The 140,758-nt window shown below is 60.6% G+C and overlaps 2 protein-coding genes across 3 annotated transcripts; both read left to right on the top strand.

Moving 5' to 3' along the window:
* Nucleotides 1-1,161: 1,161 nt before the first annotated feature.
* LOC134342267 (V-type proton ATPase 116 kDa subunit a 4-like) lies at nt 1,162-40,921 on the top strand (the record flags this gene model as incomplete). Its single annotated transcript, XM_063040233.1, has 6 exons — nt 1,162-1,375; nt 6,231-6,350; nt 30,241-30,333; nt 33,858-33,975; nt 37,382-37,553; nt 40,677-40,921. Coding segments are annotated over 6 exons (811 nt in total), but the record flags the coding sequence as incomplete, so codon positions are not given.
* Nucleotides 40,922-47,677: 6,756 nt separating this feature from the next.
* Nucleotides 47,678-116,540, top strand: LOC134342266 (E3 ubiquitin-protein ligase BRE1A-like). 2 transcript variants are annotated; one of them, XM_063040230.1, is made up of 16 exons: nt 47,699-47,802; nt 50,799-50,992; nt 56,462-56,688; nt 60,169-60,336; nt 64,623-64,776; nt 64,938-65,117; nt 66,700-66,818; nt 66,950-67,096; nt 71,847-71,924; nt 72,210-72,329; nt 77,274-77,453; nt 77,585-77,720; nt 102,484-102,647; nt 105,453-105,820; nt 116,110-116,227; nt 116,328-116,540. In XM_063040230.1, the coding sequence occupies exons 3-16, from the start codon at nt 56,560-56,562 to the stop codon at nt 116,523-116,525; spliced, it is 2,259 nt and encodes a 752-aa protein (XP_062896300.1). In that variant the 5' UTR covers nt 47,699-47,802; nt 50,799-50,992; nt 56,462-56,559; the 3' UTR covers nt 116,526-116,540. The 2 variants fall into 2 exon arrangements, with proteins under 2 accessions (XP_062896302.1, XP_062896300.1); XM_063040232.1 differs by lacking the exon at nt 50,799-50,992 and having other exon boundaries at nt 47,678-47,802.
* The last annotated feature ends 24,218 nt before the right edge of the window (nt 116,541-140,758 follow it).

A 140,758-nucleotide genomic window follows, 5' to 3' on the forward strand; every position in this document is an offset into this window, starting at 1 on the left:
TCCCACTTCCCCCTTCCTCCCCCTTCCCCCTTCCTCCCCCTTCCTCCCCTTCCCCTTCCTCCCCTTCCCCTTCCTCCCCCTCCCCCTCCCCCTTCCTCCCCCTCCCCCTTCCTCCCCCTCCCCCTTCCTCCCCCTCCCCCTTCCTCCCCCTCCCCCTTCCTCCCCCTTCCCCCTTCCTCCCCCTTCCCCCTTCCTCCCCCTTCCCCCTTCCTCCCCCTTCCCCCTTCCTCCCCCTTCCCCCTTCCTCCCCTTCCCCTTCCTCCCCTTCCCCTTCCTCCCCCTTCCCCCTTCCTCCCCCTTCCCCCTTCCTCCCCTTCCCCCTTCCTCCCCTTCCCCCCCTTCCTCCCCTTCCCCCCCTTCCTCCCCTTCCCCCCCTTCCTCCCCTTCCCCCCCTTCCTCCCCTTCCCCCCTTCCTCCCCTTCCCCCCTTCCTCCCCTTCCCCCTTCCTCCCCTTCCCCCTTCCTCCCCCTTCCCCCTTCCTCCCCTTCCCCCTTCCTCCCCTTCCCCCTTCCTCCCCTTCCCCTTCCTCCCCCTTCCCCTTCCTCCCCCTTCCCCCCTTCCCCTTCCCCCGCCTCCCCCCTCCCCCTCTCCCCCCCCTCTCCCCCCTCCTCCCCCTCCTCCCCCTCCTCCCCCTCCTCCCCCTCTCCCCCTCTCCCCCTCTCCCCCTCTCCCCCTCTCCCCCTCTCCCCTCCCCCCTCCCCACTCCCCCCTCCCCCCTCCCCCCTCCCCCCTCCCCCCTCCCCCTCCCCCCTCCCCCCTCCCCCCTCTCCCCTCTCCCCCTCCCCCCTCTCCCCCTCCCCCCTCTCCCTCTCCCCCTCTCCCTCTCCCCCCTCTCCCCCTCCCCCCTCTCCCCCTCCCCCCTCTCCCCCCTCCCCCTCCCCCCTCTCCCCCCTCTCCCCCCTCTCTCCCCCCATCTCTCACCATCTCTCTCTCCCCCTCTCCCCCCTCTCCCCCCTCTCCCCCCTCTCCCCCTCTCCCCCCTCTCCCCCCTCTCCCCCCCTCTCCCCCCTCTCCCCCCTCCCCCCCCTCACCCCCCCTCACCCCCCCTCACCCCCTCTCACCCCCTCTCACCCCCTCTCACCCCCCTCTCCCCCCCCACCCCCCCTCTCACCCCCCCTCTCTGCCCCCCATCTCTCACCATCTCTCTCCCGCGCCCCGCAGACACTTGCGCCGACGCTGGGCGCTGCCCCTGACCCTGCTGCCCGAGCTGCTCTTCCTGCTGTGTCTGTTCGGCTACCTGGTGGTGCTGATCGTCTACAAGTGGGTGGCCTACACGGCCGCGGACTCCTGGCACGCCCCCAGCATCCTCATCCACTTCATTGACATGTTCCTCTTCACCAGCTCCCCCAGCAACCTGCCGCTCTACACGGGACAGGTACGGGGCGAGGCGGGGCGGGGCGGAGAGACGCCGGGGTGGGAGAGGGATGGTATCACAGCGACAGGCAGGGTGGGTAAGGCAGCAGGATCCTCTTTTGAGTCAGTGTGGGTGGAAGTCAGGAACAGGAAGGGAGCAGTTACTCTACTGGGGGTATTCTATAGGCCCCCTGGTAGCAGCAGAGATACAGAGGAGCAGATTGGGAGGCAGATTTTGGAAAGGTGCAGAAATAACAGGGTTGTTATCATGGGTGTCTTTAACTTCCCTAATATTGATTGGCACCTGATTAGTTCCAAGGGTTTAGATGGGGCAGAGTTTGTTCAGTGTGTCCAGGATGGATTCCTGTCACAGTACGTGGACAGGCCGAGCAGGGGGAATGCCATACTAGATCTAGTACTAGGTAATGAACCGGGTCAGGTCACAGATCTCTCAGTGGGTGAGCATCTGGGGGACAGTGACCACCGCTCCCTTGCATTTCACATTATGGAAAAGGATTTTTTTATTTGGGGAAGTGCAAATTATGAGGCTATTAGGCTAGAACTTGCGGGTGTGAATTGGGATGATGTTTTTGCAGGGAAATGTACTATGGACATGTGGTCGATGTTTAGAGATCTCTTGCGGGATGTAAGGGATAAATTTGTCCTGGTGAGGAAGATAAAGAATGGTAGGGTGAAGGAACTATGGGTGACAAGTGAGGTGGAAAATCTAGTCAGGTGGAAGAAGGCAGCATACATGAGGTTTAGGAAGCAAGGATCAGATGGGTCTATTCAGGAATATAGGGAAGCAAGAAAGGAGCTTAAGAAGGAGCTGAGAAGAGCAAGAAGGGGGCATGAGAAGGCCTTGGCAAGTAGGGTAAAGGAAAACCCCAAGGCATTCTTCAATTATGTGAAGAACAAAAGGATGACAGGAGTGAAGGTAGGACCAATTAGAGATAAAGGTGGGAAGATGTGCCTGGAGGCTGTGGAAGTGAGTGAGGTCCTCAATGAATACTTCTCTTCGCTATTCACCAATGAGAGGGAACTTGATAACGGTGAGGACAATATGAGTGAAGTTTATGTTCTGGAGCATGTTGATATTAAGGGAGAGGAGGTGTTGGAGTTGTTAAAATAAATTAGGACAGATAAGTCCCCGGGGCCTGACGGAATATTCCCCAGGCTGCTCCACGAGGCGAGAGAAGAGATTGCTGAGCCTCTGGCTAGGATCTTTATGTCCTCGTTGTCCACGGGAATGGTACCGGAGGACTGGAGGGAGGCGAATGTTGTCTGCTTGTTCGAAAAAGGTAGTAGGGATAGTCCGGGTAATTATAGACCAGTGAGGAGGAGAAGAAGATTCGAGATTGAAAGATTCAAAAAACTTTACTGTCATTCTAACCGTACGTCAGCTGTACAGGACAGAATGAGACAGTGTTTCCCAGGGGCAGTGCGATCATAACATAACCAACACAACGGTAACTAATAAACACAACAATAAAGAGTAAAACACAACAGACACGTGTCAGTTAAAATCAAGTTTTCAGTGTCCAGTGCAAGTTAAATGTGTCCAAAAGCAGAGTCGGGTAGAGCAGCTATTTAGCAGTCTGACTGCCTGTGGGAGGAACCTGTTTAGTCGCCTTGTGGTTTTAGTTTCGTTTGCCTGATGGCAGAAGAACAAACAGTTCATGGAGAGGGTGTGAGGGGTCTTTAACGATGTACCGTGTCTTCTGGAGGCATCGACTCTGAAAGAGGTCTTGGACAGAAGGTAGGGAGACCCCAATAACCTTCTCTGCTCCCCTAACCACCCTCTGCAAGGCTTTTTTGTCGACAGAACTGCAGCTGGAGTACCAGGTTGTGATGCAAAAGGTCAGCACACTCTCAACCACGCCTCTGTAGACTGTAGTTAAGATGTTAGTGGGGAGTGATGCTTGTTTAAGCTTCCTCAGAGAGTGCAATCTCTGCTGGGTCCATTTCACAATCCCAGTGGTGTTCCTGGACCAGGTGGGATTGTCCGAGATCTGCACCCCGAGGAACTTGATGTTTTCCGCTCTCTCCACTGTGGAGCCGCTGATGCTGAGGGGTGTGTGCTCACGCTGAGACCGTCTGAAATCGACGATCATCTCCTTGGTTTTGGCGACATTAAACATCAAGTTGTCATCCCTGCACCAGCTCTCTGGGTGTTTGACCTCCTCCCTGTACATAGTTTCATCATTTTTGCTGACGAGCCCCACGACTGCGGTATCGTCTGCAGATTTAATGATCAGGTTCTCCTGGAATCTGGCTGCACAGTCATGTGTTAGCAGTGTAAACAGCAACGGGCTAAGCACACAGCCTTGTGGGGATCCAGTGCTCAGTGTGATGGAGTCAGGGACGTTCCTGCCAACACGGACCGACGAACGTTTAAACAAAGGACTCTTCCGCAACCTTTTCAGCAAAGCCATCACTTCCAGCATCCGAGCCATTGACATATAACGAGGAGCAGATTGGGAGGCAGGTTTTGGAAAGGAGCAAAAATAACAGGGTTGTTATCGTGGGTGACTTTAACTTCCCTCATATTGATTGGCACCTGATTCGTTCCAGGGGCTTAGATGGGGCAGAGTTTGTTAAGTGTGTCCAGGACGGATTCCTATCACAGTATGTGGACAGGCCGACCAGGGGGTGTGGGGGGAATGCCATACTAGATCTAGTCTCTCGCGGGGGGGGAGCACGGTCCCAGCAACGTACCAAGGAACTGCCGAAAGGAACAGACCCCTGTTCCTGGAGGCCGAGAGGGGCCGCGCCCGCGGGTGTCGATACGGAGAGGCGGAAGCCATCCTCGACACCGGGGCGCAGGGCAGGTTGCTGCACGGAGGGAGGGAAGGACGGGGAGGGAGAGAGAGAGACACGGAGAGAGAAACGGTTTGGAGAGGGAGATGGGGAGTGATGGGAGGGAGGGAAGGATGGGGAGTGGGGAGGAGGGAGGGGACGTGGATGAGGGAGGGGAGTGGGGAGGAGGAAGGGGACGTGGATGAGGGAGGGTGAGTGGGGAGGAGGGAGGGGACGTGGATGAGGTAGCGGACGTGGATGAGGGAGGGGAGTGGGGAGGAGGGAGGGGACGTGGATGAGGTAGCGGACGTGGATGAGGGAGGGGACGTGGATGAAGGAGGGGGAGTGGGGATGAGGGAGGGGAGTGAGGAGGAGGGAGGGGACGTGGATGAGGGAGCGGACGTGGATGAGGGAGTGGGGAGGAGAGAGGGGAGTGGGGATGAGGGAGGGGACGTGGATGAGGGAGGGGAGTGGGGAGGAGGAAGGGGACGTGGATGAGGGAGGGTGAGTGGAAATGAAGGAGGGGTAGTGGGGATGAGGGAGGGGAGTGGGAATGAGGGAGGGGAGTAGGGATGAGCGAGGGGAGTGGGGAGGAGGAAGGGGACGTGGATAGTGGGGATGAGGGAGCGGACGTGGATGAGGGAGTGGAGAGGGGAGTGGGGAAGCGGAAGGAGGAGTGGGGATGAGGGAGGGGACGTGGATGAGGGAGGGGACGTGGATGAAGGAGGGGGAGTGGGGATGAGGGAGGGGAGTGAGGAGGAGGGAGGGGACGTGGATGAGGGAGCGGACGTGGATGAGGGAGTGGGGAGGAGAGAGGGGAGTGGGGATGAGGGAGGGGACGTGGATGAGGGAGGGGAGTGGGGAGGAGGAAGGGGACGTGGATGAGGGAGGGTGAGTGGAAATGAAGGAGGGGTAGTGGGGATGAGGGAGGGGAGTGGGAATGAGGGAGGGGAGTAGGGATGAGCGAGGGGAGTGGGGAGGAGGGAGGGGACGTGGATGAGGGAGGGGAGTGGAAATGAGGGAGGGGAGTGGGGATGAGGTAGCGGACGTGGATGAGGGAGGGGACGTGGATGAGGGAGGGGGAGTGGAAATGAGGGAGGGGAGTAGAGATGAGGGAGGGGGAGTGGGGATGAGGTAGCGGACGTGGATGAGGGAGGGTGAGTGGAAATGAAGGAGAGGTAGTGGGGATGAGGGAGCGGAGTAGGGATAAGCGAGGGGGAGTGGGGAGGAGGGAGGGGACGTGGATGAGGGAGGGGGAGTGGAAATGAGGGAGGGGAGTAGGGATGAGGGAGGGGGAGGAGGGAGGGGACGTGGGGAGGAGGGAGGGGACGTGGATGAGGGAGGGGGAGTGGGGAGGAGGGAGGGGACGTGGATGAGGGAGGGGGAGTGGGGAGGAGGGAGCGGACGTGGATGAGGGAGTGGGGAGGAGAGAGGGGAGTGGGGATGAGGGAGGGGACGTGGATGAGGGAGGGGAGTGGGGAGGAGGAGGGGACGTGGATGAGGGAGGGTGAGTGGAAATGAAGGAGGGGTAGTGGGGATGAGGGAGGGGAGTAGGGATGAGCGAGGGGAGTGGGGAGGAGGGAGGGGACGTGGATGAGGGAGGGGAGTGGAAATGAGGGAGGGGAGTAGAGATGAGGGAGGGGGAGTGGGGATGAGGTAGCGGACGTGGATGAGGGAGGGTGAGTGGAAATGAAGGAGAGGTAGTGGGGATGAGGGAGCGGAGTAGGGATAAGCGAGGGGGAGTGGGGAGGAGGGAGGGGACGTGGATGAGGGAGGGGACGTGGATGAGGGAGGGGGAGTGGAAATGAGGGAGGGGAGTAGGGATGAGGGAGGGGGAGTGGGGATGAGGTAGCGGACGTGGATGAGGGAGTGGGGAGGAGGGAGGGGGAGTGGAAATGAGGGGAGGAGTGGATAGGAGAGAGGGGGGAGGAGAGGAGGTGGGTTTGACGCTGTTGGGGAGGGGTCGAGTGAGTGGTAGGCTGAACGGTGGAGGAAGGGAGTCTCTCAGGGAGGTGAGGGTATCGCGGTGCTGGAAACTCACTCTGCCTGTCGCGGGTGCCTCTTTCCCCACCCTCCAGGACAAAGTCCAGGACGTGCTGGTGGCCCTGGCCATTCTCTGTATCCCCGTCCTCCTGCTGGGGAAACCAGTCTACCTGTACGTCACCTCGAAGCGCCGACAGAGGCAGAGGGCCCGGCTGGTATGTGGGACAACACCCCTCCCTGTCTGTGTCTCCCCCATCCGTCCCTGTCTGTGTCTCCCCCATCCCTCCCTGTCTGTGTCTCCCCCATCCCTCCCTGTCTGTGTCTCCCCCATCCCTCCCTGTCTGTGTCTCCCCCATCCCTCCCCGTCTGTGTCTCCCCCATCCCTCCCCGTCTGTGTCTCCCCCATCCCTCCCTGTCTGTGTCTCCCCCATCCCTCCCTGTCTGTGTCTCCCCATCCCTCCCTGTCTGTGTCTCCCCCATCCCTCCCTGTCTGTGTCTCCCCATCCCTCCCTGTCTGTGTCTCCCCCATCCCTCCCCGTCTGTGTCTCCCCCATCCCTCCCTGTCTGTGTCTCCCCCATCCCTCCCTGTCTGTGTCTCCCCATTCCTCCCTGTCTGTGTCTCCCCATTCCTCCCTGTCTGTGTCTCCCCATCCCTCCCTGTCTGTGTGTCCCCATCCCTCCCTGTCTGTGTCTCCCCCATCCCTCCCTGTCTGTGTCTCCCCATTCCTCCCCGTCTGTGTCTCCCCCATCCCTCCCTGTCTGTGTCTCCCCATCCCTCCCCGTCTGTGTCTCCCCCATCCCTCCCTGTCTGTGTCTCCCCCATCCCTCCCTGTCTGTGTCTCCCCCATCCCTCCCTGTCTGTGTGTCCCCCATCCCTCCCTGTCTGTGTCTCCCCCATCCCTCCCTGTCTGTGTCTCCCCCATCCCTCCCTGTCTGTGTCTCCCCATCCCTCCCTGTCTGTGTCTCCCCATCCCTCCCTGTCTGTGTCTCCCCCATCCCTCCCCGTCTGTGTCTCCCCGTCCCTCCCTGTCTGTGTCTCCCCATCCCTCCCTGTCTGTGTCTCCCCATCCCTCCCTGTCTGAGTCTCCCCATCCCTCCCTGTCTGTGTCTCCCCATCCCTCCCCGTCTGTGTGTCTCCCCATCCCTCCCTGTCTGTGTCTCCCCCATCCCTCCCCGTCTGTGTCTCCCCCGTCCCTCCCTGTCTGTGTCTCCCCATCCCTCCCTGTCTGTGTCTCCCCATCCCTCCCTGTCTGTGTCTCCCCATCCCTCCCTGTCTGTGTCTCCCCATCCCTCCCTGTCTGTGTCTCCCCATCCCTCCCTGTCTGTGTGTCCCCCATCCCTCCCTGTCTGTGTCTCCCCCATCCCTCCCCGTCTGTGTCTCCCCATTCCTCCCCGTCTGTGTCTCCCCCATCCCTCCCTGTCTGTGTCTCCCCATCCCTCCCTGTCTGTGTCTCCCCATTCCTCCCTGTCTGTGTCTCCCCCATCCCTCCCTGTCTGTGTCTCCCCATCCCTCCCCGTCTGTGTCTCCCCATCTCTCCCTGTCTGTGTCTCCCCCATCCCTCCCCGTCTGTGTCTCCCCATCCCTCCCTGTCTGTGTCTCCCCATCTCTCCCTGTCTGTGTCTCCCCATCCCTCCCTGTCTGTGTCTCCCCCATCCCTCCCCGTCTGTGTCTCCCCATCCCTCCCCGTCTGTGTCTCCCCATCCCTCCCTGTCTGTGTCTCCCCCATCCCTCCCCGTCTGTGTCTCCCCCATCCCTCCCTGTCTGTGTCTCCCCATCCCTCCCTGTCTGTGTCTCCCCATCCCTCCCTGTCTGTGTCTCCCCCATCCCTCCCTGTCTGTGTCTCCCCCATCCCTCCCCGTCTGTGTCTCCCCATCCCTCCCCGTCTGTGTCTCCCCCATCCCTCCCTGTCTGTGTCTCCCCATCCCTCCCTGTCTGTGTCTCCCCCATCCCTCCCCGTCTGTGTCTCCCCATCCCTCCCTGTCTGTGTCTCCCCCATCCCTCCCTGTCTGTGTCTCCCCCATCCCTCCCTGTCTGTGTCTCCCCATCCCTCCCCGTCTGTGTCTCCCCCATCCCTCCCTGTCTGTGTGTCCCCATCCCTCCCCGTCTGTGTCTCCCCCATCCCTCCCCGTCTGTGTCTCCCCCATCCCTCCCCGTCTGTGTCTCCCCATCCCTCCCTGTCTGTGTCTCCCCATCCCTCCCTGTCTGTGTCTCCCCCATCCCTCCCTGTCTGTGTCTCCCCCATCCCTCCCCGTCTGTGTCTCCCCCATCCCTCCCTGTCTGTGTCTACCCCATCCCTCCCTGTCTGTGTCTCCCCCATCCCTCCCTGTCTGTGTCTCCCCATCCCTCCCCGTCTGTGTCTCCCCCATCCCTCCCTGTCTGTGTCTCCCCCATCCCTCCCCGTCTGTGTCTCCCCCATCCCTCCCTGTCTGTGTCTCCCCATCCCTCCCTGTCTGTGTCTCCCCATCCCTCCCTGTCTGTGTCTCCCCCATCCCTCCCCGTCTGTGTCTCCCCCATCCCTCCCTGTCTGTGTCTCCCCCATCCCTCCCTGTCTGTGTCTCCCCCATCCCTCCCTGTCTGTGTCTCCCCCTTCCCTCCCCGTCTGTGTGTCCCCATCCCTCCCTGTCTGTGTGTCCCCATCCCTCCCTGTCTGTGTCTCCCCCATCCCTCCCCGTCTGTGTCTCCCCCATCCCTCCCCGTCTGTGTCTCCCCCATCCCTCCCCGTCTGTGTCTCCCCCATCCCTCCCTGTCTGTGTCTCCCCCATCCTTCCCTGTCTGTGTCTCCCCCATCCCTCCCTGTCTGTGTCTCCCCCATCCCTCCCCGTCTGTGTCTCCCCCATCCCTCCCCGTCTGTGTCTCCCCCATCCCTCCCCGTCTGTGTCTCCCCCATCCCTCCCCGTCTGTGTCTCCCCCATCCCTCCCTGTCTGTGTCTCCCCCATCCCTCCCTGTCTGTGCCTCCCCCATCCCTCCCCGTCTGTGTCTCCCCATTCCTCCCTGTCTGTGTCTCCCCCATCCCTCCCTGTCTGTGTCTCCCCATCCCTCCCTGTCTGTGTCTCCCCCATCCCTCCCTGTCTGTGTCTCCCCATCCCTCCCTGTCTGTGTCTCCCCCATCCCTCCCTGTCTGTGTCTCCCCATCCCTCCCTGTCTGTGTCTCCCCATCCCTCCCTGTCTGTGTCTCCCCCGTCCCTCCCCGTCTGTGTCTCCCCCATCCCTCCCTGTCTGTGTGTCCCCCATCCCTCCCTGTCTGTGTCCCCCCATCCCTCCCTGTCTGTGTCTCCCCCATCCCTCCCTGTCTGTGTCTCCCCATCCCTCCCTGTCTGTGTGTCCCCATCCCTCCCTGTCTGTGTCTCCCCCATCCCTGTCTGTCTGTGTCTCCCCATCCCTCCCTGTCTGTGTCTCCCCATCTCTCCCTGTCTGTGTGTCCCCATCCCTCCCTGTCTGTGTGTCCCCATCCCTCCCTGTCTGTGTCTCCCCATCCCTCCCCGTCTGTGTCTCCCCCATCCCTCCCTGTCTGTGTCTCCCCTTCCCTCCCCGTCTGTGTCTCCCCATCCCTCCCTGTCTGTGTCTCCCCCATCCCTCCCTGTCTGTGTCTCCCCATCCCTCCCCGTCTGTGTCTCCCCCATCCCTCCCTGTCTGTGTCTCCCCCATCCCTCCCCGTCTGTGTCTCCCCCGTCCCTCCCTGTCTGTGTCTCCCCATCCCTCCCTGTCTGTGTCTCCCCATCCCTCCCCGTCTGTGTCTCCCCCACCCCTCCCTGTCTGTCTCCCCCATCCCTCCCCGTCTGTGTCTCCCCCATCCCTCCCTGTCTGTGTCTCCCCCATCCCTCCCCGTCTGTGTCTCCCCATCCCTCCCTGTCTGTGTCTCCCCCATCCCTCCCCGTCTGTGTCTCCCCATCCCTCCCCGTCTGTGTCTCCCCATCTCTCCCTGTCTGTGTCTCCCCCATCCCTCCCTGTCTGTGTCTCCCCCATCCCTCCCTGTCTGTGTCTCCCCTATCCCTCCCTGTCTGTGTCTCCCCCATCCCTCCCCGTCTGTGTGTCCCCATCTCTCCCTGTCTGTGTCTCCCCATCCCTCCCCGTCTGTGTCTCCCCATCCCTCCCTGTCTGTGTCTCCCCATTCCTCCGGGTCTGTGTCTCCCCATCCCTCCCTGTCTGTGTCTCCCCATCCCTCCCCGTCTGTGTCTCCCCATCCCTCCCTGTCTGTGTCTCCCCCATCCCTCCCTGTCTGTGTCTCCCCCATCCCTCCCTGTCTGTGTCTCCCCCGTCCCTCCCCGTCTGTGTCTTCCCCATCCCTCCCCGTCTGTGTCTCCCCCATCCCTCCCTGTCTGTGTCTCCCCCATCCCTCCCCGTCTGTGTCTCCCCCATCCCTCCCTGTCTGTGTCTCCCCATCCCTCCCTGTCTGTGTCTCCCCATCCCTCCCTGTCTGTGTCTCCCCATCCCTCCCTGTCTGTGTCTCCCCCATCCCTCCCCGTCTGTGTCTCCCCCATCCCTCCCTGTCTGTGTCTCCCCCATCCCTCCCTGTCTGTGTCTCCCCCATCCCTCCCTGTCTGTGTCTCCCCATCCCTCCCCGTCTGTGTCTCCCCCATCCCTCCCTGTCTGTGTCTCCCCCATCCCTCCCCGTCTGTGTCTCCCCCGTCCCTCCCTGTCTGTGTCTCCCCCATCCCTCCCTGTCTGTGTCTCCCCATCCCTCCCCGTCTGTGTCTCCCCCACCCCTCCCTGTCTGTCTCCCCCATCCCTCCCCGTCTGTGTCTCCCCCATCCCTCCCTGTCTGTGTCTCCCCCATCCCTCCCCGTCTGTGTCTCCCCATCCCTCCCTGTCTGTGTCTCCCCCATCCCTCCCCGTCTGTGTCTCCCCATCCCTCCCCGTCTGTGTCTCCCCATCTCTCCCTGTCTGTGTCTCCCCCATCCCTCCCTGTCTGTGTCTCCCCCATCCCTCCCTGTCTGTGTCTCCCCTATCCCTCCCTGTCTGTGTCTCCCCCATCCCTCCCCGTCTGTGTGTCCCCATCTCTCCCTGTCTGTGTCTCCCCATCCCTCCCGGTCTGTGTCTCCCCCATCCCTCCCTGTCTGTGTCTCCCCATTCCTCCGGGTCTGTGTCTCCCCATCCCTCCCTGTCTGTGTCTCCCCATCCCTCCCCGTCTGTGTCTCCCCATCCCTCCCTGTCTGTGTCTCCCCCATCCCTCCCTGTCTGTGTCTCCCCCATCCCTCCCTGTCTGTGTCTCCCCCGTCCCTCCCCGTCTGTGTCTTCCCCATCCCTCCCCGTCTGTGTCTCCCCCATCCCTCCCTGTCTGTGTCTCCCCCATCCCTCCCCGTCTGTGTCTCCCCCATCCCTCCCTGTCTGTGTCTCCCCATCCCTCCCTGTCTGTGTCTCCCCATCCCTCCCTGTCTGTGTCTCCCCATCCCTCCCTGTCTGTGTCTCCCCCATCCCTCCCCGTCTGTGTCTCCCCCATCCCTCCCTGTCTGTGTCTCCCCCATCCCTCCCTGTCTGTGTCTCCCCCATCCCTCCCCGTCTGTGTCTCCCCCATCCCTCCCCGTCTGTGTCTCCCCCATCCCTCCCCGTCTGTGTTCCCATACCTCCCCGTCTGTGTCTCCCCCATCCCTCCCTGTCTGTGTCTCCCCCATCCCTCCCTGTCTGTGTCTCCCCCATCCCTCCCCGTCTGTGTCTCCCCCATCCCTCCCCGTCTGTGTCTCCCCATTCCTCCCTGTCTGTGTCTCCCCCATCCCTCCCTGTCTGTGTCTCCCCCATCCCTCCCCGTCTGTGTCTCCCCATCTCTCCCTGTCTGTGTCTCCCCATCCCTCCCTGTCTGTGTCTCCCCCATCCCTCCCTGTCTGTGTCTCCCCCATCCCTCCCTGTCTGTGTCTCCCCCATCCCTCCCTGTCTGTGTCTCCCCATCCCTCCCCGTCTGTGTCTCCCCCATCCCTCCCTGTCTGTGTCTCCCCCATCCCTCCCCGTCTGTGTCTCCCCCATCCCTCCCCGTCTGTGTCTCCCCCTTCCCTCCCCGTCTGTGTGTCACCATCCCTCCCTGTCTGTGTGTCCCCATCCCTCCCTGTCTGTGTCTCCCCCATCCCTCCCTGTCTGTGTCTCCCCCATCCCTCCCTGTCTGTGTCTCCCCCATCCCTCCCCGTCTGTGTCTCCCCCATCCCTCCCCGTCTGTGTCTCCCCCATCCCTCCCTGTCTGTGTCTCCCCCATCACTCCCCGTCTGTGTCTCCCCCATCCCTCCCCGTCTGTGTCTCCCCCATCCCTCCCCGTCTGTGTCCCCATCCCTCCCCGTCTGTGTCTCCCCCATCCCTCCCTGTCTGTGTCTCCCCCATCCCTCCCCGTCTGTGTCTCCCCCATCCCTCACCGTCTGTGTCTCCCCATTCCTCCCTGTCTGTGTCTCCCCCATCCCTCCCTGTCTGTGTCTCCCCATCCCTCCCTGTCTGTGTCTCCCCATCCCTCCCTGTCTGTGTCTCCCCATCCCTCCCTGTCTGTGTCTCCCCCATCCCTCCCTGTCTGTGTCTCCCCCATCCCTCCCTGTCTGTGTCTCCCCCATCCCTCCCTGTCTGTGTGTCCCCATCCCTCCCTGTCTGTGTCCCCCCATCCCTCCCTGTCTGTGTCTCCCCCATCCCTCCCTGTCTGTGTCTCCCCATCCCTCCCTGTCTGTGTCTCCCCATCCCTCCCTGTCTGTGTCTCCCCCATCCCTCCCTGTCTGTGTCTCCCCCATCCCTCCCTGTCTGTGTCTCCCCATCCCTCCCTGTCTGTGTCTCCCCCATCCCTCCCTGTCTGTGTCTCCCCCATCCCTCCCTGTCTGTGTCTCCCCCATCCCTCCCTGTCTGTGTCTCCCCATCTCTCCCTGTCTGTGTCTCCCCATCCCTCCCTGTCTGTGTCTCCCCATCCCTCCCTGTCTGTGTCTCCCCATCCCTCCCTGTCTGTGTCTCCCCATCCCTCCCTGTCCGTGTCTCCCCCATCCCTCCCTGTCTGTGTCTCCCCCATCCCTCCCCGTCTGTGTGTCCCCATCTCTCCCTGTCTGTGTCTCCCCATCCCTCCCCGTCTGTGTCTCCCCCATCCCTCCCTGTCTGTGTCTCCCCCATCCCTCCCTGTCTGTGTCTCCCCCATCCCTCCCTGTCTGTGTCTCCCCCATCCCTCCCTGTCTGTGTCTCCCCATCCCTCCCTGTCTGTGTCTCCCCATCCCTCCCTGTCTGTGTCTCCCCCATCCCTCCCTGTCTGTGTCTCCCCCATCCCTCCCTGTCTGTGTCTCCCCATCCCTCCCTGTCTGTGTCTCCCCATCCCTCCCTGTCTGTGTCTCCCCATCCCTCCCTGTCTGTGTCTCCCCATCCCTCCCCGTCTGTGTCTCCCCATCCCTCCCTGTCTGTGTCTCCCCCATCCCTCCCTGTCTGTGTCTCCCCATCCCTCCCTGTCTGTGTCTCCCCATCCCTCCCCGTCTGTGTCTCCCCCATCCCTCCCTGTCTGTGTCTCCCCATCCCTCCCTGTCTGTGTCTCCCCCATCCCTCCCTGTCTGTGTCTCCCCATCCCTCCCTGTCTGTGTCTCCCCCATCCCTCCCTGTCTGTGTCTCCCCCATCCCTCCCTGTCTGTGTCTCCCCCATCCCTCCCTGTCTGTGTCTCCCCATCCCTCCCTGTCTGTGTCTCCCCCATCCCTCCCTGTCTGTGTCTCCCCATTCCTCCCCGTCTGTGTCTCCCCATCCCTCCCTGTCTGTGTCTCCCCATCCCTCCCCGTCTGTGTCTCCCCCATCCCTCCCTGTCTGTGTCTTCCCCATCCCTCCCTGTCTGTGTCTCCCCCATCCCTCCCCGTCTGTGTCTTCCCCATCCCTCCCCGTCTGTGTCTCCCCCATCCCTCCCTGTCTGTGTCTCCCCCATCCCTCCCTGTCTGTGTCTCCCCCATCCCTCCCTGTCTGTCTCCCCCGTCCCTCCCTGTCTGTGTCTCCCCCATCCCTCCCTGTCTGTGTCTCCCCCATCCCTCCCTGTCTGTGTCTCCCCCATCCCTCCCCGTCTGTGTCTCCCCATCCCTCCCCGTCTGTGTCTCCCCATCCCTCCCCGTCTGTGTCTCCCCCATCCCTCCCCGTCTGTGTCTCCCCCATCCCTCCCTGTCTGTGTGTCCCCCATCCCTCCCTGTCTGTGTCTCCCCCATCCCTCCCCGTCTGTGTCTTCCCCATCCCTCCCCGTCTGTGTCTCCCCCATCTCTCCCCTGTGTCTGTGTCTCCCCCATCCCTCCCCGTCTGTGTCTCCCCCATCCCTCCCCGTCTGTGTCTCCCCCATCCCTCCCTGTCTGTGTCTCCCCCATCCCTCCCCGTCTGTGTCTCCCCATCCCTCCCCGTCTGTGTCTCCCCCATCCCTCCCCGTCTGTGTCTCCCCATCCCTCCCTGTCTGTGTCTCCCCATCCCTCCCTGTCTGTGTCTCCCCATCCCTCCCTGTCTGTGTCTCCCCCATCCCTCCCTGTCTGTGTCTCCCCCATCCCTCCCTGTCTGTGTCTCCCCCATCCCTCCCCGTCTGTGTCTCCCCCATCCCTCCCTGTCTGTGTGTCCCCATCCGTCCCCGTCTGTGTGTCCCCCATCCCTCCCCGTCTGTGTCTCCCCATCCCTCCCTGTCTGTGTCTCCCCCATCCCTCCCTGTCTGTGTCTCCCCATCCCTCCCTGTCTGTGTCTCCCCCATCCCTCCCTGTCTGTGTCTCCCCCATCCCTCCCTGTCTGTGTCTCCCCATCCCTCCCTGTCTGTGTCTCCCCCATCCCTCCCTGTCTGTGTCTCCCCCATCCCTCCCTGTCTGTGTCTCCCCCGTCCCTCCCTGTCTGTGTCTCCCCCGTCCCTCCCCGTCTGTGTCTCCCCCATCCCTCCCCGTCTGTGTCTCCCCATCCCTCCCCGTCTGTGTCTCCCCCATCCCTCCCTGTCTGTGTCTCCCCCATCCCTCCCCGTCTGTGTCTCCCCCATCCCTCCCTGTCTGTGTCTCCCCCATCCCTCCCTGTCTGTGTCTCCCCATCCCTCCCTGTCTGTGTCTCCCCATCCCTCCCTGTCTGTGTCTCCCCCATTCCTCCCCGTCTGTGTCTCCCCCATCCCTCCCTGTCTGTGTCTCCCCCATCCCTCCCCGTCTGTGTCTCCCCCATCCCTCCCCGTCTGTGTCTCCCCCATACCTCCCCGTCTGTGTCCCCATACCTCCCTGTCTGTGTCTCCCCCATCCCTCCCTGTCTGTGTCTCCCCCATCCCTCCCCGTCTGTGTCTCCCCCATCCCTCCCCGTCTGTGTCTCCCCCATCCCTCCCCCTGTCTGTGTCTCCCCCATCCCTCCCCGTCTGTGTCTCCCCATCCCTCCCTGTCTGTGTCTCCCCCATCCCTCCCTGTCTGTGTCTCCCCCATCCCTCCCTGTCTGTGTCTCCCCCATCCCTCCCTGTCTGTGTCTCCCCCATCCCTCCCTGTCTGTGTCTCCCCATCCCTCCCCGTCTGTGTCTCCCCCATCCCTCCCTGTCTGTGTCTCCCCCATCCCTCCCCGTCTGTGTCTCCCCCATCCCTCCCCGTCTGTGTCTCCCCCATCCCTCCCCGTCTGTGTGTCCCCATCCCTCCCTGTCTGTGTCTCCCCCATCCCTCCCTGTCTGTGTCTCCCCCATCCCTCCCTGTCTGTGTCTCCCCCATCCCTCCCTGTCTGTGTCTCCCCCATCCCTCCCTGTCTGTGTCTCCCCCATCCCTCCCCGTCTGTGTCTCCCCCATCCCTCCCTGTCTGTGTCTCCCCCATCACTCCCCGTCTGTGTCTCCCCCATCCCTCCCCGTCTGTGTCTCCCCCATCCCTCCCCGTCTGTGTGTCCCCATCCCTCCCCGTCTGTGTCTCCCCCATCCCTCCCTGTCTGTGTCTCCCCCATCCCTCCCCGTCTGTGTCTCCCCCATCCCTCACCGTCTGTGTCTCCCCATTCCTCCCTGTCTGTGTCTCCCCCATCCCTCCCTGTCTGTGTCTCCCCATCCCTCCCTGTCTGTGTCTCCCCATCCCTCCCTGTCTGTGTCTCCCCATCCCTCCCTGTCTGTGTCTCCCCCATCCCTCCCTGTCTGTGTCTCCCCCATCCCTCCCTGTCTGTGTCTCCCCCATCCCTCCCTGTCTGTGTGTCCCCATCCCTCCCTGTCTGTGTCCCCCCATCCCTCCCTGTCTGTGTCTCCCCCATCCCTCCCTGTCTGTGTCTCCCCATCCCTCCCTGTCTGTGTCTCCCCATCCCTCCCTGTCTGTGTCTCCCCATCCCTCCCTGTCTGTGTGTCCCCATCCCTCCCTGTCTGTGTCTCCCCCATCCATCCCTGTCTGTGTCTCCCCCATCCCTCCCCGTCTGTGTCTCCCCCATCCCTCCCCGTCTGTGTCTCCCCCATCCCTCCCCGTCTGTGTCTCCCCCATCCCTCCCTGTCTGTGTCTCCCCCATCCCTCCCTGTCTGTGTCTCCCCATCCCTCCCTGTCTGTGTCTCCCCATCTCTCCCTGTCTGTGTCTCCCCATCCCTCCCTGTCTGTGTCTCCCCATCCCTCCCTGTCTGTGTCTCCCCATCCCTCCCTGTCTGTGTCTCCCCATCCCTCCCCGTCTGTGTCTCCCCATCCCTCCCTGTCTGTGTCTCTCCCCATCCCTCCCCGTCTGTGTCTCCCCATCCCTCCCTGTCTGTGTCTCCCCCATCCCTCCCCGTCTGTGTCTCCCCCATCCCTCCCCGTCTGTGTCTTCCCCCATCCCTCCCCGTCTGTGTCTCCCCCGTCCCTCCCTGTCTGTGTCTCCCCCATCCCTCCCTGTCTGTGTCTCCCCCATCCCTCCCTGTCTGTGTCTCCCCCATCCCTCCCTGTCTGTGTGTCCCCATCCCTCCCTGTCTGTGTCTCCCCCATCCCTCCCTGTCTGTGTCTCCCCCATCCCTCCCTGTCTGTGTCTCCCCCATCCCTCCCTGTCTGTGTCTCCCCATCCCTCCCCGTCTGTGTCTCCCCATCTCTCCCCGTCTGTGTCTCCCCCATCCCTCCCCGTCTGTGTCTCCCCCATCCCTCCCTGTCTGTGTGTCCCCCATCCCTCCCTGTCTGTGTCTCCCCATCCCTCCCTGTCTGTGTCTCCCCCATTCCTCCCCGTCTGTGTCTCCCCCATCCCTCCCTGTCTGTGTCTCCCCCATCCCTCCCCGTCTGTGTCTCCCCCATCCCTCCCCGTCTGTGTCTCCCCCATCCCTCCCCGTCTGTGTCTCCCCATACCTCCCTGTCTGTGTCTCCCCCATCCCTCCCCGTCTGTGTCTCCCCCATCCCTCCCCGTCTGTGTCTCCCCATTCCTCCCTGTCTGTGTCTCCCCCATCCCTCCCTGTCTGTGTCTCCCCATCCCTCCCCGTCTGTGTCTCCCCATCTCTCCCTGTCTGTGTCTCCCCATCCCTCCCTGTCTGTGTCTCCCCCATCCCTCCCTGTCTGTGTCTCCCCCATCCCTCCCTGTCTGTGTCTCCCCATCCCTCCCCGTCTGTGTCTCCCCCATCCCTCCCTGTCTGTGTCTCCCCCATCCCTCCCCGTCTGTGTCTCCCCCATCCCTCCCCGTCTGTGTCTCCCCCTTCCCTCCCCGTCTGTGTGTCCCCATCCCTCCCTGTCTGTGTGTCCCCATCCCTCCCTGTCTGTGTCTCCCCCATCCCTCCATGTCTGTGTCTCCCCCATCCCTCCCTGTCTGTGTCTCCCCCATCCCTCCCTCCCCGTCTGTTTCTCCCCCATCCCTCCCCGTCTGTGTCTCCCCCATCCCTCCCTGTCTGTGTCTCCCCCATCCCTCCCCGTCTGTGTCTCCCCCATCCCTCCCCGTCTGTGTCTCCCCCATCCCTCCCCGTCTGTGTCCCCATCCCTCCCCGTCTGTGTCTCCCCCATCCCTCCCTGTCTGTGTCTCCCCCATCCCTCCCCGTCTGTGTCTCCCCCATCCCTCCCCGTCTGTGTCTCCCCATTCCTCCCTGTCTGTGTCTCCCCCATCCCTCCCTGTATGTGTCTCCCCATCCCTCCCTGTCCGTGTCTCCCCCATCCCTCCCTGTCTGTGTCTCCCCTATCCCTCCCTGTCTGTGTCTCCCCCATCCCTCCCCGTCTGTGTGTCCCCATCTCTCCCTGTCTGTGTCTCCCCATCCCTCCCCGTCTGTGTCTCCCCCATCCCTCCCTGTCTGTGTCTCCCCCATCCCTCCCTGTCTGTGTCTCCCCCATCCCTCCCTGTCTGTGTCTCCCCATCCCTCCCTGTCTGTGTCTCCCCATCCCTCCCCGTCTGTGTCTCCCCATCCCTCCCTGTCTGTGTCTCCCCATCCCACCCTGTCTGTCTCTCCCCATCCCTCCCTGTCTGTGTCTCCCCATCCCTCCCTGTCTGTGTCTCCCCCATCCCTCCCCGTCTGTGTCTCCCCCATCCCTCCCCGTCTGTGTCTCCCCCATCCCTCCCCGTCTGTGTCTCCCCCATCCCTCCCCGTCTGTGTCTCCCCATCCCTCCCCGTCTGTGTCTCCCCATCCCTCCCCGTCTGTGTCTCCCCCATCCCTCCCTGTCTGTGTCTCCCCATCCCTCCCTGTCTGTGTCTCCCCCATCCCTCCCTGTCTGTGTCTCCCCCATCCCTCCCTGTCTGTGTCTCCCCCATCCCTCCCTGTCTGTGTCTCCCCATCCCTCCCTGTCTGTGTCTCCCCCATTCCTCCCTGTCTGTGTCTCCCCCATTCCTCCCTGTCTGTGTCTCCCCCATCCCTCCCCGTCTGTGTCTCCCCCATCCCTCCCCGTCTGTGTCTCCCCCATCCCTCCCCGTCTGTGTCTCCCCCATCCCTCCCCGTCTGTGTCTCCCCCATCCCTCCCCGTCTGTGTCTCCCCCATCCCTCCCCGTCTGTGTCTCCCCCATCCCTCCCCGTCTGTGTCTCCCCCATCCCTCCCCGTCTGTGTCTCCCCCATCCCTCCCCGTCTGTGTCTCCCCCATCCCTCCCCGTCTGTGTCTCCCCATCCCTCCCTGTCTGTGTCTCCCCCATCCCTCCCTGTCTGTGTGTCCCCATCCCTCCCTGTCTGTGTCTCCCCATCCCTCCCTGTCTGTGTCTCCCCATCCCTCCCTGTCTGTGTCTCCCCCATCCCTCCCTGTCTGTGTCTCCCCCATCCCTCCCTGTCTGTGTCTCCCCCATCCCTCCCCGTCTGTGTCTCCCCCATCCCTCCCTGTCTGTGTGTCCCCATCCGTCCCCGTCTGTGTCTCCCCCATCCCTCCCCGTCTGTGTCTCCCCATCCCTCCCTGTCTGTGTCTCCCCCATCCCTCCCTGTCTGTGTGTCCCCATCCCTCCCTGTCTGTGTCTCCCCATCCCTCCCTGTCTGTGTCTCCCCCATCCCTCCCTGTCTGTGTCTCCCCATCCCTCCCTGTCTGTGTCTCCCCATCTCTCCCTGTCTGTATCTCCCCCATCCCTCCCTGTCTGTGTCTCCCCATCCCTCCCTGTCTGTGTCTCCCCCATCCCTCCCTGTCTGTGTCTCCCCCATCCCTCCCCGTCTGTGTCTCCCCCGTCCCTCCCTGTCTGTGTCTCCCCCATCCCTCCCCGTCTGTGTCTCCCCCATCCCTCCCCGTCTGTGTCTCCCCATCCCTCCCCGTCTGTGTCTCCCCATCCCTCCCCGTCTGTGTCTCCCCCGTCCCTCCCTGTCTGTGTCTCCCCATCCCTCCCCGTCTGTGTCTCCCCATTCCTCCCCGTCTGTGTCTCCCCCATCCCTCCCTGTCTGTGTCTCCCCCATCCCTCCCTGTCTGTGTCTCCCCCATCCCTCCCCGTCTGTGTCTCCCCCATCCCTCCCCGTCTGTGTCTCCCCATCCCTCCCTGTCTGTGTCTCCCCCATCCCTCCCTGTCTGTGTCTCCCCCATCCCTCCCCGTCTGTGTCTCCCCCATCCCTCCCTGTCTGTGTCTCCCCCATCCCTCCCCGTCTGTGTCTCCCCATCCCTCCCCGTCTGTGTCTCCCCATCCCTCCCTGTCTGTGTCCCCCCATCCCTCCCTGTCTGTGTCTCCCCCATCCCTCCCTGTCTGTTTCTCCCCCATCCCTCCCTGTCTGTGTCTCCCCCATCCCTCCCCGTCTGTGTCTCCCCCATCCCTCCCTGTCTGTGTCTCCCCATCCCTCCCTGTCTGTGTGTCCCCATCCCTCCCTGTCTGTGTCTCCCCCTTCCCTCCCCGTCTGTGTCTCCCCCATCCCTCCCTGTCTGTGTCTCCCCCATCCCTCCCTGTCTGTGTCTCCCCATCCCTCCCTGTCTGTGTCTCCCCCATCCCTCCCTGTCTGTCTCCCCCGTCCCTCCCTGTCTGTGTCTCCCCCGTCCCTCCCTGTCTGTGTCTCCCCCGTCCCTCCCCGTCTGTGTCTCCCCCGTCCCTCCCCGTCTGTGTCTCCCCCATCCCTCCCCGTCTGTGTCTCCCCCATCCGTCCCCGTCTGTGTCTCCCCCATCCCTCCCTGTCTGTGTCTCCCCATCCCTCCCCGTCTGTGTCTCCCCCATCCCTCCCCGTCTGTGTTCTCCCCCATCCCTCCCTGTCTGTGTCTCCCCATCCCTCCCTGTCTGTGTCTCCCCATCCCTCCCCGTCTGTGTCTCCCCCATCCCTCCCCGTCTGTGTCTCCCCCATCCCTCCCTGTCTGTGTCTCCCCCATCCCTCCCTGTCTGTGTGTCCCCCCCATCCCTCCCTGTCTGTGTGTCCCCCTTCCCTCCCTGTCTGTGTCTCCCCCATCCGTCCCTGTCTGTGTCTCCCCATCCCTCCCTCTCTGTGTCTCCCCATCCCTCCCCGTCTGTGTCTCCCCCATCCCTCCCTGTCTGTGTCTCCCCCATCCCTCCCTGTCTGTGTCTCCCCCATCCCTCCCTGTCTGTGTCTCCCCATCCCTCCCTGTCTGTGTCTCCCCCATCCCTCCCTGTCTGTGTCTCCCCCATCCCTCCCCGTCTGTGTCTCCCCATCCCTCCCTGTCTGTGTCTCCCCATCCCTCCCTGTCTGTGTCTCCCCCATCCCTCCCTGTCTGTGTCTCCCCCATCCCTCCCCGTCTGTGTCTCCCCATTCCTCCCTGTCTGTGTCTCCCCATCCCTCCCTGTCTGTGTCTCCCCCATCCCTCCCTGTCTGTGTCCCCATCCCTCCCTGTCTGTGTCTCCCCCATCCCTCCCCGTCTGTGTCTCCCCCATCCCTCCCTGTCTGTGTCTCCCCCATCCCTCCCCGTCTGTGTCTCCCCCATCCCTCCCCGTCTGTGTGTCCCCATCCCTCCCTGTCTGTGTCTCCCCCATCCCTCCCCGTCTGTGTGTCCCCATCCCTCCCTGTCTGTGTCTCCCCATCCCTCCCTGTCTGTGTCTCCCCATCCCTCCCTGTCTGTGTCTCCCCATCCCTCCCTGTCTGTGTCTCCCCATCCCTCCCTGTCTGTGTGTCCCCATCCCTCCCTGTCTGTGTCTCCCCCATCCCTCCCTGTCTGTGTCTCCCCCATCCCTCCCTGTCTGTGTCTCCCCCATCCCTCCCCGTCTGTGTCTCCCCCATCCCTCCCTGTCTGTGTCTCCCCCATCCCTCCCTGTCTGTGTCTCCCCCATCCCTCCCCGTCTGTGTCTCCCCCATCCCTCCCCGTCTGTGTGTCCCCATCCCTCCCTGTCTGTGTCTCCCCCATCCCTCCCTGTCTGTGTCTCCCCATCCCTCCCTGTCTGTGTCTCCCCATCCCTCCCTGTCTGTGTGTCCCCATCCCTCCCTGTCTGTGTCTCCCCCATCCCTCCCTGTCTGTGTCTCCCCCATCCCTCCCTGTCTGTGTCTCCCCCATCCCTCCCTGTCTGTGTCTCCCCCATCCCTCCCTGTCTGTGTCTCCCCCATCCCTCCCCGTCTGTGTCTCCCCCATCCCTCCCTGTCTGTGTCTCCCCCATCCCTCCCCGTCTGTGTCTCCCCATCCCTCCCCGTCTGTGTCTCCCCATCCCTCCCTGTCTGTGTCTCCCCCATCCCTCCCCGTCTGTGTCTCCCCCATCCCTCCCTGTCTGTGTCTCCCCCATCCCTCCCTGTCTGTGTCTCCCCCATCCCTCCCCGTCTGTGTCTCCCCATCCCTCCCTGTCTGTGTCTCCCCCATCCCTCCCTGTCTGTGTGTCCCCATCCCTCCCTGTCTGTGTCTCCCCTCCCTCCCCGTCTGTGTCTCCCCCATCCCTCCCTGTCTGTGTCTCCCCCATCCCTCCCTGTCTGTGTCTCCCCCATCCCTCCCTGTCTGTGTCTCCCCTCCCTCCCTGTCTGTGTCTCCCCCATCCCTCCCTGTCTGTGTCTCCCCCATCCCTCCCTGTCTGTGTCTCCCCCATCCCTCCCTGTCTGTGTCTCCCCCATCCCTCCCCGTCTGTGTCTCCCCCATCCCTCCCTGTCTGTGTCTCCCCATCCCTCCCTGTCTGTGTCTCCCCATCCCTCCCCGTCTGTGTCTCCCCCATCCCTCCCCGTCTGTGTCTCCCCATCCCTCCCCGTCTGTGTCTCCCCATCCCTCCCTGTCTGTGTCTCCCCCATCCCTCCCTGTCTGTGTCTCCCCATCCCTCCCTGTCTGTGTCTCCCCATCCCTCCCCGTCTGTGTCTCCCCCATCCCTCCCCGTCTGTGTCTCCCCCATCCCTCCCTGTCTGTGTCTCCCCCATCCCTCCCTGTCTGTGTGTCCCCCCATCCCTCCCTGTCTGTGTCTCCCCCATCCCTCCCTGTCTGTGTCTCCCCCATCCCTCCCTGTCTGTGTCTCCCCATCCCTCCCGTCTGTGTCTCCCCATCCCTCCCCGTCTGTGTCTCCCCCATCCCTCCCTGTCTGTGTCTCCCCCATCCCTCCCTGTCTGTGTCTCCCCCATCCCTCCCTGTCTGTGTCTCCCCATCCCTCCCTGTCTGTGTCTCCCCCATCCCTCCCTGTCTGTGTCTCCCCCATCCCTCCCCGTCTGTGTCTCCCCATCCCTCCCTGTCTGTGTCTCCCCATCCCTCCCTGTCTGTGTCTCCCCCATCCCTCCCTGTCTGTGTCTCCCCCATCCCTCCCCGTCTGTGTCTCCTCATTCCTCCCTGTCTGTGTCTCCCCATCGCTCCCTGTCTGTGTCTCCCCCATCCCTCCCTGTCTGTGTCCCCATCCCTCCCCGTCTGTGTCTCCCCCATCCCTCCCCGTCTGTGTCTCCCCCATCCCTCCCTGTCTGTGTCTCCCCCATCCCTCCCCGTCTGTGTCTCCCCCATCCCTCCCCGTCTGTGTCTCCCCATCCCTCCCTGTCTGTGTCTCCCCCATCCCTCCCTGTCTGTGTCTCCCCATCCCTCCCTGTCTGTGTCTCCCCATCCCTCCCTGTCTGTGTCTCCCCATCCCTCCCTGTCTGTGTCTCCCCATCCCTCCCTGTCTGTGTCTCCCCATCCCTCCCTGTCTGTGTCTCCCCATCCCTCCCTGTCTGTGTCTCCCCCCATCCCTCCCTGTCTGTGTCTCCCCCATCCCTCCCTGTCTGTGTCTCCCCATCCCTCCCTGTCTGTGTCTCCCCCATCCCTCCCCGTCTGTGTCTCCCCCATCCCTCCCCGTCTGTGTCTCCCCCATCCCTCCCCGTCTGTGTCTCCCCCATCCCTCCCTGTCTGTGTGTCCCCATCCCTCACTGTCTGTGTCTCCCCCATCCCTCCCTGTCTGTGTCTCCCCATCCCTCCCTGTCTGTGTCTCCCCATCCCTCCCTGTCTGTGTCTCCCCCATCCCTCCCTGTCTGTGTCTCCCCCATCCCTCCCTGTCTGTGTCTCCCCCATCCCTCCCTGTCTGTCTCCCCATCCCTCCCTGTCTGTCTCCCCATCCCTCCCTGTCTGTCTCCCCATCCCTCCCTGTCTGTGTCTCCACATCCCTCCCTGTCTGTGTCCCCATCCCTCCCTGTCTGTGTCTCCCCCATCCCTCCCCGTCTGTGTCTCCCCATCCCTCCCTGTCTGTGTCTCCCCCATCCCTCCCTGTCTGTGTCTCCCCATCCCTCCCTGTCTGTGTCTCCCCCATCCCTCCCTGTCTGTGTCTCCCCATCCCTCCCCGTCTGTGTCTCCCCCATCCCTCCCTGTCTGTGTCTCCCCCATCCCTCCCCGTCTGTGTCTCCCCCATCCCTCCCCGTCTGTGTCTCCCCCGTCCCTCCCCGTCTGTGTCTCCCCCGTCCCTCCCCGTCTGTGTCTCCCCCATCCCTCCCTGTCTGTGTCTCCCCATCCCTCCCTGTCTGTGTCCCCATCCCTCCCTGTCTGTGTCTCCCCCATCCCTCCCTGTCTGTGTCTCCCCATCCCTCCCTGTCTGTATCTCCCCATCCCTCCCCGTCTGTGTCTCCCCATCCCTCCCTGTCTGTGTCTCCCCCATCCCTCCCCGTCTGTGTCTCCCCCATCCCTCCCCGTCTGTGTCTCCCCATCCCTCCCCGTCTGTGTCTCCCCATCCCTCCCTGTCTGTGTCTCCCCCATCCCTCCCTGTCTGTGTCTCCCCCATCCCTCCCCGTCTGTGTCTCCCCCATCCCTCCCTGTCTGTGTCTCCCCCATCCCTCCCTGTCTGTGTCTCCCCATCCCTCCCTGTCTGTGTCTCCCCCATCCCTCCCTGTCTGTGTCTCCCCCATCCCTCCCCGTCTGTGTCTCCCCCATCCCTCCCTGTCTGTGTCTCCCCATCCCTCCCTGTCTGTGTCTCCCCCATCCCTCCCTGTCTGTGTCTCCCCCATCCCTCCCTGTCTGTGTCTCCCCATCCCTCCCTGTCTGTGTCTCCCCATCCCTCCCTGTCTGTGTCTCCCCATCCCTCCCCGTCTGTGTCTCCCCATCCCTCCCTGTATGTGTCTCCCCCATCCCTCCCCGTCTGTGTCTCCCCCATCCCTCCCCGTCTGTGTCTCCCCATCCCTCCCCGTCTGTGTCTCCCCCGTCCCTCCCTGTCTGTGTCTCCCCCGTCCCTCCCTGTCTGTGTCTCCCCATCCCTCCCTGTCTGTGTCTCCCCCATCCCTCCCTGTCTGTGTCTCCCCATCTCTCCCTGTCTGTGTCTCCCCCATCCCTCCCTGTCTGTGTCTCCCCATCCCTCCCTGTCTGTGTCTCCCCATCCCTCCCCGTCTGTGTCTCCCCATCCCTCCCTGTCTGTGTCTCCCCCATCCCTCCCCGTCTGTGTCTCCCCATCCCTCCCTGTCTGTGTGTCCCCCATCCCTCCCCGTCTGTGTCTCCCCCATCCCTCCCCGTCTGTGTCTCCCCCATCCCTCCCCGTCTGTGTCTCCCCCATCCCTCCCTGTCTGTGTCTCCCCCATCCCTCCCTGTCTGTGTCTCCCCATCCCTCCCTGTCTGTGTCTCCCCATCCCTCCCCGTCTGTATCTCCCCATCCCTCCCCGTCTGTGTCTCCCCCGTCCCTCCCTGTCTGTGTCTCCCCCGTCCCTCCCTGTCTGTGTCTCCCCATCCCTCCCTGTCTGTGTCTCCCCCATCCCTCCCTGTCTGTGTCTCCCCATCCCTCCCTGTCTGTGTCTCCCCATCTCTCCCTGTCTGTGTCTCCCCCATCCCTCCCTGTCTGTGTCTCCCCCATCCCTCCCTGTCTGTGTCTCCCCATCCCTCCCTGTCTGTGTCTCCCCATCCCTCCCTGTCTGTGTCTCCCCATCCCTCCCCGTCTGTGTCTCCCCATCCCTCCCTGTCTGTGTCTCCCCCATCCCTCCCCGTCTGTGTCTCCCCCATCCCTCCCCGTCTGTGTCTCCCCATCCCTCCCCGTCTGTGTCTCCCCCGTCCCTCCCTGTCTGTGTCTCCCCCGTCCCTCCCTGTCTGTGTCTCCCCATCCCTCCCTGTCTGTGTCTCCCCCATCCCTCCCAGTCTGTGTCTCCCCATCCCTCCCTGTCTGTGTCTCCCCATCTCTCCCTGTCTGTGTCTCCCCCATCCCTCCCTGTCTGTGTCTCCCCATCCCTCCCTGTCTGTGTCTCCCCATCCCTCCCTGTCTGTGTCTCCCCCATCCCTCCCTGTCTGTGTCTCCCCATCCCTCCCTGTCTGTGTCTCCCCCATCCCTCCCTGTCTGTGTCTCCCCCATCCCTCCCCGTCTGTGTCTCCCCCATCCCTCCCCGTCTGTGTCTCCCCCATCCCTCCCCGTCTGTGTCTCCCCATCCCTCCCCGTCTGTTCTCCCCATCCCTCCCCGTCTGTGTCTCCCCATCCCTCCCCGTCTGTGTCTCCCCCATCCTTCCCCGTCTGTGTCTCCCCATCCCTCCCCGTCTGTGTCTCCCCATCCCTCCCTGTCTGTGTCTCCCCATCCCTCCCCGTCTGTGTCTCCCCCATCCCTCCCCGTCTGTGTCTCCCCATCCCTCCCCGTCTGTGTGTCCCCCATCCCTCCCCGTCTGTGTCTCCCCCATCCCTCCCCGTCTGTGTCTCCCCCATCCCTCCCCGTCTGTGTCTCCCCCATCCCTCCCCGTCTGTGTCTCCCCCATCCCTCCCTGTCTGTGTCTCCCCCATCCCTCCCTGTCTGTGTCTCCCCATCCCTCCCTGTCTGTGTCTCCCCCATCCCTCCCTGTCTGTGTCTCCCCATCCCTCCCCGTCTGTGTCTCCCCCATCCCTCCCTGTCTGTGTGTCCCCATCCCTCCCCGTCTGTGTGTCCCCCATCCCTCCCTGTCTGTGTCATCCCCCCGTCATCCCCTCCCTCCCTGTCTGTGTCTCCCCCATCCCTCCCTGTCTGTGTCTCCCCCATCCCTCCCTGTCTGTGTCTCCCCATCCCTCCCTGTCTGTGTCTCCCCCATCCCTCCCTGTCTGTGTCTCCCCCATCCCTCCCTGTCTGTGTCTCCCCCATCCCTCCCTGTCTGTGTCTCCCCCATCCCTCCCCTGTCTGTGTGTCCCCATCCCTCCCCGTCTGTGTCTCCCCCATCCCTCCCCGTCTGTGTCTCCCCCATCCCTCCCTGTCTGTGTCTCCCCCGTCCCTCCCCGTCTGTGTCTCCCCCGTCCCTCCCTGTCTGTGTCTCCCCCATCCCTCCCCGTCTGTGTCTCCCCCATCCCTCCCCGTCTGTGTCTCCCCCATCCCTCCCCGTCTGTGTCTCCCCCATCCCTCCCCGTCTGTGTCTCCCCCATCCCTCCCCGTCTGTGTCTCCCCATCCCTCCCTGTCTGTGTCTCCCCCATCCCTCCCTGTCTGTGTCTCCCCCATCCCTCCCTGTCTGTGTCTCCCCATCCCTCCCTGTCTGTGTCTCCCCCATCCCTCCCTGTCTGTGTCTCCCCCATCCCTCCCTGTCTGTGTCTCCCCCATCCCTCCCCGTCTGTGTCTCCCCCATCCCTCCCTGTCTGTGTCTCCCCATCCCTCCCCGTCTGTGTCTCCCCCATCCCTCCCCGTCTGTGTCTCCCCATCCCTCCCCGTCTGTGTCTCCCCCATCCCTCCCTGTCTGTGTCTCCCCCATCCCTCCCTGTCTGTGTCTCCCCCATCCCTCCCCGTCTGTGTCTCCCCCATCCCTCCCCGTCTGTGTCTCCCCCATCCCTCCCTGTCTGTGTCTCCCCCATCCCTCCCCGTCTGTGTCTCCCCCATCCCTCCCCGTCTGTGTCTCCCCCATCCCTCCCCGTCTGTGTCTCCCCCATCCCTCCCCGTCTGTGTCTCCCCCATCCCTCCCCGTCTGTGTCTCCCCCATCCCTCCCCGTCTGTGTCTCCCCCATCCCTCCCCGTCTGTGTCTCCCCATCCCTCCCTGTCTGTGTCTCCCCATCCCTCCCTGTCTGTGTCTCCCCCATCCCTCCCCGTCTGTGTCTCCCCCATCCCTCCCCGTCTGTGTCTCCCCATCCCTCCCTGTCTGTGTCTCCCCATCCCTCCCTGTCTGTGTGTCTCCCCATCCCTCCCCGTCTGTGTGTCCCCCATCCCTCCCCGTCTGTGTCTCCCCCATCCCTCCCCGTCTGTGTCTCCCCCATCCCTCCCCGTCTGTGTCTCCCCATCCCTCCCTGTCTGTGTCTCCCCATCCCTCCCTGTCTGTGTCTCCCCCATCCCTCCCCGTCTGTGTCTCCCCCATCCCTCCCCGTCTGTGTCTCCCCCATCCCTCCCCGTCTGTGTCTCCCCATCCCTCCCTGTCTGTGTCTCCCCATCCCTCCCTGTCTGTGTCTCCCCATCCCTCCCCGTCTGTGTGTCCCCCATCCCTCCCCGTCTGTGTCTCCCCCATCCCTCCCCGTCTGTGTGTCCCCCATTCCTCCCCGTCTGTGTCTCCCCATCCCTCCCCGTCTGTGTCTCCCCCATCCCTCCCTGTCTGTGTCTCCCCATCCCTCCCTGTCTGTGTCTCCCCCATCCCTCCCTGTCTGTGTCTCCCCCATCCCTCCCTGTCTGTGTCTCCCCCATCCCTCCCTGTCTGTGTCTCCCCATCCCTCCCTGTCTGTGTCTCCCCCATTCCTCCCTGTCTGTGTCTCCCCCATTCCTCCCTGTCTGTGTCTCCCCCATCCCTCCCCGTCTGTGTGTCCCCATCCCTCCCCGTCTGTGTCTCCCCCATCCCTCCCTGTCTGTGTCTCCCCCATCCCTCCCTGTCTGTGTCTCCCCATCCCTCCCCGTCTGTGTCTCCCCCATCCCTCCCCGTCTGTGTCTCCCCCATCCCTCCCTGTCTGTGTCTCCCCATCCCTCCCCGTCTGTGTGTCCCCCATCCCTCCCCGTCTGTGTCTCCCCCATCCCTCCCCGTCTGTGTCTCCCCCATCCCTCCCCGTCTGTGTCTCCCCCATCCCTCCCCGTCTGTGTCTCCCCCATCCCTCCCCGTCTGTGTCTCCCCCATCCCTCCCCGTCTGTGTCTCCCCATCCCTCCCTGTCTGTGTCTCCCCATCCCTCCCTGTCTGTGTCTCCCCCATCCCTCCCCGTCTGTGTCTCCCCCATCCCTCCCCGTCTGTGTCTCCCCCATCCCTCCCCGTCTGTGTCTCCCCATCCCTCCCTGTCTGTGTCTCCCCATCCCTCCCTGTCTGTGTCTCCCCATCCCTCCCCGTCTGTGTGTCCCCCATCCCTCCCCGTCTGTGTCTCCCCCATCCCTCCCCGTCTGTGTGTCCCCCATTCCTCCCCGTCTGTGTCTCCCCATCCCTCCCCGTCTGTGTCTCCCCCATCCCTCCCTGTCTGTGTCTCCCCATCCCTCCCTGTCTGTGTCTCCCCCATCCCTCCCTGTCTGTGTCTCCCCCATCCCTCCCTGTCTGTGTCTCCCCCATCCCTCCCTGTCTGTGTCTCCCCATCCCTCCCTGTCTGTGTCTCCCCCATTCCTCCCTGTCTGTGTCTCCCCCATTCCTCCCTGTCTGTGTCTCCCCCGTCCCTCCCTGTCTGTGTCTCCCCCATCCCTCCCTGTCTGTGTCTCCCCATCCCTCCCTGTCTGTGTCTCCCCATCCCTCCCTGTCTGTGTCTCCCCATCCCTCCCTGTCTGTGTCCCCCCATCCCTCCCTGTCTGTGTCCCCCCATCCCTCCCCGTCTGTCTCTCCCCCATCCCTCCCCGTCTGTGTCTCCCCCATCCCTCCCCGTCTGTGTCTCCCCCATCCCTCCCCGTCTGTGTCTCCCCATCCCTCCCCGTCTGTGTCTCCCCCATCCCTCCCCGTCTGTGTCTCCCCATCCCTCCCTGTCTGTGTCTCCCCCATCCCTCCCCGTCTGTGTCTCCCCATCCCTCCCCGTCTGTGTCTCCCCCATCCCTCCCTGTCTGTGTCTCCCCATCCCTCCCTGTCTGTGTCTCCCCCATCCCTCCCCGTCTGTGTCTCCCCCATCCCTCCCTGTCTGTGTCTCCCCATCCCTCCCCGTCTGTGTCTCCCCCATCCCTCCCTGTCTGTGTCTCCCCATCCCTCCCTGTCTGTGTCTCCCCCATCCCTCCCTGTCTGTGTCTCCCCCATCCCTCCCTGTCTGTGTCTCCCCCATCCCTCCCTGTCTGTGTCTCCCCATCCCTCCCTGTCTGTGTCTCCCCCATCCCTCCCTGTCTGTGTCTCCCCATCTCTCCCTGTCTGTATCTCCCCCATCCCTCCCCGTCTGTGTCTCCCCCATCCCTCCCCGTCTGTGTCTCCCCATCTCTCCCTGTCTGTGTCTCCCCCATCCCTCCCCGTCTGTGTCTCCCCATCCCTCCCTGTCTGTGTCTCCCCCTTCCCTCCCTGTCTGTCTCCCCCCTCCCCATGCGTCCCTGTCTCCCCCTCCCTCTCCTACGCTCCTCCGTATCGCTTGTCACCCTCTCTCTCCCCCCGTCTGTCTCTCCTCCCCCCTCCTCAATACCACCCCGCGTCCCCGTTTCCCCTCCCGCGTCCCCGTCCCCGTCTCCCCCCTCCCTCCCCGTCCCCGTCTCAGTCACCCCCTCCCCTCCCCAGTAACGGGTCTGCTTCCTGTCTCTCATAGGACAGGTACACATCTCTGACTGAGGAGACTGAGGCTTTAATTAATGTCGCAGAAGCTGATATTGAAAATGCAGACGACGATAGTGATGAAACGGTAAATATGGAGGGAGATTCGCTCTGTGTCTGACCCCGGGAGTGTGTGATGGGACGGTGCGGAGGGAGATTCACTCTGTGTCCGACCCCGGGAGTGTGTGACGGGACGGTGCGGAGGGAGATTCGCTCTGTGTCCGACCCCGGGAGAGTGTGACGGGACGGTGCGGAGGGAGATTCGCTCTGTGTCCGACCCCGGGAGAGTGTGACGGGACGGTGCGGAGGGAGATTCGCTCTGTGTCCGACCCCGGGAGAGTGTGACGGGACGGTGCGGAGGGAGATTCGCTCTGTGTCCGACCCCGGGAGAGTGTGACGGGACGGTGCGGAGGGAGATTCGCTCTGCGTCCGACCCCGGGAGTGTGTGACGGGACGGTGCGGAGGGAGATTCGCTCTGCGTCCGACCCCGGGAGTGTGTGATGGGACGGTGCGGAGGGAGATTCGCTCTGCGTCCGACCCCGGGAGTGTGTGATGGGACGGTGGGGAGGGAGATTCGCTCTGCGTCCGACCCCGGGAGTGTGTGATGGGACGGTGCAGAGGGAGATTCACTCTGTGTCTGACCCCGGGAGTGTGTGATGGGACGGTGCGGGGGGAGATTCGCTCCGTGTCTGACGCCGGGAGTGTGAGATGGGACAGTGTGGAGGGAGATTCACTCTCTGTCTCACCCCGTGAGTGTGTGATGTGACGGTGTGGAGGGAGATTCACTCTGTGTCCGACCCCGGGAGTGTGTGATGGGACGGTGCGGAGGGAGATTAGCTCTGTGTCCGACCCCGGGAGTGTGTGATGGGACGGTGCGGAGGGAGATTCACTCTGTGTCTGACCCCGGGAGTGTGTGATGGGACGGTGTGGAGGGAGCTTCACTCTGTGTGTCTGACCCCGGGAGTGTGTGACGGGACAGTGCGGAGGGAGATTCACTCTGTGTCTGACCCCGGGAGTGTGTGATGGGACGGTGTGGAGGGAGATTCACTCTGTGTCTGACCCCGGGAGCGTGTGATGGGACGGTGCGGAGGGAGATTCACTCTGTGTCTGACCCTGGGAGTGTGTGATGGGACGGTGCGGAGGGAGATTCACTCTGTGTCTGACCCCGGGAGCGTGTGATGGGACGGTGCGGAGGGAGATTCGCTCTGTGTCTGACCCCGGGAGCGTGTGACGGTATGGTGCGGAGGGAGATTTGCTCTGTGTCCGACCCCGGGATGGCCTCTATTGTATGTCTGCCTGCACTATGAACCCCTAGCAGAGCCCTCTGTGACGCACCCCTTTCTGTGTGTAACAAAGAAATAACTCGCCCCACATATTCCCCTTTGCACCTTCCCCCCATCCCTCAGATTCAACCTCTGCCCTCTGCTATTGGACATGTCCGCCTCTCGTAATCTTACAAACCTCTATCAAATCTCCCCCCCACCCCCCAGTCTCCGTTACTCCACAGAAAACCTTTCTGAACTCTCCACGCTCTCTTATCCAGGCAGCATCCTGGTGAACCCGTCCTGTATGTCCTCTCCAAACTGCGTCTCTCCCCCCCCCAACACATAGCCCTCCTGTAACTGGACGACACGAACTACACCTATTACCCCCAGTCCAGTCCTTCCCGTCTCCCCCCCCCCACCCTGTCTGCTGCGAGGGAGCCGTGGGCTCGGGGCCCCGAGATCCCTGCCGCACGTCAATTCTGCGGCCGGTAACTGCGTCCTACGAAGGCCCGATCGCCAGCAGCCTTCTCTACGACCCCGTCCGCGTCTGGCGCCACTTTCCACGGACCGCGATGCCGAGCGGGTAGGGAAATGGCAGATGGGAGTTGGGATTAGATTACGAGGACACTCGGCCCTCGTGTTTTTCTTTCGTTTAGGAACGCGTGCATTAAAAAAAAAGATACATTGACACAATGTATATCAGCTTTTCAGTCTTGTTTGTCTTGTGGTATCATTCTGGAGGAACCTTGTATCAGTTCTTAATGCATGCGTTACTAAATGACAATAAAAGAGGACTGCGTGCCCTCATAATCTAATTGTTCCTCCAGAATGAAATCACAAGAACACAGTGCAAGCCAAGACTAAAACTGAGAAAACCACATAATTATAACATATAGTTACAACAGTGCAACAATACCATAATTTGATAAAGAACAGACCATGGGCACTGTAAAAAAAAAAGTCTCAAACTCCCGATAGACTCATCATCTCACGCAGACGGCAGACGGAAGAAAAACTCTCCCTGATGATAGCAGAGCGAAGGGACATGGGGACAATAGGTGCAGGCGTAGGCCATTCGGCCCTTCGAGCCAGCACTGCCATTCACTGTGATCACGGCTGATCATCCACAATCAGGATCCAGTTCCTGCCTTATCCCCATAACCTTCGATTCCGCTATCTTTAAGAGCTCTATCCATCTCTTTCCTGAAAGCATCCAGAGACTTGCCCTCCACAGGCTTCTGGGGCAGAGCATTCCACATATCCACCACTCTCTGGGTGAAAAAAGTTTTCCCTCAACTCCGTTCTAAATGGCCTACCCCTTATTCTTAAACTGTGGCCTCTGGTTCTGGACTCACCCATCAGCGGGAACATGCTTCCTGCCTCCAGCGTGTCCAATCCCTTAATAATCTTATATGTTTCAATCAGATCCCCTCTCAGCCTTCTAAATTCCAGAGTATACAAGCCCAGTCGCTCCAATCTTTCGACATATGACAGTCCCGCCATCCCGGGAATTAACCTGGTGAACCTACGCTGCACTCCCTCAATAGCAAGAATGCCCTTCCTCAAATTTGGAGACCAAAACTGCACACAGTACTCCAGGTGTGGTCTCACCAGGGCCCTGTACAACTGCAGAAGGACCTCTTTGCTCTTATACTCAATTCCCCTTGTTATGAAAGCCAGCACGCCATTAGCTTTCTTCACTGCCTGCTGTACCTGCATGTTTGCTTTCAGTGACTGATGTACAAGGACGCCTAGATCTCGTTGTGCTTCCCCTTTTCCTACCTTGACTCCATTTAGATAATAATCTGCCTTCCCGTTCTTACCACCAAAGTGGATAACCTCACATTTATCCACATTAAACTGCATCTGCCACGCATCTGCCCACTCATTAGTACCTGCATGCTTGCTTTCAGTGACTGATGTACAAGGACACCTAGACCTCGTTGTAGGGGAGGGGACTGATTTGTGGATGATCAGCTGTGATGGCAGTGGATGGCGGTGCTGGCTCGAAGGGGCCGAATGGCCCACTCCTGCACCTATTGTCTGTTGTGACCGTGGGGACCTGGAGAGCTACATTCTTGCGGGTGGGCGGCGAAGTAAGAAGCTGGGAGCTGATTGGTGAGGAAAAGGGGCCGAGGGCTGAAGGTGAAGGAGTCTGATTGGAGAGTGGACCATGGGAGGGAGGGGGAGGTGGGTGCGGGCACCCAGGGGGAGGTGATGGGCAGAGGGAAGAGGGAGGAGGCCCCTCCGTGGGGATTTGAAGAGGAGGGAAGAGGGATGGGGCAAAGTTTAACAAGTTGTTGAATCTGACATGTCACCTCGTTCTCTCCCCCCCCCTCCCCAACAGGTGAACATGGGGGACGTGTTTATCAAGCAGGGCATTCACACAATTGAGTACTGTCTCAGCTGTATCTCCAACACGGCGTCCTACCTCCGTCTCTGGGCTCTCAGCCTCGCTCACGCACGTAAGTCTCTCTCTCTTCGAGGGTGGGGGGGGATTCACGGACGGGAACTGTGCACGGTGCTCCCAGTGTGTGTGGGTCTGACCCAGGGGGATACGGAGATGGGAACTGTGCACGGTGCTCCCGGTGTGTGTGGGTCTGACCCAGGGGGATACGGAGATGGGAACTGTGCACGGTGCTCCTGGTGTGTATGGGTCTGATCCGGGGGTGGGGGGGCGCGGGTGGTGGTATACGGAGACGGGAACTGTGCACGGTGCTCCCAGTGTGTGGGTCTGACCCGGGGGGGATACGGAGACGGGAACTGTGCACGGTGCTCCCGGTGTGTGGGTCTGACCCGAGGGGGATACGGAGACGGGAACTGTGCACGGTGCTCCCAGTGTGTGGGTCTGACTCGGGGGGGATACGGAGACGGGAACTGTGCACGGTGCTCCCAGTGTGTGGGTCTGACTCGGGGGGGATACGGAGACGGGAACTGTGCACGGTGCTCCCAGTGTGTGTGTGGGTCTGACCCGGGGGGGGGATACGGAGACGGGAACTGTGCACAGTGCTCCTGGTGTGTGTGGGTCTGACCCGGGGGGATATGGAGACGGGAACTGTGCACGGTGCTCCCGGTGTGTGTGGGTCTGACCCGGGGGGATATGGAGACGGGAACTGTGCACGGTGCTCCCAGTGTGTGTGTGGGTCTGACCCGGAGGGGGATACGGAGACGGGAACTGTGCACAGTGCTCCTGGTGTGTGTGGGTCTGACCTGGGGGGATACGGAGACGGGAACTGTGCACGGTGCTCCCGGTGTGTGTGGGTCTGACCCGGGGGGATACGGAGACGGGAACTGTGCACGGTGCTCCCAGTGTGTGTGGGTCTGACCCAGGGGGATACGGAGACGGGAACTGTGCACGGTGCTCCTGGTGTGTATGGGTCTGATCCGGGGGTGGGGGGGCGCGGGTGGTGGTATACGGAGACGGGAACTGTGCACGGTGCTCCCAGTGTGTGGGTCTGACCCGGGGGGGATACGGAGACGGGAACTGTGCACGGTGCTCCCGGTGTGTGGGTCTGACCCGAGGGGGATACGGAGACGGGAACTGTGCACGGTGCTCCCAGTGTGTGGGTCTGACTCGGGGGGGATACGGAGACGGGAACTGTGCACGGTGCTCCCAGTGTGTGGGTCTGACTCGGGGGGGATACGGAGACGGGAACTGTGCACGGTGCTCCCAGTGTGTGTGTGGGTCTGACCCGGGGGGGGGATACGGAGACGGGAACTGTGCACAGTGCTCCTGGTGTGTGTGGGTCTGACCCGGGGGGATATGGAGACGGGAACTGTGCACGGTGCTCCCGGTGTGTGTGGGTCTGACCCGGGGGGATATGGAGACGGGAACTGTGCACGGTGCTCCCAGTGTGTGTGTGGGTCTGACCCGGAGGGGGATACGGAGACGGGAACTGTGCACAGTGCTCCTGGTGTGTGTGGGTCTGACCTGGGGGGATACGGAGACGGGAACTGTGCACGGTGCTCCCGGTGTGTGTGGGTCTGACCCGGGGGGATACGGAGACGGGAACTGTGCACGGTGCTCCCAGTGTGTGTGTGGGTCTGACCCGGGGGGATACGGAGACGGGAACTGTGCACAGTGCTCCCAGTGTGTGTGTGGGTCTGACCCGGGGGGGGATACGGAGACGGGAACTGTGCACAGTGCTCCTGGTGTGTGTGGGTCTGACCCGGGGGGATACGGAGACGGGAACTGTGCACGGTGCTCCCGGTGTGTGTGGGTCTGACCCTGGGGGGGGATACGGAGACGGGAACTGTGCACGGTGCTCCCGGTGTGTGTGGGTCTGACCCAGGGGGATACGGAGACGGGAACTGTGCACGGTGCTCCTGGTGTGTATGGGTCTGATCCGGGGGTGGGGGGGCGCGGGTGGTGGTATACAGAGACGGGAACTGTGCACGGTGCTCCCAGTGTGTGGGTCTGACTCGGGGGGGATACGGAGACGGGAACTGTGCACGGTGCTCCCAGTGTGTGTGTGGGTCTGACCCGGGGGGGGATACGGAGACGGGAACTGTGCACAGTGCTCCTGGTGTGTGGGTCTGACCCGGGGGGGATACGGAGACGGGAACTGTGCACGGTGCTCCCGGTGTGTGTGGGTCTGACCCGGGGGGATATGGAGACGGGAACTGTGCACGGTGCTCCCGGTGTGTGTGGGTCTGACCCGGGGGGATATGGAGACGGGAACTGTGCATGGTGCTCCCAGTGTGTGTGTGGGTCTGACCCGGGGGGGGATACGGAGACGGGAACTGTGCACAGTGCTCCTGGTGTGTGTGGGTCTGACCTGGGGGGATACGGAGACGGGAACTGTGCACGGTGCTCCTGGTGTGTATGGGTCTGATCCGGGGGTGGGGGGGCGCGGGTGGTGGTATACGGAGACGGGAACTGTGCACGGTGCTCCCGGTGTGTGTGGGTCTGACCCGGGGGGATACGGAGACGGGAACTGTGCACGGTGCTCCCAGTGTGTGTGTGGGTCTGACCCGGGGGGGGATACGGAGACGGGAACTGTGCACAGTGCTCCTGGTGTGTGTGGGTCTGACCTGGGGGGATACGGAGACGGGAACTGTGCACGGTGCTCCCGGTGTGTGTGGGTCTGACCCGGGGGTGGGGGGATACGGAGACGGGAACTGTGCACGGTGCTCCCGGTGTGTGTGGGTCTGTCCCGGGAGGGGATACGGAGACGGGAACTGTGCACGGTGCTCCCGGTGTGTGTGGGTCTGACCCGGGGGGATACGGAGACGGGAACTGTGCACGGTGCTCCCGGTGTGTGTGGGTTTGACCCTGGGGGGGGGATACGGAGACGGGAACTGTGCACGGTGCTCCCGGTGTGTGTGGGTCTGACCCGGGGGGATACGGAGACGGGAACTGTGCACGGTGCTCCCGGTCGGTGTGTGTGGGTCTGACCCGGGGGGATACGGAGACGGGAACTGTGCATGGTGCTCCCGGTGTGTGTGGGTCTGACCCAGTGGGGGAGACGGAGATGGGAACTGTGCACGGTTCTCCCGGTGTGTGTAGGTCTGACCCGGGGGGATACGGAGACGGGAACTGTGCACGGTGCTCCCGGTGTGTGTGGGTCTGACCCGGGGGGATATGGAGACGGGAACTGTGCACGGTGCTCCCGGTGTGTGTGGGTCTGACCCGGGGGGATATGGAGACGGGAACTGTGCACGGTGCTCCCGGTGTGTGTGGGTCTGACCCGAGGGGATATGGAGACGGGAACTGTGCACGGTGCTCCCGGTGTGTGTGGGTCTGACCCGAGGGGATATGGAGACGGGAACTGTGCACGGTGCTCCCGGTGTGTGTGTGGGTCTGACCCGGGGGGATACGGAGACGGGATTGTTAAATTTTTCTCGTTCTCTCCCGCCGCCCTCCTGCAGAGTTATCGGAGGTCTTGTGGTCGATGGTGTTGAGACAGGCGTTCCGGATGCCCGGCTACGCCTTCTCGGTCGCTGTGTTTGCTGCGTTTGCATTCTTCGCCGTGCTCACCGTTGCAATTCTCCTGGTCATGGAAGGGCTGTCGGCCTTCTTACACGCCCTGCGTCTGCACTGGTACGCGGAAACACGGGTCGTCGGGTGGAGGGGGGCGGCCAGAGTGAGTTTCAATGGGATCCCGGGAGTGCGGAGGGAGATTCGCTCTGTGTGTCTGACCCCGGGAGTGTGTGACGGGACGGTGCGGAGGGAGACTCACTCTGTGTCTGACCCCCGGGAGTGTGTGATGGGACGGTGCGGAGGGAGATTCGCTCCATGTCCGACCCCGGGAGTGTGAGATGGGACGGAGGGAGATTCACTCTGTGTCTGACCCCGGGAGCGTGTGATGGGACGGTGCGGAGGGGGATTCACTCTGTGTCTGACCCCGGGAGTGTGTGATGGGACGGAGGGAGATTCACTCTGTGTCCGACCCCGGGAGTGTGAGATGGGACGGAGGGAGATTCACTCTGTGTCTGACCCCGGGAGCGTGTGATGGGACGGTGCGGAGGGGGATTCACTCTGTGTCTGACCCCGGGAGTGTGTGATGGGACGGTGTGGAGGGAGATTGGGGTGTGTGATGGGACGGTGTGGAAGGAGATTGGGGTGTGTGATGGGACGGTGTGGAAGGAGATTCACTCTGTGTCCGACCCCGGGAGTGTGTGATGGGACGGTGCGGAGAGAGACTCACTCTGTGTCCGACCCCGGGAGTGTGTGATGGGACGGTGCGGAGAGAGACTCACTCTGTGTCCGACCCCGGGAGTGTGTGACGGGACGGTGCGGAGGGAGATTCCTCTATCTCACATTCCGTAATAGTCACTCTTCTCAGTAACAAACTGTGGCCCAGATTCCCATCCTTAGACAGACCACCCGTATCCCTCTAAACTTTCCCTACTTGTGTCCCTGTCCGAGAGTCGTCAATGTACCTGCCCCGACCACTTCCCCTGGGCAGCTCGTCCCACAGACGGACCACCCGTATCCCTCTAAACCTTCCCTATCCGTGTCCCCATCCCAGTGTCGTTAATGTACCTGTCCCGACCACTTCCCCTGGCAGCTCGTCGCATAGACGGACCACCCGTATCCCTCTAAACCTTCCCTATCCATGTCCCTGTCCCAGTGTCGTTAATGTACCTGCCCCGACCACTTCCCCTGGCAGCTCGTCCCATAGACAGACCACCCGTATCCCTCTAAACCTTCCCTATCCGTGTCCCTGTCCGAGTGTCGTTAATGTACCTGCCCCGACCACTTCCCCTGGCAGCTCGTCCCGTAGACAGACCACCCGTATCCCTCTAAACCTTCCGTATCCGTGTCCCTGTCCCAGTGTCGTTAATGTACCTGCCCCGACCACTTCCCCCGGCAGCTCGTCCCATAGACAGACCACCCGTATCCCTCTAAACCTTCCCTATCCGTGTCCCTGTCCCAGTGTCGTTAATGTACCTGCCCCGACCACTTCCCCTGGCAGCTCGTTCCATCGACGGACCACGCCTTGGGTGGGAAAATTTGCCTCTCGGGGTCCCCTATTAAATCTCTCCCTCCCCGAACCTTAAACCTGTGCCCTCTGGTACTTGATCCCCCGACCCTGGGGGAAAAAGTCTGTGCACGTTCACCCTATCTGTGCCCCCTGGTGGTTTATCACGCGCCTCTAAAGTCACCCCTAGACTCTAAAGTCTTTGGAGTGTAGAAGGTTGAGGGGGGACTTGATAGAGGTGTTTAAAATGATGAAGGGGGTTGATAGAGTTGACGTGGATAGGCTTTTTCCATTGAGAGTGGGAGAGATTCAAACAAGAGGACATGAGTTGAGAGTTAAAGGGCAAAAGTTTAGGGGTAACACGAGGGGGAAATTCTTTACTCAGAGAGTGGTGGCTGTGTGGAACGAGAAGTGGTCGAGGCAGGATCGATGTTGTTGTTTAAAGTTAAATTGGACAGATATATGGACAGGAGAGGAATGGAGGGTTATGGGCTGAGTGCAGGTCGGTGGGACTTGGTGAGGGTAAGAGTTCGGCACGGACTAGAAGGGCCGGGATGGCCTGTTTCCATGCTGTAATTTGTTACATGGTTATATAGGCTTTTGAGGGACATTTGGAGAGGTGGATGGATTCAGCAGTGGCTGGATGGGAGAGGCCAGAGAGTGGTGGTGGATAACTGTGTCTGAGATTGGAGGCCGGTGACTAGTGGTGGGCCTCAGGGATCTGTGCTGGGTCCAATGTTATTTGTCATATATATTAATGATCTGGATGATGGGGTGGTAAATTGGATTAGTAAGTATGCAGATGATACTAAGATAGGTGGAGTTGTGGATAATGAAGTAGGTTTTCAAAGCTTGCAGAGAGATTTAGGCCGGTTAGAAGAGTGGGCTGAAAGATGGCAGATGGAGTTTAATGCTGATAAATGTGAGGTGCTACATTTTGGTAGGACTAATCAAAATAGGACATACATGGTAAATGGTAGGGCATTGAAGAATGCAGCAGAACAGAGGGATCTAGGAATAATGGTGCATCGTTCCCTGAAGGTGGAATCTCATGTGGATAGGATGGTGAAGAAAGCTTTTGGTTTGCTGGCCTTTACAAATCAGAGAATTGAGTATAGGAGTTGGGATGTAATGTTAAAATTGTACAAGGCCTTGGTAAGGCCAAATTTGGAGTATTGTGTACAGTTCTGGTCACCGAATTATAGGAAAGATGTCAATAAAATTGAGAGAGTACAGAGGAGATTTACTAAAATGTTGCCTGGGTTTCATCTCCTAAGTTACAGAGAAAGGTTGAACAAGTTGGGTCTTTATTCTTTGGAGCGTAGAAGGTTGAGGGGGGACTTGATAGAGGTGTTTAAAATGCTGAGGGGGATAGATAGAGTTGACGTGGATAGGCTTTTTCCATTGAGAGTGGGGGAGATTCAAACAAGAGGACATGAGTTGAGAGTTAAAGGGCAAAAAGTTTAGGGGTAACACGAGGGGAAACTTCTTTACTCAGAGAGCGGAGGCTGTGTGGAACGAGAAGTGGTCGAGTCAGGTTCGATGTTGTCATTTAAAGTTAAATTGGACAGCTATATGGACAGGAAAGGAATGGAGGGTTATGGGCTGAGGGCGGGTCGGTGGGACTAGGTAAGGGTAAGAGTTCGGCACGGACTGGAAGGGCCGGGATGGCCTGTTTCCGTGCTGTGATTGTTACGTGGTTATCCAGCTTACTAACCCCGGCCTCCTGTGCTCTACAGGGTGGAGTTTCAGAGCAAGTTCTACTCGGGCTCTGGGGTCCTCTTCGTCCCTTTCTCCTTCTCCCTCCTGGACCTGGAGTCTCTGGGCCCATGAGTCTCGCCCTGGCGCACGCACCCTCTCCCACCAGGGAGGAGGGGAGATGGGGCGCAGGATATCAGTCGGCCCCAATCCCACCCGAGCTTCGGAAAGTTTGTTTTCTTGCCGGTCGCCTCGCGAGCCGTGCCAAATAAAACGGTCGTCTTTTCCCGTGGTCGTGTTTGTTTTTGTCTCGGAGACCCTCTCCCCGTATCTGTAGACCACCCCCCCAGCCCAGCAGAACGCTGGGGAGGGACGGGGGGACCGCAGCGCACAAGGGTGGGACACACACTATGAACGGTGGGGAGTGTTGAGGGACGGGGGACTCGGGGTACGAGGGTGGGACACACACTATGAACGGTGGGGAGTGTCGAGGGACAGGGGGACCTCGGGGTACAAGGGTCGGACACGCACCGTGAACGGTGGGGAGTGTCGAGGGACGGGGGACCTCGGGGTACGAGGGTGGGACACACACCGTGAATGGAGGGGAGTGTCGAGGGACGGGGGGACCTCGGGGTACGAGGGTGGGACACTCACCGTGAACGGTGGGGAGTGTCGAGGGACAGGGGGACCTCGGGGTACAAGGGTCGGACACGCACCGTGAATGGAGGGGAGTGTCGAGGGACAGGGGAACATCGGCGTACGAGGGTGGGACACACACCGTGAACGGTGGGGAGTGCCGAGGGACAGGGAGACTCTGGCGTACGAGGGTGGGACACGCACCGTGAATGAAGGGGAGTGTCGAGGGACAGGGGAACATCGGCGTACAAGGGTGGGACACACACCGTGAATGGAGGGGAGTGTCGAGGGACAGGGAGACTCTGGCGTACGAGGGTGGGACACGCACCGTGAACGGTGGGGAGTGTCGAGGGACAGGGGAACATCGGCGTACAAGGGTGGGACACACACTGTGAACGGTGGGGGGTGTCGAGGGACAGGGGGACTCGGGGTACGAGGGTCGGACACGCACCGTGAATGGAGGGGAGTGTCGAGGGACGGGGGACCTCGGGGTACGAGGGTAGGACACACACTGTGAACGGTGGGGAGTGTCGAGGGACAGGGGGACTCGGGGTACGAGGGTGAGACACACACTGTGAACGGTGGGGAGTGTCGAGGGACAGGGGGACTCGGGGTACGAGGGTGGGACACACAACGTGAACGGTGGGGAGTGTTGACGGGGGGAACCTCATCGTACGAGGGTGGGACACGCACCATGAATGGAGGAGAGTGTCGACGGACAGGGGGACCGCGGCGTAGGGGGGTGGGACACGCACCATCAATGGAGGGGAGTGTCGACGGACGGGGGGACCTCGGCGTACGAGGGTGGGACATGCACCGTGAATGGAGGGGAGTGTCGAGGGACGGGGGGACATTGGCGTAGGGGGATGGGACATGCACCATGAATGGAGGGGAGTGTCGACGGATGGTGAAGGAATGGACAACTGGTGGTGGGACTGAGGGAATGGGCAGAGGATGGGATGAGGGAGACATTATACAAAAAACCTTCCCAGGGATTCATTTTCCTGCTGCCATGCTCAATAAATCCATTACAGGATCAATGAAAGACCTGCAGGAATTGAGGATTTCAGCCAGTGTACAGAACACAACAAACTCTGCAAATACCAAGAGACAGAAGTAATAAGAGTAAATAACGAGAACATGAATGGGGAGGTACAGGAGCCTCAGGACCCACACCACCAGGTTCAGGAACAGTTATCACCCCTCGACCATCAGGAAGGAGGTACAGGAGCCTCAGGACCCACACCACCAGGTTCAGGAACAGTTATCACCCCTCAACCATCAGGAAGGAGGTACAGGAGCCTCAGGACCCACATCACCAGGTTCAGGAACAGTTATCACCCCTCAACCATCAGGAAGGAGGTACAGGAGCCTCAGGACCCACACCACCAGGTTCAGGGACAGTTATCACCCCTCGACCATCAGGAAGGAGGTACAGGAGCCTCAGGACCCACACCACCAGGTTCAGGAACAGTTATCACCCCTCAACCATCAGGAAGGAGGTACAGGAGCCTCAGGACCCACATCACCAGGTTCAGGGACAGTTATCACCCCTCAACCATCAGGAAGGAGGTACAGGAGCCTCAGGACCCACACCACCAGGTTCAGGGACAGTTATCACCCCTCAACCATCAGGAAGGAGGTACAGGAGCCTCAGGACCCACACCACCAGGTTCAGGGACAGTTATCACCCCTCAACCATCAGGAAGGAGGTACAGGAGCCTCAGGACCCACACCACCAGGTTCAGGGACAGTTATCACCCCTCAACCATCAGGAAGGAGGTACAGGAGCCTCAGGACCCACACCACCAGGTTCAGGGACAGTTATCACCCCTCAACCATCAGGAAGGAGGTACAGGAGCCTCAGGACCCACACCACCAGGTTCAGGAACAGTTATCACCCCTCAACCATCAGGAAGGAGGTACAGAAGCCTCAGGACCCACACCACCAGGTTCAGGAACAGTTATCACCCCTCAACCATCAGGAAGGAGGTACAGGAGCCTCAGGACCCACACCACCGGGTTCAGGGACAGTTATCACCCCTCAACCATCAAGAAGGAGGTACAGAAGCCTCAGGACCCACACCACCAGGTTCAGGAACAGTTATCACCCCTCAACCATCAGGAAGGAGGTACAGGAGCCTCAGGACCCACACCACCGGGTTCAGGGACAGTTATCACCCCTCAACCATCAAGAAGGAGGTACAGGAGCCTCAGGACCCACAGCACCAGGTTCAGGGACAGTTATCACCCCTCGACCATCAGGAAGCAGGTACAGGAGCCTCAGGACCCACAGCACCAGGTTCAAGGACAGTTATCACCCCTCAACCATCAGGAAGGAGGTACAGGAGCCTCAGGACCCACACCACCAGGTTCAGGGACAGTTATCACCCCTCGACCATCAGGAAGGAGGTACAGGAGCCTCAGGACCCACACCACCAGGTTCAGGGACAGTTATTACCCCTCAACCATCAGGAAGGAGGTACGGGAGCCTCAGGACCCACACCACCAGGTTCAGGGACAGTTATGACCCCTCAACCATCAGGAAGGAGGTACAGGAGCCTCAGGACCAACACCACCGGGTTCAGGGACAGTTATCACCCCTCGACCATCAGGAAGGAGGTACGGGAGCCTCAGGACCCACACCACCGGGTTCAGAGACAGTTATCACCCCTCGACCATCAGGAAGGAGGTACGAGAGCCTCAGGACCCACACCACCAGTTTCAGGGACAGTTATCACCCCTCAACCATCAGGCAGGAGGTACGGGAGCCTCAGGACCCACACCACCAGGTTCAGGGACAGTTATCACCCCTCAACCATCAGGAAGGAGGGACAGGAGCCTCAGGACCCACACCACCGGGTTCAGGGACAGTTATTACTTCTCATCCGTCAGGAAGGAGGTACAGGAGCCTCAGGACCCACACCACCAGGTTTAGAGACAGTTATTACCCCTCAACCATCAGGAAGGAGGTACAGGAGCCTCAGGACTCACACCACCAGGTTCAGGGACAGTTATGATCCCTCAACCATCAGGAAGGAGGTACAGGAGCCTCAGGACCCACACCACCAGGTTCAGGGACAGTTGTGACCCCTCAACCATCAGGAAGGAGGTACAGGAGCCTCAGGACCCACACCACCAGGTTCAGGGACAGTTATCACCCCTCAACCATCAGGAAGAAGGTACAGGAGTCTCAGGACCCACACCACCAGGTTCAGGAATAGTTATCACCCCTCAACTATCAGGAAGGAGGTACAGGAGCCTCAGGACCCACACCACCATGTTCAGGGACCGTTATTACCCCTCAACCATCAGGAAGGAGGTACAGGAGCCTCAGGACCCACACCACCAGGTTCAGGAACAGTTATCATCCCTCGACCATCAGGAAGGAGGTACAGGAGCCTCAGGACCCACACCACCGGGTTCAGGGACAGTTATCACCCCTCAACCATCAGGAAGGAGGTACAGGAGCCTCAGGACCCACACCACCAGGTTCAGGGACAGTTATCACCCCTCAACCATCAGGAAGGAGGGACAGGAGCCTCAGGACCCACACCACCAGGTTCAGGGACAGTTATCACCCCTCAACCATCAGGAAGGAGGGACAGGAGCCTCAGGACCCACACCACCAGGTTCAGGGACAGTTATCACCCCTCAACCATCAGGAAGGAGGGACAGGAGCCTCAGGACCCACACCACCAGGTTCAGGGACAGTTATCACCCCTCAACCATCAGGAAGGAGGGACAGGAGCCTCAGGACTCACACCACCAGGTTCAGGGACAGTTATCACCCCCTCAACCATCAGGAAGGAGGTACAGGAGCCTCAGGACCCACACCACCGGGTTCAGGGACAGTTATCACCCCTCAACCATCAGGAAGGAGGTACAGGAGCCTCAGGACCCACACCACCGGGTTCAGGGACAGTTATCACCCCTCAACCATCAGGAAGGAGGTACAGGAGCCTCAGGACCCACACCACCGGGTTCAGGGACAGTTATCACCCCTCGACCATCAGGAAGGAGGTACAGGAGCCTCAGGACCCACACCACCGGGTTCAGGGACAGTTATTACCCCTCGACCATCAGGAAGGAGGTACAGGAGCCTCAGGACCCACACCACCGGGTTCAGGGACAGTTATCACCCTTCAACCATCAGGAAGGAGGTACAGGAGCCCCAGGACTCACACCACCAGGTTCAGGGACAGTTATCACCCCTCAACCATCAGGAAGGAGATACAGGAGCCCCAGGACCCACACCACCAGGTTCAGGAACAGTTATTACCCCTCAACCATCAGGAAGGAGGTACAGGAGCCTCAGGACCCACACCACCAGGTTCAGGGACAGTTATCACCCCTCAACCATCAGGAAGGAGGTACAGGAGCCTCAGGACCCACACCACCGGGTTCAGGGACAGTTATCACCCCTCGACCATCAGGAAGGAGGTACAGGAGCTTCAGGACCCACACCACCGGGTTCAGGGACAGTTATCACCCCTCAACCATCAGGAAGGAGGTACAGGAGCCTCAGGACCCACACCACCAGGTTCAGGGACCGTTATTACCCCTCGACCTTCAGGAAGGAGGTACAGGAGCCTCAGGACCCACACCACCAGGTTCAGGGACCGTTATTACCCCTCGAACTTCAGGAAGGAGGTACAGGAGCCTCAGGACCCACACCACCGGGTTCAGGGACCGTTATTACCCCTCGACCTTCAGGAAGGAGGTACAGGAGCCTCAGGACTCACACCACCAGGTTCAGGGACAGTTATCACCCCTCGACCATCAGGAAGGAGGTACAGGAGCCTCAGGACCCACACCACCAGGTTCAGGGACAGTTATCACCCCTCGACCATCAGGAAGGAGGTACAGGAGCCTCAGGACCCACACCACCAGGTTCAGGGACAGTTATCACCCCTCAACCATCGGGAAAGAGGTACAGGAGCCTTAGGACCCACACCACCAGGTTCAGGGACAGTTATCACCCCTCAACCATCAGGAAGGAGGTACAGGAGCCTCTGGACCCACACCACCAGGTTCAGGGACAGTTATCACCCCTCAACCATCAGGAAGGAGGTACAGGGGCCTCAGGACCCACACCACCAGGTTCAGGGACAGTTATCACCCCTCAACCATCGGGAAAGAGGTACAGGAGCCTCAGGACCCACACCACCAGGTTCAGGGACACTTATCACCCCTCGACCATCAGGAAGGAGGTACAGGAGCCTCAGGACCCACACCACCAGGTTCAGGGACAGTTATCACCCCTCAACCATCAGGAAGGAGGTACAGGGGCCTCAGGACCCACACCACCAGGTTCAGGGACAGTTATCACCCCTCAACCATCGGGAAAGAGGTACAGGAGCCTCAGGACCCACACCACCAGGTTCAGGGACAGTTATCACCCCTCGACCATCAGGAAGGAGGTACAGGGGCCTCAGGACCCACACCACCAGGTTCAGGGACAGTTATCACCCCTCAACCATCGGGAAAGAGGTACAGGAGCCTCAGGACCCACACCACCAGGTTCAGGGACACTTATCACCCCTCGACCATCAGGAAGGAGGTACAGGGGCCTCAGGACCCACACCACCAGGTTCAGGGACAGTTATCACCCCTCAACCATCGGGAAAGAGGTACAGGAGCCTCAGGACCCACACCACCAGGTTCAGGGACACTTATCACCCCTCGACCATCAGGAAGGAGGTACAGGGGCCTCAGGACCCACACCACCAGGTTCAGGGACAGTTATCACCCCTCAACCATCGGGAAAGAGGTACAGGAGCCTCAGGACCCACACCACCAGGTTCAGGGACAGTTATCACCCCTCAACCATCAGGAAGGAGGTACAGGGGCCTCAGGACCCACACCACCAGGTTCAGGGACAGTTATCACCCCTCAACCATCGGGAAAGAGGTACAGGAGCCTCAGGACCCACACCACCAGGTTCAGGGACACTTATCACCCCTCGACCATCAGGCTCTTGAACTTCACTCGCCCCATCACTGAAATGCTCCCACAAGCCGTGGACGGTCTCCTCATCTGACGATCTCGATATAGATTGCTTATTTATGTTTGATAACACTTTCTCTCCATTTTGCAATTGCACAATCCTCTGCAGACTGGTCGAAAGCCCCGAGTTGGTGCGGTCTTTCGTTGGTTGAAAAGAGAGTTTATTGCTCATGCCGGCAGGGAAGTGGCTCTCGGGGTTGCATAGGGTGAGGCGTGTGCGCTCTGACAATAAATTTGCTTTGAACTTTGCCTAGTCAACAGGGAGAAAGAGGGAATTCAAACGCCACCTTTGACCCGCAGGGATTGCCAGCAGCCGAGGGCGGCGGGGAGCGGGGCAGCGCACGTCACCGGGAGGAGGAGGAGCACGCGATGACGTCGGAGAGGGGAGGGAGGGAGGGGGTGGGGCTGCGGGCGTCGTCGGTCCTCCAGGCGGGCCCTTCCGGTCATCCAGCGGCGGCGGCTTCCGGTGTTCCCGACGGAGCGGAGAGAAACAAGGAGCCGGAGCCGGGGGGTGCGACGGAGGTTAGAGGGGAGGGAGAGGAGGGAGAGGAGGGAGATGAGGGAGAGAGGGAGAGAGGGAGAGAGGTAGAAAGAGGGAGGGAGGGGAGGGAGAGATGAGTTGAGGGTCGGAGGGAGAGGTGCGGGGAGGGGGAGGGAGGAGGGTGCGAGGGATGAAGGGAGGAGGAGTGGAGGGAGGGATGAGGGGAGGAGGAGTGGAGGGAGGGATGTGCGAGGGATGAGGGGAGGAGGAGTGGAGGGAGGGTGGGAGGGATGAGGGGAGGAGGAGTGGAGGGAGGGATGAGGGGAGGAGGGGAGGGTGGGAGGGATGAGGGGAGGAGGAGTGGAGGGAGGGTGGGAGGGATGAGGGGAGGTGGGAGGGAGGGAGGGATGAGGGGAGGAGGGAGGGTGGGAGGGATGAGGGGAGGAGGGAGGGTGGGAGGGATGAGGGGAGGAGGAGTGGAGGGAGGGTGGGAGGGATGAGGGGAGGTAGGAGGGATGAAGGGAGGAGGAGTGGAGGGAGGGTGGGAGGGATGAGGGGAGGAGGGAGGGTGGGAGGGATGAGGGGAGGTGGGAGGGATGAGGGGAGGAGGAGTGGAGCGAGGGATGAGGGGAGGTAGGAGGGATGAAGGGAGGAGGAGTGGAGGGAGGGTGGGAGGGATGAGGGGAGGAGGGAGGGTAGGAGGGATGAGGGATGAGGGGAGGAGGAGGGGAGGGAGGGTGCGAGGGATGAGGGGAGGAGGGAGGGTAGGAGGGTGCGAGGGATGAGGGGAGGAGGGAGGGTAGGAGGGATGAGGGGAGGAGGAGTGGAGGGAGGGTGGGAGGGATGAGGGGAGGAGGGAGGGTGGGAGGGATGAGGGGAGGAGGAGTGGAGGGAGGGATGAGGGGAGGTGGGAGGGATGAGGGGAGGAGGAGTGGAGCGAGGGATGAGGGGAGGTGGGAGGGATGAGGGGAGGAGGAGTGGAGGGAGGGTGGGAGGGATGAGGGGAGGAGGGAGGGTGGGAGAGATGAGGGGAGGAGGGAGGGTGGGAGGGATGAGGGGAGGAGGGAGGGTAGGAGGGATGAGGGGAGGAGGAGTGGAGGGAGGGTGGGAGGGATGAGGGGAGGAGGGAGGGTGGGAGGGATGAGGGGAGGTGGGAGGGATGAGGGGAGGAGGAGTGGAGCGAGGGATGAGGGGAGGTGGGAGGGATGAGGGGAGGAGGAGTGGAGGGAGGGTGGGAGGAATGAGGGGAGGAGGGAGGGTGGGAGGGATGAGGGGAGGAGGGAGGGTGGGAGGGATGAGGGGAGGAGGGCGGGTGGGAGGGATGAGGGGTGGGGGAGGAAGGAAGGTGGGAGGGATGAGGGGAGGAGGGAGGGTGGGAGGGATGAGGGGAGGAGGGAGGGTGGGAGGGATGAGGGGAGGAGGGAGGGTAGGAGGGATGAGGGGAGGAGGAGTGGAGGGAGGGTGGGAGGGATGAGGGGAGGAGGGAGGGTGGGAGGGATGAGGGGAGGAGGGCGGGTGGGAGGGATGAGGGGAGGGGGAGGACGGAAGGTGGGAGGGATGAGGGGAGGAGTGGAGGGAGGAATGAGGGGAGGAGGGGTGGTGGGAGGGATGGAGGGAGGGGGATGAGGGTAGGGGGAGTGGAGGGAGGGATGAAGGGGGGAGTGGAGGAAGGGATGAGGGGTGTGGAGGGAGGGATGAGGGATGGTGGAGTGGAGGGAGGGTGGGAGGGATGAGGGGAGGAGGAGTGCAGGGAGGGTGGGCGGGATGAGGGGAGGGGGGGTGGAGGGAGGGATGAGGGGAGGGGGAGTGGAGGGAGGGATGAGGGGAGGGGGAGTGGAGGGAGGGATGAGGGATGGTGGAGTGGAGGGAGGGTGGGAGAGTGGGAGGGATGAGGGGAGGGGGAGTGGAGGGTGGGAGGGAGGGATAGGGAGTAAAGGGAGGGTGGGCGGGATGAGGGGAGGGGAGTGGAGGGAGGGTGGGAGGGATTGGGGTGGGGGAGTGGAGGGTGGGTGGGAGGGATGAGGGGAGAGGGATTGGAGGGTGGGGAGGATGGGGGAGTGGAGGGAGGGTGGGCGGGATGAGGGGAGGGGGGGGGAGTGGAGGGTGGGTGGGAGGGATGAGAGGAGGGATAGGGAGGGGAAGTGGAGGGAGGGTGGGAGGGAGGAGGGATAGGGAGGGGGAGTGGAGGGAGGGTGGGAGGGATGAAGTGAGGAGGGAGGGTGGGAGGGATGAGGGGAGAGGGATTGGAGGGTGGGAAGGGTGGGGGAGTGGAGGGAGGGTGGGCGGGATGAGGGGAGGGGGAGTGGAGGGAGGGTGGGAGGGATGAAGTGAGGAGGGAGGGTGGGAAGGATGAGGGGAGAGGAGGAGGGATGGTGGGGGAGAGATGTGGAGAGGGGGAGTGGAGGGGAGGAGGGAGGGTGGGAGGGAGAGATGAAGCGGACGGGGAGAAGAAGGGGTGGTGGGAGGGCTGTGAGGAGATGGAGGTCGGGAGAAAGACGGGAATGGAGGAGAGTGAGGGAGGTGGGAGGGGAGTGGAGTTGCCTATGGAAGGAGGAGTAGCAGGGGTTGCAGTGCGCACTGAGAGAGATCGGGAAGCAGGACGGAGAGGGCATGGGTTCGTGGATGGGTCACGCAGCACCAAAGCGGCCCCTTCATCCCATCTCGTCCATGCTGAAGCCGTCTGCTCCCATCGTCCTGCACCGGGACCTCATCCCTCAGCACCCCTCCCATCTGTGGACCCGTCCAAACTTCTCATTAAGTGATAAACTCGAGCTGGCGCACAACACTTGTGCTGGCAGCTCGTCCCAGTCTCTCACCTCCCTCTGAGTGAAGAAGTTTCCCCTCACGTTCCCCTCAAAGTCCTCACCTTTCACCCTTAAACCCCCCCTCACGTTCCCCTCAAACTTCTCACCTTTCACCCTTAACCCCTGACCCCTGGTTGTCGTCCCACCCGACCTCAGTGGGGAAGAAGCCTGCTTCCATTTACCCTATCGATACCCCTCAGAATTTTGTACACCTCAATCTTCTGCCTTCCCAGGAACAAAGCCTGAACGGATTTCAAACCTCCCCCCGCGGCTGCAAAGTCCCAGCAATTAACTTTTAACGCCCTGACAGAGTTGGAAGTGAGTTCGTCGTCTGTCCGCGAGAGGAGCGCTTCAGGATTCGCGCCGGAACGAGAAGGAGAGAGCAAACCGTGCGAACGTTCGGAAGCCGACAGACGCCTGGCGGAAGGTCAGTCCTGGGCCGCGGAGCCCGATTCAGCGGGAGCCCACTGGTGGCGGGCCGGGCTACGACGTCCGAGCCTTGAGTCGCTCCCCGGCCCGTGCCCTGCCCTTCCGGTCCGGCCTCGGGCCCTCTCCAACGATGGCCAATCCCTCAGTTCACCGCAGAAAGGGTGCAGAGGAGGTTGACGGGGACGTGGCCCGGACCGGGGAGCCCGCCTTTCGAGAATAGGTCGAGCGAGCTCGGCCGCTTCTCCTTGGGGCGGCCGAGGATGAGAGGTGACCCGATAGAGGTGTACAGGACGACGAGAGGCATCGATCATGGTCGGCGAATTATAGGAAAGATGTCAACAAAACTGAGAGAGTACAGAGGAGATTTACTAGAATGCTACCTGGGTTTCATCACCTAAGTTACAGAGAAAGGCTGAACAAGTTAGGTCTTTAGTCTTTGGAGCGCAGAAGGTTGAGGGGGGACTTGATAGAGGTGTTTAAAATTATGAGGGGGATAGATAGAGTTGACGTGGATAGGCTTTTTCCATTGAGAGTGGGGGAGATTCAAACAAGAGGACATGAGTTAAGAGTTAAAGGGCAAAAGTTTAGGGGTGACACGAGGGGGAAATTCTTTACTCAGAGAGTGGTAGCTGTGTGGAACGAGAAGTGGTCGAGGCAGGTTCGATGTTGTCGTTTAAAGTTAAATTGGACAGATATATGGACAGGAAAGGAATGGACGGTTATGGGCTGAGTGCAGGTCGGTGGGACTAGGTGAGGGTAAGAGTTCGGCACGGACTAGAAGGGCCGGGATGGCCTGTTTCCATGCTGTAATTTGTTACATGGTTATATAGGCTTTTGAGGGACATTTGGAGAGGTGGATGGATTCAGCAGTGGCTGGATGGGAGAGGCCAGAGAGTGGTGGTGGATAACTGTGTCTGAGATTGGAGGCCGGTGACTAGTGGTGTGCCTCAGGGATCTGTACTGGGTCCAATGTTATTTGTCATATATATTAATGATCTGGATGATGGGGTGGTAAATTGGATTAGTAAGTATGCAGATGATACTAAGATAGGTGGAGTTGTGGACAATGAAGTAGGTTTTCGAAGCTTGCAGAGAGATTTAGGCCGGTTAGAAGAGTGGGCTGAAAGATGGCAGATGGAGTTTAATGCTGATAAATGTGAGGTGCTACATTTTGGTGGGACTAATCAAAATAGGACATACATGGTAAATGGTGGGGCATTGAAGAATGCAGTAGAACAGAGGGATCTAGGAATAATGGTGCATCGTTCCCTGAAGGTGGAATCTCATGTGGATAGGGTGGTGAAGAAAGCTTTTGGTTTGCTGGCCTTTATAAATCAGAGCATTGAGCATAGGAGTTGGGATGTAATGTTGAAATTGTACAAGGCATTGGTAAGGCCAAATTTGGAGTATTGTGTACAGTTCTGGTCACCGAATTATAGGAAAGATGTCAACAAAATTGAGAGAGTACAGAGGAGATTTACTAAAATGTTGCCTGGGATTCAGCACCTGAGTTTCAGAGAAAGGTTGAACAAGTTGGGTCTTTATTCTTTGGAGCGTAGAAGGTTGAGGGGGGGACTTGATAGAGGTGTTTAAAATTATGAGGGGGATAGATAGAGTTGACGTGGATAGGCTTTTTCCATTGAGAGTGGGGGAGATTCGAACAAGACGTGAGTTGAGAGTTAAGGGCAAAAGTTTAGGGGTAACATGAGGGGGAACTTCTTTACTCAGAGAGTGGTAGCTGTGTGGAACGAGCTTCCAGCAGAAGTGGTTGGGTCAGGTTCGATGTTGTCGTTTAAAGTTAAATTGGATGGATACATGGACAGGAAAGGAATGGAGGGTTATGGGCTGAGCGCGGGTCGGTGGGGCTAGGTGAGAGTAAGCGTTCGGCACGGACCGGAAGGGCCGAGATGGCCTGTTTCCCTGTTGTAATTGTTATATGGACGGTCAGGGGCTTTTCCCCGGGGCTGAAATAGCTAGCACGAGAGGGCACAGTTTTAAGGTGCTGGGGAGAAGGTACAGAGGAGATGTCAGGGGTAAGTTTTTTTACACAGAGAGTGGTGAGTGTGTGGAATGGGCTGCCGGCAACGATGGTGGAGGCGGAAACGATAGGGTCTTTTTAGAGACTCCTGGATAGGAACACGGAGCTTATATAAATAGAGGTAAAGCTGAGGTAATCTCATGTTCGGAGCGGCTCTGTGGGCCGAAGGGCCTGTATTGTGCTGTAGGTTTTCCGTGTCACGAGTTGCCACTCCCACCGTCCTTACCTCCCGTCGCCGTCTCGGACGCTACAAAGTGCGCCCGCAGGATCCGACCCTGACGTTCGCCTGGCCCCACAGGCACCTGTGTAACGAAAACCGCGGACGCCGTTCGAAGAATAGACATCGAACCCAGCACGCCCCCACGAGCGCAAAAAATACCGCGCAAACGTCAGCGGGGAGGAAAATTCGGGCGAAAATCGCGGAACGGGAAACGCAAGATCGAAGGGGGCCGGGCCTGTTCAGTTCGGCCGAGCGTTTTCGTCGTCGCCCGGAACGGGCGTCAGCAAAATAACAAGGAGCGACTGGAAACCGGACAGCTGGCGAGTCCGGTCCGCGCCCGGCCTCCGTTAAACCTCGCCCAGGGCTGGGAGATCCGGAATCGTCCTCCAGCAGCCGCGAGGGACGCTGTCGCGGGCGGACGCCTTCCTGATCGGCCGCTCGCCTCGAGGACTTCAGTCGCCTCCTGCGCTTTAACCGGCCAGAGAGTGACTCGATCACTGGCCTCCGGGCTTCTCGGCCTCGAGGCCCGTCCACTCTTCACGAGGGTCCCTGGAACTCTCTCGGAGGAAGCCCGGCACGATCGTGGTCTCTCGAGGATCTTTTCTCGGCACGATTGTCGACACGGGTCGTTTTGCTCCTGTACCTCCTTCCTGATGGTTGAGGGGTGATAACCGTCCCTGAACCTGGTGGTGTGGTTCCTGAGGCTCCTGTACCTCCTTCCTGATGGTCGAGGGGTGATAACTGTCCCTGAACCTGGTGGTGTGGGTCCTGAGGCTCCTGTACCTCCTTCCTGATGGTTGAGGGGGTAATAACTGTTCCTGAACCTGATGGTGTGGGTCTTGAGGCTCCTGTACCTCCTTCCTGATGGTTGAGGGGTGATAACTGTCCATGACCCTGGTGGTGTGGGTCCTGAGGCTCCTGTACCTCCTTCCTGATGGTTGAGGGGTAATAACTGTCCCTGAACCTGGTGATGTGGGTCCTGAGGCTCCCGTACCTCCTTCCTGATGGTTGAGGGGTAATAACTGTCCCTGAACCTGATGGTGTGGGTCCTGAGGCTCCCGTACCTGCTTCCTGATGGTCGAGGGGTGATAACTGTCCCTGAACCTGGTGGTGTGGGTCCTGAGGCTCCTGTACCTCCTTCCTGACGGTTGAGGGGTAATAACTGTCCCTGAACCTGGTGGTGTGGGTCCTGAGGCTCCTGTACCTCCTTCCTGATGGTTGAGGGGTAATAACTGTCCCTGAACCCGGTGGTGTGGGTCCTGAGGCTCCTGTACCTCCTTCCTGATGGTTGAGGTGTAATAACTGTCCCTGAAGCTGGTGGTGTGGGTCCTGAGGCTCCTGTACCTCCTTCCTGACGGTTGAGGGGGTAATAACTGTTCCTGAACCTGATGGTGTTGGTCCTGAGGCTCCTGTACCTCCTTCCTGATGGTTGAGGGGTAATAACTGTCCCTGAACCTGGTGGTGTGGGTCCTGAGTCTCCTGTAACTCCTTCCTGATGGTTGAGGGGTGATAACTGTCCCTGAACCTGGTGGTGTGAGTCCTGAGGCTCCTGTACCTGCTTCCTGATGGTCGAGGGGTGATAACTGTCCCTGAACCTGGTGGTGTGGGTCCTGAGGCTCCTGTACCTCCTTCCTGACGGTTGAGGGGGTAATAACTGTTCCTGAACCTGATGGTGTGGGTCCTGAGGCTCCTGTACCTCCTTCCTGATGGTTGAGGTGTAATAACTGTCCCTGAACCTGGTGGTGTGGGTCCTGAGGCTCCTGTACCTCCTTCCTGATGGTTGAGGGGGTAATAACTGTCCCTGAACCTGGTGGTGTGAGTCCTGAGGCTCCTGTACCTCCTTCCTGATGGTTGAGGGGTGATAACTGTCCCTGAACCTGATGGTGTGGGTCCTGAGGCTCCCGTACCTGCTTCCTGATGGTCGAGGGGTGATAACTGTCCCTGAACCTGGTGGTGTGGGTCCTGAGGCTCCTGTACCTCCTTCCTGACGGTTGAGGGGGTAATAACTGTTCCTGAACCTGATGGTGTTGGTCCTGAGGCTCCTGTACCTCCTTCCTGATGGTTGAGGTGTAATAACTGTCCCTGAACCTGGTGGTGTGGGTCCTGAGGCTCCTGTACCTCCTTCCTGATGGTTGAGGGGGTAATAACTGTCCCTGAACCTGGTGGTGTGAGTCCTGAGGCTCCTGTACCTCCTTCCTGATGGTTGAGGGGTGATAACTGTCCCTGAACCTGGTGGTGTGGGTCCTGAGGCTCCTGTACCTCCTTCCTGACGGTTGAGGGGGTATTAACTGTTCCTGAACCTGATGGTGTGGATCCTGAGGCTCCTGTACCTCCTTCCTGATGATTGAGGGGTGATAACTGTTCCTGAACCTGATGGTGTGGGTCCTGAGGCTCCTGTACCTGCTTCCTGATGGTTGAGGGGTGATAACTGTCCCTGAACCTGGTGGTGTGGGTCCTGAGGCTCCTGTACCTCCTTCCTGATGGTTGAGGGGTGATAACTGTCCCTGAACCTGGTGGTGTGGGTCCTGAGGCTCCTGTACCTCCTTCCTGATGGTTGAGGGGTGATAACTGTCCCTGAACCTGGTGGTGTGGGTCATAGAAACATTGAAAACCTACAGCACCATACAGGCCCTTCAGCCCACAAAGCTGTGTCGAACATGTCCTTACTTTAGAAGTTACCCAGGGTTACTCATAGACCTCTATTTTTCTGAGCTCCATGTAGCTGTCCAGGAGTCTCTAAAAAGACCCTATCATATCCGCCTCCACCACTGTCACCAGCAGCTCATTCCACGCACTCACCGCTCTCTGCGTAAAAAACTTACCCCTGACATCTCCTCTGTACCTACTCCCAGCACCTTAAACCTGTGCCCACACACCTGCTCCCAGTCCTCCTGATTTGTGAAGGGCAACGTGCCGGAAGCTTCCTTTACGAGCCGATCGACCTGCGGCGCCCCTTTCAGTGAACTCTGGGCCTGTGTTCCCAGACCCCTTCGTCCCGACATGGAGGTGGGGGGTGCGGCGTGGGGAAGGGGTGAGGGATCAGAGGTGGAGTGAGGATGCGTTCCGGGCGAGGGAGGGAAGATTGAGGGTGTCGGAAGGCGGGGGGATGGAGAGAACGAGGGGGGTTGATTGGGATGGAGGGAGGACGGGCGGAAATTGCCTGGGCAAGGAGGTCTGAACTCTTCCCCCTCTTCCCTCCCTCCGGTCAGACACGGACCTCCGTCGGTCGGAGGGCCCCTGACTCTCCCCTCCCCCCCGTCGGGCGATTTTCCCCCCCGCCTCGCCGGGCGGGGGCGGGCGGGACGCCATGTCCGGGGCGGCGGGCAAGAGGGCGTCCCCAGAGGCCGGGGCAGAGAAGTCGTCGGCGATGGAGCCACCGGCCGGGAGCTCGGGGACCAAGGTGGAGACCATCAAGCTGGGCAGTGACGCCTCCACGGTGAGTGGCCCCTCTTCCTCCTCCCCCCCCAACCACCCTCTCGCCCTCCCCCTTCCTCCTCCCCCACAACCACCCTCTCCCCCCTCCCCCCTTCCTCCTCCCCCCCACAACCACCCTCTCCCCCTCCCCCCTTCCTCCTCCCCCTCTTCCTCCTCCCCCCCACAACCACCCTCTCCCCCTCCCCCCTTCCTCCTCCCCCCCAACCACCCTCTCCCCCCTCTCCCCCTTCCCCCCCTCCTCCCCTTCCCTCTCCCCCCCTCCTCTCCCCCCCTCCCCTCCCCCCTCTTCCTCCACCCCCCAAACACCCTCTCCCCCTCTCCCCCTTCCCCCCCTCCTCCCCCCCACAACCACCCTCTCCCCCTCCCCCCGTCCTCCTCCCCCTCTTCCTCCTCCCCCCCACAACCACCCTCTCCCCCTCCCCCCTTCCTCCTCCCCCCCAACCACCCTCTCCCCCCTCTCCCCCTTCCCCCCTCCTCCCCTTCCCTCTCCCCCCCTCCTCTCCCTCCCCTCCCCCCTCTTCCTCCACCCCCCAAACACCCTCTCCCCCCTCTCCCCCTTCCCCCCTCCTCCCCTTCCCTCTCCCCCCCTCCTCTCCCCCCCTCCCCTCCCCCCTCTTCCTCCTCCCCCCCACAACCACCCTCTCCCCCTCCCCCCTTCCTCCTCCCCCCCAACCACCCTCTCCCCCCTCTCCCCCTTCCCCCCCTCCTCCCCTTCCCTCTCCCCCCCTCCCCTTCCCTCTCCCCCCCTCCTCTCCCCCCCTCCCCTCCCCCCTCTTCCTCCACCCCCCAAACACCCTCTCCCCCCTCTCCCCCTTCCCCCCCTCCTCCCCTTCCCTCTCCCCCCTCCCCTCCCCCCTCTTCCTCCACCCCCCAAACACCCTCTCCCCCTCCCCCCCTCCCCCCTTCCTCCTCCCCCCCAACCATCCTCTCCCCCTTCCCCCCCTCCTCCCCCCCACAACCACCCTCTCCCCCCTCTCCCCCTCCCCCCTCTTCCTCCTCTCCCCCTCCCCCCTCTTCCTCCTCCCCCCCAACCACCCTCTCCCCCTCTCCCCCTTCCCCCCCTCCTCCCCCCCACAACCACCCTCTCCCCCCTCTCCCCCTCCCCCCTCCCCCTCTTCCTCCTCCCCCCCACAACCACCCTCTCCCCCTCCCCCCTTCCTCCTCTCCCCAACCACCCTCTCCCCCCTCTCCCCTTCCCCCCTCCTCCCCCCCACAACCACCCTCTCCCCCTCCCCCCTCCCCCTCTTCCTCCTCCCCCCCACAACCACCCTCTCCCCCCTCTCCCCCTCCCCCCTCCCCCTCTTCCTCCTCCCCCCCACAACCACCCTCTCCCCCTCCCCCTCTTCCTCCTCCCCCCAACCACCCTCTCCCCCCTCTCCCCCTTCCCCCCTCCTCCCCCCCACAACCACCCTCTCCCCCCCCTCCCCCTCTTCCTCCTCCCCCCCACAACCACCCTCTCCCCCCTCCCCTTCCTCCTCCCCCAACCACCCTCTCCCCCTCCCACCTCCCCCTCTTCCTCCTCCTCCCCCAACCACCCTCTCCCCCCTCTCCCCTTCCTCCTCCCCCAACCACCCTCTCCCCCTCCCACCTCCCCCTCTTCCTCCTCCCCCCCACAACCACCCTCTCCCCCCTCCCCCTCTTCCTCCTCCCCCCCACAACCACCCTCTCCCCCCCCTCCCCTTCCTCCTCCCCCAACCACCCTCTCCCCCTCCCACCTCCCCCTCTTCCTCCTCCTCCCCCAACCACCCTCTCCCCCCTCTCCCCCTTCCCCCCCTCCTCCCCCCCACAACCACCCTCTCCCCCTCCCCCCTCTTCCTCCTCCCCCCAACCACCCTCTCCCCCCTCTCCCCCTTCCCCCCCTCCTCCCCCCCACAACCACCCTCTCCCCCCTCTCCCCCTCCCCCCTCCCCCTCTTCCTCCTCCCCCCCACAACCACCCTCTCCCCCCTCTCCCCCTCCCCCCTCCCCCTCTTCCTCCTCCCCCCACAACCACCCTCTCCCCCTCCCCCTCTTCCTCCTCCCCCCAACCACCCTCTCCCCCCTCTCCCCCTTCCCCCCCTCCTCCCCCCCACAACCACCCTCTCCCCCCTCCCCCCTCCCCCTCTTCCTCCTCCCCCCCACAACCACCCTCTCCCCCCCCTCCCCTTCCTCCTCCCCCAACCACCCTCTCCCCCTCCCACCTCCCCCTCTTCCTCCTCCTCCCCCAACCACCCTCTCCCCCCTCTCCCCCTTCCCCCCCTCCTCCCCTTCCCTCTCCCCCCCTCCTCTCCCCCCTCCCCTCCCCCCTCTTCCTCCTCCCCCCAAACACCCTCTCCCCCTCCCCCCTCCCCCTCTTCCACCTCCCCCCAACCACCCTCTCCCCCCTCTTCCACCTCCCCCAACCACCCTCTCCCCCTCCCCCCTCTCCCTCTCCCTCTCCCTCCCCTCTCCCTCCCCTCTCCCTCTCCCTCCCCCTCTCCCTCTCCCCCTCCCCCTCTCCCCAACCCCTCTCCCCCCTCTCCCCTTCCCCTTCCCCCTCTCCCCTCCCCCTCTCCCCTCCCCCTCTCCCCTCCCCCTCTCCCCTCCCCTTTCCCCCTCCCCTTCCCCCCTCTCTCCCTCCCCCTCCCCCTCCCCCTCCCCCTTCCCCTCCCTCCCTCCCCTCTCTCCCTCCCCTCTCTCCCTCCCCTCTCTCCCCCCTCTCCCCCCCTCTCCCCCCTCCCTCTCCTGTCTCTGTGTCATCTTTTTATTAATTTAAAAAGTACGTAGGCGTATCAGTACATATGTACATACATACACATGTTTGTTATACATATAATAAACATTTATGGAGATCATACACAGTGTTCGAAAGGGATTGGACAGGCTAGATGCAGGAAGATTGTTCCCGACGTTGGGGAAGTCCAGAACGAGGGGTCACAGTTTGAGGATAAAGGGGAAGCCTTTTAGGACCGAGATGAGGAAAAACTTCTTCACACAGAGAGTGGTGAATCTGTGGAATTCTCTGCCACAGGAAACTGTTGAGGCCAGTTCATTGGCTATATTTAAGAGGGAGTTAGATATGGCCCTTGTGGCTAAAGGGATCAGGGGGTATGGAGGGAAGGCTGGTACAGGGTTCTGAGTTGCATGATCAGCCATGATCATACTGAATGGCGGTGCAGGCTCGAAGGGCCGAATGGCCTACTCCAGCGCCTATTTTCTATGTTTCTATTAATCTAATAGTATATAATAAAGAGTAAGATAATCTATTCTCCTCTTACTATTTCAGAAAAAAAATACAGAAGTAACTTTTATAATCTTAATATAGATTGAAAATGACCTCCACTATTCTCCATAAACAAAAATTAAAAAAAAAAAGAAAAAATAGGGACTGGGCTGCCTATACGGAGAGTAAAAGCAAGAAACTCACCCTCTCTCTCACCCCGTCTCTCCCCTCCTCACTCTCTCCCTCCCTGCTCGCTCCCGGTCTCTCCCACTCTCCCGCTCTCGCTCCCTCGCCCCTCCAGGAGGAGGTAGACATCCGCACCCTGCAGGCGAGGAACCGGAAGCTCTCCGAAGTCCTGGACCAGCGTCAGAGCATCGAGGACGAGCTGCGGGACCTCATCGAGAAGCTAGTGAAGAGGCAGGCCACCGACGACGCCACCCTCCTCATCCTTAACAGATACTGGTGTCAGGTACGGACCGAGGGGCTGCGCTCACTCCACACCGTCCCATCACACACTCCCGGGGCCGGACACAGAGTGAATCTCCCTTCGCACCGTCGCATCACACACTCCCGGGGTCAGACACAGAGTGAATCTCCCTCCACACCGTCCCATCACACACTCCCGGGGTCAGACACAGAGTGAATCTCCCTCCACACTATCCCATCACACACTCCCGGGGTCAGGCACAGAGTGAATCTCCCTCCACACTATCCCATCACACACTCCCGGGGTCAGACACAGAGAGTGAATCTCCCTCCACACCGTCCCATCACACACTCCCGGGGTCAGACACAGAGAGTGAATCTCCCTCCGCACCGTCCCATCACACACTCCCGGGGTCAGACACAGAGCGAATCTCCCTCCACACCGTCCCATCACACACTCCCGGGGTCAGACACAGAGTGAATGTCCCTCCACACCATCCCATCACACACTCCCGGGGTCAGACACAGAGTGAATGTCCCTCCGCACCGTCCCATCACACACTCCCGGGGTCAGACACAGAGTGAATCTCCCTCCACACCGTCCCATCACACACTCCCGGGGTCAGACACAGAGTGAATCTCCCTCCGCACCATCCCATCACACACTCCCGGGGTCAGACACAGAGTGAATCTCCCTCCACACCGTCCCATCACACACTCCCGGGGTCAGACACAGAGTGAATCTCCCTCCACACCGTCCCATCACACACTCCCGGGGTCAGACACGGGGTGAATCTCCCTCCACACCATCCCATCACATACTCCCGGGGTCAGACACAGAGTGAATCTCCCTCCACACCGTCCCGTCACACACTCCCGGGGTCAGACACAGAGTGAATCTCCCTCAGCACCGTCCCATCACATACTCCCGGGGTCAGACACAGAGTGAATCTCCCTCCACACCGTCCCATCACACACTCCCGGGGTCAGACACAGAGTGAATCTCCCTCCGCACCATCCCATCACACACTCCCGGGGTCAGACACAGAGTGAATCTCCCTCCACACCGTCCCATCACACACTCCCGGGGCCGGACACAGAGCGAATCTCCCTTCGCACCGTCGCATCACACACTCCCGGGGTCAGACACACAGAGTGAATCTCCCTCCACACCGTCCCATCACACACTCCCGGGGCCGGACACAGAGCGAATCTCCCTTCGCACCGTCGCATCACACACTCCCGGGGTCAGACACAGAGTGAATCTCCCTCCGCACCGTCCCATCACACACTCCCGGGGTCAGACACAGAGTGAATCTCCCTCCACACCGTCCCATCACACACTCCCGGGGTCAGACACAGAGTGAATCTCCCTCCGCACCGTCCCATCACACACTCCCAGGGTCAGACACAGAGTGAATCTCCCTTCGCACCGTCGCATCACACACTCCCGGGGCCGGACACAGAGCGAATCTCCCTCCACACCGTCCCATCACACACTCCCGGGGCCGGACACAGAGCGAATCTCCCTTCGCACCGTCGCATCACACACTCCCGGGGTCAGACACGGGGTGAATCTCCCTCCGCACCGTCCCATCACCCACTCCCGGGGTCAGACACAGAGTGAATCTCCCTCCACACCGTCCCATCACACACTCCCGGGGTCACACACAGAGTGAATCTCCCTCCGCACCGTCCCATCACACACTCCCGGGGTCAGACACAGAGTGAATCCCCCTCCACACCGTCCCATCACACACTCCCGGGGTCAGACACAGAGTGAATCTCCCTCCACACCGTCCCATCACACACTCCCGGGGTCAGACACAGAGTGAATCTCCCTCCGCACCGTCCCATCACACACTCCCGGGGTCAGACACAGAGTGAATCTCCCTCCACACCGTCCCATCACACACTCCCGGGGTCAGACACAGAGTGAATCTCCCTCCAGATCGTCCCATCACACACTCCCGGGGTCAGACACAGAGTGAAACTCCCTCCACACCGTCCCATCACACACTCCCGGGGTCAGACACAGAGTGAATCTCCCTCCGCACCGTCCCGTCACACACTCCCGGGGTCAGACACAGAGTGAAGCTCCCTCCACACCGTCTCATCACACACACCCGGGGTCAGACAGAGAGTGAATCTCCCTCCACACCGTCTCATCACACACACCCGGGGTCAGACAGAGAGTGAATCTCCCTCCACACCGTCCCATCACACACTCCCGGGGTCAGACACAGAGTGAATCTCCCTCCGCACCGTCCCATCACACACTCCCGGGGTCAGACACAGAGTGAATCTCCCTCCGCACCGTCCCATCACACACTCCCGGGGTCAGACACAGAGTGAATCTCCCTCCGCACCGTCCCATCACACACTCCCGGGGTCAGACACAGAGTGAAAATCCCTCCGCACCGTCCCATCACACACTCCCGGGGTCAGACACAGAGTGAATCTCCCTCCGCACCGTCCCATCACACACTCCCGGGGTCAGACACAGAGTGAATCTCCCTCCGCACCGTCCCATCACACACTCCCGGGGTCAGACACAGAGTGAATCTCCCTCCGCACCGTCCCATCACACACTCCCGGGGTCAGACACAGAGTGAATCTCCCTCCGCACCATCCCATCACACACTCCCGGGGTCAGACACAGAGTGAATCTCCCTCCGCACCGTCCCATCACACACTCCCGGGGTCACACACAGAGTGAATCTCCCTCCGCACCGTCCCATCACACACTCCCGGGGTCACAGAGCGAATCTCCCTCCACACCGTCCCATCACACACTCCCGGGGTCAGACACGGGGTGAATCTCCCTCCACACCGTCCCATCACACACTCCCGGGGTCAGACACAGAGTGAATCTCCCTCCGCACCGTCCCATCACACACTCCCGGGGTCAGACACAGAGTGAATCTCCCTCCGCACCGTCCCATCACACACTCCCGGGGTCAGACACAGAGTGAAAATCCCTCCGCACCGTCCCATCACACACTCCCGGGGTCAGACACAGAGTGAATCTCCCTCCGCACCGTCCCATCACACACTCCCGGGGTCAGACACAGAGTGAATCTCCCTCCGCACCGTCCCATCACACACTCCCGGGGTCAGACACAGAGTGAATCTCCCTCCGCACCGTCCCATCACACACTCCCGGGGTCAGACACAGAGTGAATCTCCCTCCGCACCATCCCATCACACACTCCCGGGGTCAGACACAGAGTGAATCTCCCTCCGCACCATCCCATCACACACTCCCGGGGTCAGACACAGAGTGAATCTCCCTCCCCACCGTCCCATCACACACTCCCGGGGTCAGACACAGAGTGAATCTCCCTCCACACCGTCCCATCACACACTCCCGGGGTCAGACACAGAGTGAATCTCCCTCCGCACCGTCCCATCACACACTCCCGGGGTCAGACACAGTGTGAATCTCCCTCCGCACCGTCCCATCACACATCTCCCGGGGTCAGACACAGAGTGAATCTCCCTCCGCACCGTCCCATCACACACTCCCGGGGTCAGACACAGAGTGAATCTCCCTCCGCACCGTCCCATCACACACTCCCGGGGTCAGACACAGAGTGAATCTCCCTCCGCACCGTCCCATCACACACTCCCGGGGTCAGACACAGAGTGAATCTCCCTCCGCACCGTCCCATCACACACTCCCGGGGTCAGACACAGTGTGAATCTCTCTCCACACCGTCCATCACACATTCCCGGGGTCAGACACGGAGTGAATCTCCCTCCGCACCGTCCCATCACACACTCCCGGGGTCAGACACACAGTCAATCTCCCCCCGCACCGTCCCATCACACACTCCCGGGGTCAGACACAGAGTGAATCTCCCTCCACACCGTCCCATCACACTCTCCCGGAGTCAGACACAGAGTGAATGTCCCTCCACACCGTCCCATCACACACTCCCGGGGTCAGACACAGAGTGAATCTCCCTCCGCACAGTCCCATCACACACTCCCGGGGTCGGACACAGAGTGAATCTCCCTGCACACCGTCCCATCACACACTGCCAGGGTCGGACACAGAGCGAATCTGCCTCCACACCGTCCCATCACACACTCCCGGGGTCAGATACGGAGTGAATGTCCCTCCACACCGTCCCATCACACACTCCCGGGGTCAGACACAGAGTGAATCTCCCTCCGCACCGTCCCATCACACACTCCCGGGGTCAGACACAGAGTGAATGTCCCTCCACACCGTCCCATCACACACTCCCGGGGTCAGACACAGGGTGAATCTCCCTCCGCACCGTCCCCTCTGATCCCCTGCCCCCTGCTGTGTCCCCTCAGTTCGACGAGAACCTCCGCATCATCCTGCAGCGCTGGGACGCGGAGCAGCAGCCCCGGGACGTCCCACCGGAGAAGAAGACCCCCTCCCAGTGCGATCCTGAGGCGGAGCCCGAGGGCGGGCAGGACGGCGAGCGCCGGGAGGACCGGGAGAGAGGTGGGGCTGGCCGGGGAAAGGCGGGAGGGGGAGGCGGACGGTGGGGGCGGCCGGGTGGGGGCGAAGGTGCGGGGGGATAGGTTGGAGAGGTGGGCCGGGTGGGAGGGAGAGTGGGGGAGCAGTCCGTCGTCTCACCTTCCCACCCCTTTCTCCCCTGGCAGCTCCGGGTGAGGCCACTCTGCCCTTCCTGGCCCTGCTGGCCAGCAGCACGGCGGAGGAGATGGAGCAGCAGCTGCAGGAGAGGGTGCGGCGGTCGGAGGAGGCGGTGGGCCGGGCGATGACGGCCGGCGAGAGGCTGCGGGAGCACGTGCAGGGGCTGGCCCAGCGAATGGGCCATGCCGGTGAGTCCAGGGCTCCTCTGTGTGGCGTGTCGGGACCCTCCCTCCCTCCCCGATTCCTCACTCGCTCGCAGCATCCCTTCCTTCCTCCCTAAATCCCTCCGTGATGCATCTCCCTCCCTCCTTCCTTCACTCCATTTCCTCCCCTTCTTCCCTCCCTTCCTCCCTCCTCCTTCCTTCCCTTTCCTCCCTCCTCCTTCCTTCCCTTTCCTCCCTCCTTCTCTCCCTTTCCTCCCTCCTTCTCTCCCTTTCCTCCCTCCTTCTCTCCCTTTCCTCCCTCCTTCTCTCCCTTTCATCCCTCCTTCTCTCCCTTCCTCCTTCCTGCCCTCCATTTCCTCCCCCTTCCTTCCCTCCCTTCATCCCCTCCCTTCCTTCCCTCCCTTCATCCCCTCCCTTCCTCCCTCCTCCTTCCTTCCCTTTCCTCCCTTCTCCTCTCCCTTCCTTCCCTTTCCTCCCTTCTCCTCTCCCTTCCTCCTTCCTTCCCTCCATTTCCTTCCTTCCTTCTCTCCCTTCCTCCCTCCTCCTTCCTGCCCTCCATTTCCTCCCCTCCCTTCCTTCCCTCCCTTCCCTCCCCTCCCTTCCTTCCCTCCCTTCATCCCCTCCCTTCCTTCCCTCCCTTCATCCCCTCCCTTCCTCCCTCCTCCTTCCTGCCCTTTCCTCCCTCCTCCTCTCCCTTCCTCCATTTCCTTCCTTCCTTCTCTCCCTTCCTTCCCTCCCTTCCTCCCTCCTCCTTCCTTCCCTTTCCTCCCTCCTCCTCTCCCTTCCTCCTTCCTGCCCTCCATTTCCTCCCTTCCTTCTCTCCCTTCCTTCCCTCCCTTCCTCCCTCCTCCTTCCTTCCCTTTCCTCCCTCCTCCTCTCCCTTCCTCCTTCCTTCCCTCCATTTCCTCCCTTCCTTCTCTCCCTTCCTCCCTCCTCCTTCCTTCCCTTTCATCCCTCCTTCTCTCCCTTCCTCCTTCCTGCCCTCCATTTCCTCCCCTCCCTTCCTTCCCTCCCTTCATCCCCTCCCTTCCTCCCTCCTCCTTCCTTCCCTTTCCTCCCTCCTTCTCTCCCTTCCTCCTTCCTGCCCTCCCTCCCTCCGCTCCCTTTTTCCTTCCTTCCCTCCCTCCCTCCCTCCTTCCTTCCTTCGTTCCCTCCCTCCTTCCCTTCTTCTCTCCCTCCCTCCCTCCCTTTCCTCCCCCTTCCCCCTCCTTCCCTCCTTCTCTCCTTTCCTCCTTCCTGCCCTCCTTCCCTCCACTCCCTTTTTCTTTACCTCTCTCCCTCTCTCCTCTCTCTCTTTCCCTCCATCCTATCCTTCCTCCTTCCTTCCTTCCCTCATTTTTTCTCTCTCTCCTCCCCTCCCTTTTTGCTTCCCTCCTTCCCTTGTTTCCTTCCCTTCTTCCGTTTCTTCCCTCCTTCCCTCTCTCCCCTCTTTCCTTCCTCCCCTCCCTCCTTCCCCCTTCCCTCCTTCCCGTCCTTACCCCTTCCTTCACCCCGCTTTCCCCTCCCTCCTCTTCCTTCTTCCTGCTCATCACACACCCTCCCGGTGCGCCCGTGTCTCACCCTTTCCCTCTCTCTCTGTCTCACTCTCTCACTCTCTCCGGGGCAGATCCCTCACAGCGGGAGGAGGCGCTGAGGGAGCTGAACTCGCTGCTGTCGCGTCAGAACCAGCGGCTGGTCGAGCTGACGCAGTTCCTGCAGGAGTGTCACGGCAAGATGTCGCAGGAGGTGAGGAGCCGGGCGGGGACGGGGAGCGGACGGAGACGGGGGGGGGGGTGTTTGATGGCAGAGGGTGTAAACTGTTCTCCCCACCCCACTCCTCCCTCGCTCTTCCCTCCTCCCCGCACTCGCCCTCCCAGTTTTCCGAGCTGCAGAACCGGATCGAGCAGGCAGACGACCGGGTGTCCGACATGCAAACGGCCATCGAGGATCTGCAGTGGGACACGGACAAGATCCGGAAACGGGAGCAGCGTCTGAACCGACACCTGGCGGAGGTCCTCGAGCGGGTGAGGGTCACACACACTCCCCAGGGTCAGACACAGAGTGAATCTCCCTTCGCACCGTCCCGTCACAGACTCCCGGGGTCAGATACAGAGTGAATCTCCCTCCGCACCGTCCCATCAGACACTCCCGGGGTCAGACACAGAATGAATCTCCCTCCGTACCGTCCGATCACACACTCCTGGGGTCAGACACAGAGTGAATCTCCCTCCACACCGTCCCGTCACACACTCCCGGGGTCAGACACAGAGTGACTCTCCCTCCCCACCGTCCCATCACACACTCCCGGGGTCAGACACAGAGTGAATCTCCCTCCACACCGTACCATCACACACTCCCGGGGTCAGACACAGAGTGAATCTCCCTCCACACCGTCCGATCACACACTCCCGGGGTCGGACACAGAGTGAATCTCCCTCCGCACCATCCCATCACACACTCCCGGGGTCAGACACAGAGTGAATCTCCCTCCGCACCGTCCCATCACACACTCCCGGGGTCAGACACAGAGTGAATCTCCCTCCGCACCGTCCCATCACACACTCCCGGGGTCAGACACAGAGTGAATCTCCCTCCACACCGTACCATCACACACTCCCGGGGTCAGACACAGAGTGAATCTCCCTCCGCACCGTCCCATCACACACTCCCGGGTTCGGACACAGAGTGAATCTCCCTCCGCACCGTCCCATCACACACTCCCGGGGTCAGACACAGAGTGAATCTCCCTCCGCACCGTCCCATCACACACTCCCGGGGTCAGACACAGAGTGAATCTCCCTCCGCACCGTCCCATCACACACTCCCGGGGTCGGACACAGAGTGAATCTCCCTCCACACCGTCCCATCACACACTCCCGGGGTCAGACACAGAGTGAATCTCCCTCCACACCGTCCCGTCACACACTCCCGGGGTCAGACACTGAGTGAATCTCCCTCCACACCGTCCCATCACACACTCCCGGGGTCAGACACAGAGTGAATCTCCCTCCGCACCGTCCCATCACACACTCCCGGGGTCAGACACAGAGTGAATCTCCCTCCGCACCGTCCCATCACACACTCCCGGGGTCAGACACAGAGTGAATCTCCCTCCGCACCGTCCCATCACACACTCCCGGGGTCAGACACAGAGTGAATCTCCCTCCGCACCGTCCCATCACACACTCCCGGGGTCAGACACACAGTGAATCTCCCTCCACACCGTCCCATCGCACACTCCCGGGGTCAGACAGAGTGAATCTCCCTCCGCACCGTCCCATCACACACTCCCGGAGTCAGACACAGGGTGAATCTCCCTCCACACCGTCCCATCACACACTCCCGGGGTCAGACACAGAGTGAATGTCCCTCCACACCGTCCCATCACACACTCCCGGGGTCAGACACAGAGTGAATCTCCCTCCACACTGTCCCATCACACACTCCCGGGGTCAGACACAGAGTGAATCTCCCTCCACACCGTCCCATCGCACACTCCCGGGGTCAGACACAGAGTGAATCTCCCTCCACACCGTCCCATCGCACACTCCCGGGGTCAGACACAGAGTGAATCTCTCTCCACACCGTCCCATCACACACTCCCGGGGTCAGACACAGAGTGAATCTCTCTCCGCACCGTCCCATCACACACTCCCGGGGTCAGACACAGAGTGAATCTCCCTCCACACCGTCCCATCACACACTCCCGGGGTCAGACACAAAGTGAATCTCCCTCCGCACCGTCCCATCACACACTCCCGGGGTCAGACACAGAGTGAATCTCCCTCCACACCGTCCCATCACACACTCCCGGGGTCAGACACAGAGTGAATCTCCCTCCGCACCGTCCCATCACACACTCCCGGGGTCGGACACAGAGTGAATCTCCCTCCACACCGTCCCATCACACACTCCCGGGGTCAGACACAGAGTGAATCTCCCTCCACACCGTCCCGTCACACACTCCCGGGGTCAGACACTGAGTGAATCTCCCTCCACACCGTCCCATCACACACTCCCGGGGTCAGACACAGAGTGAATCTCCCTCCGCACCGTCCCATCACACACTCCCGGGGTCAGACACAGAGTGAATCTCCCTCCGCACCGTCCCATCACACACTCCCGGGGTCAGACACAGAGTGAATCTCCCTCCGCACCGTCCCATCACACACTCCCGGGGTCAGACACAGAGTGAATCTCCCTCCGCACCGTCCCATCACACACTCCCGGGGTCAGACACACAGTGAATCTCCCTCCACACCGTCCCATCGCACACTCCCGGGGTCAGACAGAGTGAATCTCCCTCCGCACCGTCCCATCACACACTCCCGGAGTCAGACACAGGGTGAATCTCCCTCCACACCGTCCCATCACACACTCCCGGGGTCAGACACAGAGTGAATGTCCCTCCACACCGTCCCATCACACACTCCCGGGGTCAGACACAGAGTGAATCTCCCTCCACACCGTCCCATCACACACTCCCGGGGTCAGACACAGAGTGAATCTCCCTCCACACTGTCCCATCACACACTCCCGGGGTCAGACACAGAGTGAATCTCCCTCCACACCGTCCCATCGCACACTCCCGGGGTCAGACACAGAGTGAATCTCTCTCCACACCGTCCCATCACACACTCCCGGGGTCAGACACAGAGTGAATCTCTCTCCGCACCGTCCCATCACACACTCCCGGGGTCAGACACAGAGTGAATCTCCCTCCACACCGTCCCATCACACACTCCCGGGGTCAGACACAAAGTGAATCTCCCTCCGCACCGTCCCATCACACACTCCCGGGGTCAGACACAGAGTGAATCTCCCTCCACACCGTCCCATCACACACTCCCGGGGTCAGACACAAAGTGAATCTCCCTCCGCACCGTCCCATCACACACTCCCGGAGTCAGACAGAGTGAATCTCCCTCCGCACCGTCCCATCACACACTCCCGGGGTCAGACACAGAGTGAATCTCCCTCCACACCGTCCCATCACACACTCCCAGGGTCAGACACGGAGTGAATCTGCCTCCACACTGTCCCATCACACACTCCCGGGGTCAGACACAGAGTGAATCTCCCTCCGCACCGTCCCATCACACACTCCCGGGGTCAGACACAGAGCGAATCTCCCTCCACACCGTCCCATCACAGACTCCCGGGGTCAGACACAGAGTGATCTCCCTCCGCACCGTCCCATCACACACTCCCGGGGTCAGGCACAGAGTGATCTCCCTCCACACCGTCCCATCACACACTCCCGGGGTCAGACACAGAGTGAATCTCCCTCCGCACCGTCCCATCACATACTCCCGGGGTCAGACACAGAGTGATCTCCCTCCACACCGTCCCATCACACACTCCCGGGGTCAGACACAGAGTGAAACTCCCTCCACACCGTCCGATCACACACTCCCGGGGTCAGACACAGAGTGATCTCCCTCCACACCGTCCCATCACACACTCCCGGGGTCAGACACAGAGTGAATCTCCCTCCACACCGTCCCATCACACACTCCCCCGGGGTCAGACACAGAGTGAATCTCCCTCCACACCGTCCCATCACACACTCCCGGGGTCAGACACAGAGCGAATCTCCCTCCGCACCGTCCCGTCACACACTCCCGGGGTCAGACACAGAGCGAATCTCCCTCCGCACCGTCCCGTCACACACTCCCGGGGTCAGACACAGCGTGAATCTCCCTCCACACCGTCCCATCACACACTCCCGGGGTCAGACACAGAGCGAATCTCCCTCCGCACCGTCCCGTCACACACTCCCGGGGTCAGACACAGAGCGAATCTCCCTCCGCACCGTCCCATCACACACTCCCGGGGTCAGACACAGAGTGAATCTCCCTCCACACCGTCCCATCACACACTCCCGGGGTCAGACACAGAGTGAATCTCCCTCCACACCGTCCCATCACACACTCCCCCGGGGTCAGACACAGAGTGAATCTCCCTCCACACCGTCCCATCACACACTCCCGGGGTCAGACACAGAGTGAATCTCCCTCCGCACCGTCCCGTCACACACTCCCGGGGTCAGACACAGAGCGAATCTCCCTCCGCACCGTCCCGTCACACACTCCCGGGGTCAGACACAGAGTGAATCTCCCTCCACACCGTCCCATCACACACTCCCGGGGTCAGACACAGAGTGAATCTCCCTCCACACCGTCCCATCACACACTCCCGGGGTCAGACACAGAGTGAATCTCCCTCCACACCGTCCCATCACACACTCCCCCGGGGTCAGACACAGAGTGAATCTCCCTCCCCACCGTCCCATCACACACTCCCGGGGTCAGACACCGACTGAATCTCCCTCCACACTGTCCCGTCACACACTCCCGGGGTCAGACACAGAGTGAATCTCCCTCCACACCGTCCCATCACACACACCCGGGGTCAGACACAGAGCGAATCTCCCTCCACACTGTCCCATCACACACTCCCGGGGTCAGACACAGAGTGAATCTCCCTCCACCCCGTCCCATCACACACTCCCGGGGTCAGACACAGAGTGAATCTCTCTCCGCACCGTCCCGTCACAGACTCCCGGGGTCAGACACAGAGCGAATCTCCCTCCACACTGTCCCATCACACACTCCCGGGGTCAGACACAGAGTGAATCTCCCTCCACAGCGTCCCATCACACACTCCCGGGGTCAGACACAGAGTGAATCTCTCTCCGCACCGTCCCGTCACAGACTCCCGGGGTCAGGTACTGACTGTATCCTGTATAACATCCCTCCCCGCCCCATGCAGGTGAAATCAAAAGGGTACAAGGTGTACGGCGGTTCCAGCAATCTGTACGGCGGAACAGTCACGATTAATGCAAGGAAGGTACGCGGGAGAGGCGAGGAGAGAGGGATGGGTGAATTAGGAGGGAGTGGGAGATGGGGCGGCGAAGGTGGGAGCAATGGGAGGGGGAGGCTGTGAGGAGGGAGAGAACGGGAGAGGGAGGAGGGAGTGGGAGGAGAGGAAGTGGACCGACGTGGTGGGGTTGTTGGCTGAGTCCGTGAGGGGGTCAGTGTGGACGGACGGAGGGTCGCGGGGGGAGTGGGGTGTGGTGTTGGCAGGCCGGCGTCCGCCCCCCCCGTCTGAGCTCCCTCCGTCTCCCGCCCGCAGTTCGAGGAGATGAACTCGGACCTGGAGGAGAACAAGGAGCTGGCCGTGAACCGGCTGAGCGAGCTGGAGAAGCTCCAGCTCGACCTCCAGCTGGTGGCCGAGGAGAACATGAGGCTGAGGGTGAGTGAGACCCGACGCGCGGTGACCGGAGGCTTTCCCACTGCGCCAAAGGGGAGACCGCACCCAGTGTCCAACGTGAAATTCTTACTCTTCACGGACTCCCGTGAAACTGGGTGAAAATACGACTAGTAACTGTTCGAACCCCAAAGATCCCCCCATCCCAAGCCCCAGCAAAACATCAAACCCTCCCCTTTTCCCAGCAGCAAACATCAATCACCCCAGTTATCCCAGCAGAAAACATAAACCAGTTATCCCAGCAGAAAACAGAAACCAGTTATCCCAGCAGAAAACAACCCCAGTTATCCCAGCAGAAAACATCAACCTGTTATCCCAGCAGAAAACATCAACCCCAGTTATCCCAGCAGAAAACATCAACCCCAGTTATACCAGCAGAAAACATCAACCCGTTATCCCAGCAGAGAACATCAACCCCAGTTATCCCAGCAGAAAACATCAACCCCAGTTATCCCAGCAGAAAACATCAACCCCAGTTATATCAGCAGAAAACATCAACCCCAGTTATCCCAGCAGAAAACGTCAACCCCAGTTATCCCAGCAGAAAACATCAACCCCAGTTATACCAGCAGAAAACATCAACCCGTTATCCCAGCAGAGAACATCAACCCCAGTTATCCCAGTAGAAAACATCAACCCCAGTTATCCCAGCAGAAAACATCAACCCCTGTTATCCCAGCAGAAAACATCAACCCCTGTTATCCCAGCAGAAAACATCAACCCCAGTTATACCAGCAGAAAACATCAACCCGTTATCCCAGCAGAGAACATCAACCCCAGTTATCCCAGCAGAAAACGTCAACCCCAGTTATGCCAGCAGAAAACATCAACCCCAGTTATACCAGCAGGAAACATCAACCCGTTATCCCAGCAGAGAACATCAACCCCAGTTATCCCAGTAGAAAACATCAACCCCAGTTATCCCAGCAGAAAACATCAACCCCAGTTATACCAGCAGAAAACATCAACCCGTTATCCCAGCAGAGAACATCAACCCCAGTTATCCCAGTAGAAAACATCAACCCCAGTTATCCCAGCAGAAAACATCAACCCCAGTTATACCAGCAGAAAACATCAACCCGTTATCCCAGCAGAGAACATCAACCCCAGTTATCCCAGCAGAGAACATCAACCCCAGTTATCCCAGCAGAAAACATCAACCCCAGTTATCCCAGCCGAAAACGTCAACCCGTTATCCCAGCAGAAAACGTCAACCCCAGTTATCCCAGCAGAAAACATCAACCCCAGTTATCCCAGCAGAAAACATCAACCCCAGTTATCCCAGCAGAAAACATCAAACCCAGTTATCCCAGCAGAAAACATCAACCCGTTATCCCAGCAGAAAACGTCAACCCGTTATCCCAGCAGAAAACATCAACCCGTTATCCCAGTAGAAAACATCAACCCCAGTTATCCCAGCAGAAAACGTCAACCCCAGTTATCCCAGCAGGAAGCATCCACTCCACCACCACATACCAATGCCCATGAAGGATCGGCCGCTGTCTCAGGGCGAAGGCAAAGCGCTCGCGTCGGCCCGTTTGGGTGCCGACCGTCATGGCCGCCACCCTTAAGCAGTTTTCAAACCGTTTTTGACGCTTCTAAAACATTCCCGCAAAGGGTTGGGCGGCCGCGTTGTCGCGAATCGTCGGCACGCGGGGGGGGTGGGGGGGCGCGTCCGAGTGGATCGAAATCATTTCGGGGAAGTTTCTTCGCCAGGAAGAGCACTTCACTTCAGAGAGTTAATAAACATGTCTCCCTCCTTCTACCCCCTCTCACCCCTCTCCCGTCTCCTCTCCCCCTCCCCCTCTCCCCTCCCCCTCTCCCCCTCCCCCTCTCCCCTCCCTCCCCCTCTCCCATCTCCCCTCCCCCTCTCCCCTCCCCCTCCACTCCCCCTCCCCGTCTCCCCTCCCCCTCTCCTCTCCCCTCCCCCTCTCCCCTCCCCCCTCCACTCTCCCTCTCCCGTCTCCTCTCCCCCTCCCCCTCTCCCCTCCCCCTCTCTCCCCCTCTCCCCTCCCCTCCCTCTCCCCTCCCCTCCCTCTCTCCTCTCCCCATCCCCCTCTCCCCTCCCCCTCTCCCCTCCCCCTCTCCCCCTCCCCCTCCCCCTCTCCCCTCCCCCTCTCCGCTCCCCCTCCCCCTCCTCCTCTCCCCCTCCTCCTCTCCCCCTCCTCCTCTCCCCCTCCCCCTCCCCCTCCCCCTCTCTCCCCCTCTCCCCTCCCCTCCCTCTCCCCTCCCCTCCCTCTCTCCTCTCCCCATCCCCCTCTCCCCTCCCCCTCTCCTCTCCCCCTCCCCCTCTCCCCTCCCCCTCTCCGCTCCCCCTCCCCCTCCTCCTCTCCCCCTCCTCCTCTCCCCCTCCTCCTCTCCCCCTCCCCCTCCCCCTCCCCCTCTCCCCCTCCCCCTCCCCCTCCCCTCTCCCCTCCCCCTCTCCCCTCCCCCTCTCCCCTCCCCCTCTCCCCCTCTCTCCCTCCCTCCCCCTCTCCCCCTCTCCCCCTCCCCCTCTCCCCCTCCCCATCTCCCCCTCCCCCTCTCCCCCTCCCCCTCTCTCCCCTCCCCCTCTCCCCCTCCCCTTCTATCCCCTCCCCTCCCCCTCTCTCCCCTCCCCCTCTCTCCCCTCCCCCTCTCTCCCCTCCCCTCCCCCTCTCTCCCCTCCCCCTCTCTCTCTCCCCTCTCTCCCCCTCTCCCCTCCCCCTGCCCCTCTCCCCTCCCCCTCCCCCTCTTCCCCTCTCCCCCTCCCCCTCTTCCCCTCTCCCCCTCCCCCTCTCCCTCTCTCCCTCTCCCCCTCCCCCTCTCTCCCCTCCCCCTCTCTCCCCTCCCCCTCTCTCCCCTCCCCTCCCCCTCTCTCCCCTCCCCCTCTCTCTCCCCTCTCTCCCCCTCTCCCCTCCCCCTCCCCCTCTCCCCTCCCCCTCCCCCTCTTCCCCTCTCCCCCTCCCCCTCTTCCCCTCTCCCCCTCCCCCTCTCCCTCTCGCCCTCTCCCCCTCCCCCTCGCTCCCCTCCCCCTCTCTCCCCTCCCCCTCTCTCCCCCTCTCTCCCCCTCTCTCCCCCCTCTCCCCCTCTCCCTCTCCCCCTCCCCCTCTCTCCCCTACCCCCCTCCCTCTCTCTCTCCCCCTCTCCCCGCCCCCTCTCTCCCTCCCCCTCTCTCTCCCCTCCCCTCTCCCCCTCCCCCTCCCTCTCCCCCTCCCCCTCTCCCTCTCCCCCTCCCCTCTCTCCCCTCCCCTCTCTCCCCTCCCCCTCTCTCCGCTCCCCTCTCTCCCCTCCCCTTCTATCCCCTCCCCCTCTCTCCCCTCCCCCTCCCCCTCTCCCCCTCCCCCTCTCCCCCTCTCCCTCCCCCTCCCCCTCCCCCCCTCTCCCTCCCCCTCCCCCCTCTCTCCCTCCCCCCTCTCTCCCTCCCCCCTCTCTCCCTCCCCCCTCTCTCCCTCCCCCCTCTCTCCCTCCCCCCTCTCTCTCCCTCCCCCTCTCTCTCCCTCCCCCTCTCTCCCCTCCCCCTCTCTTCCCTCCCCCTCTCTCCCCTTCCCCTCTCCCCCTCCCCCTCCCCCTCCCACTCTCCCTCCCCCTCTCCCCCTCCCCTCTCTCCCCTCCCCCTCTCTCCGCTCCCCTCTCTCCCTCCCCCTCTCTCCGCTCCCCTCTCTCCCCTCCCCTTCTATCCCCTCCCCTCCCCCTCTCCCCCTCCCCCTCTCCCTCTCCCCCTCTCCCCTCCCCCTCTCCCCCTCCCCCTCTCCCCCTCCCCCTCTCCCCCTCCCCCTCTCCCCCTCCCCCTCTCCCTCTCCCCCTCCCCCTCTCCCTCTCCCCCTCCCCCTCTCCCCCTCCCTCTCCCCCTCTCCCTCCCCCCTCCCCCCTCTCTCTCCCTCCCCCCTCTCTTCCCTCCCCCTCTCTCCCCTTCCCCTCTCTCCCTCCCCCTCTCCCCTCTCCCTTTCCCCTCTCCCCTCTCCCCCCTACCCCTCTCTCCCCTTCCCCTCTCTCCCTCCCCCTCTCCCCCTCCCCCTCCCCCTCTCCCCCTCCCCCTCTCCCCCTCCCTCTCTCCCCCTCCCTCTCCCCCTCTCCCTCCCCCCTCCCCCCTCTCTCTCCCTCCCCCTCTCTTCCCTCCCCCTCTCTCCCCTTCCCCTCTCTCCCTCCCCCTCTCCCCTCTCCCCTCTGCCCTCTCCCCCCTACCCCTCTCTCCCCTTCCCCTCTCTCCCTTCCCCTCTCCCCTCTCCCCTCTCCCCTCTCCCCCTCTCCCTCTCTCCCTCTCCCTCTCTCCCCTTCCCCTCTCTCCCTCCCCCTCTCCCCTCCCCCTCTCCCCCCTCTCTCTCCCTCCCCCCTCTCTTCCCTCCCCCTCTCTCCCCTTCCCCTCTCTCCCTCCCCCTCTCCCCTCTCCCCTCTCCCCTCTCCCTCTCCCCTCTCCCCTCTCCCCCCCTACCCCTCTCTCCCCTTCCCCTCTCTCCCTCCCCCTCTCCCCCTCCCCCTCCCCCTCTCCCCCTCCCCCTCTCCCCCTCCCTCTCCCCCTCTCCCTCCCCCCTCCCCCCTCTCTCTCCCTCCCCCCTCTCTCTCCCTCCCCCCTCTCTCCCCTTCCCCTCTCTCCCTCCCCCTCTCCCCTCTCCCCTCTCCCTCTCCCCTCTCCCCCCCTACCCCTCTCCCCCTCCCCCTCTCCCCCTCCCCCTCTCCCCCTCCCCCTCTCCCTCTGCCCCTCCCCCTCTCCCCTCTCCCCTCTCCCCTCTCCCCCTCCCCCTCTCCCCCTCCCCCTCTCCCTCTCCCCCTCCCCCTCTCCCCCTCCCTCTCCCCCTCTCCCTCCCCCCTCCCCCCTCTCTCTCCCTCCCCCCTCTCTTCCCTCCCCCTCTCTCTCCCTCCCCCTCTCTTCCCTCCCCCTCTCTCTCCCTCCCCCCTGCCCTCTCCCCTCTCCCCTCTCCCTCTCCCCTCTCCCCCCTCTCCCCCATCCCCACCACCCCCCTCCCCCCCCAGGAGGAGTTGCGCAGCCGGGCCAGCGAGGTGGTGAGGGAGACGCCGGACTTCCGGTGCCTGCAGTCGCAGTTCTCGGTGCTGTACAACGAGAGCCTGCAGGTGAAGGCCCAGCTGGACGAGGCGCGCTCCCTGCTGCTGGCCACCCGCTCCACCCACCACCGCCAGATCCAGCAGATGGGCGTGAGTCCGGGCGGGGACGGGGTGCGGGAGGGAGGGGGCCGGGAGCTGGCGGGCAGGGTGAGGGGTGTAGGGTGGGTCTGTGGCGGGTCAGCACGAGCCACCCTCACCCCCCCCCGCTCCGTTCGGCGCAGGGCGACGAGCTGGGACTGCAGAAGAAGCTGAGATCAGAGGTGATGCAGCTGGAGGACACGCTGGCCCAGGTGCGCAAGGAGTACGAGATGCTGCGGATCGAGTTCGAGCAGACGCTGGCCGCCAACGAGCAGGCGGGTGAGTCCCCGGAGAGTCCGCGCTGGGCGGGAGAAGCAGGTTGGAGGAGGAGAGACTAAGACTGGGGGGAGACAGGGAGACCGAGACTGAGGGGGTAGACTAAGACTGGGGGAGAGAGAGAGACTGGGGGAGAGAGAGACTGGGGGGGAGGGAGAGACTGGGGGGGAGAGAGAGAGAGACTGGGGGGGAGAGAGAGACTGGGGGGGAGGGAGAGACTGGGGGGGAGGGAGACTGGGGAGAGAGAGAGACTGGGGAGAGAGAGAGACTGGGGAGGGAGACTCGGGGGGAGAGAGACTGGGGGGGAGGGAGACTGGGGAGAGAGAGACTGGGGGGGAGACGGAGACTGGGGGGAGAGACTGAGACTGGGGAGAGAGAGAGACTGGGGTGAGACAGAGAGACTAGGGGTGAGAGAGAGACTGGGGGTGAGAGAGACTGGGGGTGAGAGAGAGACTGGGGAGAGAGAGAGACTGGGGAGAGATAGACTGAGGGAGAGAGAGACTGGGGGGAGACTGAGACTGGGGAGAGAGAGAGACTGGGGTGAGAGAGAGAGACTGGGGGGAGAGAGAGACTGGGGAGAGAGAGACTGGGGGTGAGAGAGAGACTGGGGGTGAGAGAGACTGGGGGTGAGAGAGACTGGGGAGAGAGAGAGACTGGGGAGAGATAGACTGAGGGAGAGAGAGACTGGGGGGAGACAGAGACTGGGGGGAGAGAGAGACTGGGGGGAGAGAGAGACTGAGGGGAGAGAGAGACTGGGGGGAGACAGAGACTGGGGGAGAGAGAGAGACTGGGGGGAGAGAGACTGGGGGGAGAGAGACTGGGGGAGAGAGAGACTGGGGGAGAGAGACTGGGGGAGAGGGAGAGACTGGGGGGGAGACTGAGACTGGGGAGAGAGAGAGACTGGGGAGGGAGACTCGGGGGGAGAGAGACTGGGGGGGAGGGAGACTGGGGAGAGAGAGACTGGGGGGGAGACGGAGACTGGGGGGGAGACTGAGACTGGGGAGAGAGAGAGACTGGGGTGAGAGAGAGAGACTGGGGGGAGAGAGAGACTGGGGAGAGAGAGACTGGGGGGAGAGAGAGAGACTGGGGTGAGAGAGAGACTGGGGGGAGAGAGAGACTGGGGAGAGAGAGACTGGGGGAGAGAGAGACTGGGGGTGAGAGAGAGACTGGGGAGAGAGAGAGACTGGGGAGAGATAGACTGAGGGAGAGAGAGACTGGGGGGAGACAGAGACTGGGGGGAGAGAGAGACTGGGGGGAGAGAGAGACTGAGGGGAGAGAGAGACTGGGGGGGAGACTGAGACTGGGGGAGAGGGAGAGACTGGGGGTGAGAGAGAGACTGGGGGGAGAGAGAGACTGGGGGAGAGAGACTGGGGAGAGAGAGAGACTGGGGTGAGAGATAGAGAGACTGGGGAGAGAGAGAGACTGGGGAGAGAGAGAGACTGAGGGAGAGAGAGACTGGGGGGAGACAGAGACTGGGGGGGAGAGAGAGACTGAGGGGAGAGAGAGACTGGGGGGAGACTGAGACTGGGGGAGAGGGAGAGACTGGGGAGAGAGAGACTGGGGGGGAGGGAGACTGGGGGGGAGAGAGACTGGGGGGGAGACGGAGACTGGGGGAGGGAGACTGGGGGGGAGACGGACACGGGGGGAGACGGAGACTGGGGGAGAGGGAGAGACTGGGGGGAGGGAGACTGGGGGGAGAGAGACTGGGGGGAGAGAGAGACTGGGGGAGAGAGAGACTGGGGGAGAGAGAGACTGGGGGGAGGGAGAGACTGGGGGGGAGACTGAGACTGGGGAGAGAGAGAGACTGGGGAGGGAGACTCGGGGGGAGAGAGACTGGGGGGGAGGGAGACTGGGGAGAGAGAGACTGGGGGGGAGACGGAGACTCCGGGGGAGACTGAGACTGGGGAGAGAGAGAGACTGGGGTGAGAGAGAGAGACTGGGGAGAGAGAGACTGGGGAGAGAGAGACTGGGGGAGAGAGAGAGAGACTGGGGGGAGAGAGAGACTGGGGGGAGAGAGAGACTGGGGGTGAGAGAGAGACTGGGGGTGAGAGAGACTGGGGGTGAGAGAGAGACTGGGGAGAGAGAGAGACTGGGGAGAGATAGACTGAGGGAGAGAGAGACTGGGGGGAGACAGAGACTGGGGGGAGAGAGAGACTGGGGGGAGAGAGAGACTGAGGGGAGAGAGAGACTGGGGGGGAGACTGAGACTGGGGGAGAGGGAGAGACTGGGGGTGAGAGAGAGACTGGGGGGAGAGAGAGACTGGGGGGAGAGAGACTGGGGAGAGAGAGAGACTGGGGTGAGAGATAGAGAGACTGGGGAGAGAGAGACTGGGGAGAGACAGACTGGGGAGAGAGAGAGAGACTGAGGGAGAGAGAGACTGGGGGGAGACAGAGACTGGGGGGAGAGAGAGACTGAGGGGAGAGAGAGACTGGGGGGAGACAGAGACTGGGGGAGAGGGAGAGACTGGGGAGAGAGAGACTGGGGGGGAGGGAGACTGGGGGGGAGAGAGACTGGGGGGGAGACGGAGACTGGGGGAGGGAGACTGGGGGGGAGACGGACACGGGGGGAGACGGAGACTGGGGGAGAGGGAGAGACTGGGGGGGAGGGAGACTGGGGGGGAGAGAGACTGGGGAGAGAGAGAGACTGGGGGAGGGAGACTGGGGGGAGGGAGACGGGGGGAGACGGAGACTGGGGGGAGGGAGACTGGGGAGAGAGAGACTGGGGGGGAGACGGAGACTGGGGGGAGGGAGACTGGGGGGGAGACGGAGACTGGGGGGAGGGAGACTGGGGGGGAGACGGAGACTGGGGGGGAGACGGAGACTGGGGGGGAGGGAGACTGGGGAGAGAGAGACTGGGGGGGAGACGGAGACTGGGGGGGAGGGAGACTGGGGGGGAGACGGAGACTGGGGGGAGAGAGACTGGGGGGAGGAAGACTGGGGAGAGAGAGACTGGGGGGGAGACGGAGACTAGGGAGAGAGAGAGACTGGGGGGGAGATGGAGACTGGGGGAGGGAGACTGGGGGGGGAGAGAGAGTGGGGAGAGAGAGAGACTGGGGAGAGAGAGACTGGGGGGGAGGGAGACTGGGGGGGAGAGAGACTGGGGGGGAGACGGAGACTGGGGGGGAGAGAGACTGGGGGGAGAGAGAGACTGGGGGAGAGAGAGACTGGGGGGAGGGAGACTCGGGGGGAGGGAGACAGGAGAGACGGAGACTGGGGGGGAGGGAGACTGGGGGGGAGAGAGGCTGGGGGGGAGGGAGACTGGGGGGGAGAGAGACTGGGGGGAGACAGAGACTGGGGGAGACGGAGACTGGGGGGGAGGGAGACAGGAGAGACTGGGGGGGAGGGAGACAGGAGAGACGGGGGGGAGGGAGACTGGGGGGGGAGAGAGACTGGGGGGGAGGGAGACTGGGGGAGGGAGACTGGGGGGGAGACGGACACGGGGGGAGACGGAGACTGGGGGAGAGGGAGAGACTGGGGGGGAGGGAGACTGGGGGGGAGAGAGACTGGGGAGAGAGAGAGACTGGGGGAGGGAGACTGGGGGGAGGGAGACTGGGGGGGAGACGGACACTGGGGGGGAGACGGAGACTGGGGGGGAGGGAGACTGGGGAGAGAGAGACTGGGGGGGAGACGGAGACTGGGGGGGAGGGAGACTGGGGGGGAGACGGAGACTGGGGGGAGGGAGACTGGGGGGGAGACGGAGACTGGGGGGGAGACGGAGACTGGGGGGGAGGGAGACTGGGGAGAGAGAGACTGGGGGGGAGACGGAGACTGGGGGGGAGGGAGACTGGGGGGGAGACAGAGACTGGGGGGAGAGAGACTGGGGGGAGGAAGACTGGGGAGAGAGAGACTGGGGGGGAGACGGAGACTAGGGAGAGAGAGAGACTGGGGGGGAGATGGAGACTGGGGGAGGGAGACTGGGGGGGGAGAGAGAGTGGGGGAGAGAGAGAGACTGGGGAGAGAGAGACTGGGGGGAGGGAGACTGGGGGGGAGAGAGACTGGGGGGGAGACGGAGACTGGGGGGGAGAGAGACTGGGGGGAGAGAGAGACTGGGGGAGAGAGAGACTGGGGGGAGGGAGACTCGGGGGGAGGGAGACAGGAGAGACGGAGACTGGGGGGGAGGGAGACTGGGGGGGAGGGAGACTGGGGGGGAGAGAGATTGGGGAGAGAGAGACTGGGGGGAGACAGAGACTGGGGGAGACGGAGACTGGGGGGGAGGGAGACAGGAGAGACTGGGGGGGAGGGAGACAGGAGAGACTGGGGGGGAGGGAGAGGGAGACTGGGGGGGAGAGAGACTGGGGGGAGAGAGACTGGGGGGGAGAGAGACTGGGGGGAGGGAGACTGGGGGGAGAGAGACTGGGGGGAGGGAGACAGGAGAGACGGAGACTGGGGTGAGGGGGACTGGGGGGGAGGGAGACAGGAGAGACGGAGACTGGGGGGAGAGAGACTGGGGGGAGAGAGACTGGGGAGAGAGAGAGACTGGGGAGAGAGAGACTGGGGGGGAGGGAGACTGGGGGGGAGAGAGACTGGGGGGGGAGACGGAGACTGGGGGGGAGGGAGACTGGGGGGTGAGACGGAGACTGGGGGGGAGGGAGACTGGGGGGAGAGAGAGACTGGGGAGAGAGAGAGACTGGGGAGAGAGAGACTGGGGGGGAGGGAGACTCGGGGGGAGGGAGACAGGAGAGACGGAGACTGGGGGGGAGGGAGACTGGGGGGAGGGAGACTGGGGGGGAGGGAGACTGGGGGGGAGAGAGACTGGGGGGACAGAGACTGGGGGAGACGGAGACTGGGGGGAGGGAGACAGGAGAGACTGGGGGGAGGGAGACTGGGGGGGAGAGAGACTGGGGGGGAGAGACTGGGGAGAGAGAAACTGGGGGGGAGGGAGACTGGGGGGAGAGAGAGACTGGGGAGAGAGAGAGACTGGGGAGAGAGAGACTGGGGGGGAGGGAGACTCGGGGGGAGGGAGACAGGAGAGACGGAGACTGGGGGGGAGGGAGACTGGGGAGGGAGAGAGACTGGGGGGGAGACGGAGACTGGGGGGAGAGAGAGACTGGGGGGAGAGAGAGACTGGGGGAGAGAGAGACGGGGGGGAGGGAGACTGGGGGGAGGGAGACAGGAGAGACGGAGACTGGGGGGGAGGGAGACTGGGGGGGAGGGAGACTGGGGGAGAGAGAGACTGGGGAGAGAGAGACTGGGGGGAGACAGAGACTGGGGGAGACGGAGACTGGGGGGGAGGGAGACTGGGGGAGGGAGACTGGGGGGGAGGGAGACAGGAGAGACTGGGGGAGGGAGACTGGGGGGGAGAGAGACTGGGGGGGAGAGACTGGGGAGAGAGAAACTGGGGGGGAGGGAGACTGGGGGGAGAGAGACTGGGGGGAGGGAGACAGGAGAGACGGAGACTGGGGTGAGGGGGACTGGGGGGGAGGGAGACAGGAGAGACGGAGACTGGGGGGGAGAGAGACTGGGGGGGAAGGAGACTGGGGGGAGAGAGACGGGGAGAGAGACTGGGGAGAGAGAGAGACTGGGGAGAGAGAGACTGGGGGGAGGGAGACTGGGGGGGAGAGAGACTGGGGGGGGAGACGGAGACTGGGGGGGAGGGAGACTGGGGGGTGAGACGGAGACTGGGGGGGAGGGAGACTGGGGGGAGAGAGAGACTGGGGAGAGAGAGACTGGGGGGAGGGAGACAGGAGAGACGGAGACTGGGGGGGAGGGAGACTGGGGGGAGGGAGACTGGGGGGGAGGGAGACTGGGGGGGAGAGAGACTGGGGGAGACGGAGACTGGGGGGGAGGGAGACAGGAGAGACTGGGGGGAGGGAGACTGGGGGGGAGAGAGACTGGGGGGGAGAGACTGGGGAGAGAGAAACTGGGGGGGAGGGAGACTGGGGGGAGAGAGAGACTGGGGAGAGAGAGAGACTGGGGAGAGAGAGAGACTGGGGGGAGGGAGACTGGGGGGAGGGAGACAGGAGAGACGGAGACTGGGGGGGAGGGAGACTGAGGGGGAGAGAGGCTGGGGGGAGGGAGACTGGGGGGGAGGGAGACTGGGGGGGAGAGAGACTGGGGGGAGAGGAGAGACTGGGGGAGACGGAGACTGGGGGGGAGGGAGACAGGAGAGACTGGGGGGGAGGGAGACAGGAGAGACTGGGGGGAGGGAGACTGGGGGGGAGAGAGACTGGGGGAGAGAGACTGGGGAGAGAGAGACTGGGGGGGAGGGAGACTGGGGGGGAGAGAGACTGGGGGGAGGGAGACAGGAGAGACGGAGACTGGGGTGAGGGGGACTGGGGGGGAGGGAGACAGGAGAGACGGAGACTAGGGGGGAGGGAGACTGGGGGAGGGAGACTGGGGAGAGAGAGAGACTGGGGGGAGAGAGAGACTGGGGGGGAGGGAGACAGGAGAGACGGAGACTGGGGGGAGAGAGAGACTGGGGGGAGAGAGACTGGGGGAGAGAGGACTGGGGGGGAGGGAGACTGGGGGGAGAGAGACTGGGGGGAGACAGAGACTGGGGGAGACGGAGACTGGGGGGGAGAGAGACTGGGGGGGAGGGAGACAGGAGAGACGGAGACTGGGGGGGAGGGAGACTGGGGGGGAGAGAGACTGGGGGGAGAGAGACTGGGGGGAGAGAGACTGGGGGAGACAGAGACTGGGGGAGACGGAGACTGGGGAGAGAGAGAGACTGGGGGGAGACAGAGACTGGGGGGAGACGGAGACTGGGGGGGAGGGAGACTGGGGGAGAGAGAGACTGGGGGGAGGGAGACTGGGGGGGAGAGAGACTGGGGAGAGAGAGACTGGGGGAGACAGAGACTGGGGGAGACGGAGACTGGGGGGGAGAGAGACTGGGGGGAGGGAGACTGGGGGGGAGAGAGACTGGGGGGAGAGGAGACTGGGGGGAGGGAGACTGGGGAGAGAGAGAGACTGGGGGGGAGGGAGACTGGGGGGGAGAGAGACTGGGGGGGAGGGAGACAGGAGAGACGGAGACTGGGGTGAGGGGGACTGGGGGGGAGGGAGACAGGAGAGACGGAGACTGGGGGGGAGGGAGACTGGGGGGAGGGAGACTGGGGAGAGAGAGAGACTGGGGGGAGAGAGAGACTGGGGAGAGAGAGAGACTGGGGGGGAGGGAGACTGGGGGGAGGGAGACTGGGGAGACGGAGACTGGGGGGGAGGGAGACTGGGGGAGAGAGAGACTGGGGGGGAGGGAGACTGGGGGGGAGGGAGACAGGAGAGACGGAGACTGGGGGGGAGGGAGACTGGGGGGGAGAGAGACTGGGGGGAGAGAGGCTGGGGGGGAGGGAGACTGGGGGGGAGAGAGACTGGGGGGAGACAGAGACTGGGGGAGACGGAGACTGGGGGGGAGAGAGACTGGGGGGAGGGAGACTGGGGGGGAGGGAGACTGGGGGGGAGGGAGACAGGAGAGACGGAGACTGGGGGGGAGGGAGACTGGGGGAGAGAGAGACTGGGGGGAGGGAGACTGGGGGGGAGGGAGACAGGAGAGACGGAGACTGGGGGGGAGGGAGACTGGGAGGGAGAGAGACTGGGGGAGAGAGGCTGGGGGGGAGGGAGACTGGGGGGAGAGAGACTGGGGAGAGAGAGACTGGGGGGAGACGGAGACTGGGGGGGAGAGAGACTGGGGGGAGAGACTGGGGGGAGAGAGACTGGGGGGGAGACAGAGACTGGGGGAGACGGAGACTGGGGGGGAGGGAGACTGGGGGGATGGAGACTGGGGGAGGGAGACTGGGGGGGAGGGAGACTGGGGGAGGGAGACTGGGGGGAGGGAGACAGGAGAGACGGAGACTGGGGGGGAGGGAGACTGGGGGAGAGAGAGACTGGGGGGAGACAGAGACTGGGGGAGACGGAGACTGGGGGTTAGGGAGACTGGGGGACGGAGACTGGGGGGGAGGGAGACTGGGGGAGGGAGACTGGGGGGGAGGGAGACTGGGGGGAGACTGAGACTGGGGAGAGAGAGAGACTGGGGTGAGAGAGAGAGACTGGGGGGAGAGAGAGACTGGGGAGAGAGAGAGACTGGGGGGAGAGAGAGACTGGGGAGAGAGAGAGACTGGGGGTGAGAGAGAGACTGGGGGTGAGAGAGAGACTGGGGGGAGAGAGAGACTGGGGTGAGAGAGAGAGAGACTGGGGAGAGAGAGAGACTGAGGGAGAGAGAGACTGGGGGAAGACAGAGACTGGGGGGAGAGAGAGACTGGGGGGAGAGAGAGACTGGGGGGAGAGAGAGACTGAGGGGAGAGAGAGACTGGGGGGAGACTGAGACTGGGGAGAGAGAGAGACTGGGGGGAGAGAGAGACTGGGGGTGAGAGAGAGACTGGGGGTGAGAGAGAGACTGGGGGAGAGAGACTGGGGTGAGAGATAGAGAGACTGGGGAGAGAGAGAGAGACTGAGGGAGAGAGAGACTGGGGGAAGACAGAGACTGGGGGGAGAGAGAGACTGAGGGGAGAGAGAGACTGGGGGGAGACTGAGACTGGGGGAGAGGGAGAGACTGGGGAGAGAGAGACTGGGGGGAGAGAGACTGGGGAGAGAGAGAGACTGGCGGAGGGATACTGGGGGGGAGAGGCTGGGGGGGAGGCTGGGGGGGAGACGGAGACTGGGGGGGAGACGGACACTGGGGGGGGAGACGGAGACTGGGGAGAGAGAGACTGGGGGGGAGACGGAGACTGGGGGGGAGGGAGACTGGGGGTGAGACTGAGACTGGGGAGAGAGAGAGACTGGGGTGAGAGAGAGAGACTGGGGGGAGAGAGAGACTGGGGAGAGAGAGACTGGGGGAGAGAGAGAGACTGGGGAGAGAGAGAGACTGGGGGTGAGAGAGACTGGGGAGAGAGAGACTGGGGAGAGAGAGAGAGACTCGGGGGAGAGAGAGACTGGGGGGGAGGGAGACTGGGGGGAGAGAGACTGGGGAGAGAGAGAGACTGGGGGAGGGAGACTGGGGGGGAGAGAGACTGGGGGGAGGGAGACTGGGGGGGAGACGGACACTGGGGGGGAGACGGACACTGGGGGGGAGACGGAGACTGGGGGGAGGGAGACTGGGGAGAGAGAGACTGGGGGGGAGACGGAGACTGGGGGGAGGGAGACTGGGGAGAGAGAGAGACTGGGGGGAGGGAGACTGGGGGGGGAGAGAGACTGGGGGGGAGACGGAGACTGGGGGGGAGGGAGACTGGGGAGAGACGGAGACTGGGGGGGAGACGGAGACTGGGGAGAGAGGGAGACTGGGGGGGAGACGGAGACTGGGGGGAGGGAGACTGGGGGGGAGACGGAGACTGGGGGGAGGGAGACTGGGGGGGAGTCGGAGACTGGGGGGAGGGAGACTGGGGAGAGACGGAGACTGGGGGGGAGACGGAGACTGGGGGGGAGGGAGACTGGGGGGGAGACGGAGACTGGGGGGGAGGGAGACTGGGGAGAGAGAGACTGGGGGGGAGACGGAGACTGGGGGGGAGGGAGACTGGGGGGGAGACGGAGACTGGGGGGAGGGAGACTGGGGGGGAGGGAGACTGGGGGGGAGTCGGAGACTGGGGGGGAGGGAGACTGGGGAGAGAGAGACTGGGGGGAGACGGACACTGGGGGGGAGACGGAGACTGGGGGGGAGGGAGACTGGGGGGGAGACGGAGACTGGGGGGAGGGAGACTGGGGGGAGGAAGACTGGGGGGAGACGGAGACTGGGGGGGAGGGAGACTGGGGGGGAGACGGAGACTGGGGGGAGGGAGAGACTGGGGGGAGGAAGACTGGGGAGAGAGAGACTGGGGGGGAGACGGAGACTGGGGAGAGAGAGAGACTGGGGGGGAGACGGAGACTGGGGGGGAGGGAGACTGGGGGGGAGAGAGACTGGGGGGGAGAGAGAGACTGGGGAGAGAGAGAGACTGGGGGGAGAGAGACTGGGGGGAGAGAGACTGGGGGGGAGACGGAGACTGGGGGGGAGGGAGACTGGGGGGAGAGAGAGACTGGGGGAGAGAGAGAGACTGGGGAGAGAGAGACTGGGGGAGAGAGAGACTGGGGGGGAGGGAGACTCGGGGGGAGGGAGACAGGAGAGACGGAGACTGCGGGGGAGGGAGACTGGGGGGGAGGGAGACTGGGGAGAGAGAGACTGGGGGAGACAGACTGGGGGAGATGGAGACTGGGGGGGAGACGGAGACTGGGGGGAGGGAGACTGGGGGGGAGGGAGACTGGGGGGGAGGGAGACTGGGGGGGAGACGGAGACTGGGGGGAGGGAGAGACTGGGGGGAGAGGAGACTGGGGGGAGGGAGACTGGGCGAGAGAGAGACTGGGGAGAGAGAGACTGGGGAGAGAGAGACTGGGGGGAGGGAAGACTGGGGAGAGAGAGACTGGGGGGGAGACGGAGACTGGGGAGAGAGAGAGACTGGGGGGGAGACGGAGACTGGGGGGGAGGGAGACTGGGGGGAGAGAGAGACTGGGGGGGAGAGAGACTGGGGAGAGAGAGAGACTGGGGGGAGAGAGACTGGGGGAGAGAGACTGGGGGGGAGACGGAGACTGGGGGGGAGGGAGACTGGGGGGGAGAGAGGCTGGGGGGAGGGAGACTGGGGGGGAGAGAGACTGGGGAGAGAGAGACTGGGGGAGACAGAGACTGGGGGAGACGGAGACTGGGGGGAGGGAGACAGGAGATACTGGGGGGGAGGGAGACTGGGGGGGAGGGAGACAGGAGAGACTGGGGGGAGGGAGACTGGGGGGGAGAGAGACTGGGGGGGGAGAGACTGGGGGGGAGAAACTGGGGGGGAGGGAGACTGGGGGGGAGAGAGACTGGGGGGGAGACAGGAGAGACGGAGACTGGGGTGAGGGGGACTGGGGGGGAGGGAGACAGGAGAGACGGAGACTGGGGGGGAGGGAGACTGGGGGGAGAGAGATAGACTGGGGGGAGAGAGAGACTGGGGAGAGAGAGAGACTGGTGGGGAGGGAGACTGGGGTAGAGACAGACTGGGGGGGAGGGAGACTGGGGAGAGAGACTGGGGGGAGAGAGGCTGGGGGGGAGGGAGAGAGACTGGGGGGAGACAGAGACTGGGGGAGACGGAGACTGGGGGGGAGGGAGACTGGGGGAGGGAGACAGGAGAGACTGGGGGGAGGGAGACTGGGGGGGAGAGACACTGGGGAGAGAGAGACTGGGGAGAGAGAGACTGGGGGGAGGGAGACTGGGGGGGAGAGAGACTGGGGAGAGAGAGACTGGGGAGAGAGAGAGACTGGGGGGAGAGGGAGACTGGGGAGAGAGAGAGACTGGGGGGAGGAGAGACTGGGGGGAGGGAGACAGGAGAGACTGGGGGGGAGGGAGACTGGGGGGGAGGGAGACTGGGGAGAGAGAGAGACTGGGGGGGAGACGGAGACTGGGGGGGAGGGAGACTGGGGAGAGAGAGAGACTGGGGAGAGAGAGAGACTGGGGGTGAGGGAGACTGGGGAGAGAAAGACTGGGGGGAGGGAGACTGGGGAGAGAGAGAGACTGGGGAGAGAGAGACTGGGGGGAGGGAGACTGGGGAGAGAGAGAGACTGGGGGGGAGGGAGACTGGGGGGGAGAGAGACTGGGGAGAGAGAGACTGGGGGGAGAGAGAGACTGGGGGGGAGGGAGACTGGGGAGAGAGAGAGACTGGGGGGGAGATAGACTGGGGGGAGACGGAGACTGGGGGGAGGGAGACTGGGGGCGAGAGAGACTGGGGGGGAGGGAGACTGGGGAGACGGACACTGGGTGGGGAGACGGAGACTGGGGGGGAGGGAGACTGGGGAGAGAGAGAGACTGGGGAGAGAGAGACTGGGGGGGAGGGAGACTGGGGGGGGGAGAGAGACTGGGGGAGAGAGAGACTGGGGGAGAGAGACTGGGGGGAGACGGAGACTGGGGGGGAGGGAGACTCGGGGGGAGAGAGACGGGGGGAGGGAGACTGGGGGGGAGGGAGACTGGGGGGGAGACGGAGACTGGGTGGGAGAGAGACTGGTGGGGAGGGAGACAGGAGAGACTGGGGGGGAGGGAGACTGGGGGGGAGGGAGACTGGGGGGGAGAGAGACTAGGGGGGAGAGAGACTGGGGAGAGAGAGAGACTGGGGGGAGGGAGACTGGGGGGGAGGGAGACTGGGGGGGAGGGAGACTGGGGGGAGAGAGACTGGGGAGAGAGAGACTGGGGGGGAGGGAGACTAGGGGGGAGAGAGACTGGGGGGAGACGGAGACTGGGGGGGACGGAGACTGGGGGGAGAGAGACTGGGGGGGAGACGGAGACTGGGGGGGAGGGAGACTGGGGAGAGAGAGAGACTGGGGAGAGAGAGACTGGGGGGGAGGGAGACTGGGGGAGAGAGACTGGGGGGAGACGGAGACTGGGGGGAGGGAGACTGGGGGGGGAGGGAGACTGGGGGGAGAGAGACTGGGGGGGTGGGAGACTGGGGAGAGAGAGAGACTGGGGGGAGACAGAGACTGGGGGAGACGGAGACTGTGGGGGAGGGAGACTGGGGGGGAGGGAGACAGGAGAGACTGGGGGGGAGAGACACTGGGGAGAGAGAGACTGGGGAGAGAGAGACTGGGGGGGAGGGAGACTGGGGGGGAGGGAGACAGGAGAGACTGGGGGAGAGGGAGACTGGGGGAGAGAGAGACTGGGGGGAGAGAGACTGGGGGGGGACGGAGACTGGGGGGGAGAGAGACTGGGGAGAGAGAGACTGGGGAGAGAGAGACTGGGGGGGAGGGAGACTGGGGAGAGGGAGACTGGGGGGAGGGAGACAGGAGAGACTGGGGTGGAGGGAGACTGGGGGGAGAGAGACTGGGGGGAGGGAGACTGGGGAGAGAGAGACTGGGGGGGAGACGGATACTGGGGGGAGAGGGAGACTGGGGAGAGAGAGAGACTGGGGAGAGAGAGACTGGGGAGAGATAGACTGGGGGGAGGGAAGACTGGGGGGGAGAGAGACTGGGGGGAGAGAGACTGGGGGGGAGGGAGACTGGGGAGAGAGAGACTGGGGGGAGACAGAGACTGGGGGAGACGGAGACTGTGGGGGAGGGAGAATGGGGGGGAGGGAGACTGGGGTAGAGAGAGACTGGGGGGGAGGGAGACTGGGGGGGAGAGAGACTGGGGGGGAGAGAGACTGGGGGGGAGGGAGACTGGGGAGAGAGAGACTGGGGGGAGACAGAGACTGGGGGAGACGGAGACTGTGGGGGAGGGAGACTGGGGGGGAGGGAGACAGGAGAGACTGGGGGGGAGAGAGACTGGGGAGAGAGAGACTGGGGAGAGAGAGACTGGGGGGGAGGGAGACTGGGGGGGAGGGAGACAGGAGAGACTGGGGGGAGGGAGACTGGGGGGGAGAGAGACTGGGGAGAGAGAGAGACTGGGGGGGAGGGAGACTGGGGGGAGAGAGACTGGGGGAGAGAGAGACTGGGGAGAGAGAGACTGGGGGGGAGGGAGACTGGGGAGAGGGAGACTGGGGGGGAGGGAGACAGGAGAGACTGGGGTGGAGGGAGACTGGGGGGGAGAGAGACTGGGGGGGAGGGAGACTGGGGAGAGAGAGACTGGGGGGGAGACGGATACTGGGGGGAGAGGGAGACTGGGGAGAGAGAGAGACTGGGGAGAGAGAGACTGGGGAGAGATAGACTGGGGAGAGAGAGACTGGGGGGGAGGGAGACTGGGGAGAGAGAGAGACTGGGGGGGAGACGGAGACTGGGGGCGAGGGAGACTGGGGAGAGAGAGAGACTGGGGAGAGAGAGAGACTGGGGAGAGAGAGAGACTGGGGGGGAGGGAGACTGGGGGGGAGAGAGACTGGGGGGGAGAGAGACTGGGGGGAGGGAGACTGGGGAGAGAGAGAGACTGGGGAGAGAGAGACTGGGGGGAGGGAGACTGGGGAGAGAGAGAGACTGGGGGGGAGGGAGACTGGGGGAGAGAGAGACTGGGGGGAGAGAGAGACTGGGGAGAGAGAGAGACTGGGGGGGAGGGAGACAGGAGAGACGGAGACTGGGGGGGAGGGAGACTGGGGTAGAGAGAGACTGGGGGGGAGGGAGACTGGGGGGGAGAGAGACTGGGGGGGAGGGAGACTGGGGAGAGAGAGACTGGGGGGAGACAGAGACTGGGGGAGACGGAGACTGGGGGGAGGGAGACTGGGGGGGAGAGAGACTGGGGGGAGAGAGAGACTGGGGGGGAGGGAGACTGGGGGGGAGAGAGACTGGGGAGAGAGAGACTGGGGAGAGAGAGACTGGGGGGAGGGAGACTGGGGGGGAGGGAGACTGGGGGGGAGAGAGACTGGGGGAGAGAGAGACTGGGGGGGAGAGAGACTGGGGAGAGATAGACTGGGGAGAGAGAGACTGGGGGGGAGGGAGACTGGGGAGAGAGAGAGACTGTGGGGGAGACGGAGACTGGGGGGGAGGGAGACTGGGGAGAGAGAGAGAGAGACTGGGGAGAGAGAGAGACTGGGGGGAGGGAGACTGGGGGGGAGAGAGTCTGGGGAGAGAGAAAGACTGGGGGGAGGGAGACTGGGGAGAGAGAGAGACTGGGGAGAGGGAGACTGGGGGGAGGGAGACTGGGGAGAGAGAGAGACTGGGGAGAGGGAGACTGGGGGGAGGGAGACTGGGGAGAGAGAGAGACTGGGGGAGAGAGACTGGGGGGAGACGGAGACTGGGGGGGAGGGAGACTGGGGAGAGAGAGAGACTGGGGAGAGAGAGACTGGGGGAGAGAGAGACTGGGGAGAGAGAGAGACTGGGAGGGAGGGAGACTGGGGGGAGGGAGACTGGGGGGGAGGGAGACTGGGGAGAGAGAGAGACTGGGGGGGAGAGAGAGACTGGGGGGGAGACGGAGACTGGGGGGGAGACGGAGATTGGGGGGAGGGAGACTGGGGGGGAGGGAGACTGGGGAGAGAGAGAGACTGGGGAGAGAGAGACTGGGGGGGAGAGACTGGGGGGGAGACGGAGACTGGGGGGAGGGAGACTCGGGGGGAGAGAGACGGGGGGAGGGAGACTGGGGGAGAGAGAGACTGGGGGGAGGGAGACTGGTGGGGAGGGAGACAGGAGAGACTGGGGGGAGGGAGACAGGAGAGACTGGGGGGGAGGGAGACAGGAGAGACTGGGGGGGAGAGAGACTAGGGGGGAGAGAGACTGGGGAGAGAGAGAGACTGGGGGGAGAGAGAGACTGGGGGGGAGGGAGACTGGGGGGGAGAGAGACTGGGGGGAGGGAGACTGGGGAGAGAGAGACTGGGGGGGAGGGAGACTGGGGAGAGAGAGAGACTGGGGGGAGACTGGGGGGGGAGGGAGACTGGGGGGGAGAGAGACTGGGGGGGAGATGGAGACTGGGGGGGACGGAGACTGGGGGGAGAAAGACTGGGGGGGAGGGAGACTGGGGGGGAGGGAGACTGGGGGGGAGAGAGACTGGGGAGAGAGAGACTGGGAGAGAGAGACTGGGGGGAGGGAGACTGGGGGGGAGAGAGACTGGGGGGGAGAGAGACTGGGGGGGAGGGAGACTGGGGAGAGAGAGACTGGGGGGAGACAGAGACTGGGGGAGACGGAGACTGTGGGGGAGGGAGACTGGGGGGGAGGGAGACAGGAGAGACTGGGGGGAGAGACACTGGGGAGAGAGAGACTGGGGAGAGAGAGACTGGGGGGGAGGGAGACAGGAGAGACTGGGGGGTAGGGAGACTGGGGGGGAGAGACACTGGGGAGAGAGAGACTGGGGGGAGGGAGACTGGGGGGAGAGAGAGAGACTGGGGAGAGAGAGACTGGGGAGAGAGAGACTGGGGGGGAGGGAGACTGGGGAGAGGGAGACTGGGGGGGAGGGAGACAGGAGAGACTGGGGTGGAGGGAGACTGGGGGGGAGAGAGACTGGGGGGAGGGAGACTGGGGAGAGAGAGAGACTGGGGGGGAGACGGAGACTGGGGGAGAGAGAGACTGGGGAGAGAGAGAGACTGGGGAGAGAGAGACTGGGGAGAGAGAGACTGGGGGAGAGAGAGACTGGGGGGGAGGGAGACTGGGGAGAGAGAGAGACTGTGGGGGAGACGGAGACTGGGGGCGAGGGAGACTGGGGAGAGAGAGAGACTGGGGGGGAGGGAGACTGGGGGGGAGAGAGACTGGGGAGAGAAAGACTGGGGGGAGGGAGACTGGGGAGAGAGAGAGACTGGGGAGAGAGAGACTGGGGGGAGGGAGACTGGGGAGAGAGAGAGACTGGGGGGGAGGGAGACTGGGGAGAGAGAGAGACTGGGGGGAGAGAGAGACTGGGGAGAGAGAGACTGGGGGGAGAGAGAGACTGGGGAGAGAGAGAGACTGGGGGGGACGGAGACAGGAGAGACGGAGACTGGGGGAGATGGAGACTGGGGAGAGAGAGACTGGGGGGAGAGGGAGACTGGGGAGAGAGAGAGACTGGGGGGAGGGAGACTGGGGGGGGGGACTGGGGAGAGAGAGACTGGGGGGAGAGAGAGACTGGGGGGAGAGAGACTGGGGGGAGAGGGAGACTGGGGGGGAGGGAGACTGGGGAGAGAGAGAGAGACTGGGGAGAGAGAGACTGGGGGGGAGGGAGACTGGGGGGAGAGAGACTGGGGGGGAGGGAGACTGGGGAGAGAGAGAGACTGGGGGGAGGGAGACTGGGGGGAGAGACTGGGGGGGAGAGACTGGGGAGAGAGAGAGACTGGGGGGAGGGAGGCTGGGGGGAGAGAGACTGGGGGGGAGGGAGACTGGTGGGGAGGGAGACTGGAGAGAGAGACTGGGGGGGAGAGAGACTGGGGAGGAGAGAGACTGGGGGGAGAGAGACTGGGGGAGAGAGAGACTGGGGGGGAGAGAGACTGGGGGGGAGAGAGACTGGGGGGAGAGAGACTGGGGGGGAGGGAGACTGGGGAGAGAGAGACTGGGGAGAGAGAGACTGGGGGGAGGGAGACTGGGGGGGAGAGAGACTGGGGGGGAGACGGAGACTGGGGGGAGGGAGACTGGGGGGGAGGGAGACTGGGGAGAGTTAGAGACTGGGGGGGAGATGGAGACTGGGGGGGAGGGAGACTGGGGAGAGAGAGAGACTGGGGAGAGAGAGACTGGGGGAGACGGAGACTGGCGGGGAGGGAGACAGGAGAGACTGTGGGGGAGGGAGACTGGGGGGGAGGGAGACTGGGGGGGAGGGAGACTGGGGAGAGACTGGGGGGAGGGAGACTGGGGGGAGGGAGACTGGGGGGGAGAGAGACTGGGGGGGAGGGAGACTGGGGGGGAGACAGGAGAGACGGAGACTGGGGTGAGGGGGACTGGGGGGGAGGGAGACAGGAGAGACGGAGACTGGGGGGGAGGGAGACTGGGGGGAGGGAGACTGTGGAGAGAGAGAGACTGGGGGGAGAGAGAGACTGGGGGGGAGGGAGACAGGAGAGACGGAGACTGGGGTAGAGAGAGACTGGGGGGGAGGGAGACAGGAGAGACGGAGACTGGGGGGAGACAGAGACTGGGGGAGACGGAGACTGGGGGGGAGAGACACTGGGGAGAGAGAGACTGGGGAGAGAGAGACTGGGGGGGAGGGAGACTGGGGGGGAGAGAGACTGGGGAGAGAGAGACTGGGGAGAGAGAGACTGGCGGGGAGGGAGACTGGGGAGAGAGAGACTGGGGGGAGGGAGACTAGGGGGGAGGGAGACAGGAGAGACTGGGGGGGAGGGAGACTGGGGGGGAGAGAGACTGGGGGGAGGGAGACTGGGGAGAGAGAGAGACTGGGGGGGAGACGGAGACTGGGGGGGAGGGAGACTGGGGAGAGAGAGAGACTGGGGGAGAGAGAGAGACTGGGGGGGAGGGAGACTGGGGGGGGAGAGAGAGACTGGGGAGAGAGAGACTGGGGGGGAGGGAGACTGGGGAGAGAGAGAGACTGGGGAGAGAGAGACTGGGGGGAGGGAGACTGGGGAGCTAGAGAGACAGGGGGGAGGGAGACTGGGGGGGAGAGAGACTGGGGGGGAGACGGAGACTGGGGGGGAGGGAGACTGGGGGGGAGGGAGACTGGGGAGAGAGAGAGACTGGGGAGAGAGAGACTGGGGGGAGGGAGACTGGGGGGGAGGGAGACTGGGGAGAGAAAGACTGGGGGGAGGGAGACTGGGGAGAGAGAGAGACTGGGGAGAGAGAGACTGGGGGGAGGGAGACTGGGGAGAGAGAGACTGGGGGGAGGGAGACTGGGGGGGAGGGAGACTGGGGGAGACGGAGACTGGGGGGGAGGGAGACTGGGGAGAGAGAGAGACTGGGGAGAGAGAGACTGGGGTGAGGGGGACTGGGGGGGAGGGAGACATGAGAGACGGAGACTGGGGGGAGGGAGACTGGGGGGAGGGAGACTGTGGAGAGAGAGAGACTGGGGGAGAGAGAGACTGGGGGGGAGGGAGACAGGAGAGACGGAGACTGGGGGGGAGAGAGACTGGGGGGGAGGGAGACAGGAGAGACGGAGACTGGGGGGAGACAGAGACTGGGGGAGACGGAGACTGGGGGGAGGGAGACTGGGGGGGAGAGACACTGGGGAGAGAGAGACTGGGGAGAGAGAGACTGGGGGGGAGGGAGACTGGGGGGGAGAGAGACTGGGGAGAGAGAGACTGGGGAGAGAGAGAGACTGGGGGAGAGGGAGACTGGGGAGAGAGAGAGACGGGGGGGAGGGAGTCGACTGGGGGAGGGAGACAGGAGAGACTGGGGGGGAGGGGGACTGGGGGGAGAGAGAGACTGGGGGGAGGGAGACTGGGGAGAGAGAGAGACTGGGGGGGAGACGGAGACTGGGGGGAGGGAGACTGGGGAGAGAGAGAGAGACTGGGGAGAGAGAGAGACTGGGGGGGAGGGAGACTGGGGGGGAGAGAGACTGGGGAGAGAAAGACTGGGGGGAGGGAGACTGGGGAGAGAGAGAGACTGGGGGAGAGAGACTGGGGGGAGGGAGACTGGGGAGCTAGAGAGACTGGGGGGAGAGGGAGACTGGGGGGAGGGAGACTGGGGGGGAGACGGAGACTGGGGGGGAGGGAGACTGGGGAGAGAGAGAGACTGGGGAGAGAGAGAGACTGGGGGGGAGGGAGACTGGGGGGGAGAGACTGGGGGGAGACGGAGACTGGCGGGGAGGGAGACTGGGGGAGAGAGAGACTGGGGAGAGAGAGAGACTGGGGGGGAGACGGAGACTGGGGGGAGGGAGACTGGGGAGAGAGAGAGACTGGGGAGAGAGAGACTGGGGGGGAGGGAGACTGGGGGGGAGAGAGAGACTGGGGGGAGGGAGACTGGGGGGGAGGGAGACTGGGGGCAGAGAGACTTTGGGGAGAGAGACTGGGGGGAGACGGAGACGGGGGGAGGGAGACTGGGGGAGAGAGAGACTGGGGGGAGAGAGAGACTGGGGGGGAGAGAGACTGGGGGGAGAGAGAGACTGGGGGGAGAGAGACTGGGGGGAGAGAGACTGGGGGGAGAGAGACTGGGGGGAGGGAGACTGGGGAGAGAGAGACTGGGGGGAGGGAGACTGGGGGGAGAGAGAGACTGGGGGAGAGACACTGGGGGGGAGACGGACACTGGGTGGGGAGACGGAGACTGGGGGGGAGGGAGACTGGGGGGAGAGAGACTGGGGGAGGGAGACTGGGGGGAGAGACACTGGGGGGGGAGACGGACACTGGGTGGGGAGACGGAGACTGGGGGGGAGGGAGACTGGGGGGAGGGAGACTGGGGAGACGGACACTGGGTGGGGAGACGGAGACTGTAGGGGAGGGAGACTGGGGGGAGGGAGACTGGGGGGAGAGACACTGGGGGGGGAGATGGACACTGGGTGGGGAGACGGAGACTGTAGGGGAGGGAGACTGGGGGGAGGGAGACTGGGGAGACGGACACTGGGTGGGGAGACGGAGACTGGGGGGGAGGGAGACTGGGGGGAGGGAGACTGGGGAGACGGACACTGGGTGGGGAGACGGAGACTGGGGGGGAGGGAGACTGGGGGGAGAGAGACTGGGGGGGAGGGAGACTGGGGGAGAGGGAGGCAGACTGCGGCTGACAGAGAGAGAGGGGTGATATCTGTGATTCAACCTGTTTCCTCGCTTCCCGTTTCCAATACTGCACTCAATCTCTCACTGTTCACGTCTCTGTCCCTCCATCCCTCTGTTCCTCCATCCCTTCGTTCCTCCATCCCTTCGTTCCTCCATCCCTTCTTCCTCTCTCCCTCTTCCCCCACCTCCCTCCCACCATCTCCCCTCCCTCCCGTCCCAACCCTGCGCCTCTCGGCCTCTCTGTCACCCCTCCCCCTCCCGCTGCCCTCCTCCCCCTCCCGCTCCCCCTCCCCCTGTGACCCCATCCCTCCCTCCGTGCCCCCACCCCTCCCTCCCTCCCTCCATACCCCCACCCCTCCCTCCCTCCGTACCCCCACCCCTCCCTCCCTCCCTCCATACCCCCACCCCTCCCTCCCTCCCTCCATACCCCCACCCCTCCCTCCCTCCCTCCGTACCCCCACCCCTCCCTCCCTCCCTCCCTCCGTACCCCCACCACTCCCTCCCTCCCTCCGTGCCCCCACACGTCCCTCCCCCTCTGTGTCCCTGCCCCCTCCCTCCCTCCGTGACACCATCCCTCCCTCCCTCCGTGCCCCTGTCCCTCCCTCCCTCCCTCCCTCCGTGCCCCTGTCCCTCCCTCCCGCTCTGTGTCCCTGTCCCTCCCTCCCTCCCTCCCTCCGTGCCCCTGTCCCTCCCTCCCTCCCTCCCTCCCTCCGTGCCCCTGTCCCTTCCTCCCTCCGTGTCCCTGTCCCTCCCTCCCTCCCTCCCTCCGTGCCCCTGTCCCTCCCTCCCTCCCTCCGTGTCCCTGTCCCTCCCTCCCTCCCTCCCTCCGTGCCACTGTCCCTCCCTCCCTCCCTCCCTCCGTGCCCCTGTCCCTCCCTCCCTCCCTCCCTCCGTGCCCCTGTCCCTCCCTCCCTCCGTGCCCCTGTCCCTCCCTCCTTCCTCCGTGCCCCTGTCCCTCCCTCCCGCTCTGTGTCCCTGCCCCCTCCCTCCCTCCCTCCCTCCGTACCCCCACCCCTCCCTCCCTCCCTCCGTACCCCCACCCCTCCCTCCCTCCCTCCCTCCGTGCCCCTGTCCCTCCCTCCCTCCCTCCCTCCCTCCGTGTCCCTGTCCCTCCCTCCCTCCCTCCCTCCGTGCCCCTGTCCCTCCCTCCCTCCGTGCCCCTGTCCCTCCCTCCTTCCTCCGTGCCCCTGTCCCTCCCTCCCGCTCTGTGTCCCTGCCCCCTCCCTCCGTACCCCTGTCCCTCCCTCCCTCCCTCCCTCCGTGCCCCTGTCCCTCCCTCCCTCCCTCCCTCCGTGCCCCTGTCCCTCCCTCCCTCCCTCCCTCCGTGCCCCTGTCCCTCCCTCCCGCTCTGTGTCCCTGTCCCTCCCTCCCTCCCTCCCTCCCTCCCTCCGTGCCCCTGTCCCTCCCTCCCTCCGTGCCCCTGTCCCTCCCTCCCGCTCTGTGTCCCTGCCCCCTCCCTCCCTCCCTCCCTCCCTCCGTACCCCCACCCCTCCCTCCCTCCCTCCCTCCGTGCCCCTGTCCCTCCCTCCCTCCCTCCCTCCGTGCCCCTGTCCCTCCCTCCCTCCCTCCCTCCGTGCCCCTGTCCCCCCCTCCCTCCCTCCCTCCGTGCCCCTGTCCCTCCCTCCCGCTCTGTGTCCCTGCCCCCTCCCTCCCTCCCTCCCTCCCTCCGTGCCCCTGTCCCTCCCTCCCTCCCTCCCTCCGTGCCCCTGTCCCTCCCTCCCTCCGTGCCCCTGTCCCTCCCTCCCGCTCTGTGTCCCTGCCCCCTCCCTCCCTCCCTCCCTCTCTCCCTCCCTCTCTCCCTCCGTACCCCCACCCCTCCCTCCCTCCCTCCCTCCGTGCCCCTGTCCCTCCCTCCGTGCCCCTTCCCTCCCTCCCTCCCTCCCTCCGTGCCCCTGTCCCTCCCTCCCTCCCTCCCTCCGTGCCCCTGTCCCTCCCTCCCTCCGTGCCCCTGTCCCTCCCTCCTGCTCTGTGTCCCTGTCCCCTCCCTCCCTCCCTCCCTCCGTGCCCTTGTCCCTCCCTCCCTCCCTCCCTCCGTGCCCCTGTCCCTCCCTCCCTCCGTGCCCCTGTCCCTCCCTCCCTCCCTCCGTGCCGCCTGTCCCTCCCTCCCTCCCTCCGTGCCCCTGTCCCTCCCTCCCTCCCTCCCTCCGTGCCCCTGTCCCTCCCTCCCTCCGTGCCCCTGTCCCTCCCTCCCGCTCTGTGTCCCTGCCCCCTCCCTCCCTCCCTCCCTCCGTGCCCCTGTCCCTCCCTCCCTCCCTCCCTCCGTGCCCCTGTCCCTCCCTCCCTCCCTCCCTCCCTCCGTGCCCCTGTCCCTCCCTCCCTCCCTCCCTCCCTCCGTGCCCCTGTCCCTGTCCCTCCCTCCCTCCCTCCCTCCCTCCGTGCCCCTGTCCCTCCCTCCCTCCCTCCCTCCGTGCCCCTGTCCCTCCCTCCCGCTCTGTGTCCCTGCCCCCTCCCTCCCTCCCTCCCGCTCTGTGTCCCTGCCCCCTCCCTCCCTCCCTCCCTCCGTGCCCCTGTCCCTCCCTCCCTCCCTCCCTCCCTCCGTGCCCCTGTCCCTCCCTCCCGCTCTGTGTCCCTGCCCCCTCCCTCCCTCCCTCCCTCCGTGCCCCTGTCCCTCCCTCCCTCCCTCCCTCCCTCCCTCCGTGCCCCTGTCCCTCCCTCCCGCTCTGTGTCCCTGCCCCCTCCCTCCCTCCCTCCGTGCCCCTGTCCCTCCCTCCCTCCCTCCGTGCCCCTGTCCCTCCCTCCCTCCCTCCGTGCCCCTGTCCCTCTCTCCCTCCCTCCGTGCCCCTGTCCCTCCCTCCCTCCCTCCGTGCCCCTGTCCCTCTCTCCCTCCCTCCGTGCCCCTGTCCCTCCCTCCCTCCCTCCCTCCGTGCCCCCGTCCCTCCCTCCCTCCGTGCCCGTCCCTCCCTCCCTCCGTGTCCCTGCCCCCTCCCCCCTCCCTCTCTCCCTCCGTGCCCGTCCCTCCCTCCCGCTGTGTCCCTCCCTCCCTCCCTCCGTGTCCCTGCCCCCTCCCTCCCTCCCTCCCGCTGTGTCCCTGCCCCCTCCCTCCCTCCCTCCGTGCCCGTCCCTCCCTCCTGCTCTGTGTCCCTGCCCCCTCCCTCCCTCCCTCCGTGCCCCTGTCCCTCCCTCCCGCTCTGTGTCCCTGCCCCCTCCCTCCCTCCCTCCGTGCCCCTGTCCCTCCCTCCCTCCCTCCCTCCCTCCGTGCCCCTGTCCCTCCCTCCCTCCCTCCCTCCGTGCCCCTGTCCCTCCCTCCCTCCCTCCCTCCGTGCCCCTGTCCCTCCCTCCCTCCCTCCGTGCCCCTGTCCCTCCCTCCCGCTCTGTGTCCCTGCCCCCTCCCTCCCTCCCTCCCTCCGTGCCCCTGTCCCTCCCTCCCGCTCTGTGTCCCTGCCCCCTCCCTCCCTCCCTCCCTCCGTGCCCCTGTCCCTCCCTCCCGCTCTGTGTCCCTGCCCCCTCCCTCCCTCCCTCCCTCCGTGCCCCTGTCCCTCCCTCCCTCCCTCCGTGCCCCTGTCCCTCCCTCCCTCCATGCCCCTGTCCCTCCCTCCCTCCCTCCCTCCGTGCCCCTGTCCCTCCCTCCCTCCCTCCCTCCGTGCCCCTGTCCCTCCCTCCCTCCCTCCCTCCGTGCCCCTGTCCCTCCCTCCCGCTCTGTGTCCCTGCCCCCTCCCTCCCTCCCTCCCTCCGTGCCCCTGTCCCTCCCTCCCTCCCTCCCTCCGTGCCCCCGTCCCTCCCTCCCTCCCTCCGTGCCCCCGTCCCTCCCTCCCTCCGTGCCCGTCCCTCCCTCCCTCCGTGTCCCTGCCCCCTCCCCCCTCCCCCCTCCTCCCTCCCTCCGTGCCCCTGTCCCTCCCTCCCTCCCTCCCTCCGTGCCCCTGTCCCTCCCTCCCGCTCTGTGTCCCTGCCCCCTCCCTCCCTCCCTCCGTGCCCCTGTCCCTCCCTCCCGCTCTGTGTCCCTGCCCCCTCCCTCCCTCCCTCCGTGCCCCTGTCCCTCCCTCCCTCCCTCCGTGCCCCTGTCCCTCCCTCCCTCCCTCCGTGCCCCTGTCCCTCCCTCCCTCCCTCCGTGCCCCTGTCCCTCTCTCCCTCCCTCCGTGCCCCTGTCCCTCCCTCCCTCCCTCCCTCCGTGCCCCCGTCCTTCCCTCCCTCCGTGCCCCCCTCCCTCTCTCCCTCCGTGCCCGTCCCTCCCTCCCGCTGTGTCCCTCCCTCCCTCCCTCCGTGTCCCTGCCCCCTCCCTCCCTCCCTCCCGCTGTGTCCCTGCCCCCTCCCTCCCTCCCTCCGTGCCCGTCCCTCCCTCCTGCTCTGTGTCCCTGCCCCCTCCCTCCCTCCCTCCGTGCCCCTGTCCCTCCCTCCCGCTCTGTGTCCCTGCCCCCTCCCTCCCTCCCTCCCTCCGTGCCCCTGTCCCTCCCTCCCTCCCTCCCTCCCTCCGTGCCCCTGTCCCTCCCTCCCTCCCTCCCTCCGTGCCCCTGTCCCTCCCTCCCTCCCTCCCTCCGTGCCCCTGTCCCTCCCTCCCTCCCTCCGTGCCCCTGTCCCTCCCTCCCGCTCTGTGTCCCTGCCCCCTCCCTCCCTCCCTCCCTCCGTGCCCCTGTCCCTCCCTCCCGCTCTGTGTCCCTGCCCCCTCCCTCCCTCCCTCCCTCCGTGCCCCTGTCCCTCCCTCCCTCCCTCCCGCTGTGTCCCTGCCCCCTCCCTCCCTCCCTCCGTGCCCGTCCCTCCCTCCTGCTCTGTGTCCCTGCCCCCTCCCTCCCTCCCTCCGTGCCCGTCCCTCCCTCCTGCTCTGTGTCCCTGCCCCCTCCCTCCCTCCCTCCGTGCCCGTCCCTCCCTCCTGCTCTGTGTCCCTGCCCCCTCCCTCCCTCCCTCCGTGCCCGTCCCTCCCTCCCGCTGTGTCCGTGCCCCCCTCTGCCCCCGCCCCGCCAGGGCCCATCAACCGGGAGATGAGACACCTCATCAGCACGCTGCAGACCCACAACCACCAGCTGAAGGGCGACGTTCAGCGCTACAAGCGCAAACAACGCGACACGCACGGCGAGCTGGCCAAGTTCCGGCGCAAGGCCTGGGAGGCCCACAGCGAGCTCGGAGCGGTGAGTGAGGGGGCGGGGAGGGGAGACGGGCCGCCCTGTCCTTCCCTCCTCCTGGGAGTGGGGGGGGTAGATTGACCCCTTCCCTCCTTCCCCTCCATCCCACACCTCTCCCTCAATGTCTCTCCGTCCGCCTCGCTGTCCCTCGTTTCCTCCCTCCCTCCATTCTCCTCTCCCTCTCTCCATTCCCCTCTCTCTCCCTCCCTCCATTCCCCTCTCCCTCCCTCCACTCCTCTCTCCGTCCCTCCATTCCCCTCTCCCTCCCTCCCCCTCCATCCCACACCTCTCCCTCAATGTCTCTCCGTCCGCCTCGCTGTCCCTCGTTTCCTCCCTCCCTCCATTACCCTCTCCCTCCCTCTCCCTCCATCCCACACCTCTCCCTCAATGTCTCTCCGTCCGCCTCGCTGTCCCTCGTTTCCTCCCTCCCTCCAATCCTCTCTCCCTCCCTCCCTCCATTCCCCTCTCCCTCTCTCCATTCCCCTCTCTCTCCCTCCCTCCCTCCATTCCCCTCTCCCTCCCTCCACTCCTCTCTCCGTCCCTCCATTCCCCTCTCCCTCCCTCCCCCTCCATCCCACACCTCTCCCTCAATGTCTCTCCGTCCGCCTCGCTGTCCCTCGTTTCCTCCCTCCCTCCATTCCCCTCTCCCTCCCTCTCCCTCCATCCCACACCTCTCCCTCAATGTCTCTCCATTCCCCTCTCTCTCCCTCCCTCCATTCCCCTCTCCGTCCCTCCCTCCCGCCATTCCCCTCTCCCTCCCTCCATTCCCCTCTCTCTCCCTCCCTCCATTCCCCTCTCCGTCCCTCCCTCCCTCCATTCCCCTCTCTCTCCCTCCCTCCATTCCCCTCTCCGTCCCTCCCTCCCTCCATTCCCCTCTTCCTCCCTCCCTCCCTCCATTCCCCTCTTCCTCCCTCCATTTTCCTCTCCCTCTCTCTCCCTCCATTCCCCTCTCCCTCCCTCCCTTCCCCTCTCCCTCACTCCCTTCCCCGCTCCCTCCCTCCCTTCCCCTCTCTCTCCCTCCATTCCCCTCTCCCTCCCTCCATTCCCCTCTCCCTCTCTCCATTCCCCTCTCCCTCCCTCAAATCCTCTCTCACTCCCTCCATTACCCTCTCCCTCCCTCCATTCCCCTCTCCCTCCTTCCATTCCCCTCTCCCTCTCTCCATTCCCCTCTCCCTCTCTCCATTCCCCTCTCTCTGTCTCCATCTCTCTGTGTGACCTGACTCCCCGTCTCTCTTCCCCTGTCTGTCTCTGTCTCTGTATCTCTGTCTCCGTCTCTCTGTGTGACCTGACTCCCCGTCTGTCTCCCCCTGTCTGTCTCTGTCTCTGTATCTCTGTCTCCGTCTCTCTGTGTGACCTGACTCCCCGTCTCTCTCCCCGTGTCTGTCTCTGTCTCTGTATCTCTGTCTCCGTCTCTCTGTGTGACCTGACTCCCCGTCTCTCTTCCCCTGTCTGTCTCTGTCTCTGTATCTCTGTCTCCGTCTCTCTGTGTGACCTGACTCCCCGTCTCTCTCCCCCGTCTGTCTCTGTCTCTGTATCTCTGTCTCCGTCTCTCTGTGTGACCTGACTCCCCGTCTCTCTCCCCCTGTCTGTCTCTGTCTCTGATCTCTCTGTGTGACCTGACTCCCCGTCTCTCTCCCCCTGTCTGTCTCTGTCTCTGTATCTCTGTCTCCGTCTCTCTGTGTGACCTGACTCCCTGTCTCTCTCCCCCTGCCTGTCTCTGTCTCTGTATCTCTGTCTCCGTCTCTCTGTGTGACCTGACTCCCCGTCTCTCTCCCCGTGTCTGTCTCTGTCTCTGTATCTCTGTCTCCGTCTCTCTGTGTGACCTGACTCCCCGTCTCTCTTCCCCTGTCTGTCTCTGTCTCTGTATCTCTGTCTCCGTCTCTCTGTGTGACCTGACTCCCCGTCTCTCTCCCCCTGTCTGTCTCTGTCTCTGTGTCTCTGTCTCCGTCTCTCTGTGTGACCTGACCCCCTGTCTCTCTCCCCCTGTCTGTCTCTGTCTCTGTATCTCTGTCTCCGTCTCTCTGTGTGACCTGACTCCCCGTCTCTCTCCCCCTGTCTGTCTCTGTCTCTGTATCTCTGTCTCCGTCTCTCTGTGTGACCTGACTCCCCGTCTCTCTCCCCCTGTCTGTCTCTGTCTCTGTATCTCTGTCTCCGTCTCTCTGTGTGACCTGACTCCCCGTCTCTCTCCCCCTGTCTGTCTCTGTCTCTGTATCTCTGTCTCCGTCTCTCTGTGTGACCTGACTCCCCGTCTCTCTCCCCCTGTCTGTCTCTGTCTCTGTATCTCTGTCTCCGTCTCTCTGTGTGACCTGACTCCCCGTCTCTCTCCCCCTGTCTGTCTCTGTCTCTGTATCTCTGTCTCCGTCTCTCTCTGTGACCTGACTCCCCGTCTCTCTCCCCCTGTCTGTCTCTGTCTCTGTATCTCTGTCTCCGTCTCTCTGTGTGACCTGACTCCCCGTCTCTCTCCCCCTGTCTGTCTCTGTCTCTGTATCTCTGTCTCCGTCTCTCTGTGTGACCTGACTCCCCGTCTCTCTCCCCCTGTCTGTCTCTGTCTCTGTATCTCTGTCTCCGTCTCTCTGTGTGACCTGACTCCCCGTCTCTCTCCCCCTGTCTGTCTCTGTCTCTGTATCTCTGTCTCCGTCTCTCTGTGTGACCTGACTCCCCGTCTCTCTCCCCGTGTCTGTCTCTGTCTCTGTATCTCTGTCTCCGTCTCTCTGTGTGACCTGACTCCCCGTCTCTCTCCCCCTGTCTGTCTCTGTCTCTGTATCTCTGTCTCCGTCTCTCTGTGTGACCTGACTTTCTCTCTGTCCCCAGTCACGTCTACGAGCCCCTGTCGCCTCCCAGGCCCCGCCCGCCGACCCCATTAAGAGGGAGCCCGAGGACCCTCCCCCCAGCAAGAGGCCGAGGGTCGCGGGCGGCGGGGGGCCGGCGGCCGCTGGGGCTGGGGCGGGGGCCGCGGAGGAGGAGGATGCCGAGGGGGTCGAGCAGGATCTGGCGGAGGCGGCCGGAGCCCGGGCCCGCAAGCTGCAGGAGGACGCCGAGGAGCGGGAGCGGGAGCGCGAGCGGCGGGAGAGAGAGCGGCCCCGCGAGAAGGGGAGGGAGAAGGAGGCCGAGAAGGGCAAGTCCGACGATGGCAAGCGCAAGGAGGGCGAAGCGGTCAAGCAGATGAGAGCAGAGCTCAAGTACGTGCTGTCTCTCTCTCTCTCTCTCTCTTTCCGTCCCGCTCTTGTCTTCTCACTTCCTCGAAGGAAGCATCGAGGGGTTAGCATCACATTGCGGGCCGAAGGGCCTCTGCTGCTCTCCAATCTCCGATATTACAGTCTTATCCAAAATCTCAATCGAGCCCCATCTAGGGTACGGCACGCAATTCGGGTCGTCCCACACCCAGAAGGACGTCGAGGCTTCGGAAGAGGGGTGGGGGGAGGCAGAAGACGTTCCCCGCACCGGTTTGGAGGGGGTGTGCTCTCACGAGAGGCTGGACAGAGACCGGACCAGAAAGCTCTTTGGGTGTTAGCTTTCGTGAGGCGAGGGACAGAGTTTTAAGAGTCGCGGGGTAATGATTTAGCTCTATAAAACTCTGGTTCGGCCGCACCTGGAGTGCAGTGTCCAGTTCCGGTCGCCTCACTATAGGAAGGATGTGGAAAGGGTGCAGAGTCGATTTACCAGGATTAGATCAGATTTATTGTCATTTAGTAATGCATGCATTAAGAAATGATACAATATTTGTCCAGAACGATATCACGAAAACACATGACAAACCGAACTTAAAATACTGACAAAAACCACATAATGATAACATATAGTCACAACAGTGCAAAGCAATACCGTAATTTGATAAAGAGCAGACCATGGGCACTGTAAAAAAAGAAGTCTCAAAGTCTCTCGGAAGTCGCATCATCTCACGCAGACGGCAAACCTCCAACTTGCCGACCACAGTCCGTCCGAAAAACTCCCGAGCCTCCGACACCGAGCATCATCTCTGCCGAGCGCTTCGACCCCGGCCCCGGCAACAGGCGATAGGCAAAGCCGAGGATCTGGGGCCTTCCCCTCCGGAGATTCTCGATCGACACGGTAGCAGCGGCAGCGAAGCGGGCATTTCAGAAGCTACTCCAGGTGTCCCTCCGTGTTTCTCACGGCCGTCTCCATCAAATCCGGATTGTGCACGGTACCCTTATGGGGTGTTAGCTTTCAAAAGTCGGGGGATAGAGTTTAAGAGTCGCGATGTAATGATGCAGCTCTATAAAACTCTGGTTAGGCCACACTTGGAGTACTGTGTCCAGTTCTGGCCACCTCACTACAGGAAGGGTGTGGAAGCATTGGAAAGGGTACAGAAGAGATTTACCAGGATGCTGCCTGGTTTAGAGAGTATGCATTATGATCAGAGATTAAGGGAGTTAGGGCTTTACTCTTTGGAGAGAAGGAGGATGAGAGGAGACATGATAGAGGTGTACAAGATAATAAGAGGAATAGATAGAGTGGATAGCCAGCGCCTCTTCCCCAGGGCACCACTGCTCAATACAAGAGGAGATGGCTTTAAGGTAAGGGGTGGGAAGTTCAAGGGGGATATTAGAGGAAGGTTTTTCACTCAGAGAGTGGTTGGTGCGTGGAATGCACTGCCTGAGTCAGTGGTGGAGGCAGATACACTCGTGAAGTTTAAGAGACGACTAGACAGGTATATGGAGGAATTTAAGGTGGGGGCTTATATGGGAGGCAGGGATTGAGGGTCAGCACAACGTTGTGGGCCGAAGGGCCTGTAATGTGCTGTACTATTCTATGTTCTAAGTGCGCACATCTGGGAGGGGACTATGTTGAAAGAATAAATGTGCTAGGTTTGCAGACGACACAAAGGTTGGTGGTGTTGTAGACAGTGTAGAGGATTGTCGAAGATTGAAGAGAGACATTGATAGGATGCAGAAGTGGGCTGAGAAGTGACAGATGGAGTTAAACCCGGAGAAGTGTGAGGTGGTACACTTTGGAAGGACAAACTCCAAGGCAGAGTACAAAGTAAATGGCAGGATACTTGGTAGTGTGGAGGAGCAGAAGGATCTCGGGGTACATGTCCACAGATCCCTGAAAGTTGTCTCACAGGTGGATAGGGCAGTTAAGAAAGCTTATGGGGTGTTAGCTTTCATAAGTCGAGGGATAGTGTTTAAGAGTCGCGATGTAATGATGCAGCTCTATAAAACTCTGGTTAGGCCACACTTGGAGTACTGTGTCCAGTCCTGGTCGCCTCACTATAGGAAGGATGTGGAAGCATTGGAAAGGGTACAGAGGAGATTTACCAGGATGCTGCCTGGTTTAGAGAGTATGGATTATGATCAGAGATTAAGGGAGCTAGGGCTTTACTCTTTGGAGAGAAGGAGGATGAGAGGAGACAAGATAATAAGAGGAATAGATAGAGTGGACAGTCAGCGCCTCTTCCCCAGGGCACCACTGCTCAATACAAGAGGACATGGCTTTAAGGTAAGGGGTGGGGGATATTAGAGGAAGGTTTTTTACTCAGAGAGTGGTCGGTGCGTGGAATGCACTGCCTGAGTCAGATACACTAATGAAGTTTAAGAGACGACTAGACAGGTATATGGAGGGATTTAAGGTCGGGGGGGGGTTATACGGGAGGCAGGGCTTGAGGGTTGGCACAACATTGTGGGCCGAAGGGCCTGTAATGTGCTGTACTATTCTATCTCCTATGTTAAACTTTTCTCCGGATAGCCGGAGGCTGAGGGGAGATCTGAGAGAGGTTTATAAGATTGTGAGGGGCGTAGACAGAGTGGACGGGGAGAATCTTGTCTCCCAGGGTCGAAGTGCTTCATCCCGGAGGGGCAGGCATGGAAGGGGAGAGGGGGTAGGTGTGAGGGGCAAGTTTTTTTTACTTAGTGGAGGATGCCTGGAAAGTTTTGCCCGGTCTGGTGGTGGTGGAGGCAAACGCATTTGACGCTTTTAAGAGGCGTTCGGAGAGGCAGGTGGATGTGAGGAAGAGGGAGGGATAGGGACAGGGTGCAGGTAGGGGAGGGTGGGGATGAGTTCAGTTGGCCACTTGATGGCTAATTTAATGGGTTCGGCACAACACTGTGGGCCAAAGACCGGTCCCTGGGCCGAACTGGTCTGCGTTCTATGAACTAATGAAATTCAGATTATGAGGACACTCAGTCCTCGTTTACTGTCATTTAGAAATGCATGCAGTAAAAAATGATACAACATAAGGCATTGGTGGGGCCGAATCTGGAGTATTGTGTTCAGTTTTGGTCACCAAATTACAGGAAGGATATAAATAAGGTTGAAAGAGTGCAGAGAAGGTTTACAAGGATGTTGCCGGGACTTGAGAAACTCAGTTACAGAGAAAGGTTGAATAGGTTAGGACTTTATTCCCTGGAGCGTAGAAGAATGAGGGGAGATTTGATAGAGGTATATAAAATTATGATGGGTATAGATAGGGTGAATGCAAGCAGGCTTTTTCCACTGAGGCAAGGGGAGAAAAAAGACAGAGGACATGGGTTAAGGGTGAGGGGGGAAAGTTTAAAGGGAACATTAGGGGGGCTTCTTCACACAGAGTGGTGGGAGTATGGAATGAGCTGCCAGACGAGGTGGTAAATGCGGGTTCTTTTTTAACATTTAAGAGTAAATTGGACAGATACGTGGATGGGAGGTGTATGGAGGGATATGGTCCATGGGCAGGTCAGTGGGACTCGGCAGAAAATGGTTCGGCACAGCCAAGAAGGGCCAAAAGGCCTGTTTCTGTGCTGTAGTTTCTATGGTTCTATGGTTCCCCCAGAGTGATATCACAAGAAAAACACAGGAGAAACTGAGAAAACCACATAATTATAACATGTAGTTACAACAGTGCAAAGCAATACCGTAATTTGATAAAGAGCAGACCATGGGCACTGTAAAAAAAAAGTCTCAAAGTCCCGATGGCCCCATCATCTCACACAGACGGTAGAAGGAAGAAAAACTCTCCCCACCATGAAGCTCCAAGCTCCGCAAACTCGCCGATGCATTGGAAGCACCCGACCGCAGCTGACTCTGAGTCCGTCCGGAAACTTCGAGCCTCCGACCAGCCCCTCCGAGCACCATCCTCTGCCGAGCGCTTCGATCCCGGCCCCGGCTGCTGAGCAACGAGCAAAGCCGAGGATCTCGGGGCCTTCCCCTCCGGAGATTCCGGATCACACGGTAGCAGCGGCAGCGAAACAGGCATTCCAGAAGTTTCTCCAGACGTTCCTCCGAGCTCTCACGTCCGTCTCCATCAAATCAGGATCATACACGGCACACTTCTTGACGGATTACAGTCATCATTCACCGGAGTGGCCGCTGCGAGCTGCGTCTCCTCCTCCCAACAGTTTAAGATCGCCTTACTAACCTTAGCGCCTGTCCGCGCAATGTCCATCTCCCTCCGTCCCCAGGCGTCTGTGTGACAGGCTCTTAAAACGTCTCCGTTTTACCTGCTCCCCACCCCGCCACACTCCTGCTGTGACGGGGCGACCCAAACCGCACACAGTACCCTCCCCCCCACTCCCCCAGTCCATCCCGACCAGAGTTTCATACAGTCGGCCCTCCTCATCCGCGAGGGATTGGCTCCGGGACCCCCTCCCGGATACCAAAAAACGCGGACATGGTGATACAACGTAAAACTGAGACGGCGACACTGACAGACGTGTGTTGGTCCTGTTCTATACTGGAGCAGTTCTGGAAATCAGTTTTTGTCGCCAATTTCTAAAGCACTTCAAATTAATTTCCGACCTAACAAATTAAACCCCATTCTGATTATTAATTCACACCCCCCCCCACCAACTCTCCGCACCTCAATATCCTCCCCATCGCCCCCAGTCCACAGTGGTGGGGAGGGCTTGACCCGGGCCGGGCCGTATCCACTACTTTTGGAGGTGTGTCAGTTTCACATCCAGCACAATAACTTATCAACATGGGGGAATATTTTAGACAATCTCACCTTCGTCAGATGGTTAACGACGTACAATTGAATCGGCAAATGGCTGGCACAGATCGAAGAAGAGTGAACCAGCTTCAGAATCCGCGTCCAATCTTTGGTCGTCAAAGTCAAGTTAAGTTCCTTTTCCCAACCTTGTTTAATCTGAAATGAAGGACGCCTATCCCATTGTAAATTCTTCCAGTTTTAGGCCCCAGACAGTCATCCTTTATTGATCCCGGGGGAAATTGGTTTTCGTTACAGTTGCACCATAAATAATAAATAGTTACATAAATTATGCCAGGAAATAAGTCCAGGACCAGCCTATTGGCTCAGGGTGTCTGACCCTCCAAGGGAGGAGTTGTAAAGTTTGATGGCCACAGGCAGGAATGACTTCCTATGACGCTCTGTGCTGCATCTCGGTGGAATGAGTCTCTGGCTGAATGTACTCCTGTGCCCACCCAGTACATTATGTAGTGGATGGGAGACATTGTCCAAGATGGCATGCAACTTAGATAGCATCCCCTTTTCAGACACCACCGTCAGAGAGTCCAGTTCCATCCCCACAACATCACTGGCCTTACGAATGAGTTTGTTGATTCTGCTGGTGTCTGCTACCCTCAGCCTGCTGCCCCAGCACACAACAGCAAACATGATAGCACTGGCCACCACAGACTCGTAGAACATCCTCAGCATCGTCCGGCAGATGTTAAAGGACCTCAGTCTCCTCAGGAAATAGAGATGGCCCTGACCCTTCTTGTAGACAGCCTCAGTGTTCTTTGATCAGTCCAGTTTATTGTCAACTTGTATCCTGAGGTATTTGGTAAATACACAGGTGCCCCTGATCTTACACACCTCTATCAGGTCACCTCTCATCCTCCGTCACTCCGAGCGGAAAAGGCCGAGTTCACGCAACCTGTTCTCGTAAGGCGTGCTCCCCAATCCGGGCAACGTCCCTGCAGATCTCCTCTGCACCCCGTCTATCGTTTCCACAAATTACACGTCAACGGAGGCTGGCGATGGGCCAAAGATCGATAGTAATAATAGTAATAAATAGTTAAATAGTAATATGTAAATTATGCCAGTAAATTATGAAATAAGTCCAGGACCAGCCTATCGGCTCAGGGTGTCTGACCCTCCAAGGGAGGAGTTGTAAAGTTTGATGGCCACAGGCAGGAATGGCTTCCTATGACGCTCTGTGCTGCATCTCGGTGGAATGAGTCTCTGGCTGAATGTACTCCTGTGACCAGCCAGTACATTATGTAGTGGATGGGAGACATTGTCCAAGATGGCATGCAACTTAGACAGCATCCTCTTTTCAGACACCACCGTCAGAGAGTCCAGTTCCATCCCCACAACATCGCTGGCCTTACGAATGAGTTTGTTGATTCTGCTGGTGTCTGCTACCCTCAGCCTGCTGCCCCAGCACACAACAGCAAACGTGATCGCACTGGCCACCACAGACTCGTAGAACATCCTCAGCATCGTCCGGCAGATGTTAAAGGACCTCAGTCTCCTCAGAAAATAGAGATGGCCCTGACCCTTCTTGTGGACAGCCTCAGTGTTCTTTGATCAGTCCAGTTTATTGTCAACTTGTATCCTGAGGTATTTGGTAAATACACAGGTGCCCCTGATCTTACACACCTCTATCAGGTCACCTCTCATCCTCCGTCACTCCGAGCGGAAAAGGCCGAGTTCACGCAACCTGTTCTCGTAAGGCGTGCTCCCCAATCCGGGCAACGTCCCTGCAGATCTCCTCTGCACCCCGTCTATCGTTTCCACAAATTACGCGTCAACGGAGGCTGGCGATGGGCCAAAGATCGATAGGAATAATAGTAATAAATAGTTAAATAGTAATATGTAAATTATGCCAGTAAATTATGAAATAAGTCCAGGACCAGCCTATCGACTCAGGGTGTCTGACCCTCCAAGGGAGGAGTTGTAAAGTTTGATGGCCACAGGCAGGAATGGCTTCCTATGACGCTCTGTGCTGCATCTCGGTGGAATGAGTCTCTGGCTGAATGTACTCCTGTGACCAGCCAGTACATTATGTAGTGGATGGGAGACATTGTCCAAGATGGCATGCAACTTAGACAGCATCCTCTTTTCAGACACCACCGTCAGAGAGTCCAGTTCCATCCCCACAACATCGCTGGCCTTACGAATGAGTTTGTTGATTCTGCTGGTGTCTGCTACCCTCAGCCTGCTGCCCCAGCACACAACAGCAAACGTGATCGCACTGGCCACCACAGACTCGTAGAACATCCTCAGCATCGTCCGGCAGATGTTAAAGGACCTCAGTCTCCTCAGAAAATAGAGATGGCCCTGACCCTTCTTGTAGACAGCCTCAGTGTTCTTTGATCAGTCCAGTTTATTGTCAACTTGTATCCTGAGGTATTTGGTAAATACACAGGTGCCCCTGATCTTACACACCTCTATCAGGTCACCTCTCATCCTCCGTCACTCCGAGCGGAAAAGGCCGAGTTCACGCAACCTGTTCTCGTAAGGCGTGCTCCCCAATCCGGGCAACGTCCCTGCAGATCTCCTCTGCACCCCGTCTATCGTTTCCACAAATTACGCGTCAACGGAGGCTGGCGATGGGCCAAAGATCGATAGGAATAATAGTAATAAATAGTTAAATAGTAATATGTAAATTATGCCAGTAAATTATGAAATAAGTCCAGGACCAGCCTATCGACTCAGGGTGTCTGACCCTCCAAGGGAGGAGTTGTAAAGTTTGATGGCCACAGGCAGGAATGGCTTCCTATGACGCTCTGTGCTGCATCTCGGTGGAATGAGTCTCTGGCTGAATGTACTCCTGTGACCAGCCAGTACATTATGTAGTGGATGGGAGACATTGTCCAAGATGGCATGCAACTTAGACAGCATCCTCTTTTCAGACACCACCGTCAGAGAGTCCAGTTCCATCCCCACAACATCGCTGGCCTTACGAATGAGTTTGTTGATTCTGCTGGTGTCTGCTACCCTCAGCCTGCTGCCCCAGCACACAACAGCAAACGTGATCGCACTGGCCACCACAGACTCGTAGAACATCCTCAGCATCGTCCGGCAGATGTTAAAGGACCTCAGTCTCCTCAGAAAATAGAGATGGCCCTGACCCTTCTTGTGGACAGCCTCAGTGTTCTTTGATCAGTCCAGTTTATTGTCAACTTGTATCCTGAGGTATTTGGTAAATACACAGGTGCCCCTGATCTTACACACCTCTATCAGGTCACCTCTCATCCTCCGTCACTCCGAGCGGAAAAGGCCGAGTTCACGCAACCTGTTCTCGTAAGGCGTGCTCCCCAATCCGGGCAACGTCCCTGCAGATCTCCTCTGCACCCCGTCTATCGTTTCCACAAATTACGCGTCAACGGAGGCTGGCGATGGGCCAAAGATCGATAGTAATAATAGTAATAAATAGTTAAATAGTAATATGTAAATTATGCCAGTAAATTATGAAATAAGTCCAGGACCAGCCTATCGACTCAGGGTGTCTGACCCTCCAAGGGAGGAGTTGTAAAGTTTGATGGCCACAGGCAGGAATGGCTTCCTATGACGCTCTGTGCTGCATCTCGGTGGAATGAGTCTCTGGCTGAATGTACTCCTGTGCCCACCCAGTACATTATGTAGTGGATGGGAGACATTGTCCAAGATGGCATGCAACTTAGACAGCATCCTCTTTTCAGACACCACCGTCAGAGAGTCCAGTTCCATCCCCACAACGTCACCGGCCTTACGGATGAGTTTGTTGATTCTGTTGGTGTCTGCTACCCTCAGCCTGCTGCCCCAGCACACAACAGTATCTAACAGGTCAGCATCCAATATGTAAGGAAAATTACTTAAATATTTTTGTCAGAAATGTCTCAGTTGGAGATATTATAAAAAGTGTGAGTATGAGAGAGAATAATTCCTCAAAATATCCATGGTATCTCTGTGTCTGACCAACATGGGTATTGCACTTGTTCCATCAATAGCCAGGAGGGCCATTTTGTTGAAGTGGAAGGACACATCAGCTCCCATTTTGCCACAGTGGTTCTCCCAAGTGATGCTATGTCTTAGTTTGGAGAAAATTAGAAGTCGAAGCTTTGAACCGCTGTTTGATTTTGGGAAAAGATGGGGTTCATTTGCTCGTTATTGTCATTTGACTGAATCGATGGATTTCCTCCAGGATCTAATTGTAAATTTTTGGTACTTTTTGTTTCTTGCTGGAGGTTTGATGTCTATCTTTACAAGCTTTTTGTATGAAGTATGGCTCCGGGATTGTACACCTAATGGGGTTTTGTTGGGACGCAGTGTGTGGGTCTGACCCGGGGGCGGGATACGGAGACGGGAACTGTGCACGGTGCTCCCGGTGTGTGTGGGTCTGACCCGGGGGATACGGAGACGGGAACTGTGCACGGTGCTCCCGGTGTGTGTGGGTCTGACCCGGGGGGGGGGGCGACGGAGACGGGACCTGTGCACGGTGCTCCCGGTGTGTGGTTCTGACCCGGGGGGGGGATACGGAGACGGGAACTGTGCACGGTGCTCACGGTATGTGTGGGTCTGACCCGGGGGGGGGGGGAGATACGGAGACGGGAACTGTGCATGGTGCTCCCGGTATGTGTGGGTCTGACCCAGGGGGGATACGGAGATGGGAACTGTGCACGGTGCTCCCGGTGTGTGTGGGTCTGACCCGGGGGGGGGGATACGGAGACGGGAACTGTGCATGGTGCTCCCGGTATGTGTGGGTCTGACCCAGGGGGGATACGGAGACGGGAACTGTGCACGGTGCTCCCGGTGTGTGTGGGTGTGACCCGGGGGGGGGATACGGAGACGGGAACTGTGCACGGTGCTCCCGGTGTGTGTGGGTGTGACCCGGGGGGGGGGATACGGAGACGGGAACTGTGCACGGTGCTCCCGGTGTGTGTGGGTCTGACCCAGGGGGGGAGACGGAGACGGGAACTGTGCACGGTGCTCCCGGTGTGTGTGGGTCTGACCCGGGGGGGATACGGAGACGGGAACTGTGCATGGTGCTCCCGGTGTGTGTGGGTCTGACCCAGGGGGGATACGGAGACGGGAACTGTGCACGGTGCTCCCGGTGTGTGTGGGTCTGACCCGGGGGGGATACGGAGACGGGAACTGTGCACGGTGCTCCCGGTGTGTGTGGGTGTGACCCGGGGGGGGGATACGGAGACGGGAACTGTGCACGGTGCTCCCGGTGTGTGTGGGTCTGACCCAGGGGGGATACGGAGACGGGAACTGTGCACGGTGCTCCCGGTGTGTGTGGGTCTGACCCGGGGGGGATACGGAGACGGGAACTGTGCACGGTGCTCCCGGTGTGTGTGGGTCTGACCCAGGGGGGGAGACGGAGACGGGAACTGTGCACGGTGCTCCCGGTGTGTGTGGGTCTGACCCGGGGGGGATACGTAGACGGGAACTGTGCACGGTGCTCCCGGTGTGTGTGGGTGTGACCCGGGGGGGGGATACGGAGACGGGAACTGTGCACGGTGCTCCCGGTGCGTGCGCGGGCCTTGGACGTCACCTCACCCCCCACCCGAATCTCCCTCGCAGGCGAGCCCAGGAGAGCCAGAAGGAGATGAAGCTGCTGTTGGACATGTATCGCTCGTCGCCGAAGGAACAGAGGGACAAGGTGCAGCTGATGGCCGCAGAGAAGAAGGCCAAGTCCGAGGTGAGGCTGCACGATCTGGGTTGGGGTGGGAGGGGCGTTCTTGGATCCGGCGAACCCCGGCTTTTGGCGAGGGTGTCACGCCTGCCTGGCTCTCCCGCAGCTGGAGGCCCTCAAGGTGCGCCTGAGGGAGCTGGAGGAGAAGGAACGGCTGGAGGGGCGGCGGATGGCGGACGCGGAGGCCCTGCACCGCATGAAGGTGGCCGACGAGCACATGGAGGTGATGCTGAAGAAGGTGGCGCTGGCCAAGCAGGTGTGGAGACGGGGCGCGCGGCGGGGCGGGGATTCGAACCATCCCTAACTCCCCCCACAACAGGAAACATCCTCTCCACATCCACTCTATCTGTGTCCTCTGGTCCTAGACTCCCCCACTACAGGAAACATCCTCTCCACATCCACTCTATCTGTGTCCTCTGGTCCTAGACTCCCCCACTACAGGAAACATCCTCTCCACATCCACTCTATCTGTGTCCTCTGGTCCTAGACTCCCCCACTATAGGAAACATCCTCTCCACATCCACTCTATCTGTGTCCTCTGGTCCTAGACTCCCCCACTACAGGAAACATCCTCTCCACATCCACTCTATCTGTGTCCTCTGGTCCCAGACTCCCCCCACTACAGGAAACATCCTCTCCACATCCACTCTATCAGTGTCCTCTGGTCCTAGACTCGCCCCACTACAGGAAACATCCTCTCCACATCCACTCTATCTGTGTCCTCTGGTCCTAGACTCCCCGACTATAGGAAACATCCTCTCCACACCCACTCTATCTGTCTGCTCTGGTCCTGGACTCCCCCACTATAGGAAACATCCTCTCCACATCCACTCTATCTGTGTCCTCTGGTCCTAGACTCCCCCCACTACAGGAAACTTCCTCTCCACATCCACTCTATCTGTGTCCTCTGGTCCCAGACTCCCCCCACTACAGGAAAAATCCTCTCCACATCCACTCTATCAGTGTCCTCTGGTCCTAGACTCGCCCCACTACAGGAAACGTTCTCTCCACATCCACTCTGTCTGTGTCCTCCGGTCCTAGACTCCCCCCACTATAGGAAACATCCTCTCCACATCCACTCTATCTGTGTCCTCTGGTCCCAGACTCCCCCCACTACAGGAAACATCCTCTCCACATCCACTCTATCTGTGTCCTCTGGTCCTGGACTCCCCCACTATGGGAAACATCCTCTCCACATCCACTCTATCTGTGTCCTCTGGTCCTAGACTCCCCCACTACAGGAAACATCCTCTCCACATCCACTCTATCTGTGTCCTCTGGTCCTAGACTCCCCCCACTACAGGAAACATCCTCTCCACATCCACTCTATCTGTGTCCTCTGGTCCTAGACTCCCCCCACTACAGGAAACATCCTCTCCACATCCTCTCTATCTGTGTCCTCTGGTCCTAGACTCCCCCACTACAGGAAACATCCTCTCCACATCCACTCGATCTGTGTCCTCTGGTCCGAGACTCCGCCACAATAGGGAACATCTTCTCCGCATCCACTCTATCTGTGTCCTCTGGTCCCAGACTCCCCCCACTATAGGCAACATCCTCTCCACATCCACTCTATCTGTGTCCTCTGGTCTGAGACTCCCCCACTACAGGAAACATCCTCTCCACATCCACTCTATCTGTGTCCTCTGGTCCTAGACTCCCCCACTACAGGAAACATCCTCTCCACATCCACTCTATCTGTGTCCTCTGGTCCTAGACTCCCCCCACTACAGGAAACATCCTCTCCACATCCACTCTATCTGTACCTTCTGGTCCCAGACTCCCCCCACTACAGGAAACATCCTCTCCACATCCACTCTATCTGTGTCCTCTGGTCCTAGACTCCCCCCACTACAGGAAACATCCTCTCCACATCCACTCTATCTGTACCTTCTGGTCCCAGACTCCCCCCACTACAGGAAACATCCTCTCCACATCCACTCTATCTGTGTCCTCTGGTCCTAGACTCCCCGACTATAGGAAACATCCTCTCCACATCCACTCTATCTGTGTCCTCTGGTCCTAGACTCCCCCACTATAGGAAACATCCTCTCCACATCCACTCTATCTGTGTCCTCTGGTCCTAGACTCCCCCATTACAGGAAACATCCTCTCCACATCCACTCTATCTGTGTCCTCTGGTCCTAGACTCCCCCACTACAGGAAACATCCTCTCCACATCCACTCTATCAGTGTCCTCTGGTCCTAGACTCCCCCACTACAGGAAACATCCTCTCCACATCCACTCTATCTGTGTCCTCTGGTCCTAGACTCCCCCACTACAGGAAACATCCTCTCCACATCCACTCTATCTGTGTCCTCTGGTCCCAGACTCCCCCCACTACAGGAAACATCCTCTCCACATCCACTCTATCTGTGTCCTCTGGTCCTGGACTCCCCCACTATGGGAAACATCCTCTCCACATCCACTCTATCTGTGTCCTCTGGTCCTAGACTCCCCCACTACAGGAAACATCCTCTCCACATCCACTCTATCTGTGTCCTCTGGTCCCAGACTCCCCCCACTACAGGAAACATCCTCTCCACATCCACTCTATCTGTGTCCTCTGGTCCTAGACTCCCCCCACTACAGGAAACATCCTCTCCACATCCACTCTATCTGTGTCCTCTGGTCCTAGACTCCCCCCACTACAGGAAACATCCTCTCCACATCCACTCTATCTGTGTCCTCTGGTCCTAGACTCCCCCACTATAGGAAACATCCTCTCCACATCCACTCTATCTGTGTCCTCTGGTCCCATACTCCCCCCACTATAGGAAACATCCTCTCCACATCCACTCTATCTGTGTCCTCTGGTCTGAGACTCCCCCACTACAGGAAACATCCTCTCCACATCCACTCTATCTGTGTCCTCTGGTCCCAGACTCCCCCCACTACAGGAAACATCCTCTCCACATCCACTCTATCTGTGTCCTCTGGTCCTAGACTCCCCCACTACAGGAAACATCCTCTCCACATCCACTCTATCTGTGTCCTCTGGTCCTAGACTCCCCCCACTACAGGAAACATCCTCTCCACATCCACTCTATCTGTGTCCTCTGGTCACAGACTCCCCCACTACAGGAAACATCCTCTCCACATCCACTCTATCTGTGTCCTCTGGTCCTAGACTCGCCCACTACAGGAAACATCCTCTCCACATCCACTCTATCTGTGTCCTCTGGTCCCAGACTTCCCCACTACAGGAAACATCCTCTCCACATCCACTCTATCTGTGTCCTCTGGTCCTAGACTCCCCCACTACAGGAATCATCCTCTCCACATCCACTCTATCTGTGTCCTCTGGTCCTAGACTCCCCCACTATAGGAAACATCCTCTCCACATCCACTCTATCAGTGTCCTCTGGTCCTAGACTCCCCCACGATAGGAAACATCCTCTCCACATCCACTCTATCTGTGTCCTCTGGTCCCAGACTCCCCCCACTATAGGAAACATCCTCTCCACATCCACTCTATCTGTGTCCTCTGGTCCGAGACTCCCCCACGATAGGAAACATCCTCTCCACATCCACTCTATCAGTGTCCTCTGGTCCGAGACTCCCCCACTACAGGAAACATCCTCTCCACATCCACTCTATCTGTGTCCTCTGGTCTTAGGCTCCCCCACTACAGGAAACATCCTGTCCACATCCACTCTATCTGTGTCCTCTGGTCCTAGACTTCCCGACTACAGGAAACATCCTCTCCACATCCACTCTATCTGTGTCCTCTGGTCCTAGACTCCCCCACTACAGGAAACATCCTCTCCACATACACTCTATCTGTGTCCTCTGGTCCTAGGCTCCCCCACTACAGGAAACATCCTGTCCACATCCACTCTATCTGTGTCCTCTGGTCCTAGACTCCCCGACTACAGGAAACATCCTCTCCACATCCACTCTATCTGTGTCCTCTGGTCCCAGACTTCCCCACTACAGGAAACATCCTCTCCACATCCACTCTATCTGTGTCCTCTGGTCCTAGACTCCATCACGATAGGAAACATCCTCTCCACATCCACTCTATCTGTGTCCTCTGGTCCTAGACTCCCCCACTACAGGAAACATCCTCTCCACATCCACTCTATCTGTGTCCTCTGGTCCTAGACTCCCCCACTACAGGAAACATCCTCTCCACATCCACTCTATCTGTGTCCTCTGGTCCTAGACCCCCCCACTACAGGAAACATCCTCTCCACGTCCACTCTATCTGTGTCCTCTGGTCCTAGACTCCCCCACTATAGGAAACATCCTCTCCACATCCACTCTATCTGTGTCCTCTGGTCCCAGACTTCCCCACTATAGGAAACATCCTCTCCACATCCACTCTATCTGTGTCCTCTGGTCCTAGACTCCCCCACTACAGGAAACATCCTCTCCACATCCACTCTATCTGTGTCCTCTGGTCCGAGACTCCCCCACGATAGGAAACATCCTCTCCACATCCACTCTATCTGTGTCCTCTGGTCCCAGACTCCCCCACTATAGGAAACATCCTCTCCACATCCACTCTATCTGTGTCCTCTGGTCCCAGACTTCCCCACTATAGGAAACATCCTCTCCACATCCACTCTATCTGTGTCCTCTGGTCCTAGACTCCCCCACTACAGGAAACATCCTCTCCACATCCACTCTATCTGTGTCCTCTGGTCCTAGACTCCCCCACTATAGGAAACATCCTCTCCACATCCACTCTATCTGTGTCCTCTGGTCTGAGACTCCCCCACTACAGGAAACATCCTCTCCACATCCACTCTATCTGTGTCCTCTGGTCCCAGACTCCCCCACTACAGGAAACATCCTCTCCACATCCACTCTATCTGTGTCCTCTGGTCCGAGACTCCCCCACTACAGGAAACATCCTCTCCACATCCACTCTATCTGTGTCCTCTGGTCCCAGACTCCCCCACTACAGGAAACATCCTCTCCACATCCACTCTATCTGTGTCCTCTGGTCCTAGACTCCCCCCACTACAGGAAACATCCTCTCCACATCCACTCTATCTGTGTCCTCTGGTCAAAGACTCCCCCACTACAGGAAACATCCTCTCCACATCCACTCTATCTGTGTCCTCTGGTCCTAGACTCGCCCACTACAGGAAACATCCTCTCCACATCCACTCTATCTGTGTCCTCTGGTCCCAGACTTCCCCACTACAGGAAACATCCTCTCCACATCCACTCTATCTGTGTCCTCTGGTCCTAGACTCCCCCGACTACAGGAAACATCCTCTCCACATCCACTCTATCTGTGTCCTCTGGTCCTAGACTCCCCCACTACAGGAATCATCCTCTCCACATCCACTCTATCTGTGTCCTCTGGTCCTAGACTCCCCCACTATAGGAAACATCCTCTCCACATCCACTCTATCAGTGTCCTCTGGTCCGAGACTCCCCCACGATAGGAAACATCCTCTCCACATCCACTCTATCTGTGTCCTCTGGTCCCAGACTCCCCCACTATAGGAAACACCCTCTCCACATCCACTCTATCTGTGTCCTCTGGTCCGAGACTCCCCCACGATAGGAAACATCCTCTCCACATCCACTCTATCAGTGTCCTCTGGTCCTAGACTTCCCCCACTACAGGAAACATCCTCTCCACATCCACTCTATCTGTGTCCTCTGGTCCTAGACTCCCCCACTACAGGAAACATCCTCTCCACATCCACTCTATCTGTGTCCTCTGGTCCCAGACTCCCCCCACTACAGGAAACATCCTCTCCACATCCACTCTATCTGTGTCCTCTGGTCCTAGACTCCCCCACTACAGGAAACATCCTCTCCACATCCACTCTATCTGTGTCCTCTGGTCCCAGACTCCCCCCACTACAGGAAACATCCTCTCCACATCCACTCTATCTGTGTCCTCTGGTCCTGGACTCCCCCACTATGGGAAACATCCTCTCCACATCCACTCTATCTGTGTCCTCTGGTCCTAGACTCCCCCACTACAGGAAACATCCTCTCCACATCCACTCTATCAGTGTCCTCTGGTCCCATACTCCCCCCACTATAGGAAACATCCTCTCCACATCCACTCTATCTGTGTCCTCTGGTCTGAGACTCCCCCACTACAGGAAACATCCTCTCCACATCCACTCTATCTGTGTCCTCTGGTCCCAGACTCCCCCACTACAGGAAACATCCTCTCCACATCCACTCTATCTGTGTCCTCTGGTCCTAGACTCCCCCACTACAGGAAACATCCTCTCCACATCCACTCTATCTGTGTCCTCTGGTCCCAGACTCCCCCACTACAGGAAACATCCTCTCCACATCCACTCTATCTGTGTCCTCTGGTCCTAGACTCCCCCCACTACAGGAAACATCCTCTCCACATCCACTCTATCTGTGTCCTCTGGTCACAGACTCCCCCACTACAGGAAACATCCTCTCCACATCCACTCTATCTGTGTCCTCTGGTCCTAGACTCGCCCACTACAGGAAACATCCTCTCCACATCCACTCTATCTGTGTCCTCTGGTCCCAGACTTCCCCACTACAGGAAACATCCTCTCCACATCCACTCTATCTGTGTCCTCTGGTCCTAGACTCCCCGACTACAGGAAACATCCTCTCCACATCCACTCTATCTGTGTCCTCTGGTCCTAGACTCCCCCACTACAGGAATCATCCTCTCCACATCCACTCTATCTGTGTCCTCTGGTCCTAGACTCCCCCACTATAGGAAACATCCTCTCCACATCCACTCTATCAGTGTCCTCTGGTCCGAGACTCCCCCACGATAGGAAACATCCTCTCCACATCCACTCTATCTGTGTCCTCTGGTCCCAGACTCCCCCACTATAGGAAACACCCTCTCCACATCCACTCTATCTGTGTCCTCTGGTCCGAGACTCCCCCACGATAGGAAACATCCTCTCCACATCCACTCTATCAGTGTCCTCTGGTCCCAGACTCCCCCACTACAGGAAACATCCTCTCCACATCCACTCTATCTGTGTCCTCTGGTCTTAGGCTCCCCCACTACAGGAAACATCCTCTCCACATCCACTCTATCTGTGTCCTCTGGTCCGAGACTCCCCCACTATAGGAAACACCCTCTCCACATCCACTCTATCTGTGTCCTCTGGTCCTAGACTCCCCCACTACAGGAAACATCCTCTCCACATCCACTCTATCTGTGTCCTCTGGTCCTAGACTCCCCGACTACAGGAAACATCCTCTCCACATCCACTCTATCTGTGTCCTCTGGTCCTAGACTCCCCCACTACAGGAATCATCCTCTCCACATCCACTCTATCTGTGTCCTCTGGTCCTAGACTCCCCCACTATAGGAAACATCCTCTCCACATCCACTCTATCTGTGTCCTCTGGTCCGAGACTCCCCCACGATAGGAAACATCCTCTCCACATCCACTCTATCTGTGTCCTCTGGTCCCAGACTCCCCCACTATAGGAAACACCCTCTCCACATCCACTCTATCTGTGTCCTCTGGTCCGAGACTCCCCCACGATAGGAAACATCCTCTCCACATCCACTCTATCAGTGTCCTCTGGTCCCAGACTCCCCCACTACAGGAAACATCCTCTCCACATCCACTCTATCTGTGTCCTCTGGTCTTAGGCTCCCCCACTACAGGAAACATCCTGTCCACATCCACTCTATCTGTGTCCTCTGGTCCTAGACTTCCCGACTACAGGAAACATCCTCTCCACATCCACCCTATCTGTGTCCTCTGGTCCTAGACTCCCCCACTACAGGAAACATCCTCTCCACATACACTCTATCTGTGTCCTCTGGTCCTAGGCTCCCCCACTACAGGAAACATCCTGTCCACATCCACTCTATCTGTGTCCTCTGGTCCTAGACTCCCCGACTACAGGAAACATCCTCTCCACATCCACTCTATCTGTGTCCTCTGGTCCTAGACTCCCCCACTACAGGAAACATCCTCTCCACATCCACTCTATCTGTGTCCTCTGGTCCTAGACTCCATCACGATAGGAAACATCCTCCTCCCACTACAGGAAACATCCTCTCCACATCCACTCTATCTGTGTCCTCTGGTCCTAGACTCCCCCACTACAGGAAACATCCTCTCCACATCCACTCTATCTGTGTCCTCTGGTCCTAGACCCCCCCACTACAGGAAACATCCTCTCCACGTCCACTCTATCTGTGTCCTCTGGTCCTAGACTCCCCCACTATAGGAAACATCCTCTCCACATCCACTCTATCTGTGTCCTCTGGTCCCAGACTTCCCCACTATAGCAAACATCCTCTCCACATCCACTCTATCTGTGTCCTCTGGTCCTAGACTCCCCCACTACAGGAAACATCCTCTCCACATCCCCTCTATCAGTGTCCTCTGGTCCGAGACTCCCCCACGATAGGAAACATCCTCTCCACATCCACTCTATCTGTGTCCTCTGGTCCCAGACACCCCCACTATAGGAAACATCCTCTCCACATCCACTCTATCTGTGTCCTCTGGTCCCAGACTTCCCCACTACAGGAAACATCCTCTCCACATCCACTCTATCTGTGTCCTCTGGTCCTAGACTCCCCCACTACAGGAAACATCCTCTCCACATCCACTCTATCTGTGTCCTCTGGTCCTAGACTCCCCCACTATAGGAAACATCCTCTCCACATCCACTCTATCTGTGTCCTCTGGTCCCAGACTCCCCCACTATAGGAAACATCCTCTCCACATCCACTCTATCTGTGTCCTCTGGTCCTGAGACTCCCCCACTACAGGAAACATCCTCTCCACATCCACTCTATCTGTGTCCTCTGGTCCCAGACTCCCCCACTACAGGAAACATCCTCTCCACATCCACTCTATCTGTGTCCTCTGGTCCTAGACTCCCCCACTACAGGAAACATCCTCTCCACATCCACTCTATCTGTGTCCTCTGGTCCCAGACTCCCCCACTACAGGAAACATCCTCTCCACATCCACTCTATCTGTGTCCTCTGGTCCTAGACTCCCTCCACTACAGGAAACATCCTCTCCACATCCACTCTATCTGTGTCCTCTGGTCACAGACTCCCCCACTACAGGAAACATCCTCTCCACATCCACTCTATCTGTGTCCTCTGGTCCTAGACTCGCCCACTACAGGAAACATCCTCTCCACATCCACTCTATCTCTGTCCTCTGGTCCCAGACTTCCCCACTACAGGAAACATCCTCTCCACATCCACTCTATCTGTGTCCTCTGGTCCTAGACTCCCCCACTACAGGAAACATCCTCTCCACATCCACTCTATCTGTGTCCTCTGGTCCTAGACTCCCCCACTACAGGAAACATCCTCTCCACATCCACTCTATCTGTGTCCTCTGGTCCTAGACTCCCCCACTATAGGAAACATCCTCTCCACATCCACTCTATCAGTGTCCTCTGGTCCGAGACTCCCCCACGATAGGAAACATCCTCTCCACATCCACTCTATCAGTGTCCTCTGGTCCCAGACTCCCCCACTACAGGAAACATCCTCTCCACATCCACTCTATCTGTGTCCTCTGGTCCTAGACTTCCCGACTACAGGAAACATCCTCTCCACATCCACTCTATCTGTGTCCTCTGGTCCTAGACTCCCCCACTACAGGAAACATCCTCTCCACATACACTCTATCTGTGTCCTCTGGTCCTAGGCTCCCCCACTACAGGAAACATCCTGTCCACATCCACTCTATCTGTGTCCTCTGGTCCTAGACTCCCCGACTACAGGAAACATCCTCTCCACATCCACTCTATCTGTGTCCTCTGGTCCTAGACTCCCCCACTACAGGAAACATCCTCTCCACATCCACTCTATCTGTGTCCTCTGGTCCTAGACTCCATCACGATAGGAAACATCCTCCCCCCACTACAGGAAACATCCTCTCCACATCCACTCTATCTGTGTCCTCTGGTCCTAGACTCCCCCACTACAGGAAACATCCTCTCCACATCCACTCTATCTGTGTCCTCTGGTCCTAGACCCCCCCACTACAGGAAACATCCTCTCCACGTCCACTCTATCTGTGTCCTCTGGTCCTAGACTCCCCCACTATAGGAAACATCCTCTCCACATCCACTCTATCTGTGTCCTCTGGTCCCAGACTCCCCAACTATAGGAAACATCCTCTCCACATCCACTCTATCTGTGTCCTCTGGTCCTTGACTCCACCACGATAGGAAACATCCTCTCCACATCCACTCTATCAGTGTCCTCTGGTCCCAGACTCCCCCACTACAGGAAACATCCTCTCCACATCCACTCTATCTGTGTCCTCTGGTCCCAGACTCCCCCACTACAGGAAACATCCTCTCCACATCCACTCTATCTGTGTCCTCTGGTCCTAGACTCCCCCACTATAGGAAACATCCTCTCCACATCCACTCTATCTGTGTCCTCTGGTCCCAGACTCCCCCACTACAGGAAACATCCTCTCCACATCCACTCTATCTGTGTCCTCTGGTCCTAGACTCCCCCACTACAGGAAACATCCTCTCCACATCCACTCTATCTGTGTCCTCTGGTCCTAGACTCCCCCACGATAGGAAACATCCTCTCCACATCCACTCTATCAGTGTCCTCTGTTCCCAGACTCCCCCACTACAGGAAACATCCTCTCCACATCCACTCTATCTGTGTCCTCTGGTCCCAGACTCCCCCACTACAGGAAACACCCTCTCCACATCCACTATATCTGTGTCCTCTGGTCCGAGACTCCCCCACGATAGGAAACATCCTCTCCACATCCACTCTATCAGTGTCCTCTGGTCCCAGACTCCCCCACTACAGGAAACATCCTCTCCACATCCACTCTATCTGTGTCCTCTGGTCCTAGACTCCCCACCATAGGAAACATCCTCTCCACATCCACTCTATCTGTGTCCTCTGGTCTTAGGCTCCCCCACTACAGGAAACATCCTGTCCACATCCACTCTATCTGTGTCATCTGGTCCTAGACTCCCCGACTACAGGAAACATCCTCTCCACATCCACTCTATCTGTGTCCTCTGGTCCTAGACTCCCCCACTACAGGAAACATCCTCTCCACATCCACTCTATCTGTGTCCTCTGGTCCTAGACTCCCCCACTACAGGAAACATCCTCTCCACATCCACTCTATCTGTGTCCTCTGGTCCTAGACTCCATCACGATAGGAAACATCCTCCCCCCACTACAGGAAACATCCTCTCCACATCCACTCTATCTGTGTCCTCTGGTCCTAGACCCCCCCACTACAGGAAACATCCTCTCCACATCCACTCTATCTGTGTCCTCTGGTCCTAGACTCCCCCACTACAGGAAACATCCTCTCCACATCCACTCTATCTGTGTCCTCTGGTCCCAGACTCCCCCACTACAGGAAACACCCTCTCCACATCCACTCTATCTGTGTCCTCTGGTCCGAGACTCCCCCACGATAGGAAACATCCTCTCCACATCCACTCTATCAGTGCCCTCTGGTCCCAGACTCCCCCACTACAGGAAACATCCTCTCCACATCCACTCTATCTGTGTCCTCTGGTCCCAGACTCCCCCACTACAGGAAACACCCTCTCCACATCCACTCTATCTGTGTCCTCTGGTCCGAGACTCCCCCACGATAGGAAACATCCTCTCCACATCCACTCTATCAGTGTCCTCTGGTCCCAGACTCCCCCACTACAGGAAACATCCTCTCCACATCCACTCTATCTGTGTCCTCTGGTCCCAGACTCCCCCACTACAGGAAACACCCTCTCCACATCCACTCTATCTGTGTCCTCTGGTCCGAGACTCCCCCACGATAGGAAACATCCTCTCCACATCCACTCTATCAGTGTCCTCTGGTCCCAGACTCCCCCACTACAGGAAACATCCTCTCCACATCCACTCTATCTGTGTCCTCTGGTCCCAGACTCCCCCACTATAGGAAACATCCTCTCCACATCCACCCTATCTGTGTCCTCTGGTCCTAGACTCCCCGACTATAGGAAACATCCTCTCCACATCCACTCTATCTGTGTCCTCTGGTCCCAGACTCCCCCACTATAGGAATCATCCTCTCCACATCCACTCTATCTGTGTCCTCTGGTCCTAGACTCCCCCACTAGAGGAAACATCCTCTCCACATCCACTCTATCTGTGTCCTCTGGTCCTAGACTCCCCCACTACAGGAAACATCCTCTCCACATCCACTCTATCTGTGTCCTCTGGTCCTAGACTCCCCCACTACAGGAATCATCCTCTCCACATCCACTCTATCTGTGTCCTCTGGTCCTAGACTCCCCCACGATAGGAAACATCCTCTCCACATCCACTCTATCAGTGTCCTCTGGTCCCAGACTCCCCCACTACAGGAAACATCCTCTCCACATCCACTCTATCTGTGTCCTCTGGTCCCCGACTCCCCCACTATAGGAAACATCCTCTCCACATCCACCCTATCTGTGTCCTCTGGTCCTAGACTCCCCGACTATAGGAAACATCCTCTCCACATCCACTCTATCTGTGTCCTCTGGTCCCAGTCTCCCCCACTATAGGAAACATCCTCTCCACATCCACTCTATCTGTGTCCTCTGGTCCTAGACTCCCCCACTACAGGAATCATCCTCTCCACATCCACTCTATCTGTGTCCTCTGGTCCTAGACTCCCCCACTATAGGAAACATCCTCTCCACATCCACTCTATCAGTGTCCTCTGGTCCGAGACTCCCCCACGATAGGAAACATCCTCTCCACATCCACTCTATCTGTGTCCTCTGGTCCCAGACTCCCCCAGTATAGGAAACACCCTCTCCACATCCACTTTATCTGTGTCCTCTGGTCCGAGACTCCCCCACGATAGGAAACATCCTCTCCACATCCACTCTATCAGTGTCCTCTGGTCCCAGACTCCCCCACTACAGGAAACATCCTCTCCACATCCACTCTATCTGTGTCCTCTGGTCCTAGACTCCCTACTATAGGAAACATCCTCTCCACATCCACTCTATCTGTGTCATCTGGTCCTAGACTCCCCGACTACAGGAAACATCCTCTCCACATCCACTCTATCTGTGTCCTCTGGTCCTAGACTCCCCCACTACAGGAAACATCCTCTCCACATCCACTCTATCTGTGTCCTCTTGTCCTAGGCTCCCCCACTACAGGAAACATCCTGTCCACATCCACTCTATCTGTGTCCTCTGGTCCTAGACTCCCCGACTACAGGAAACATCCTCTCCACATCCACTCTATCTGTGTCCTCTGGTCCTAGACTCCCCCACTACAGGAAACATCCTCTCCACATCCACTCTATCTGTGTCCTCTGGTCCTAGACTCCATCACGATAGGAAACATCCTCCCCCCACTACAGGAAACATCCTCTCCACATCCACTCTATCTGTGTCCTCTGGTCCCAGACTCCCCCACTACAGGAAACACCCTCTCCACATCCACTCTATCTGTGTCCTCTGGTCCGAGACTCCCCCACGATAGGAAACATCCTCTCCACATCCACTCTATCAGTGTCCTCTGGTCCCAGACTCCCCCACTACAGGAAACATCCTCTCCACATCCACTCTATCTGTGTCCTCTGTTCCCAGACTCCCCCACTACAGGAAACACCCTCTCCACATCCACTCTATCTGTGTCCTCTGGTCCGAGACTCCCCCACGATAGGAAACATCCTCTCCACATCCACTCTATCAGTGTCCTCTGGTCCCAGACTCCCCCACTACAGGAAACATCCTCTCCACATCCACTCTATCTGTGTCCTCTGGTCCCAGACTCCCCCACTATAGGAAACATCCTCTCCACATCCACCCTATCTGTGTCCTCTGGTCCTAGACTCCCCGACTATAGGAAACATCCTCTCCACATCCTCTCTATCTGTGTCCTCTGGTCCCAGACTCCCCCACTATAGGAATCATCCTCTCCACATCCACTCTATCTGTGTCCTCTGGTCCTAGACTCCCCCACTAGAGGAAACATCCTCTCCACATCCACTCTATCTGTGTCCTCTGGTCCTAGACTCCCCCACTACAGGAAACATCCTCTCCACATCCACTCTATCTGTGTCCTCTGGTCCTAGACTCCCCCACTACAGGAATCATCCTCTCCACATCCACTCTATCTGTGTCCTCTGGTCCTAGACTCCCCCACGATAGGAAACATCCTCTCCACATCCACTCTATCAGTGTCCTCTGGTCCCAGACTCCCCCACTACAGGAAACATCCTCTCCACATCCACTCTATCTGTGTCCTCTGGTCCCAGACTCCCCCACTATAGGAAACATCCTCTCCACATCCACCCTATCTGTGTCCTCTGGTCCTAGACTCCCCGACTATAGGAAACATCCTCTCCACATCCACTCTATCTGTGTCCTCTGGTCCCAGACTCCCACACTATAGGAAACATCCTCTCCACATCCACTCTATCTGTGTCCTCTGGTCCTAGACTCCCCCACTACAGGAAACATCCTCTCCACATCCACTCTATCTGTGTCCTCTGGTCCTAGACTCCCCCACTATAGGAAACATCCTCTCCACATCCACTCTATCAGTGTCCTCTGGTCCGAGACTCCCCCACGATAGGAAACATCCTCTCCACATCCACTCTATCTGTGTCCTCTGGTCCCAGACTCCCCCACTATAGGAAACACCCTCTCCACATCCACTCTATCTGTGTCCTCTGGTCCGAGACTCCCCCACGATAGGAAACATCCTCTCCACATCCACTCTATCAGTGTCCTCTGGTCCCAGACTCCCCCACTACAGGAAACATCCTCTCCACATCCACTCTATCTGTGTCCTCTGGTCCTAGACTCCCCCACTATAGGAAACATCCTCTCCACATCCACTCTATCTGTGTCCTCTGGTCCTAGACTCCCCGACTACAGGAAACATCCTCTCCACATCCACTCTATCTGTGTCCTCTGGTCCTAGACTCCCCCACTACAGGAAACATCCTCTCCACATCCACTCTATCTGTGTCCTCTGGTCCTAGACTCCCCCACTACAGGAAACATCCTCTCCACATCCACTCTATCTGTGTCCTCTGGTCCTAGACTCCATCACGATAGGAAACATCCTCCCCCCACTACAGGAAACATCCTCTCCACATCCACTCTATCTGTGTCCTCTGGTCCCAGACTCCCCCACTACAGGAAACATCCTCTCCACATCCACTCTATCTGTGTCCTCTGGTCCTAGACTCCCCCACTACAGGAAACATCCTCTCCACATCCACTCTATCTGTGTCCTCTGGTCCCAGACTCCCCCCACTATAGGAAACATCCTCTCCACATCCACTCTATCTGTGTCCTCTGGTCTGAGACTCCCCCACTACAGGAAACATCCTCTCCACATCCACTCTATCTGTGTCCTCTGGTCCCAGACTCCCCCACTACAGGAAACATCCTCTCCACATCCACTCTATCTGTGTCCTCTGGTCCTAGACTCCCCCACTACAGGAAACATCCTCTCCACATCCACTCTATCTGTGTCCTCTGGTCCCAGACTCCCCCACTACAGGAAACATCCTCTCCACATCCACTCTATCTGTGTCCTCTGGTCCTAGACTCCCCCCACTACAGGAAACATCCTCTCCACATCCACTCTATCTGTGTCCTCTGGTCACAGACTCCCCCACTACAGGAAACATCCTCTCCACATCCACTCTATCTGTGTCCTCTGGTCCTAGACTCGCCCACTACAGGAAACATCCTCTCCACATCCACTCTATCTGTGTCCTCTGGTCCCAGACTTCCCCACTACAGGAAACATCCTCTCCACATCCACTCTATCTGTGTCCTCTGGTCCTAGACTCCCCCACTACAGGAAACATCCTCTCCACATCCACTCTATCTGTGTCCTCTGGTCCTAGACTCCCCCACTACAGGAAATATCCTCTCCACATCCACTCTATCTGTGTCCTCTGGTCCTAGACTCCCCCACTATAGGAAACATCCTCTCCACATCCACTCTATCAGTGTCCTCTGGTCCGAGACTCCCCCACGATAGGAAACATCCTCTCCACATCCACTCTATCTGTGTCCTCTGGTCCCAGACTCCCCCACTATAGGAAACATCCTCTCCACATCCACTCTATCTGTGTCCTCTGGTCCTAGACTCCCCCACGATAGGAAACATCCTCTCCACATCCACTCTATCAGTGTCCTCTGGTCCCAGACTCCCCCACTACAGGAAACATCCTCTCCACATCCACTCTATCTGTGTCCTCTGGTCCTAGACTCCCCCACTACAGGAAACATCCTCTCCACATCCACTCTATCTGTGTCCTCTGGTCCGAGACTCCCCCACTATAGGAAACATCCTCTCCACATCCACTCTATCTGTGTCCTCTGGTCCTAGATTCCCCCACTACAGGAAACATCCTCTCCACATCCACTCTATCTGTGTCCTCTGGTCCTAGACTCCCCGACTACAGGAAACATCCTCTCCACATCCACTCTATCTGTGTCCTCTGGTCCTAGACTCCCCCACTACAGGAATCATCCTCTCCACATCCACTCTATCTGTGTCCTCTGGTCCTAGACTCCCCCACTATAGGAAACATCCTCTCCACATCCACTCTATCAGTGTCCTCTGGTCCGAGACTCCCCCACGATAGGAAACATCCTCTCCACATCCACTCTATCTGTGTCCTCTGGTCCCAGACTCCCCCACTATAGGAAACACCCTCTCCACATCCACTCTATCTGTGTCCTCTGGTCCGAGACTCCCCCACGATAGGAAACATCCTCTCCACATCCACTCTATCAGTGTCCTCTGGTCCCAGACTCCCCCACTACAGGAAACATCCTCTCCACATCCACTCTATCTGTGTCCTCTGGTCTTAGGCTCCCCCACTACAGGAAACATCCTGTCCACATCCACTCTATCTGTGTCCTCTGGTCCTAGACTTCCCGACTACAGGAAACATCCTCTCCACATCCACTCTATCTGTGTCCTCTGGTCCTAGACTCCCCCACTACAGGAAACATCCTCTCCACATACACTCTATCTGTGTCCTCTGGTCCTAGGCTCCCCCACTACAGGAAACATCCTGTCCACATCCACTCTATCTGTGTCCTCTGGTCCTAGACTCCCCGACTACAGGAAACATCCTCTCCACATCCACTCTATCTGTGTCCTCTGGTCCTAGACTCCCCCACTACAGGAAACATCCTCTCCACATCCACTCTATCTGTGTCCTCTGGTCCTAGACTCCATCACGATAGGAAACATCCTCCCCCCACTACAGGAAACATCCTCTCCACATCCACTCTATCTGTGTCCTCTGGTCCTAGACTCCCCCACTACAGGAAACATCCTCTCCACATCCACTCTATCTGTGTCCTCTGGTCCTAGACCCCCCCACTACAGGAAACATCCTCTCCACGTCCACTCTATCTGTGTCCTCTGGTCCTAGACTCCCCCACTATAGGAAACATCCTCTCCACATCCACTCTATCTGTGTCCTCTGGTCCCAGACTTCCCCACTATAGGAAACATCCTCTCCACATCCACTCTATCTGTGTCCTCTGGTCCTAGACTCCCCCACTACAGGAAACATCCTCTCCACATCCACTCTATCAGTGTCCTCTGGTCCGAGACTCCCCCACGATAGGAAACATCCTCTCCACATCCACTCTATCTGTGTCCTCTGGTCCCAGACTCCCCCACTATAGGAAACATCCTCTCCACATCCACTCTATCTGTGTCCTCTGGTCCCAGACTACCCCACTATAGGAAACATCCTCTCCACATCCACTCTATCTGTGTCCTCTGGTCCTAGACTCCCCCACTACAGGAAACATCCTCTCCACATCCACTCTATCTGTGTCCTCTGGTCCTAGACTCCCCCACTATAGGAAACATCCTCTCCACATCCACTCTATCTGTGTCCTCTGGTCCCAGACTCCCCCCACTATAGGCAACATCCTCTCCACATCCACTCTATCTGTGTCCTCTGGTCTGAGACTCCCCCACTACAGGAAACATCCTCTCCACATCCACTCTATCTGTGTCCTCTGGTCCCAGACTCCCCCACTACAGGAAACATCCTCTCCACATCCACTCTATCTGTGTCCTCTGGTCCTAGACTCCCCCACTACAGGAAACATCCTCTCCACATCCACTCTATCTGTGTCCTCTGGTCCCAGACTCCCCCACTACAGGAAACATCCTCTCCACATCCACTCTATCTGTGTCCTCTGGTCCTAGACTCCCCCACTACAGGAAACATCCTCTCCACATCCACTCTATCTGTGTCCTCTGGTCACAGACTCCCCCACTACAGGAAACATCCTCTCCACATCCACTCTATCTGTGTCCTCTGGTCCTAGACTCGCCCACTACAGGAAACATCCTCTCCACATCCACTCTATCTGTGTCCTCTGGTCCCAGACTTCCCCACTACAGGAAACATCCTCTCCACATCCACTCTATCTGTGTCCTCTGGTCCTAGACTCCCCCACTACAGGAAACATCCTCTCCACATCCACTCTATCTGTGTCCTCTGGTCCTAGACTCCCCCACTACAGGAATCATCCTCTCCACATCCACTCTATCTGTGTCCTCTGGTCCTAGACTCCCCCACTATAGGAAACATCCTCTCCACATCCACTCTATCAGTGTCCTCTGGTCCGAGACTCCCCCACGATAGGAAACATCCTCTCCACATCCACTCTATCAGTGTCCTCTGGTCCCAGACTCCCCCACTACAGGAAACATCCTCTCCACATCCACTCTATCTGTGTCCTCTGGTCCTAGATTTCCCTGACTACAGGAAAGATCTCTCCACATCCACTCTATCTGTGCCCTCTGGTTCTAGACTCCCCCACTACAGGAAACATCCTCTCCACATCCACTCTATCTGTGTCCTCTGGTCCTAGGCTCCCCCACTACAGGAAACATCCTGTCCACATCCACTCTATCTGTGTCCTCTGGTCCTAGACTCCCCGACTACAGGAAACATCCTCTCCACATCCACTCTATCTGTGTCCTCTGGTCCTAGACTCCCCCACTACAGGAAACATCCTCTCCACATCCACTCTATCTGTGTCCTCTGGTCCTAGACTCCATCACGATAGGAAACATCCTCCCCCCACTACAGGAAACATCCTCTCCACATCCACTCTATCTGTGTCCTCTGGTCCTAGACTCCCCCACTACAGGAAACATCCTCTCCACATCCACTCTATCTGTGTCCTCTGGTCCTAGACCCCCCCACTACAGGAAACATCCTCTCCACATCCACTCTATCTGTGTCCTCTGGTCCTAGACTCCCCCACTATAGGAAACATCCTCTCCACATCCACTCTATCTGTGTCCTCTGGTCCCAGACTCCCCCACTATAGGAAACACCCTCTCCACATCCACTCTATCTGTGTCCTCTGGTCCGAGACTCCCCCACGATAGGAAACATCCTCTCCACATCCACTCTATCAGTGTCCTCTGGTCCCAGACTCCCCCACTACAGGAAACATCCTCTCCACATCCACTCTATCTGTGTCCTCTGGTCCCAGACTCCCCCACTACAGGAAACATCCTCTCCACATCCACTCTATCTGTGTCCTCTGGTCCTAGACTCCCTACTATAGGAAACATCCTCTCCACATCCACTCTATCTGTGTCCTCTGGTCTTAGGCTCCCCCACTACAGGAAACATCCTCTCCACATCCACTCTATCTGTGTCCTCTGGTCCTAGACTCCCCCACTACAGGAATCATCCTCTCCACATCCACTCTATCTGTGTCCTCTGGTCCTAGACTCCCCCACGATAGGAAACATCCTCTCCACATCCACTCTATCAGTGTCCTCTGGTCCCAGACTCCCCCACTACAGGAAACATCCTCTCCACATCCACTCTATCTGTGTCCTCTGGTCCCAGACTCCCCCACTACAGGAAACACCCTCTCCACATCCACTCTATCTGTGTCCTCTGGTCCGAGACTCCCCCACGATAGGAAACATCCTCTCCACATCCACTCTATCAGTGTCCTCTGGTCCCAGACTCCCCCACTACAGGAAACATCCTCTCCACATCCACTCTATCTGTGTCCTCTGGTCCTAGACTCCCCACTATAGGAAACATCCTCTCCACATCCACTCTATCTGTGTCCTCTGGTCTTAGACTCCCCCACTACAGGAAACATCCTCTCCACATCCACTCTATCTGTGTCCTCTGGTCCTAGACTCCCCGACTACAGGAAACATCCTCTCCACATCCACTCTATCTGTGTCCTCTGGTCCTAGACTCCCCCACTACAGGAAACATCCTCTCCACATCCACTCTATCTGTGTCCTCTGGTCCTAGACTCCCCCACTACAGGAAACATCCTCTCCACATCCACTCTATCTGTGTCCTCTGGTCCTAGACTCCATCACGATAGGAAACATCCTCCCCCCACTACAGGAAACATCCTCTCCACATCCACTCTATCTGTGTCCTCTGGTCCTAGACTCCCCCACTACAGGAAACATCCTCTCCACATCCACTCTATCTGTGTCCTCTGGTCCTAGACTCCCCCACTACAGGAAACATCCTCTCCACATCCACTCTATCTGTGTCCTCTGGTCCCAGACTCCCCCACTACAGGAAACACCCTCTCCACATCCACTCTATCTGTGTCCTCTGGTCCGAGACTCCCCCACGATAGGAAACATCCTCTCCACATCCACTCTATCAGTGCCCTCTGGTCCCAGACTCCCCCACTACAGGAAACATCCTCTCCACATCCACTCTATCTGTGTCCTCTGGTCCCAGACTCCCCCACTACAGGAAACATCCTCTCCACATCCACTCTATCTGTGTCCTCTGGTCCTAGACTCCCCCACGATAGGAAACATCCTCTCCACATCCACTCTATCAGTGTCCTCTGGTCCCAGACTCCCCCACTACAGGAAACATCCTCTCCACATCCACTCTATCTGTGTCCTCTGGTCCCAGACTCCCCCACTACAGGAAACACCCTCTCCACATCCACTCTATCTGTGTCCTCTGGTCCGAGACTCCCCCACGATAGGAAACATCCTCTCCACATCCACTCTATCAGTGTCCTCTGGTCCCAGACTCCCCCACTACAGGAAACATCCTCTCCACATCCACTCTATCTGTGTCCTCTGGTCCCAGACTCCCCCACTATAGGAAACATCCTCTCCACATCCACCCTATCTGTGTCCTCTGGTCCTAGACTCCCCGACTATAGGAAACATCCTCTCCACATCCACTCTATCTGTGTCCTCTGGTCCCAGACTCCCCCACTACAGGAAACATCCTCTCCACATCCACTCTATCTGTGTCCTCTGGTCCTAGACTCCCCCACTACAGGAAACATCCTCTCCACATCCACTCTATCTGTGTCCTCTGGTCCTAGACTCCCCCACTACAGGAAACATCCTCTCCACATCCACTCTATCTGTGTCCTCTGGTCCTAGACTCCCCCACTACAGGAAACATCCTCTCCACATCCACTCTATCTGTGTCCTCTGGTCCTAGGCTCCCCCACTACAGGAAACATCCTGTCCACATCCACTCTATCTGTGTCCTCTGGTCCTCGACTCCCCGACTACAGGAAACATCCTCTCCACATCCACTCTATCTGTGTCCTCTGGTCCTAGACTCCCCCACTACAGGAAACATCCTCTCCACATCCACTCTATCTGTGTCCTCTGGTCCTAGACTCCATCACGATAGGAAACATCCTCCCCCCACTACAGGAAACATCCTCTCCACATCCACTCTATCTGTGTCCTCTGGTCCTAGACTCCCCCACTACAGGAAACATCCTCTCCACATCCACTCTATCTGTGTCCTCTGGTCCTAGACCCCAACACTATAGGAAACATCCTCTCCACATCCACTCTATCTGTGTCCTCTGGTCCTAGACTCCCCCACTATAGGAAACATCCTCTCCACATCCACTCTATCTGTGTCCTCTGGTCCCAGACTTCCCCACTATAGGAAACATCCTCTCCACATCCACTCTATCTGTGTCCTCTGGTCCTAGACTCCCCCACTACAGGAAACATCCTCTCCACATCCACTCTATCTGTGTCCTCTGGTCCCAGACTCCCCCACTACAGGAAACACCCTCTCCACATCCACTCTATCTGTGTCCTCTGGTCCGAGACTCCCCCACGATAGGAAACATCCTCTCCACATCCACTCTATCAGTGTCCTCTGGTCCCAGACTCCCCCACTACAGGAAACATCCTCTCCACATCCACTCTATCTGTGTCCTCTGGTCCCAGACTCCCCCACTATAGGAAACATCCTCTCCACATCCACCCTATCTGTGTCCTCTGGTCCTAGACTCCCCGACTATAGGAAACATCCTCTCCACATCCACTCTATCTGTGTCCTCTGGTCCGAGACTCCCCCACGATAGGAAACATCCTCTCCACATCCACTCCATCAGTGTCCTCTGGTCCCAGACTCCCCCACTACAGGAAACATCCTCTCCACATCCACTCTATCTGTGTCCTCTGGTCCTAGGCTCCCCCACTACAGGAAACATCCTGTCCACATCCACTCTATCTGTGTCCTCTGGTCCTAGACTCCCCGACTACAGGAAACATCCTCTCCACATCCACTCTATCTGTGTCCTCTGGTCCTAGACTCCCCCACTACAGGAAACATCCTCTCCACATCCACTCTATCTGTGTCCTCTGGTCCTAGACTCCCCCACTACAGGAAACATCCTCTCCACATCCACTCTATCTGTGTCCTCTGGTCCTAGACTCCCCCCACTACAGGAAACATCCTCTCCACATCCACTCTATCTGTGTCCTCTGGTCCCAGACTCCCCCACTACAGGAAACATCCTCTCCACATCCACTCTATCTGTGTCCTCTGGTCCTAGACTCCCCCACTATAGGAAACATCCTCTCCACATCCACTCTATCTGTGTCCTCTGGTCCTAGACTCCCCCATTACAGGAAACATCCTCTCCACATCCACTCTATCTGTGTCCTCTGGTCCCAGACTCCCCCACTACAGGAAACATCCTCTCCACATCCACTCTATCAGTGTCCTCTGGTCCTAGACTCCCCCACTACAGGAAACATCCTCTCCACATCCACTCTATCTGTGTCCTCTGGTCCTAGACTCCCCCACTACAGGAAACATCCTCTCCACATCCACTCTATCTGTGTCCTCTGGTCCCAGACTCCCCCACTACAGGAAACATCCTCTCCACATCCACTCTATCTGTGTCCTCTGGTCCTGGACTCCCCCACTATGGGAAACATCCTCTCCACATCCACTCTATCTGTGTCCTCTGGTCCTAGACTCCCCCACTACAGGAAACATCCTCTCCACATCCACTCTATCTGTGTCCTCTGGTCCCAGACTCCCCCACTACAGGAAACATCCTCTCCACATCCACTCTATCTGTGTCCTCTGGTCCTAGACTCCCCCACTACAGGAAACATCCTCTCCACATCCACTCTATCTGTGTCCTCTGGTCCTAGACTCCCCCACTACAGGAAACATCCTCTCCACATCCACTCTATCTGTGTCCTCTGGTCCGAGACTCCCCCACTATAGGAAACATCCTCTCCACATCCACTCTATCTGTGTCCTCTGGTCCCAGACTCCCCCACTATAGGAAACATCCTCTCCACATCCACTCTATCTGTGTCCTCTGGTCTGAGACTCCCCCACTACAGGAAACATCCTCTCCACATCCACTCTATCTGTGTCCTCTGGTCCCAGACTCCCCCACTACAGGAAACATCCTCTCCACATCCACTCTATCTGTGTCCTCTGGTCCTAGACTCCCCCACTACAGGAAACATCCTCTCCACATCCACTCTATCTGTGTCCTCTGGTCCCAGACTCCCCCACTACAGGAAACATCCTCTCCACATCCACTCTATCTGTGTCCTCTGGTCCTAGACTCCCCCACTACAGGAAACATCCTCTCCACATCCACTCTATCTGTGTCCTCTGGTCCCAGACTCCCCCACTACAGGAAACATCCTCTCCACATCCACTCTATCTGTGTCCTCTGGTCCTAGACTCCCCCACTACAGGAAACATCCTCTCCACATCCACTCTATCTGTGTCCTCTGGTCCCAGACTCCCCCACTACAGGAAACATCCTCTCCACATCCACTCTATCTGTGTCCTCTGGTCCTAGACTCCCCCACTACAGGAAACATCCTCTCCACATCCACTCTATCTGTGTCCTCTGGTCCTAGACTCCCCCACTACAGGAAACATCCTCTCCACATCCACTCTATCTGTGTCCTCTGGTCCTAGACTCCCCCACTATAGGAAACATCCTCTCCACATCCACTCTATCAGTGTCCTCTGGTCCGAGACTCCCCCACTATAGGAAACATCCTCTCCACATCCACTCTATCTGTGTCCTCTGGTCCCAGACTCCCCCACTATAGGAAACACCCTCTCCACATCCACTCTATCTGTGTCCTCTGGTCCGAGACTCCCCCACGATAGGAAACATCCTCTCCACATCCACTCTATCAGTGTCCTCTGGTCCCAGACTCCCCCACTACAGGAAACATCCTCTCCACATCCACTCTATCTGTGTCCTCTGGTCCTAGACTCCCCCACTACAGGAAACAT

This window comes from Mobula hypostoma, unplaced genomic scaffold (assembly GCF_963921235.1).
Source record: "Mobula hypostoma unplaced genomic scaffold, sMobHyp1.1 scaffold_179, whole genome shotgun sequence".
NCBI classification, from domain to species: domain Eukaryota; kingdom Metazoa; phylum Chordata; class Chondrichthyes; order Myliobatiformes; family Myliobatidae; genus Mobula; species Mobula hypostoma.

What these genes read in the sequence shown, in the direction of transcription:
- LOC134342266 (XM_063040232.1), top strand. Translation starts at nt 56,560, where the DNA reads ATGTCCGGGGCGGCGGGCAAGAGGGCGTCCCCAGAGGCCGGGGCAGAG. An exon ending in CCAGCGAATGGGCCATGCCG is followed by an intron (nt 65,118 to 66,699) that starts GTGAGTCCAGGG and finishes TCTCCGGGGCAG; the next exon opens with ATCCCTCACAGCGGGAGGAG. An exon ending in GGCCGCCAACGAGCAGGCGG is followed by an intron (nt 77,721 to 102,483) that starts GTGAGTCCCCGG and finishes CCGCCCCGCCAG; the next exon opens with GGCCCATCAACCGGGAGATG.